General features: G+C 40.0%; 4 protein-coding genes, 2 long non-coding RNA genes and 1 pseudogene across 7 annotated transcripts; 2 read left to right on the top strand and 5 right to left on the bottom strand.

The window, feature by feature from the left end:
- Positions 1-21,916: 21,916 nt before the first annotated feature.
- LOC122643657 (F-box protein CPR1-like) lies at positions 21,917-24,819 on the top strand. The gene is made up of 4 exons (XM_043837260.1): positions 21,917-22,044; positions 22,369-23,113; positions 23,196-23,279; positions 24,709-24,819. The coding sequence occupies exons 1-4, from the start codon at positions 21,917-21,919 to the stop codon at positions 24,817-24,819; spliced, it is 1,068 nt and encodes a 355-aa protein (XP_043693195.1).
- A 3,212-nt stretch (positions 24,820-28,031) lies between these two features.
- Positions 28,032-29,722, bottom strand: LOC122643656 (annotated as a pseudogene).
- An 11,731-nt stretch (positions 29,723-41,453) lies between these two features.
- On the bottom strand, positions 41,454-44,948 carry LOC122641455. The gene is made up of 4 exons (XM_043834690.1): positions 44,737-44,948; positions 44,044-44,125; positions 41,867-42,025; positions 41,454-41,684 (listed from the first exon to the last, which is right to left on the bottom strand). The coding sequence occupies exons 1-4, from the start codon at positions 44,929-44,931 to the stop codon at positions 41,617-41,619; spliced, it is 504 nt and encodes a 167-aa protein (XP_043690625.1). The 5' UTR covers positions 44,932-44,948; the 3' UTR covers positions 41,454-41,616.
- A 3,883-nt stretch (positions 44,949-48,831) lies between these two features.
- Positions 48,832-91,245, top strand: LOC122641769 (E3 ubiquitin-protein ligase UPL5-like). Its single transcript, XM_043835062.1, has 3 exons — positions 48,832-50,712; positions 65,070-65,659; positions 90,838-91,245. The coding sequence occupies exons 1-3, from the start codon at positions 48,915-48,917 to the stop codon at positions 91,099-91,101; spliced, it is 2,652 nt and encodes an 883-aa protein (XP_043690997.1). The 5' UTR covers positions 48,832-48,914; the 3' UTR covers positions 91,102-91,245.
- On the bottom strand, positions 52,925-70,114 carry LOC122641771. The gene is made up of 3 exons (XR_006329959.1): positions 69,856-70,114; positions 59,649-59,655; positions 52,925-52,934 (listed from the first exon to the last, which is right to left on the bottom strand). It is a non-coding gene; the product is annotated as an uncharacterized LOC122641771 (long non-coding RNA).
- A 2,836-nt stretch (positions 91,246-94,081) lies between the features above and the next one.
- Positions 94,082-110,625, bottom strand: LOC122641770 (glycerophosphodiester phosphodiesterase GDPDL4-like). Of its 2 annotated transcripts, XM_043835065.1 has the most exons (10): positions 110,358-110,625; positions 108,135-108,351; positions 108,061-108,101; positions 106,072-106,187; positions 105,314-105,809; positions 100,698-100,736; positions 100,277-100,561; positions 97,359-97,498; positions 95,053-95,539; positions 94,082-94,456 (listed from the first exon to the last, which is right to left on the bottom strand). In XM_043835065.1, the coding sequence occupies exons 1-10, from the start codon at positions 110,461-110,463 to the stop codon at positions 94,149-94,151; spliced, it is 2,235 nt and encodes a 744-aa protein (XP_043691000.1). In that variant the 5' UTR covers positions 110,464-110,625; the 3' UTR covers positions 94,082-94,148. The 2 variants fall into 2 exon arrangements, with proteins under 2 accessions (XP_043691000.1, XP_043690999.1); XM_043835064.1 differs by having other exon boundaries at positions 108,061-108,351.
- Positions 110,626-128,910: 18,285 nt separating this feature from the next.
- On the bottom strand, positions 128,911-142,750 carry LOC122641722. The gene is made up of 4 exons (XR_006329950.1): positions 142,364-142,750; positions 137,394-137,398; positions 129,211-129,214; positions 128,911-128,921 (listed from the first exon to the last, which is right to left on the bottom strand). It is a non-coding gene; the product is annotated as an uncharacterized LOC122641722 (long non-coding RNA).
- Positions 142,751-144,179: the final 1,429 nt, after the last annotated feature.

Below are 144,179 nucleotides of genomic sequence, written 5' to 3'. Positions count from 1 at the left end.
ATTTTTGAAGTTTTTTAACTGAAAACAGCCTCTTTTAACGAAAGAAAATCAAAAGAAATACATAAAAACTAAATAAAGATATATAAAACCTACCCTTGAAGCGTGAAAGTGTCTGGGCTCAGTCTACATATCCTTGGATGGCCGGAATTATCGTCGGAAGGCACCGAAAGCCACTCCAAGTGTGTTTGCCCCGAATGGCAAGAGTGGTGAACAAGGGGTATTTGAGGAATTTTATATGTCTATGGAAGCATGATATGGAGATGTCTCTGGAATGGATGGACAGAGGGGAGAACGAACTTCACAATGATAATTTTTTCATGAATTTTCTTGGTCCCTAAACCCTCCAAATGGCCTGTTATTTATAGGGGAAAAACTGTTTAAGGAAAGGTCTCAAAGACCCCTAGGGCCTTAATGGCTAGGATAAGCAGTGATGGGCTGGCTTGCATGTGGCCAGGCTTGCTGTGCAGCCTGGGCATGGGTGTGCCTAGGCCTGCTGGGCAGGTGGGCATGGGTGATGGGCCTTGTGTGGCTCAGCCTAAATGGTGGGGCTTTGTCCCCTGCCGACAGTCCAGCTGGGCCGGGTCAGACTGGGTTGACTCGGTTCGGGTCAACTCAGTTTGACCCATCTTTTTTTTTTTTTTTTTTTTTTTAATAAACCATTTAAAGATTCCATTTTAAAGGTCCACGTTCAAATGCTAATATCTTTAAAACCGAAAGGCCGATTTTGATGCACCACATATCGCCGCAAAGGTCTCAACACGTACTTTCCATCCGTGTGGCAGATATGGCCCATTTTTCCTAAAAATAGCACGGATATCAAGGAAAGCACATAAGTGGTGTTTCACGCCGATCAAGGTCCAAATAATACCAGAATTACATGAAATTTTACATGTAAGCACAATATGACCAAATAAAGTTATCCAAATGGTTTCATGTCACATCGGGTGGCTCGGGTACCAAGAACCATGCCAGGGGCAAAACGGTCATTTTCATAAAAGTTATCCGATTTGGCCAAAACTTTTCGTGAAAGCTTAATATGACCAAATAAGGTCATCCAAAGTGTTTTGGGCCAAATCGGGCAGTCCAGATACCGAGAACCAGGCCAGGGGTAAGACACTCATTTTGACAAAAAGGCGTCAGATTGGAGTGAAATTTTACATGTGGGCTTAAAATGGTTAAACAAGGCTATCCTAGAGATTTGGGCTCTACTTGGGACAGTTTGGTTACAAAAAGTGGGGTAAGGGTAAATTGGTAATTTTCTACCATTTGGTCACCACGCAAGCCAGTCGAGCTTTAATCATCATCGCCGAATCACACTTCCAAGGTGCCAAAATTCAGCGTCTACACCATGGCTGGATAAGATCTTTTTCCCAAATTTTGAGCCAAAAAGGTTGAGTTGTGTGAATAAAGCCATTGACTGCAATATTGTAGGCTGATGCCACTGTGAAATTTCCACTTGCGGTTGCGGCCCAAATGAATTTATCATCACTTGGGAAAATGGGGATGGGGATGGAGAGGATTCTTGAAGCAATGTCCGGAGGCCACCAATGAAAAATCATATCACGTCTCCAAGAATTGGTAAGTGAGTCAATGAGATTAGCCACTCTAAGAGGAGCATCTCTAGGGAGGGGAAGGGGAGCTGCCAAGGGTGAGTGATTTGGGATCCAATAATCTTGCCAAGGATCAATAAAGAGCCCGTTACCCACTTGTATGAAGAGGCCTTTGCGGAGAAGATCTCTAGCCAAGCAAACAAATTTCCACCCCTAAGAAGCGGTCGAAGGACACTTTGCAAACAAGAAGGAAGTAGAGGGGAAATACTTCGCTTTCATCAGTCTACCCCATAACGATGTAGGAGATATGAGAAGTTCCCAGGCCTTCTTAGCAAGCAAAGCTTGATTCATCTAGGCTGAAAGCTTGATGTTAAGCCCTCCAAACCTTTTCGGCTTGCAAATAGTTCCCCAAGCGACCGTAGGAATCATTGCCTTGCTTCCATTGGACCAAAAAAAAACTCTACTCGTGTCGTCCAATGACTTGTGCACAGATGAAGGAATTTTGAAGCAGGACATTACATAGAGAGGCATAGCAGACAGAGTTGATTGCACAAGAACCAATTTACCAGCTGGACTTAGGTATTGAGATTTCCAATGTTGAAGTTTCTTTGTCACCGGAGAGATCAGACTTGAGCAATGGTTCTTTGATAATTTGCCACTGATGTAACTATACTCACCGTTTACTTTGTCACTTTTGTACCAATTTGCCTTTTATCTTATGTTTTGATTTTCTTCTCTAATTTTTTTTCCTTCTTTTTCCATCCAATTGAAGAATACCAAGAAAATGTTTTTTATTTTTTTTTTTTTTTTGGCTGTATTTTATTTTTCTTCCTTTTCTTACTCTTTATTAGAAATCTGAATAAAAAGGAGAGGACAAAAAGAAGGCCTAAGTCGAACGAAATCGTTCTGTCCTTAAGACAGTATTTGCACCCTCCTAATCCTGCAAAGGGTTGCAGCAAACCTGCCTCTCAAGATAAATCAGGCGGATTATCATGGTTGCGAGACAAGAATACTGTGAATCTATCGAGAGATTTTTTTTTGATATCTGGACTGAGAGAATTCGTGGCCCATTTATAGGCCCACAAGGCCTGTTCGGATGGGTCACACCCATTGGCTCATATGGCTTGACCTGACAGGTCATGACTATTGGGCTGGGCTCCCTTGGCTGTTCGTGTGGGCTGCAACTCTTGGGGTCAATATTAAACCAAGGGTTGCACTGATCCACCGATCCAACGGTCGGATCGATCCTAAGTACCCTTTGATCAGACACCGTCGATCCCGAAAAGATAAGTGCAAAGTGCACCATCAAAGCGCCACATTGCGCCTCACGCATGCGCACGCACACGCGTACGCGCTCGGACGGTTACCGTCCTCGCTCGCAAGTGCATCGTACAATCTCTTCTAGCATTACATGTGATAATAATAACTACTAACTACTAACACATATAAACCCAATGAGCTTTCCTTTCATAGCCGATGTGGGACTAAATGTTATACCCGTACCCCGGATCATAATTAATTATTATTTCTTCCCCGTGACGTGTGGTTATCACTGCCACGCGGCCGGTGAGCTGTTCTCACCGATGGTCAAACCCGCTACACATTATTGGCCATGATACGGCTTACCATTGACACACCATGGCAATGGAGAAGTAAGTTCTAGCCCTTGGCTTATGTATTTATCCTTTTCCTCGATGCCCTCGAAGTGCGAGTCAAGATTTAGACCGCCCGGGCTATTTTAGTTGAGTTGGGAATATTTTATTTGTGGGTCCCACTTATTTAAGGGAGCGTGTGATGGGCTTATAATCCCATGGTGGATGGACCCATCCCCAAGTGGGTTCTTTTCTATTTGAAACCTGTGGGCAGACCCATTTAGTTAAGAGGCCCATTCAACTTGAGGGCCCATTTGACTCTATTTGACCCAAAGATGGGTTAACCCATTCCTTTACCCTAAATAAGACCATGGGTCAACCCATTAAGCCCTCTTGACCCATTTAACTTAAACTATCCATTTGGCCTAATGACCCATTTATCTTGGATCCACCCATTTAACTCTTGACCCATTTAACTTAAAGTACCCATTTAGCTATTTGACCCATTTAACTTAGAGGACCCAAGGTCCATTTTCTTTAAATAAGACAAAGGAGGGGGAGAAGCTTTCTTTCTCTTTATTCTCCCAGCTAACCTAAATCGTGGAGGAGAGAAAGAGGAGAGAAAGGAGAAAGAAGAAAGAAGAAAGAAGGAAAGAAGAAAGAAGGAAGGAGAAAAGGAGAAGGAGGAATGGAAAAGCTTGGTTGAAGGCTTGGAACCTCACCTTGTGGAGCCCTCTACGTGGAGCTTTTCTACATTGGGGAAGGTAAGCCATTGAAACCCACATCTCTTCATCTATTTTGAGTTTTGAGGTTTGGGAAATGGGAGAGATTCGACCTAGGGTTCTCTTGGAACCCAAGGAATCGATGGAACCTCTAAACCTACACTATAGTGGAGTTATTTCACTCCATTACAAGCCCTAAGCCTAAGTAATCTCTTTCCATTTAAGAAATTTAAGGTTTCTACCCTATTATGTCCTAATTTAGGTTCTCTTTGTTTTCCCTCTTAAATCCATGGGATTACATGGACCTAATGAGGTCTTAGAACCCTAATGGACCTTGGAGGAAGCTTTCTTGAAGCCTCCCTACCTTTAAACCCCTTGAAAAATGAATCCCTAGCAAGAAACCACCCGAAATTACCTTCCCGAGAAGGCCCTGTGAAGCTCGGATTTACACTTGGTTTGATTTTAAAACCACATCCGCATCCGACCTTGACTAAAATTGTCCGAGCCCCTGTGAAGCTCGGATTTACACTCGGTTTCGATTTTAAACCACATCGCATCCGACCTTGACTAAAATTGTCCGAGCCCTGTGAAGCTCGGATTTACACTCGGTTTCGATTTTAAAACCACATCACATCCGACCTTGACTAAAATTGTCCTGAGCCCTGTGAAGCTCGGATTTACACTCGGTTTCGTTTTCTAAACCACATCCGCATCCGACCTTGACTAAAGCTGTCCCGAACCCCGGTTTCCTAGGATTTACATGCGGTTGCGAGATTTGGGCATGAAACCACTCCTGCAACCACTTTGTTTCTGAAACCTTATACTAAGTGATTATGGGAGACCTTTTGGGGATCCTTTCCCTTCGCTCGTTTAACCTTATTTCACTCTTTGTTTAGGTTAATATATTCATCTTGTGGCTTATTGCTTGATCGAGGCGACAACTTATAATCTTGGTGCTTGGCATATACATTGTGAGTGGGTTTGGTTGTTTGGGCTTGATATTATTATTGCATTGTATATTATGTCATCATTATAAATTATTAAGCATGCTTGCGCATATTGCATATTTTTATATATGAATGTTATGATGTTGATTGGTAATGTTGTACTTTGATGGGTCTCGGTGCCGGTGGGTGCCGGTGCCGGAACCCCGGATACTATATATATTTATGAAGAAATTATGTTGAATGTCATGTTGAACTGTATGCGCCGTGCCGTGCTGGTAACCGGGCACTAAACCAGATGAAAAGTTGATGCGCCCGGATTACCTCTCGGGACGATAGGACTTGCATGTAGTTGTGGCTAGGATTTTACACCCTTATGCTACGACCCTTACCAACAGGGGTTTAGGTGTTGGGTAATCGCATACCGGATTCGTGGAGGTGGGAGAGGCCGATCATGGTAGTATTGGTTATCGGGGTCCGCCACTGAGTGGTCTTGGAGGCTTCGATCGGCGTAGGTCCCAGGTGACAATTGAGGTTTCATTGTGGCGATAAGTTAAGTGACCCACAGTGTCTCCCGAGTTGTCACAGTAGCATATACCTCTGACTTAGTTGTGATGTTAGGTGGAAAATCTACTTAACATATGCATGCATCATTGGACTATGTGAATTGTGTGTTTGTGCATCCCCATCCCCTCACTCGGCTCAGTGGAGAGCTAACCCTCTCGTGTACACAATTTTTAGATTATGATGCAGTGCGGAGGAGCCAAGTCGTGTTAGAGGAACATGGCAACGGGTGTCCTTGTGACGATTGCGCCTACGGGCCTGAGAATTCTAGGGACTTGTTCCCCTTTTGTTTATTTTAGGCGTAGGCCCATGTAAAAACATTCTATGTTATATCCTTCTTAATCATTATTAGATGGTAATGAAAAATGGATTAACTACAATTTATCATCTAGGCTTTGATCATCTTGTAACTATTGATTTTATACGCTCCGCAAAACTACGATCATTTGGAATGTAATATTTCCCTTTCCATACTCGATATTATATTATTTTAATATTAGTTATGAGTATGCGTTGGGACACCGTGTCGATGATCCTGGCAGCTTAGTAGGATGACAAGCGTTGTCCTAGTCACCCCTTATAATGTATTTTATCCCTTGTTGGGATGGGGCGTGACAAAGTGGTATCGAGCATGATGCTCGCACCGACCACGCCTCGCGGACTCTTGATTTACTCTCCACAATTAGGTTCTAAACTAAAAATCTTCAAGAACATAAATGATTGGGTGCAAACATAGGAGAAGACGATTGTGGTGAAACAAGAACTTAGAAGATAATAGGCAACATGGCACTTAGGATTTGAACCATAGGTCATTAAGCTACAACTTTGAAATTGCTTGGTTGAGCCTTAAGTAGGTCATAAATGAGTAACTATATGTTAAAATTCATAAACAATAATGAACCAATTATAACCAAGCATAATTATCAATAATGATTTAAACAAGAAAGAAGTAAGCAAATACATAGAGATACATATAAGATTAATTACAAATATTCAATTATTCCAAATCTTCTTGGGAGGCAATCATATCCTTCCCATTTCAACATTCATGATTTCATCTATTCCAACAAAGACATATGATTCTATCCTGCTCAATCAAAAGATACTAATCTAAACACCATGATTGTTCCGATTCTCTCGCTTGGCATAATCGTGTCTTTTCCAACTCAAAATGCAAGATCTCATCTGTTCCAACTCAAAACATTTGATTCTGTTCATCTCAGATTAAATATACAAGTCTACCATTTCAAAAAGTTCCCAGTTGGTCATCCTAAGATAAGAACTAGAAGAACTGATCCAGAATAACTTCAATTTGTTGAGAGAAAGCTGGGCTAGTCATTTGCACCACCGCAACCACCGCGACCAAGAAAGGTGTCGATGTCACCTACCCCTCTCTCGATACCCTCTAGGCGCCAAGTCTGATTGGAGAGTTGCTTCGTGACTTCATCGAAGCCATCCACCACTCGCAGGTTCAGCCGCCTGATGGTCGTCAAAATGTCAATACCTCCCACTTGATTAAGGTATAAGGATTCCTTCTAAGTGAACAATAGGTCCTTGCTCCTCCAATGGACACGTTGATAACGCTGGCCAACTGTGCTGCAATGAAGGCTATAGGAACCCCCTTGACACATGAAACAACCCGATAATTCTGTATGCCTGGGTTCTCGGTGTCCAGATTTGTATAGAATGGCAAATGAGTTGTAGGTAGCATGGTTCAGGAAGGTTGAGAATGTTGGTCCACCCCAATGCCTCGAATCTCTGCCCCACCATGTAAGCTTTGAGATCATCCAACACTACATCCCGCCCATCCACTATATTTTTTAAAGCGGAAGTAGTCTGGGCAAAGCTCTTGGTCCTCTATCTTTTGAAACCATAGTGGATCTAGGACAGTTGGTGCAACTTGTTCAACGCATGTACGCCGTGCTCATGGGACCATTAATTGTTTTAACCTGCAGCCAAAAAAACTAAGATTGATAGCAAATTAGTACCTTGAATGCTAAGGCCTAAGTAGATGATCAATGTAAGGTTGTGAAGTTCAAAACCTAGCCCTTGATTTTCCTTTCAAAGCAAATTAAATTACAGCAGAATTCTTAGGCTAGAAAATTCTGATTTTTATCCAATTGTGATCTAAGAAGTTGGGAAAAAAAAAAAAAAAAAAAAAAGGAAAGGCATGGCCATTATGTGAAGGACATGATAAATAATGAAGATTCATGGTCATATTATGCCTAGGACATGATATTTTATACAAAGTAGTAAGTTCAAACAAGAAGTAGACTTGTTCGATCATGGAGCATGCCTTGGGCTTCAAAAAAAAAAAAAAATTTGGGTCATTTTGTGATTGGAAGTTTGAATCTTGAGAAACAAGTAAAGTTGGCTTGTGACAACTCAAAGGATGTAAACTAAGCCCTATCTAGTAAGACCGATTCATACATGGCAAAAGAGAAGAGGAAAATTCGAGTAGGTTTTGGTTTTTCCAAAATCCAACCTAAATCCTTGAGTTAGATGCCAAGATTGTATGCAAGCCTTTGTATAGGTTGCTTATGGTGAGAAAATGGTTAAGATTAGGTTGTGAGTAGCCTACCGAGCAAAAAGGAAACAAAAACCCCAAGTTTTATAAACCTAAAATCGAGTTTGGGGTTTCTCCTTGAGAGAAATCGATGGGAGAGAGAGAGATCTTACGTGAATGCGATTGGATGTTGTTGAGGAGTAATTGGGAGCACTAAAATCCACCGAGGGAAGAGAGAGCAAGAACGATCACGGCTTTTGGTTCTTCAAATGTATTAGGATTGTGCTTTGAAGGAGGAAAATAAACCTCTAAGTCACGGGTTTTAAAATTTTAATTTTTGGGCCATGCGGTTTCACCCGTGGATTCAATTTTGTGAAATCGACTGAGAATCCATGAATTTCTGAGAACAAAATTTGATTCTGTAAAAGCTCGGATTTACCTGTGGTTGCAACTTACTGAAACCACACCTAAAATCGCCCAAACCAGAAAGGATTTTCTTGACCTGTCTTGATGAACCAACCTATGTTAGGCTTTTATTACCTCTATTTGATGTTTCCTCGCCCCTCTTGTGGCATATCTTACCCGGTAACTTAAGCTTTATCTTGGCAAATAAAAGTATAGAAGTGAAATGTCTACAAGATGTGAAAATTATATTGTGACAAGAGCATATAAGGGAAAATGTGACACGATAACCATAGGAAGATGTTTGGAGTGAAGAGAAATGAATAAGATCAATGCACATGTAAAATCCATGTGAGATTCCTAATGCGTGGATGTGAATAATGAGCTCAATGTGAACAACATATACTTTTGGCGACTTTACATCCCAACCAATATCAAACAAGCAAGTTATTGGATGAAAATACCCCAACAAAAGACAAGAATTATTTATTTGAGGAAAAGAGGAAAGATTCTAAGGATTTTTATTAACGATCATGTATACAAGAGAATATGCTTGAAGATAAGACAATGTGATAATTTTCTATGAGATTTTATGGCATGTAAAAGAATTAGATTTGAACTTGGAGAGTTTTCCCAAAATATTGTGAATTGAGGATTTTACTATAACTAAAACCTGAACATAATCCAAGTAAAATTCAACTATATATGACAAACCTAGCAACAATCTCTAAAATGCTTGCAAAGACTTGAAATTTATAAAAGATGCAATAATCAAACAAGGATCCAACAACTTAGTGCCATCGATCAAATAGGACTTGATTACACCCAAAAACCCTAGTTTCGGCCAATCAATTTTGGTATGGATTTGGTGTACATGGCTATGGGATTACAAGCAAAATCAAGACATGATCACAACTTGAGATGATTCATCCCAAATCTAAGAAAAGAGACAGTAGAAATGGGAAGAAAGCCATATCTTGAACAAGTGAGAGTTAAACCTTGAGGCTTAAGATTACAAGAAAACCACCCGAGGGAAGCTTGAACGGAAGTCCCTGTAGAGTTTTTTCTCCCTGCGGTTATGTTCCTTTCTTTGGAGCCAAAAGTGAGTTTTAAAACTCACGGTTCTGTTATGTTAATTTTTTTTTGCAAATGAACGAACGAGCGAAGCCACTTATCGTGAATCCGCTCCGCATAAAACTTGAAATTATCATTATAAATCTGTGCGGATCAACGAACGGATCCACACTCATGCATCCGTCCGTAAATCCGTTTGACTTACACCCTCTCGGCCATTGAGACTTTTGAGATTGGACAAACGAATGGATTCGCATTCCACATCCGCCCGTTAGTCTGCTCTCCCTATTTTCGCAGAGGAGCCACGAACGGACCCGGAGTGCTGACGTCACTCGTGAGTCCACCCGATTTCTTTAAGGATTTTTAGCTTGTTTTGGAGACCTTTGACTACACTTATATGTGATGATTATGTGCCTATACCCTAGATCGGACACCCCGTTGTGTGACCCATTTGTGGGAACCACCTAAGTCTAGTCAATACCTTGAATTGAAAGAGGTTAGGACTTGTACCCGATTGGGCCAGCTAATAAAAAGTAGCGGGCATTGGTAACCGTGTGACTCCTCTCTTACATAAAGGAAGAAGAGTTACCTTTGAGGATAAAGACCTTCGATCCTATGAATTTAAAGACCCGAACCTTATGGATAGAGAAACCTAAACCTATACGGGTAGAGACCCTCAATGGGGTGCGTAGGAAAGGAAAGTAATAGACTGGTTTATTTGAGTAAGCCATGAAGGTCACGTGTATTTGGAAGTCATTCATAACACCTCAAGCTAGTGACGACTCTATTTGAACTTTACTTGGTCCATCCAAACCTTGTTTAGACTCATAGAGAAAGTCCTACACCGTGATTTGACTTTCCAAAAAAAAAAAAAAAGACTTAGTGAACCGTACCTGAGAACTTCTTGTTCTGGTGGATTGACCTAGATGACAGATATGTCCATAGGGATTTGAATGTAATTATTGAATCTATGCCTACATATTGGTGTGATAAATATATATAGATATCCCTTAGAACCCTGGACTTGTGTGACTAGAGTGATTCTCTGGTACTACAAGTATGACTTACCTCGACCTTGCTGTGAAACTAGTTGGAGCCCTGACCTTGGTTGACCAAACCTTAGGGAAATGAATAATGAATTTAATGATCGAGTAGGTTAAATTATTGAGACATGCTTGAAGAGTTGACTTGGACCAAAACTATTAAAAGGATATTGGTTCTCGAAGAGGACTGATGTGGATTCTTCCCTGTGGGATAACGTGTAGTAGGTTTAAAGGTTGTGAAAGCTAAACTCGAAGGATGTAACAAGACCTTCTCCAACGCAGGATCTGAATGGGGTAATGGATCACCAAATGCGTTCCCTCCGTCTGGGAGTGAACAATAGGAGATTCCATCAATATTCCAAATCATTCTAAAGTTGGGTTAGGTAATGAGACAACCGGATGTGAAAGCCTTGAGAATGTGAACCCTATGTTGGGACATGGACAAGTTAAATCCTCTAACCCAAGAATGACCAGAGTAGTGAAGGCTAGAATGGTATCACCCGATCCGGAAGATTTAGGGAACTCTGTTCCTTGAAACTTAACTTAGTAGTTGGAACCTTGCTTTCATAGGGTTATTGTGAACCACACCCCTGTGGTAATGTGACCCTGTAAGGAAAAGAGAATTGTGGAACCTGACTTGCTGTGCCATGTAGGCACTGCCTCATCTTGACTCGACCTTTGACTTAGTTCAAGATGTGGGTGACTTGGGATGTTGTTATCCAACAGTCCTTCTCACTTGAGACCCTAGCTGCCTCAAATTTCGGGGACGAAATTTCTTGTAAGGTGGGGAGGATGTTATACCCGTACCCCGGATCATAATTAATTATTATTTCTTCCCCGTGACGTGTGGTTATCACTGCCACGTGCTGGTGAGCTGTTCTCACTGATGGTCAAACCCAGTTACACATTATTGGCCATGATACGGGCTTACCATTGACACATCATGGCAATGGAGAAGTAAGTTCTAGCCCTTGGCTTATGTATTTATCCTTTTCCTCGATGCCCTCGAAGTGCGAGTCAAGATTTAGACCGCCCGGGCTATTTTAGTTGAGTTGGGAATATTTTATTTGTGGGTCCCACTTATTTAAGGGAGCGTGTGATGGGCTTATAATCCCATGGTGGATGGACCCATCCCCAAGTGGGTTCTTTTCTATTTGAAACCTGTGGGCAGACCCATTTAGTTAAGAGGCCCATTCAACTTGAGGGCCCATTTGACTCTATTTGACCCAAAGATGGGTTAACCCATTCCTTTACCCTAAATAAGACCATGGGTCAACCCATTAAGCCCTCTTGACCCATTTAACTTAAACTATCCATTTGGCCTAATGACCCATTTATCTTGGATCCACCCATTTAACTCTTGACCCATTTAACTTAAAGTACCCATTTAGCTATTTGACCCATTTAACTTAGAGGACCCAAGGTCCATTTTCTTTAAATAAGACAAAGGGGGGGGAGAAGCTTTCTTTCTCTTTATTCTCCCATCTAACCTAAATCGTGGAGGAGAGAAAGAGGAGAGAAAGGAGAAAGAAGAAAGAAGAAAGAAGGAAAGAAGAAAGAAGGAAGGAGAAAAGGAGAAGGAGGAATGGAAAAGCTTGGTTGAAGGCTTGGAACCTCACCTTGTGGAGCCCTCTACGTGGAGCTTTTCTACATTGGGGAAGGTAAGCCATTGAAACCCACATCTCTTCATCTATTTTGAGTTTTGAGGTTTGGGAAATGGGAGAGATTCGACCTAGGGTTCTCTTGGAACCCAAGGAATCGATGGAACCTCTAAACCTACACTATAGTGGAGTTATTTCACTCCATTACAAGCCCTAAGCCTAAGTAATCTCTTTCCATTTAAGAAATTTAAGGTTTCTACCCTATTATGTCCTAATTTAGGTTCTCTTTGTTTTTCCTCTTAAATCCATGGGATTACATGGACCTAATGAGGTCTTAGAACCCTAATGGACCTTGGAGGAAGCTTTCTTGAAGCCTCCCTACCTTTAAACCCCTTGGAAAATGAATCCCTAGCAAGAAACCACCACAAATTACCTTCCCGAGAAGGCCCCGTGAAGCTTCGGATTTACACTCGGTTTCAGTTTTACGAAACCACATCGCTCCGACCTTGACTAAAATTGTCCTGAGCCTGTGAAGCTCGGATTTACACTCGGTTTCAGTTACAAACCACATCTCGCATCCGACCTTGACTAAAATTGTCCCGAGCCCTGTGAAGCTCGGATTTACACTCGGTTTCGTTTTAAACCACATCCGCATCCGACCTTGACTAAAATTGTCCTGAGCCCTGTGAAGCTTCGGATTTACACTCGGTTTCAGTTTTCGAAACCACATCCGCATCCGACCTTGACTAAACTCGTCCCGAACCCCGGTTTCCTAGGATTTACATGCGGTTGCGGAATTTGGGCATGAAACCACTCCTGCAACCACTTTGTTTCGAAACCTTATACTAAGTGATTATGGGAGACCTTTTGGGGATCCTTTCCCTTCGCTCGTTTAACCTTATTTCACTCTTTGTTTAGGTTAATATATTCATCTTGTGGCTTATTGCTTGATCGAGGCGACAACTTATAATCTTGGTGCTTGGCATATACATTGTGAGTGGGTTTGGTTGTTTGGGCTTGATATTATTATTGCATTGTATATTATGTCATCATTATAAATTATTAAGCATGCTTACGCATATTGCATATTTTTATATATGAATGTTATGATGTTGATTGGTAATGTTGTACTTTGATGGGTCTCTGGTGCGGTGGGTGCGTGCGAACCCGGATACTATATATATTTATGAAGAAATTATGTTGAATGTCATGTTGAATCATGAGCGCGTGCGTCTTGGTAACCGGGCACTAAACCGGATGAAAAGTTGATGCGCCCGGATTACCTCTCGGGACGATAGGACTTGCATGTAGTGTGGCTAGGATTTTACACCCTTATGCTACGACCCTTACCAACAGGGGTTTAGGTGTTGGGTAATCGCACACCGGATTCGTGGAGGTGGGAGAGGCCATCATGGTAGTATTGGTTATCGTGGTCCGCCACCGAGTGGTCTTGGAGGCTTCGATCGGCGTAGGTCCCAGGTGACAATTGAGGTTTCATTGTGGCGATAAGTTAAGTGGCCCACAGTCTCCCGAGTTGTCACGAGCATATACCTCGACTTAGTTGTGATGTTAGGTGGAAAATCTACTTAACATATGCATGCATCATTGGACTATGTGAATTGTGTGTTTGTGCATCCCCATCCCCTCACTGGCTCAGTGGAGAGCTAACCCTCTCGTGTACACAATTTTTAGATTATGATGCGGTGCGGAGGAGCCGGAAGTCGTGTTAGAGGAACATGGCAACGGGTGTCCTTGTGACGATTGCGCCTACGGGTCGTGAGAATTCTAGGGACTTGTTCCCCTTTTGTTTATGTTAGGGCGTAGGCCCATGTAAAAACATTTACTGTTATATCCTTCTTAATCATTATTAGATGGTAATGAAAAATGGATTAACTACAGTATTTATCATCTAGGCTTTGATCATCTTGTAACTATTGATTTTATACGCTTTCGCAAAACTACTGATCATTTGGAATGTAATATTTCCCTTTCCGCACTCTGATATTATATTGTTTTAATATTAGTTATGACTGTGCGTTGGGACACTGTGTCAGTGATCCTGGCAGCTTAGTAGGATGACAAGCGTTGTCCTAGTCACCCCTTATAATGTATTTTATCCCTTGTTGGGATGGGGGCGTGACACTAAAAGTCCACATCGATATTTTGAAAAATTCCAACAAGTTCCCCCAATTTTTAAAATAATTGAGCCTCAGTCAATAAACTCTCTGTACTTCTAAATCATACTTACATAAAGGTGTCTTTCGACTTGAACATTTATGTTGTCAAAATACATTAGTACTTGTCAAAAACGAAGTAGCCGTAGCCTTGAACTTAGAATTTTATAGCGATAAATCTAATATACTAAACATATGACTTACTTGAACATAGTTTCAAATAACACCCGCACATTTATGGCCTTGTGCTTTCATCTTAGGTTTTCATAAGTGCCTTAGAAACAAGCTTTGAATCTCGCAGAAGCGGCCCCACTTCCTGCACTTATATAGGTGAATCTAATAAAATGCAATTGTATGACTTGCATTTCCTATAAGGCATAGACTCATTGAAGGATTGATCCTACCCTCTGTCGGTTTCTCCATACAAACATGCACTACCTTGAGATGTCAAGAGATCTTATCTCTACTAGTTGAGTGCATAACCGGTTATTACTATAAGTGTTTTTCCATTGAACTGGTTTACTAGATGTTGGTCTAGTGTCTAGTTGGTTTCCACTTGCAGGTTACCTCTCATTTAAAAGCTTTAAACCCATCTCCTTGGAAGTCTTCCATACCACATCCCTACCCAGGCCTTTTGTAAAGGGATCAGACAAATTTTCCTTTGACTTTACATAACTAATAGTCACAACTCCTTTGATCAGTTGTTCTCTTACATAGCTATGTCTTAAACTGATATGCCTTGACTTTCCATTGTAAACTTTATTATAAGCCCTTGATAATGTTGCTTCATTATCACAAGATATTGATATAGCAGGTATTGGCTTAGACCACAGAGGAATCTTTGTTAAGAGGTCCCTAAGCCATTCTGCTTCCTTTACTGCCATTGCTAAAGCGATAAATTCAGACTCCATAACGGAGTGTGAAACTACAGTCTGTTTCTTGGATCTCCAAGAAATTGATCCTCCATCCAAAGTAAATATCCAACCACTTGTGGACTTTGATTCATCGGATCCTGTGATCCAATTAGCGTCTGTGTATCTTTCTGGTCCTCACGGAAAAATCCTTATAACTTAATGCATAATTCATTGTGCCCTTTAAGTACTTAAGTACTCTAGAAACTGCATTCCAATGAATTTGTCCAGGGTTATGAGTAAACCTACTCAAAACACCAACTGCAAAAGCTATATCAGGACGAGTGCACTGCATGGCATACATTAAGCTGCCAATGATACTAGCGTATTCCAATTGAGATATACAATTCCCTTCATTAGAAATTAATCTAATAGAATGATCATATGGGGTAGCAACTGGTTTACAGTCCTCATGATTGAATTTCTTTAATATTTTCTTTATATAATGAGACTGTGTTAAAGAAATACAATCAGAGGATCTAACAATTTTGATTCCCAAAATTATATTTGCTTCACCCATATCTTTCATATCAAAACACGAAGATAGGAAAGCCTTTGTCTCCAAAATAGTGCTTGTATTAGTACCAAAGATTAACATATCATCAACATATAAACATATTATAACACCATGTCCATTCTTGAATTTAGAATAAACACATTTATCAGATTCATTCATTCTAAATCCATTTACTACAACCTTTTGGTCAAATTTATCATGCCATTGCTTAGGAGCTTGTTTTAGACCATATAAAGATTTGACTAGTTTACAAACCTTACTTTCCTGGCCTTTCAAAACAAACCCTTCAGATTGTTCCATGTAAACTTCTTCTTCTAAATCTCCATTTAGAAAAGCAGTTTTAACATCCATTTGGTGTATAACAAGTTTATTAATCGATGCTAAAGCAATTAACAATCTAACTGTACTAATTCTAGCAACAGGAGCATATGTATCGAAATAATCAATGCCTTCTTTTTGCTTAAAGCCCTTTGCTACAAGCCTAGCTTTAAACTTATCAATGGTTCCATCAGCTTTAAGCTTTCGCTTAAAAATCCACTTACAACTAATAAATTTAAATCCAGGAGGTAAATCTGTTAAAACCCATGTTTTATTATCCATGAGAGAATCCATTTCATCATTTATAGCTTCTTGCCAAAAAACAGAATCTTGAGAATTCATGGCTTCTCGAAAAGTCAATGGATCATGTTCAACATTATACACACAAGAATATGTAACTTCATTTCTGTTTCCTTCTACCAAGAATTGATAGAAATCTGGACCAAAGGATTTTTTCACTCTAACTCTTTTACTTCTTCTAAGTTCAACACTCTCATTATTCTCAGAATTTGATTGAACAATATCTTGATCCTCCTTGTTTGTATTTTCATTCTTCCGTTTCCTAGAGAATGAATCCTCAAAGAACTCAGCATTTCTAGATTTCAAAATTGTATTTTAGTTAACGGTCTCTGTAGATTCCGTCGTTAGAAATCTATAGGCCTTGCTATATTGGGCATAGCCAATGAAAATACATTCAATTGCTTTTTCACCTAATTTAGGTCTTTTAGGATCAGTTAATCTTACCAATGCTCTACATCCCCATATTTTGAAATATCCAAGAGAAGGTTTTCTCTTCATCCAATATTCATAGGGAGTGATATTAGTCTTTTTATGGGGTATACGGTTAAGTATATGACAAGCAGTCATTAATGCTTTCCCCCACAAATTCTTTGGTAAGTCAGAAGTAAGTAAAAGTGTATTCACCATTTCTGTTAGAGTCCTATTTTTCCTTTCTGCTACTCCATTCTGTTGAGGACTATAGGGTGCCGTTGTTTGATGGATAATTCCATAAACTTCACAAAAATCATCAGTGGAGAAGTATTCTCTTCCCCTATCAGTTCGTAAGATTTAAATCTTACGATCCAATTGGTTTTCCACTTCGGCTTTGTAGATTTTGAATTTCTCCAAAGCCTCATCTTTAGTCCTTAACAGATATACATGTGTATTTTGAACAGTCATCTATAAATGTGATGAAATATCTTTTACCACCTCTAGTTAGAATACCTTCTAACTCACACAAATCAAAATGTACTAATTCTAAGAGTTGTGTATTCCTTTCTACTTTCTTAAAAGATTTCCTAGCAATTTTAGACTTGATGCATACAGAACATTTGTCATGACTAGAAGATGTGCATTCTGGTAATAAATCTAATTTAACCATATTTCTCATGCACTTATAATTAACATGCCCAAGTCTAGAATGCCATGTATCAAAAGTAGAAACAATGTAAGCAGAAGATGAGTTTTCATTAATCATATTAAATTTATACATCCCGTTCGATGCATATCCTTTCCCAACATAAACTCCCCCTTTGGACACTATGATGTTCCCTGACTCAAATAGGATTTTAAACCCATGTTTGTCAAGCAAGCTTACAGACATTAAGTTCTTCCTAATATCAGGAACATGAAGTACAGCATTCAAAGTAAGCTTTCTCCCGGATGTGAGATTCAAAACCACTGTGCCTTTACCTATGACCTTAGTAGTTGAAGAATTTCCCATAAAGAGATCTTGTCCATCTGCTATTGGTTCATAAACTTTGAACAAATTTTGTTCTTGACAACATGTTTGGTTGCATCGGAATCGATCCACCATTTCTCATAATCACCCACTGCATATACCTCAGATATCATAGCAGTCCAGTCATCATTGTCAACCATGTTGGCTTGGTCATTTTGTTGCTTCTCCTTGATATAAACTCTGCACTGTTTCTTGAAATGATCGGCTTTTCCGCATTTTCAACAAGCCGCTTTGGGGTTAATAAATGTACCATTTTTTTTCTCAGAAACAGTGCCTTTCCCATCATACTTTCTCTTCTTGCCCTTAGAAGATGCATTTTCTATGACATGAGCCTTTGGAGATTTTTTCTCCAATTCAAGTTTATCCAGTTTGCGAGAATTCTCTTCAACTTGGATATACTTAATCAACTCTTGCATAGTCATTGCATCCTTCTTCTGTTTCAACTCTTTCCGATAATCTTTCCAAGCAAAAGGTAACTTTGAAATAATAGATGACACTTGGAAAGATTCGTCAAGAGAATGGCCCTCAAAGATGATTTGATTCATGAGACCTTGCAACTCATAGGTTTGTGAAATAATAGACTTATCTCCTACCATCCTGTAATCAAACAACTTACTTATAAGAAACTTCTTGTTGCCAGCATCCTCAATTTTGTACTTTTTGTCGAGATCCTCCCATAGTTCTCTCGACGTGCTGTCTGCAAATTTGGGCTCATACACATCATAAAGTGTGTTTGATAACCCATTGAGGATGTAGCCCTTGCACATGAAGTCGTCTTGCTCCCACTTCGCGCCGCTTCCGCACTGTCTCTCCACTTGAAGCTTCGTAGTGGTGTCTGCGTCGGTGTCTGCTAGCACGGCTTCTCTTCGTTCGGACATGAGCAAGTTTCAAAGCAGTGAGGAAGAAATACATCTTCCCTTTCCAACGTTTGAAAAATGATCCATCAAACTTCTCAAGTTTGCTTATCTCGTTCCCAGGTATCTTCATGATTGCAGTCTCCTCCATTGAGAAAATACTGTCTTAAGATTGTTAGAAATCTGAATAAAAAGGAGAGGACAGAAAGAAGGCCTGAGTCGAACGAAATCGTTCTGTCCTTAAGACAGTATTTGCACCCTCCTAATCCTGCAAAGGGTTGCCAAAAACCCGCCTCTCAAGATAAATCAGCGGATCACATCGCTTGCGGAGACAGAATAACACCGTGAAGCTATCGAGATTTTTTTTGATATCTGGATCGAGAGAATTCGTGGCCCATTTATAGGCCCACAAGGCCTGTTCGGATGGGTCACACCCATTGGCTCATATGGCTTGACCTGACAGGTCATGACTATTGGGCTGGGCTCCCTTGGCTGTTCGTGTGGGCTGCAACTCTTGGGGTCAATATTAAACCAAGGGTTGCACTCCCTCTTTGATCAGCCACCGATCCAACGGTCGGATCGATCCTAAGCACCCTTTGATCAGACACCGTCGATCCCGAAAAGATAAGTGCAAAGTGCGCCATCAAAGCGCCACATTGCGCCTCACGCACGCGCACACACACGCGTACGTGCTCGGACGGTTACCATCCTCGCTCGCAAGTGCACCATACAATCTCTTCTAGCATTACATGTGATAATAATAACTACTAACTACTAACACATATAAACCCAATGAGCTTTCCTTTCATAGCCGATGTGGGACTAAAAGTCCACATCAATATTTTGAAAAATTCCAACACTCTTCTACTACATTTTTATTTTCTTTTCATTCATATGCTTAATGTTCGTAAATGACAATAAAGAAAAGGAGTGTTTCTCACTATTTCGGTTTTCTTTTCCAATTTAAAAATATGGTCCACATTTCCTTCCAAGTAACGGAGGCTATGTAGGCATGCAAGAATCAATCAACACCCCTTTATCAGTTTATTTAATAGGAGACAGAGAGGTTATTTCATGGGGGTGGGGAAAGAAAGAGAGGGGGGCACTAGCAGAGACTACGCCCATGGACAAGAAACATTATCCCTGGAGAATATTACTGCCATGTTACACTAGTGGTGCTGGGTTTAGTTTCCTTTATAAAGGCTATTGACCAAATCTTGTAAAGTTGCAAATTTAATAGCTATCCCAAGCTAAAATATTAGTCACTTCTGTGTTTAATTTAAACATGGATTTAAAAATCGGATTGAAATTGACAGAATCAGTGGCTTCAGTTTGGAATCAACCACCTTGATTCCAATTAACCCTGCTCTCAATAACAATGTTATGTTGCTTACATGCTCGACAATTTGGCCAGTATATATCCTCTCTTTGGTTGTGTGAGTTATGTTCGCTCTCCAACCTTGAGTTGTAGCATGTTTTTCCTAAATAAAATTCATCTTCTTACCAAAAAATAAATAAATAAAAAACAATGTTTTGATCAAGTTAGATCAAGTTTGATTGAGACCAACTGATACTTGGATGATTCTGGCTAATTTGAACTCAAAACTAGTGAAGAATAATCCCATTCCTAATTCTAAAATTTTCCAGGGTGCTTCGTATTTTGACCTTTTTTGGTCCTTTCACTTCTTTGGTCCTTACTTTTTCTTCGTCCTTTGAGTATCTCTTTCTCTTTTTTTTGTCTTCACATCACTTTCTCTAATCGTGGTTTTTTTTTTTTTTTTAATGAAAGTGTAATCACACAAATCACACATCAATCACAAAAGGTTAACCGACTTTTAGAATCGTGGAATGGCCTAGTCGCATGCTTTTGTATCTCTTTTTTTCTTCTCTTGTCTTGTCATTTTTCTCTATTTGCGTATTTCTGCTTTTCTCGACAGTGTGTGCTGTTAGTCTTCTCTCCTTTTTATACTTTCCTTATGTTTTCTTTGTTGTCCCTGTCTTTTTTCCTATCGTGGCAGAGGATACTTTGGTTTTTTCTTCTCCATTAGTTCATGTCACAACCGATGTTCATAGTCCTCTTCGGCAACTCTTGACTGAGTTATTAAATTGATATACAGATGGTCCGTTGAGTCTGCTCTTCTCTTTTCGTCTTCTTTTGTACCTTCTTTAACCCAAGATGGGGTGATGTTAGTAGGGACCATGGGCGAAGTGGGATCGCCACACCATCCTCCCACCCATATCCAGAGGAGATAAATCAAATAAAGAGTCACCACCTACATTAGGGTCTAGGGTCGATGCATTATAAAGAATGACTCCACAACTTATCCAATAGAAAATTGGTCTAACCATTAGTCTGAGAACAAGTCTGAGTTATGATCTAGGGAAGGTGATAATGATCCCCTGCAACTCATCTTCCCCGATCGGTTTTGGGAAAGATGAGTTGCAGGTTTTTTTTTTTTTTTTTGGTTTCTTCTTATAAGGGTAATTCCGTCAGTTCAAATCTAAATTTTAACACAGTTAGTCATGAACTGACGGAATGGACTTATTTGTTACCATTTGCAAACCTCAGGGGGATACGTAGAATTTTTCAAAACTGGGGGATAAAATTATTCTTTCGTCAAACCTCAGGGGTGATATGTGTAAATTACGCTTTTTTTTTTTTAACTTGTTGTTGCGACAATCTTTTCCTCTTAATCTCATTTGAACATTTTTGAATCATTGAAAATACAAAGCAAATGTGCATGCAATATACAAAATGGATCATTGAATTATAGCTCCAAATTTGACTCTGACCAATACATAATTAGGATGTCATATGACAAAAAAAATAAGAGTAGTAGCTATACTTCCCATCTACTATCTCTTTTATATTCTTTATCTTGGGACTGAGTTTCCCTCCACCAATTGTGAAGAACTAAAGATAGAACATCTCAAGGCATGACATCTAGCCTTTGAATTGGATTGGATTGGAGGAACGATGCTTTCAACTTTGTACAATAGTGGAATAGACATTCTCGATTCACATCTGATCAACTCTGCCAAGGGTAAAAAGAAACAAGAGCGACTATGTGGTCCAAATTGTGTTGGACAGAAACTGCTTATTCCCCCTCCCTCCCATCCAATCCCATCCCATCCCATCCCATCCCAACCCAAAAATACAAAAAGAAAAAGAAAATAATAATAAAGAATCCTTATCTTACCGGGGTCTGTTAAGTTTCCTATTCCATACCAAAGTCTTCTGAAAATGGAATTTTTTTTGGTTGAATAAGGATTGAATGCCGATTAGAGAGGGAGAGAAAGACCTAAAAACCAAAAAAAAGAAAAAAAACTCGAAGGAGTAAAGGGACCCTCCGTCTTCCGTCTATCGTTTCAAAAACCTCACTGGTCTGGTCCCTAGATAGCCATGGCGGCGGAGGAGAAGAAGAAAATAAGCACAGAAGAAGAAGCAACACCAACCAAGGAGGATCTTCGTGAAGATCTCATCGCAGACATACTTTCAAGGCTTCCGGTCAAGTCTCTTCTAAGATTAAGGTGCGTATGCAAACCCTGGTGTGCTCTCATAACCGATCGTGGTTTCATCAAATTGCACCTCAGCCGATCCTTTGAAACCAATAGCAACTTCAGCCTCATTATCTCATACTTAAATCTATCCTTTATCTTTACCAAAAAAAAAAGAAAAAAAAATCTATACTCTATCGACCTAGATGATGCTCGCGAACAACAAACGGCGGTAGAACTCGATCATCCACTCAAGTCTCTAACTGGCGGAACTAGTGTATTGGGTTCTTGCAACGGCTTACTCTGTATAGCCAACAATCTTGAGAATTACATATTCCTCTGGAACCCTTCTACCAGAAGGCATCAGAAGCTACCCACCATTAAGTATTCTATTGCCGACATTGGTCACGGATTTGGGTACGACCCCACCACCAACGACTACAAACTGATAAAAATTGGTAAAGAGGTGAAGGTCTACTCACTTAGCACCAACTCATGGAGAAATATCGGGAGCATACCGTTCTACTTCTTCCTCCGACACGATTTTGGGGTTTTTGCAAATTCTGCTCTTCATTGGGTCTCAAAGTGCGAACATGATACCACCTCCAGTTTTATCCTTTCCTTTGACCTTAAAGATGAGAAGTTTCGAGAGGTGCCACTACCTGACTCGATAGACAACTTGGCATATGATAAGTTTCACATGCATTTGAGGGTTCTTGGAGGACAACTCTGCATATTCTACAACTTCTTCATGATCCGTGTTGAGATTTGGGTGATGAAGGATTACGGGGTGAGAGACTCTTGGGTGAAACAGTTCTCGATTGAACAACCATCGGTTATGGGTTCTTTTTTGAACTTCAGTATCGGTAATGGTGAAGTTTTATTCCGGAACAATAAGAGTGAGCTGGTACTGTATGATCCCCGTAGAGGAAGGGAGAGGAATCTTAGGATTTGTGGTGTTACTCTTATGAGGATAAGAGCAACCTGCGTTGGGAGTCTCGTTCCACTCAATGCCAAAGATGAAATTCAACATGAACAAGATCAGAGGAAGACAAAGAGACCAAAAAAAGGTAATAACAATATAATATCATTTATCTACATGGTAATTGGTAGAGCAGATTTACGCCTCAAGCTACTATTTCTGTATTTACAATTGTTTCCTCTTAATTCGTTTGTGTATTTAGATCATGGTTCGTGATCTCAGTATTGCCTGGATTGGATCGGATTGGGATCGCCCAAACTCCGACAAATATGACACTTTTGTTCCTGTTTTTTTTAGAAAAAAAATTAGTTTTTTTTATATTTTTACCCCTGTCTGTATAGTTGGATTTCTTGGCCGATACCAATTTGATCCGGTCAAAATCAGCCGATCCGATCCAATACCTCATACCATGATTTAGATCCTTGCTCTGATCACATCTCAAAATTCCCCTGGATGATTCTTTCATTCTTTCAACTGTTTGAAATCTTAATGCAATTAATCAAAGTTTCAAGTTGTTGTTTGCCTCTTGTTTTAATAAAAGACCATGGAAATGGTCATGGAAAAAGTGTCCAAAAAAATCCAAGAATCAGTTCACCTTTAATCATATCATATTATAATGTTTTTTGTTTTCATTAGTACATTGTTAATATTCTTGTTTATTTATTTTGAACTAGCAAAACAAATCTCAAACTTTATAAATGTACAGTTTAAACCTAAGAATAACATATGGACTAGTAGATTACGCTCCCTTGCCTCTTTCTCTATAACAAACAAGACTGTAATACCCCTTTTCCTGTATGATGTAAATATGTTTTTCTCTATCTAATGGTAATATAATTATGTTCCCATCAAAAAAAAAAAAAAACATTCTTGTTTATTTTACCTGAATAACTGAATTGTGACTGCCAGTACTTTTAGATATTGGTAGCTGAAATGACCATCCCACCCCTGTTTTTCTTGTCGTTTAGCGAGGCTGGACCATCTAGCTCCCACCACGGCTGGGCAGGAGCCAGGTCCATAAATGACAATGTGATGCATCTTTGTTAGTCATTAGATGTAATTAGTCTCTATGATGTATCACTTACCTGTACCTAGTTGGGAGATCCATAGAACCTAAGTCCCTATATCCCAATATTTGACAGGTAAATGATGCTTACTCCCAAACATGTACCTTCTAAACATGGTTAAAAGCATGTTTTTTAAGTTACATTCAATATTTCAATTCACAACATATAGTTAAAAGGACTCCAACCTCTATTTCATGAAACAGGTGAAGTAGGTGAAGAGATTAAAGTAGTGTTTGGTATGCATTTTTGGAATGCATTCTAAGATAATTTTGCATTCTCATATGATAAAAATAGTTGTTTTTATCGCTTGAGAATGCGAAATCAACCTACAATGCATACCAAACACTGCCTAAAGTCTCCAACCTCTAGTTCATAATAGGCACACAAATTTGTTGAAGTGAGCTTGGAACAACATTTGATCAAAATCGCAAAACCTTTATAAGAACGCTTGCCCAAGTCTTTACAACCCCAAAGTCTTGTTTCATTATCTTTTTTGTGTATAGGAAATATTTGTTTCTGCTGGGTTCATATTATTCTTGTTACTTTGTTCAAATGGTTTGTTATTTTAGTCTTAAAAAATTCTTTCATTTTCATTCTTTCAACAATGAATAACATAATCTGAAAAGAATCTCCAATTACCCTATACAGGCTGGATGGATGGGGGCTTGTGCTATGATAACAGATGATTATGATGATCAATCCCTTTTCACAAAAGGCGGTGAAGATAATGTATTTGGTGGGGATGACATTAAGGTTTGAATTTGATATCTTATTTTTGTCTTTTTATGAGATTTGTTAAACTAAAATAGCCATTTAGGGAATTTTTATAGCTCTATATAAGATTTGTAATGGTTAGTAATTTGAAGTTCCTAGATTTGTAATTAATGTAAAGTTTATAGTACAATGCAGATCTAAAAAAAAAAATCAGTATTGTAAATCGAAGTATATTTTTAAATGATTAATTATTAGCTATGAAAAAATATTGTATGAAATGTTGATATTTGGGATGGAAAATATTTGTACGTGGCTACCAGTCTCATAACTCTTGCATCTTTTACCATTGAAAAATTCCATGGCAACATAAGTTCTTTGCGATAGAAAGCAATTGGGACTCTTGGTCTAATGATTCCTATACCTTTTGCCACGGAAGCCCTCTAATGGTAAAACTGTATTTGAGATAAATATTAACCATTGCTAATGATCTCATAAATCTTGAGCCTATTTCATCGAAAGTTTATGCGGCAAATATGGTATTTTGAGACAGTTATAAACTATAGGTATAGATTTCGTAAGACTTATAAATTGTCCACGGTTAACAAATGTATTTGAGATGAAAATCGGCTGTGGATAATAAATCGTAGAGCAAATTACTCGGACTTCTCCTCACCTTTCTGACAATTCAAGGAACCTCCCCTGTGTTTCTGACAAATACTAAGACCTCCCCTAATTTTCAATCTTGATTTCACTTAGCTCATGTCTGTTAATGGTGTTAGTAAAATATCTATTGTGATCAAAATACCTTTACTTATAAATGATCCAAACTTTTTGGTCTTTCTTTCAATCCACACCATTTCAAACGAGGAGAGGAGAGGGGAGAGAGGGGTTGAAGAACAAGAGGCAACTGCAACTTCACCTCAGGAGCAGTCCAACCAGTCCCAAATCCACCTCGGATAAGGGGGTGTGATTACCCTTGCTAATAGCTTGTGGCCAAAACAGGATATGGTCTCTGGTTTTGTATGAAACAGAGTTAGAATGGAAGGGTTTATGGTGGTGACAAACAAGGTTGGATGACAGAAGTTAGGGTTCCAAATAGATAGAACAGAGAAGGATGGTGGGAGTTACGGAATGTTTTAGAGGACCAAAGTATTGGGTTCTTGCAACGGCTTACTCTGTCTATCCAACAATGAAGAGGACATATTCCTCTGCAATCCTTCAACAAGAAGGCAGAAGAAGCTGTCCATTACACCTGTAGAGGTTCGCTATATATGCACTACTTATGGATTCGGTTACGATTCCACGACCGATGATTACATGTTGGTACGGATAGGAATTATAGGTGACAAGTCTTCGCATTCCGAGGTGAAGGTTTACTCACTTAGCACCAACTCATGGGTAACGATGGGAGGCATACCCTTCCATCTCAGATACAGACGCGAATTTGGGGTTCTTGCAAATTCTGCTCTTCATTGGGTTGCACTACGCAAGACGGGACCTGACACTGCCTTGAGTTTTATCGTTTCCTTTGACCTTAAAACTGTGGAGTATTGAGAGTTGCCACAGCCGAACTTTGTGGACGATAAGTCTTACATGAATGTGGGGGTTCTTAGAGGACAACTCTGCGTACTTTGTAGGTCCTGGAGGTTTCATGTTGAGATTTGGATGATGAAGGATTACAGCATGAGGGACTCTTGGGTGAAACAATTCTTGATACAAAACTCAATATTGATGATGCCTTATTTGTTCGTCAAGCCTATATGTTATTCAAATAATGGTGAAATTATCCTTCGGAGTCATTCGGACGCGCTGGTCATGTATGATCCCTGTAGCAGAACGATTAGGTCTCTTAGGCTTCGTGATGTTCCAAATTCATTTGAAGCAAACATCTGCGTTGGGAGTCTTATTCCACTCAATGCATGAAACTGAACAAGAAAAAATGAAGAGAAGGAAATAGAGATAATAACAACTCCTTCTATCACATGGGAGAAATTATAACGCTAAAATTTGGAGGAGTGACTTGATTACATTCTCAAAATTGTTTTTTGTTAGAATTATGGCACTGTTCTTTTATTCCTGGTTGGTTTCAACTAAAACTTTCAAAATCTTCATCAGTGCAAATGGAGAGTGACAATGTGATTAATCAAATGGGAGAGGATGCCGAGTTCCACAGGTGTAATCATGTTTAAGGTAGTTATGCTATTGCATGGACTTTTCTTTCCCTTGATTACGTAATCCAACCCACCAACCAGAGAGTGCATGAACTACACATACTCAAGAATTTAGCTCGTCTCTAGGGAGCCCAGCACGCCCAAGGTGCTGCCAGCCATTGAGCTGTGCCGCACACATCCCTAGGCATACACTGAGATGTGTGCGACACAGCTCAGCCGCTGGATGCCCCCTGGGTGCTGGGCTCCTTGGAGACGATCCTGATCCCATACTCAAACATGATGAAGGTCCTAGGGTCTAACTTGACAAGACAATAGGTGTTAGCTAGGAAGACCCCGAATGCCTTTCACTTGTGAAACTGTGGCAAAAGCATTTCCCTTGCTATGTTTGGCTGTAAAGGGAAGGAAACATTGGGTGCATTTTCATACCTAAACAAGAAATTTTTGTAATTGTTACCCCATGTGTTTGTATAAACTACTTAATTTCGTACAATATTTTTAATGATACATTTTACATGTAATTTTTATTTTACTTTTTAAAACAAAGGGAAATGGATACAAAGTAAAGTGAAATTTAATAACCAAATATGAAATGATGTGTAGTTAGTGATATAGTCACATGGGGTAATGATTACAAAAATTTGATATAGTCACATGGGATAATGATTATAAAAATTTCTATTTTAAGTTTGAAAATCTCATTTCCCTTCCCTTTAATTCCCTTTGCAACCAAACGAAACCTAGTTGATTTTGAGGAATCAGATTTTCTCCCCCCACCCCCTTTATGTGGGTGGGGAGGGACAACCAGACAAGTGACCCTTCTTCCGTTACCATACATGCACACAGAAGCAAACTTGTGCGACCAAATGCACGTTTGCATGTGTGCAATTGCACATGAAAAATGCAAGTTAAAAAAAGAATCAATACTTGAAAAGTGAGAACAAGTATCTTGAACAATGACAACGAGTATATGGGCACAACAATGGATATGAAAAAAAATCACCCACATATATACAAGAGAATTTTCCAATGTCAAATTCGATTTCAAGAACTCAAGAGTTCAGGAAACTTTTCTTGCCTTTCAATATTTTATCTGATTGCATACTTGCATGCTAGCTGACAGATCTCACTGATATTTGCACCTCTAAAACCATGTGTGTATCATGCGAGAGCAGTAAGGTCGATCAACATCCCGAGAGATGGGTGATTTACGCAAGCATGCTTTGAAAATCTGAAGATGGGAAGCTTCATCTGGTAGGGTATGTAAATCAACCGGTCTAGATGACCAGGCCTGAGCAATGCAGGATCAATAATGTCAGGCCCGTTTTTTGGCCAACGATGAAAACCATATTCTTCACGGTCATCCCATCCATCTCTGTCAAAAGTTGGTTCAAAACCCTTTCCGCAGCAACCCCTAGCATCTCCTGCTGAACTCCCACGCTGCAGAAATATCAAAATAGAATAACAATAACATATCCATTTTCATTTTTCCAATGGAAAGTGATGCTTGTGAACACATGTGCTTTTGCCGGTAGAGTATTATCACATCCAGGACGACCGCAGAAGAGGACGCCTTTGGATGGAGACGTGCCAAACTTTTTTCAAACTTCTCAGGATGCTCCATTGGGTACTGTACAGTCTCTGCCAATGGTCACAAACTGCCATGTGAAGAAGACATCTATAGCATATAAAAGCATATGAAAAATAGCTCAAGTAAAATAAAGGCAAAACAAGGAAGAAATAAATTAGCACATAAATTCAAGATCAAAACACAATAAGCAATCCAATGGGGTAACTGAAATATATCCCAAGCAATTCTGTAACTTACACCTCTGGATATGCAATTTTGTAACTCACTCTCTGGATACCAAAAGAATACCAGTAAAAGATGTCTTTGGTACGCAGGAAGAGGGATGGGGGATGCTAAAGACAATTAAGAGATGCACCTCTTGAAGCTTCCTTTTCACATCATCCAACCCACCAATATCTCCTCATAAGACATTAGGCCCTCAACAACCTGCCTAAAATATTTGTTCTCTCATCATCAGACTATATACAACAATCAAATAGCTCCAAACAATGCAGACATCACTGACAGTAAGAAACAATTTCAATTGGCAACAAACCATTTCACACAAGGCTTATGGATTGGAAGATCCCAGAGCAGTTTGAAAATGCTCATTTGTTACAATCATTGAATTTAAAACTTATGCATCAATTGTCTCATCTTCTAAGTCAATAATATCCATTTTCTCCTTAATGCACTGAATAGCAGCCTCAGTGTGCTATTCAGTGCAAAGAGCTGCATGATCTGTACCCACAAATTCGTGTGTATCCTTTGCTACTTTTTCCAGATCAACCCCATGTGTATATTTCTTCAATATGGACAATATTTCACAAAATGAATATCATAGATTGGTATCAACATGTCACACCTTCTGTAAGTTTCATATTCTTTGTATGATGCGAAGAACTTCCAGCCTCCCCACCTCATCTAGCACACCAATATCTATCACTCGATCAAATCAACCAACAACAACAACTCAGCACTCGACAAATCTACCAAATCTCCTAAAATTGGGGTCAATGTATTGTGCCTATTGGTGGCTCCAATGACTACATGTGTTCGGCTCTTGAGACCACTCACTAAAGTAAGAAGTTGGTACTTCACCATGTGTCTTTTCTCTTTTTAAGGAAATGGAATCTATCTCATCAATGAAAATAATAGAAGGAGCATTCTTCCTAAAAAACAATGAGGACATATGAGAAAACATATCCATCTTTTCAGAAAATGTTTTGGATGGAAATTCCCACCTTTGATGGTCTAATATTAACGCAGCCTACCATCCAAAATTCCCAATTTGTGGAATAGATGGATTTCAAAATGCTGAATAGGCCCAAAATCTAGAGGACTAAACTGATATAATAAATTTATTAAAGATTCTAAACTGATATAAGAAACAGAGTGTAGATTGATATGTTCTAGAAAATATATATAAAAACCAGAATAAAAGAACTCTGGTAGACTTAGAACTCTCAATCGATTACCAATGGCTGAGTTCTCATATCAATTATTAATTACCTTTAAAAAAATGGAGTTTTTCCATAACATAAATCATATTGTTAAGAAACACATAGGGATAAGATAATGCACAGGAGAACTGAAAGAAGCTCCAAGGGAGTTGACATGCGATCAAGGCACACCTTACACATGGGAGCAACCAAGACCGTACCATCCCAAAATGTGGCTTGTTTCGGTGCCAGAGGAGAGCCACTGCACGCAGCCCATTGATTCTCCCTAGAGAAATCTCAATTTTCTTTTGTTCTCTTTCTTCTCTGAATGGAAAATCAAGTTAGAGGTGCTCCATACCATTGTTTAGTATATCGTAACTTAGAATGTGAGATCCTAAGAATCAAAACAAAAAAAAATGGAAAAGCTTTTGGAAAGATAAAAGAGGAAGGAGAGAAGAAATTTTATCTGACCACATGCTCCTAAAAATAGTTACACAATCGTCAAAGCAAAGGGATTAATCCCCCAGCCCAGCTGATTCCCCTGGCCCTCATAATCAATCCCACATACTGCAAAACCTTCCCCTTGAAATCTGAAATCCCATTCTTGCATCAGAGATACGGACCACCTGAACCAACTGCTTTGCTGGAATACAAACATATATCAATGCCAATAGAGAAAAATGGAACTCTACGTCTCTACCAATGTTTCACACTAACATAACCCAAATTTTTTTTTTTACTAGAAGATCATGTATGTTACCAGAAAAAAAGAAAAAAAGAGCCAGCTCAAACCAAAAAAAGCTCAAAAACGGAATTCCCCACCTTCGGCCTAGCCATCAGCAAGAACAAAACCAACAGCCAAAAGACAGAAACTGCAGAAAAAAAAAAAAAGGAGACCAAAGAAACAAATCAAGCATAAAACAACTGAAACCTCGGCCTACCCTTCGCATCCATAGATAGGTCATCCTGAACCAAATGAGGAAAAGAAACTATCACCAACGAAACTTGCAGAGAAACCGCTGACTTTGCTAAAAATTCTGCAACTGGGTGAGCTTCCCGGTAACAGTGGGAGATTTTCCACTAAATCGACTACAGAAAAGGTTGTAGCACGCTCCAATGTTGCCAAGAAAACCAGGGAATTTTATTCCGAGACACAAGCAAGAATACAGCTGCTGAATCACACTCAATCCAGATTTTAGACAGGCCTTGTACCCTAGCAAATTCCAGACCCAGCATTAAAGCCTGGATTTCTGCTTCTAAGTTTGTCGCCACTCCCAAAAATTCCCTGAAGGAAAAAAAAACACATGAGCTTCACTATTACGAATGACACCACCAGCTCCAGATCTCCCTAGATTCCCGAGGGAACACCCATCCACATTAAGCTTGACCCAGCCTGGGGGGGGCCGAGCCCAAAAAATCTCCGGAATCCACGAGGCACCACGACTTCTAATATTGATGTTCAAGCTCCTCCCAAGAACTAAATCCTGGATGGATGAACCCTGGCAAGAGAAAGCGGGAGATATTAAAAGTAATTCCCTTCTAACCAAACCCTAAGTTTGAGCCTGACTGATGCAGCGGTCATCAAACCTACTTTTGTTTCTTTCCAGCCAAATAAAATAAAGAATCAAGACTAAGCCTGAGATCCACACATCTCTAAGGGGAGCTGACGAAGACTTTCTCTTCCACCAAGAACTTAACTCAAGAAAAGAGGCACGTTGTTGCGCTTTTCGAGCGAACCACCTCCCACGCCGATTTAACCGAAAAAGCTCCTGAAGGGTTGTGAGGCCAAAAACAAACATCATCTGTTGCAGCGGGGATCTTGATCTGCTTTATCACATCAAAATTTTCCACCAGAAATGCTGATTCAACTTGGGGAAAAGTCCAGCGGTCCACCTCGATGAAATCAGAAACCTTGCATTCAAAGCCATTAAACATAATCGAATCTAAGGTTAGACAAATCAGCATTCGAAGAAGGACCCAACCAATTGTCCCTCCAAAATCGAATTTTATTACCGTTCCCCACAGCCCATCTCTCATTTATAGAGATCATCTCCCACAATCTTTTTACACCCGGCCAAATCGAAGAGGATTTGTACCCTTGCTTCAACGAACCATCTTGCTTCAAAAATCTCGCCCTCATAAAGCGACTCAAACCTGATTGGCCATGTTTGATATGCCAAACAAGTTTACATAGAAGCGAAATATTCACATCCCTCATACGACGAATACCCAGGCCTCCTTCTGATATTGGCTTGCAAATTGAGTCCCATTTAACTGTAATTTTTTTTGTAGAATCAGGATCCCCTGCCCAAATAAAATTCCGCATCCACCACTCCAAAGTCTTCACTAGAGAGTCAGGCCACCAGTAAATTGAAAAATTGTGAATAGGGATACCCGAAATTACCGCTTTGACCAGCTCCACACAACCCGCAAGGGACATTAATCTCTCTTTCCACCCTAACAAACGAGCCTTGATCTTATCCATCAACGGCAGCATATAATCACGCTTGACTCAGCCTTTGAAACTTTCCACACCCAGACACCGAGTTGGCAGCCAGCAAACAGGGATACCCAAAGCATTGGAAATCCTGTGACGCCTCTAAATCGAAACCTTGCCAAAGAACAATTTGCTTTTGTCCAAGTTCACCCTCTGGCCTGAGAACTCCTGGTACTTAGTCAAGAATGACTTCAAATTAAGAATGTACCTGCTGGAAGCATTCATGAAAATAAAAACATTATCAATAAAAAGTAAGTGGCTAGGGGTGGGCACCCCTCTCGGACCTGGGAGAGCTTTGATCCTGTTGGTGGATAACAAGGATTGTAACCCTATACATAACACCTCTTCCGCCAAGATAAAGAGCATAAGAGAGATCGGGTTGCCCTGAGGAAGACCTCTTTCTACACTAAAGAAACCAACCGGACCTCCATTTAATAAGACAGAGATTCTAGAAGAGAGGAGGAGTTGATGAATCCATCCCACCCAAACTTCTAAGAAACCCATTTTCGAAGAACACCAAACAGGAATTCCCAAGATAGAGTATCATACGCCTTCTGGATATCCACTTCGATTCCCATCCCTCAGCCTCTAGTAGATGAGAACATTAGATTTGCCAACTCTGAGGCCAAACTAATATTTTCAGAAATAATTTTCCCCTTCTCGAACGCACCCTGCTCTTCAAACACTAGCCTAGGGAGCTTCACGGCCAGCCTCATAGCCATCACTTTCGAAATAGTTTCGTAGAGAAAATTGCCCATACAAATAGGGTGGAATTTATGTATTCTTTGTGCATTCAGACAATGATACATTGTGCCAGACATAAGATAACAGATTTTGTTGAGAATGGTAGTTTAGTTTCAAGGGTATACTTGTACATATCCCCATGTTTTTATATTTCTCATGTTATTTGTATAAGGCCAGGGGCCTCTTTGTTATTATTTATTCTTTGGAATATAAACCTGTTTTGTCTCTAGTTTGAGACAACACACACAATACCAAAACCGTGGCTTCTCTCTTGAACTCTCTTCTCTTCTCCTCCTTCTACTCTAAAAGCTAACATGGTATCAGAGCATTGATCCTGCTGTTTGCAAGTGTTCGAAGGAAGTTTGGAGGGTGAAGAAGGGTTTCATTCACCTGTTGTTGCTGTCGTTTGAAGGACTGGTTAGGTCATCTTCTCCATTTTGTTTCTCTCTCGTTTGGAATCCAAATGGAGTGCTTCTTGGTGCTCTAGTTTCGTCTGGGGGTCCTCTTTGATCTCCTTTACTTCTCTCCAACCTTCTGCAAGCATCCATTCATCAGGATTGCATCTCGGCTTGGCTATTCTGCCCAGAATTTCCGCCAGCCAGAGTTTTGTTTGGCACCTGCTCTTCAATGGAGCCTTGTTTGGCCACTTTTTATGGTTCATTTGCATCGTGTTTGGGTAAGGAGCATTACTCATTTTTACTCCGCTGCTATTTGAGTATTTTCTGAAGATCTACAAGTGTTTCAAGCCTTTTTTGGCTATTGTTTGCCCTATTTTGTGCCTACTGTTTTGGGACAAACCTGTTTGCTTGAAGTGCTACTCTTCCCTCCTTGTAGTGGCTGATTTGTGATCAAATATGGGTGAAAAAAAATGTTGAAACACCCCTGCCCCTTGTGGAAACAGCTCCATCTCTCTCTACTTCCTTTGAGAGCCCCAATATCCAACTTCCTATTGCCAAGCTTGAGAACCACAACTATTTGGATTGGTCCCGATCCATGAAATTGATTCTTCAGTGTAGAGGGAAGATGGGGCACAAATATGGTAGCATCAAGGCCCCTCTCCCTACCGAGCAAGGGTACTCCAAATGGGACACTGAGTTTCTCTTATGATGGCTTGGCTTCTTTTCTCAATGAAGCCTGAGATTGGAAGAAGGTTTATGGGCAAGGAGACTGCCAAAGACATTTGGGACAGTGTGGCCCGTATCTTTTATCGGGTTGGGGACTCTACAGAGGTGTACCAACTTCTCCAACAGATTGTGAGCCTGCGCCAGGGTGATAGAAGCATCTCTGACTACTATAGTCTTGTTGTGGGCCTGTGGGAGGAGTATGATCACTATAGAGATCTTCAATTGAGTCCTGATGATGAGGTCAAGGTACACCGGTTGTTTGAGAAAGAGAGGGTCTTATTTCTCCTTGGCGGCCTTAATTCTGACTTTGAACCTCTTAGGGTACAAATCCTTGGCCGACCAAGTCTTCCTTCACTAGAGGAGGTGTATGGATATCTGCAGAGTGAGGAGACCCGTAGGGGTGCCATGGGGACTACTCCCACTGTTGAGCGCTCTGCTCTTGTTTCTTCTACCCCTCAGAACTCCACTCAGGGAGCTGATAAAAGGGCTGCTAAGGGAGCTCCGAAGGGTCGATTCTTATGTGACCATTGTACCAAATCTGGACATACGAAGGACTTTTGTTGGGATCTCCATGGGAAGCCCTCTTCTGGTTCCTCTGGGGGATAGAAGGGGTAGCGGAAGAAGGGGCCTAAGGCTCATGTTGGAGTCATTGAATCTGATCCATCCTCTCTTTCCAAAGAGGACATTGCTGCATTTCGCCGGATTGTGGCCCACCTGGATGGTTCCTCTGCTACTCCTGCTTCCACTGCACTACAGGCCTCTTCCTCCTCCGGCACCACACCTTGGGTCATTGACTCGGGTGCCACGGATCATATGACTGGTAGGTTTTAGCTGTATAATTCATACTCTGTTTGTTCTGGGAAAGATAAGGTAAAAATTGCTGATGGTTCCTTCTCTTCCATTTCTGGTAAGGGAGATATCCAGGTTACACCACTTTTACCCTTGAAGTCTGTCTTTCATGTTCCCAACTTTACCACTAACCTTCTTTCAGTTAGCCAATTGAATAAATCTTTGAACTGCTTTGTCACCTTCTTTCCTACCCATTGTCTTTTTCAGGATTTGGAGACGAGGAGGGTGATTGGCAGTGGTCGTGAAGCTAACGGCCTATATATTTTGGAGACTGGTACTTCCCCTATTGTGCAAGCTCAGTCTTATGTTTGTGGGCAAGAAGGTGGTTGTACTCAGGAGGATATTTTTCTTTGGCATCGTCGTTTGGGGCATCCATCTTTTTTTGTTATGCGAAAATTGTTGCCACATTTGTTTGCTCCTTTCCTGTCACTCATGTTTTTCATTGTAAACCTTGTGTATTTGCCAAAAGTTGTAAAACAGTTTATCCATGTATTGGTAATAGATCTACTTCACCTTTTCATCTTATTCATACTGATGTTTGGGGGCCTTCCCCTGTTGCCTCTTTGCGTGGCTTCCGCTACTTTATTTCTTTCATTGATGATTTTTCTCGGGTTACTTGGGTTTACCTTTTGAAACATAAAAGTGATGTCTATGTTGCATTTAAAAATTTTTATGAGTTAGTGTATACCCAATTTCACACTCGGATCCAAATTGTCCACTCTGACAAAGGTGGGGAGTATATGTATAGTGGTTTGGAAACCTTTTTTTCTGACCATGGCATTATTCATCAGGTGGCCTGTGTTGATACCCCACAACAAAATGGGGTGGCTGAAAGAAAAAATTACCATCTCCTTGAAGTGGCTAGATCTCTTTGGTTTACCATGCATGTTCCAAAAACCTTTTGGTTTGATGCCCTACTCACTGCTGGCTTTCTTATTAATCACATGCCATCTAGTGTCTTGAACTTCAAGGTTCCTCTTGATGTTCTACCTTCACGGTTTTCTTCTTTCTCTCTTCCTCCAAGGGTATTTGGCTGTATTTGCTATGTACATATTAGTAAATCTGCCAGTACTAAATTGGATCCTAAGGCCCTAAAGTGCATCTTCCTTGGGTATTCTTCCACCTCCAAAGGGTATAAATGCTATCATCCTCCCACTCGTCGGTGGCTTCTCTCCAAAGATGTCCATTCCTTTGAAACCATACCGTATTTTCAGTCACTTCTTCAGGGGGAGCAGTCATCTCTTGGTGGTGGTGTTGAGAGTGAAGAGGTTCCCGAGTTTGTTTCATTCCTTTCTCCTCTCTTGCCCCTATTTCCCCTTTTCAGGTTGACAAAGGAAAGAAAAACCTTGTGGATAACTGGATACTGTTGTTGAGGGGGAGCCTTCTATGGATACTGTTGTTGAGGGGGAGCTTCCTAGTGCACAGAAGAATAGGGAACAGGGGGAGCTACTGGTTTATCCTCCTTCTACTCTAAAAGCTAACAGATTTACGGTTCTCAAACCCTACAAGCCAAGACCTTTTGTCAGTTACAAGGTAATGATATATGACAACAATTTCTGAGTTCTTTAGAAACATTAGCAGAAGAACTTGTTATTATCTCTAATTCTTAGTTTAGGGTGATGGTGAAAATCTAAAACAAGTTTACCTTCATGTTCTGTAGATTCCAAGTCAATATCACTACTCTACCGTACAGATTCTCTAAAGTCTAAACTATCATCCAATAAAACATGAACAGCCAAAAATTTACTTCCAACATCCTTAAGTATATCCTAAATCACTTTGAACCCCATTTGAATGGACAATAAAAGATCTCTATTCAAATTTAAGTGGTTGGGGGGGGGTTTGGTTTCCAAATTACATGGATATTCTTAATCAAAGAAAGGTAATTTTCCAGTTATGAACACAACTTCTTCAATCCACAATTCCTTGATAACAATAGCAAGACAAGAAAATAAAAATATAAGATAAAAAAAGCAGAAATAGGATTTTGGGTATCAAAACCATTTGTCTAGGTGAGTAATATGATGGAAGAAATAACTTCATGAGTAGGAAGGAACTGAAATAACAAGAAACAGAAAATATGCCCCACGAATTTGAGAAGATCCCCCTTTGACCAGTCAACTAGGATTGGTGCACTTTAGTAGTTATTATATTTAGTAGTTTCTAATTTGTTCCTGTCATGTGGCTGAATTATAAAGCCTAGTAGTTCTAATTTAGTTACCTTCTATTTTAGCTAGGAGTTAGTAGTTCTATTTTGCTAAGTTTCTATTTTGGAAATTTTCCATTTTATTGTAAGCTTGTTAAGCTATTAATAGGCATTACATTGTAGTGAATGAAACGAATTTGAAAATAGAATTTTCTGGCCAATTAGCCATCGAATTATGGGAGATCCTCCATGTTTCAACATCTGAGATAGCTGTGGGTGAGAGACCCAGGCTGAGAGAGCCATCCCTACCCCCCCCCCTTCTATCTTCTCCTTCTCCTCTTTTATTACCCTGCTCAATCTCTGTTGAACTGCTGCTGCAAGTCTTCAACTGCTGCTGCTACTGGAGAACATCATCCAAAGGCTACTGTGATCCTTCTTTCACTTCTGAGTATTGTTGCTATTGCTGCTGTTGCTGATCAAACAAGGAGACTTCATCCCCTGCGGATTCCAGTTCTGCTCCAGTTTGGCTGCAAGCTTCAAGACCTCACAACTCCCTAATTCTTCATCAGGTCCTGCAAAGTTTTGGAGCATAGAGTACCCTCATCAGACCCTACACTCAAACCTGGTTTGGAGATCAGACTACCTCTGGTTTGCAAGATCCATCCAGACTTTCTATTTTGGTGTCACCCTTGCAATTCTCAACTCAGCCATCAGAATTGCACAAAATTTACAGCATAGGTGCTCCTCTATAGGACCTCCACTCGATCCAAGTATGGATCCAAATTGCTGCTTGGTTTGGTTTCTACACCTAACTCCCCTACTTTCTATTTTGGTGACCTTTCTCTTTGGGTGTCTCTAGCCATCCGAATTGACTCCAATTTTGGGAGTCACTTGTGCAGGCCCAGACTTGAATTCGACCTTAATATCAGCCCCTTCTACAGGCTGAAACCTGAGTTCCAGCACATACCTTAATTCTGAACTTGTGTTGGTCCATACCCTTCTACTAGGGTTTGTTAACTGATTATTGTGTGTTTACTTGGGAGTAAATCTGATCTAATTTAGTCTTACATTACAAAGTCCATGAAAAAATGGACTTCTGGAGTCTAAGATTTGGGTACCCATGTTCTTGAGACATCAGTTATTTAATGAATAATACTGAAAATTTATTATCACATGGCCGTGGAATACTGTGCAAGAAACCAAAATGTTCAAGCAACCCACATTGCAAATCCATAATCCGCCACATATGCCTAACATAAGGGCATAGTTCCCAAGTTCTTTTGACATCATTAATACACATATTCTCTATTCCTCATAAATAAAAAAAGGTGGGAAAGGAAGGTTGGGAAGACAAGTCTTGGGACTAATTGAAATCTATTGCAATTATAAAACCAACACTTCAACTAAATGCATCCATGCGCAAAAGGTTGATATGCAGAAAGAAGGAAATAGAATACATAGAAAATCCAAAATGCATCATTGGTTCACCAAACATAAAAGAAACTACGAATATCAAAATCATCAATATGCTACTAATACCATGGGTAACAAATACAAAAAGGTTAACATCATACAAACGATGAGGAAATACACAATTGATTTCCAAGTGATCTACTTATCTAGCAAACCTCTTCGTTTCATACACAATATCAATACTCAATATACTGCAATATGCCACTTCTCAAGGAAGGTAGATGATTAAATGAGGGCCTAAATGGCCAAAAATTGAGGTACATGTGGCATCCATATAGGAAAGATGCCACCTTTTATTTCTATGAATGATATATATTCATGAAGAGCAACAAATATACATCCAGAGGCCCTATTAGGGGGGGCAAAAGAATAGGGGAAAGGGGGAGAGGGAAAAAAAAAAGAAAATACAAAGCCAGAAGCCCGGGGGAACAAAAACCAAGGATCAAGAAGAGAATCCTGGCATTGGGTGGGGAGCGAACACTATAGACAAATCCCGAGTAGAAGCCACATGACGATTATGGACTGTGTAAGGGCACAAACCAATGATGATTTTGGAACGGACTTCAAAGTTGATGGTGTCCAAAATCTGAGCAAGAGATCTGGACTTACCAGCCCAAAGCCTATTGTTCCTTTCTTTCCAGATGTGATATATAGATGCACCAAAAGCAAGTTTCCCAAGAAGATCAACACAAGTCTTTCTGTTGAAATGATTGAGGATCCAATTCCATTCATTTTCAAGGGAACCAATGCCCTATTTGAAGGCCAGATTGAAACAGAAAGGGGGCATTCAAAAAAAAGGTGATGGATGAATTCAGAAGCATTAGAGCAAATACCACACAAGGGGGGAACATTGATGTGCCCTTGGATAAGGAGGGAACGGGTGGGAAGGGATTGGGTAAGGGTGCGCCAAACAATGAAACTATGTCTGAGGATATGATTCTTGAACCAAACAATGGAATACCAAGTAATCAGGGGGGCATGAATACGAATAAAGTTCCAAACCGAAGATGTCAAGAATTACCCTTTTGAGGATTCTTTCCAAATAACAATGTCCCCGGAACCCTGAGGCCTACGACGGACTTGAGGAAGGGCTTCCCAAATCTCAATAAGACTAGGGGAGATGGAAGGTCCAGGGTCCCAATCCCCATCATGAAGGATGGAGGAGACAGTGGCAAGTCTATTTTTCCCCACATCATACCTAATTCTGTCCCCATAAAAATTCACAAGGGTCCCATGAGGATGCCAGTTGTCAAGCCAAAGAGAAAATGGTGGTGAAAATCTATAGGGGCACAAGCACCAGGAACCAGGGCTTATCAGTCTTTTACCGTCCAAACCGTCACATTATTATGAACAACCATTAGGGAAAATGGTGAAAAATTCAAGAAGTTAATGGGCAGCTAGACTGGACCAGCCTTGGAATCCCCGAACCAAATGCCAGGTCCCATCTCCCTCATAGAACACCATACATGGACCTTCATAAAAGCATAGATAGACATTGGATGTTATATATGAAGATACTTGCAGAAACTCTCTCTCTCTCATACACTCCTTTTGCCTCATTATACCGCTTCTTCAGCCTCAGCTCAAACTCAGAATTTGTAGTCAGATATTCATATCAGATCGTGTAAATTCATAATCAAAGAAAATTAGTCATTGAATCTTCTCTGATGGCAATTACACCCCCCCCCAAAAAAAAAAAAGTACCTTCTTTGTTGGGTCACTTCTCTCTCTTGTTAGCCTAGGGTTTTCAGAAACACGAACAGACGAACCTAATCAAGCTACGAAGGGAGAGAGATCTACACCCAACAAGGGAAAATCGAAAATCCTAGGACAAGAAAACTTAAAACCCTAGGCAGAGAGAGAAAGAATTTAGAAGAAGATGACGATCACAGCCCACCAGAACCGGAGCTCTCTTCTTGGAGGGTGACCGAAGCAAGTAGTGTCATAACACCACCAACGTAGCCCAACAGCAATAGCACCAACAAAGCTGTCGGCGGCTCTGGGACCGGCAGAGATTTTGGGTCAACTGGAGAGATCATTCGGAAGCCTCAAAGCAGACCACCAGGTCAATTGCCAATGCTATGGATTCTTTCGATAGACATCAATGGAACGAGGACATTTAAGATTATTAAAGACTCTAAAAACTACATGTGTCAAAGAAAAATAAGAACATAGGAGAGGAAGGATAATGAGGGGAAAAGGGTAATTAAACGCCTAACTTGCTCCCTGAGAAGGCGGAGAATATAGCTGACATTGTCTCCTGTTAAGGCGTCCTCGCCTTGCGTCCCAACAATGGCCATCGCTTAACCCCCTGGGTTAAGGAATGTAAGGGGAGCCAAAACTAATCTCTTTCCTTTTTAGTGCTAAAATAGGAATGAGATTGATCAGAAACGCCGGGCAGACAATGCAATGATCCCCCCCCCCTCCAAGATGCAGTCGCCTTTGTATCTTTGACCAGGTCATACTTACAGCGTGCAATGGATGGAATTGCGTATTGGTTGGTTCTCAGGATATCAATCAGAAACTTACAGAAAGGAAAAAGTGGAAACTGAAGGAATACTAAGGGTTAGTGATACCAGTTGTAAACAATCAAATAATGATCATAAATATTTTCTTTTATTGTAACTAGGAAACATGAACTGCTAGAATAAGAAAACACTATCCTCTGACAAAGAACAAATTTTCTCATAATTGATAACTTTTGCATAAAAAATAATTACATTGAAGCATACTTTTGTATCATCAGGTTCATGGAACTATACACATTCTGGCAACAGATACAATATCTGTTCCTGGTGAGCACAGACAATAAACTGCATACACAGAATCTCAATCAGCCAGGATTCCTCTTAGATGCTTCAACACGTGTTCCTCACCGGTGAGGTACCCAACCAAACCTTCAAAACAATAGGGAAGTAAGATTGGAGAACCAAAATGACAACAAAAAAAAGAGGCAATGTCTGACCTGACAGATATTATTCAGCAACACAGGCAAACAAACTTATGCAGTTATGCACAACACAACCTCAGTTACAGAGCTAATTTAGCAATGTAGGATTTGGAAGGAAATTATAATTACCATTGGTGTAATCACGACAATCATGTTGACCAATGCTCAGCTCAGTCTGCCAGCTTTCATTGAATTTGTTAGCTTTTTGTACACTATCCCCATAGGAAAACCCAATGAACCAGCACTTATTTTTAGGCAGCTTTGTCAGCTTTCTCACAAGAACAGTTCCTAATAAAGTCATAATTCTGAGAAATGTATCAAGAAAACTAAGCATTCAATAGAATTTGTTTGATGATACCGACACATATATCTGACAGCATAATGAATAGGATTTGGGATCAAGTTAACTTATTTAATATTTTCAGAACATGTCAGCTCTTGAAAATGTTTAAGTTTCAATTTTCCAGTGAAAAAATTCTAATCTCCATAAGAAATCTACAAATTTCAAATGCAAATTATATCATAACAACTATGTAATTCACTGCGAAATAATGAAATGCAAATTTTGAGTGTCATGCCCAAAGCTCTTCAGACCATGGAAACTTGGTGATCCACAAAGTTCCAGCATTATAAAGAATACATAAAAAATAAAATAGCACCCATAATGGGAAGAAAGAAAACTTCATTTGTGGTTTAGATATAGTGCCACAGATCTTAGTTTTGATGGGAAAATGAAAACTTGTAGAAAATCAGAACCAAGAAACCTTGTAAAAATCAAAGTCCATATAAATTCAGTAATATCACAAGAGGGAGAACTGAAAAGAGAATTTAACATGAGGTACAAAATCCTTCCTGGCAAAAGACAAAGCAATGATCCCAATTAGCAATCAAAAAAAAGATTCATGTCTTAGTCCACATATGATACCATCAATGTGTGTTAGGCACTTAGTAGGCAGGGAAGTGGTATGGTCGTATATGGATTATTTACCATTTTACATGGGATTCCTTTTTTTTTTTTTTTTTTTTGGGGGGGGAAAGCAATGCTAGGAGGATCCAGGCGTCAGCTATTGAGGGGATCCCCTCGATTGCATCACACCAAATGGTAACTCTGATTCCATTGCGATTTTCTCAAGGAACTTTTTGTTCTATGGCCCCATGAAATTTGGGAAAAAGATCCTCTCCGCTGCCCACATCTGCCAGTGCGGTGCAGTGTAGGCGCCAGAGCTTGACACATGGAAGATGCTAAATCCAACGGTGCTGAGCTCAAGAAGAAATAAAGAAAAAAATTCTGAGTCAATTAAGCTCAGCACCATTGGATTTAGCATCAGCCACGTGTAGATCTCCAGATCCCGCAATGCACCGCACTGGCAGATGTGGCCATCAGAGAGGATTTTAATCCTGAAATTTGGGGGTCCTCTAGGTGTCCCCTAGATGTTTCCCCGTTTGCTTTTTTTATAGTGACTGGAATTCAGTGCATCCAGTACAATTATTGTAACAAGTTCTCTCCACCAACTTAAGATATTCAAATGGCATAAAGGAAGACTTCTTACACTACTAATTACGTTGGTTATCATAACCACAAAGACTGATTCTTTACGTTAGGATTTTAAATATCCCCATCACAGGAAATGCATCAAAGTTGGAAAATAGAACATTCAAAATCAAATTGAATCATGTTAGAGTGACAATTTGATTAATAAGGATTTGTATTTTGCTGTCTATTTCATGAAAATTAGCATAGGCATAAAAATTGAAACTACAAGACTGAGTAGGACAATGTAATGAAATAAATGAAGTGTGTAGTTCAATGGTTTGCAATAATTTTCATGACATTATGAGCATATCATCAGTAAGATCACACAGGATGCATTCTATATGTCTGGTTTAACAGAAACAGGTTGCAGGGTCTGGTATTTAATCTCACCTGAACTTAGGTAGGGTATGAAAGGTCAAAATGTTGATGACAGAGCCAAAACAACCTATTATATTCACAGATCTAAATTGAGTATATTCTTCAAATTCTCCTTGTATAATATGCTGGATATAGAAGAGTTTTCTAGTTGTCAGAAATGGTCTCCCAGGAAAATTTAGAGAGTAATAGTGGACCTTGTATTGATCAGTGTTCTCATGGTCATCACATGTTAACCAATACAAGCCAAAGTTGATTTATTGGTTTTAAATTTATTCGTGAAATCATGCCACTCAATATAGCAGAGGAAAGAAAAGGCTCATCCTTATGCACATCCAATCGATCAATTGTGGATTATGCAGAAGTATCACAGTTGGAAGAAACATAATAGGTTCACCTGGTACTCCTCTACCAGAGAGGGCTGCAAGTGCTACATATATATTCTGAGGATCTTGAGGCTGAAAATCAAAAACAAAGGCCTACAAAAAAAAACATTTCCCCTTCTACAATTAGTAGAAATAGAGGTCATTCAATGAAGATATACTGAATATTCAAAACCATCTTTCCCTATAGACAGCTGTGTGTAAAAAGTGCACACTTTCAAAAATGTAAGTGGCAATAATTAATATGAACCAGCTTGCTGTACCCCTCATTAGATGTTAAGTTTACAATAAAATATTTATGAATAGACACAGGAAAGACAATTGGCAAAAGGGTAATGGCATTCTACAGGCTTGCTACCCCTCATTACATGTTTATGCAGAGTATGTCAAATTTCAGAGAAATTTATAGACTTATCATATTCCAAAACCTACATCCGATCAGAAGGAAAATGGAAATTTAAATTAAGGAAGTAGCCATTTCATTTCCAGGGAAATATATAGTAAAACAATAGGTGAAGAGTCCGCACTCCACAGTACCCGTCGTTATTCGAAGTTGCAGAGCTAACATAATCCACCCATCAAATTTATCAGAACAAAAAGGGCAAAAGACCTTATAGATGAAAAGCAATAAAGAAACTTTAACTGAATACAAAGGAAAAGGGGAAAACAGATCCACGAAGGATGATGAAATGAGAGCAAGGAAGGACCTGAGGTTGAGAAGTTGAAATGGATCTGATGATGACTAAATAGTGCTGTAAATCCCAGATATTGAGAGAGTAAGCCGCAGACATGAGCAGCTGTGCAGGGCCCTTTGCGGCTCTGAGAGGCATCGCAGCTACATAGACTTCATGTTTGTCTGATGGAATAGGCGTTCTTGCGGCGGTAACGACCAGAGAAGCCATTTTCCACTGTAATAATCTCTATTTGGGGCCTGCGTTGATATGTTCAGTCGCTCAGCTCAAGTCTCCGACTCATGGAAATTGTTTTGCTCTTTCAGTTTTGACATTTGAATGGGCGAGGGGTTCTGGGGATTCTCTCAGTTATCCTTCATGATTAACTAACATCCACTGACGAACTGACCAGTGACAACTGAAATGACTGCCACACGCACGCTGGTGCATAGCCACGCAGCCAGGTAGTTAAATCCTCTAACCTTTATATGGTAAAAATGGTGACCTGCGGCTTGCGCCAGCGCAGGGTTAATGGAAGCTTGTGCATAAGCATCAATATTGGTGGGATTTTCATCTTTCATGGGGGTAGGATAGTCATTTCACACCCGTCTATGTCTAAGCACAAGAGGGGACACACTCTTTTCCCTTAGTTATGTTTAGGTAAAAGAAGGTTATGTGTGAAGCCTGTGCCCAAATACAATAGGGCTTTAATACAAAATCTAGATCATTCAAAATCGTTGGTTGTGTGCCAAGACCTCATTTAGCCAAACAAGTTCACAGAAGATAAACGTACAGGTTCTGTCACTTATTTATGCCAAATATCATTTAAGTAAATAAATTTTGTATTTATTTACTTAAGATATTATTCATAAATAATCAAATACCTCTATTTTTAATCCAATAAAAATAATTAAAGCTCAAATACGAAAATGATAAAAAGCCAACCCCCAATTCAAGAACAAAATTGAATTTTCGATAGTAGGTGAAATTTTCAACTTTCTAATGCTGCGTTTCTCTAAAATCTAAAAATCCCATAAATCTTAATATGGTAAAACATTACTAAAAATCCAAAGTGTGGTAAAATATTCATTTGTTTTGATATTTTAAAAAAAAAAAATCATCCAGAGCGATTTTAATAGCATTTACACACACCAAATAAGGTTTGACCGGAACATAACTTCTTTATATAAATCAAATTTAAGCAATCTTGGATTTGTTGGAAAGCTCGTTTTGTGCTTTAGCTAGTACAAAAAGTCTAATGTAAAAATAAAATCATTTGATTAGTCAAACTTCTTAGAGAACAATAATATTTCTCTTAATCAAAAGCAGTTTAATTACTTATTGATAATATCATATTTTCTAAAACCAAATGCATGTTTTGATTGTTTCAAACTTCCAATAGTTTGCTTCTTCAATTATGTTGTTTTTTAGTTCTATGTTGATTTTTTATGACTTTATGTGACTTAATATTTTTTTGATTACTTTTTTTTTTTTTATAGAAAATATACTTGATATGACTTATTGTTGATTTTCGATGACTTTATGTTGCTTAATATTGATTTTTTATGACTTGATATGGCTTAAAGTTGATTTTTTATGATATAAGGTATATATTGTAGCATACTAAATAATGTTAGAAAAGAAGAAAAATAAAAAAAATAATAGCTTGGTTGCCTAGGCGTTGCCTTGGTGGGCGCCTAGTTGCCTAAGTGCTTAGGCACCCCTCAACCGCCTTAGGTCGCCTTGCCACCTTGACAACTATGTATGTAATGGTGCATGAACCCCTTCCCTTCATTATTATTATTATTATTATCATATGTTTGATATAGAGGTTAGAAATAGGTTTACAAAAGGGGGGGGGGGGGAGATTAGACATAGAAGGTGTAAAATAATATGTTTGATATAAGAGATTCCAATCAAATGGTCCTTTATTAGTCAAAGAAAGTAAAATAGTCATCCTCTAACAAATAATTTTTTGACGTATTCTTATAGGGGAAGAAGAGGGGCTTTTTTTTTTTTTTTTTTATAAAAATCCTAGAGCGCGCGAGAAATCATCAACATAGTCGGATTCCTGTCTTTCATGGGAAGAGGGCGATCATTTTGCACCATCATATGTCTAGGCATATAAAACTATACCCCCATAAAGGGATTTGAATCCTATATTCCTCTCTAGTGCAGGGTGCTGAGGATCACCTAGTGAAGCCTCTCTCTTCAACTACCTGAGATATATTTCCATGTCGTCGATGGAAATATTTAAGGTCCCCTCCTCTCTCCGGTAGGTTCCTTCATTCATGCCAAGAACAACATCATCTATATCTTCACAGATATCCAATATAGGTGATCCTCATTCTACATTTTGTAGTAGTTTTTGGTTGTTCGAAAGCTCAAGACTAAATTGAGATAAATAACTTAGTCTCCTTGAAATTAACGTTTTGCAGTTATCCCATGGAATATGTGAGAGTAAGGTTCATAATCTTGGTATCGGATTGGATCGGGATTGCCCAAACTCAGGCAAATATGACACTTTTGCCTCTTTTTTTTGTAAATTCATTTTTTTTCTTACCTATTTAGCCTTGTTCGTACAGGTGGTTTGGATCGATACCTGAATCAGTCTCAATCGATACCGATCCGATCCAAGATTACAAACCTTGTGTGAGAGAAAAGATGATGGTGGGGATAATTCCAAACTCCCTTCATTGCAACAACAAACTCGGACTAAAAATTCTCAGATGCCTAGTGAAAAAGAGGGAGAGAGGAGGATGTCAACTTGGGAAAAGTGAGGAAGTAATCGAAGTGGTCTCACTGGGAGATTCCAGCCCAGCACCCCGAAGACTCGGAGAGGAACCAAATCTCCGCAAAGAGTCCCCTTTCCTAGAGGTGTTAATTCCAGGCCCAGCCCGGCAAATCCGATTGAGCCTGCCCGATTAAAGCCCGGCCCGTTTACTAAGCCCGGTCCGTTTACTAACCAAGCGGTCCCAGTGTAGGATCCTAGCCCATCGAGCACCCGATCAGATTGATCGATTCTAGGCCCGACCTAGCCAAATCCTTTAACTTGTAAACTTTGCTATGGGCTTGAGCCCTGTTTGATTTATTGGCCCAAATACATTTATGCCATTAACTTTCTATTGGGCCGGGCCTGATGTATTTGGGATGTTTTTATGACATTAGCTTTCTGTTGGGCTGGGTCTGATGTATTAGGTATATTTTTTTGAAATTTTTTTAGCTTAAATTTATATCATGGGACATGGGCGAGCACGAGTGGCACTATTTCAACCTATTTTTAATGAATCGGCCATATTCAAACAGTTGAAATATTTAATTTTAGGGAAGCAGTTTTTTGTACGGGAGTGTGGCCTACGCCAGCACTCCCATGTGTCTATCTCTCTCCTCCTTAAAATAAGGGGGCGGAGAGAGATAGACACATGGGAGTGCTGGTGTAGGCCATACTCCCGGACAGAGAATTTTTATCCTTAATTTTAATAGGAAAAGATAGGAAAGAGGTGGCAAGATGGTTCATCTCTTTATAAAATTAAAATATTCAGTTGTAATAGGTTGCACCGTTAAAAACCTGTTTATATTTAAGCAGGCCCATAGCTTGGTTTTGCACGGTTTAAGGGTCGATTATATTAACCGAGTATAGCCCGAAGCCCAATAGGCTCAGCCTGAATACTTAAACGGGCAGTCACGCTACAGGCTTTAAGCACCGTGAGGCCCAGCTAGGTCCAACCGAACCTGTCTGGTTGACACCCCAGGCTTTTCCCATTTCTTATATCAAGACAGAAAGTATGAAAATTTCATCCTCCGACTGGTCATGCTTATTGATTTTACTTTATAAGCCGAAATATTGGAAGCCGTTCTCGTAACTCCCACTTGATTCGAAGTAGCGTAGGATAAAAGCTCAGTTAGTCAGTTTATGTGCTAACGGAGAGCCCGCGGGTTTTACTATGAGTAGAGAGTCGTGTGACCTTCCCTGTCTCTCTCTCATTCTCTGTCATACTCGTTCCGAAACAAATGAAATCCCCCGTTTTCCGTTTCTTGTTACTCTCAAATCTCAATATCTTCACCTTCCATCCCTAATTACTTCGATTACTTCCTCGTTTTCCCCAACCTCACGTCCTCGTAGGTTTTGGGTTTTGGTTTTTGCATGAATGAGTGGTTTCTCTCTCGCTGTGGCTTAATAAAGCTGCTGTTCTTCTTGTTTTTGGGGTTGCTCGATGTCTCTGAGAGGAAATTCGATTGATTTCGTCTATCAGCGTCACGATCGGATATCTTCTAAGAGGAAATTGGACGATTATGGGGCCTCTGACGAGGATTTCTCCGATTTATTGAGAAGAATGAAGAAAGATGAAGCCGACGCTGTCAATTCGTCCGCTACCAGTGTCGGAGGAGGAAATGAATCTGATTTTTCTGATGCTTCATCAGTTTCTTCTAATCGCTATACCGATGCAGGGGTCGGAAGCTCTGTTTACAGGTTGCAGTTCTTTGTGCGCGCATTTTCTGGTGGTAATACCATTGTTATACATGCCAGTCCTGATGATTCTGTCGAGTCTGTTCATGAACAAATTCGCAAAATCACCGGGATTCCCATCATAGAACAGCGTTTGATATACCGTGGCAGGCAGTTGCAGTGGGAACAGTCGCTTGTACAGTGTGGCGTCCAGAACGATGCTAGCCTTCAGCTTGTTGGACGTATGAGGAGCACTGAGTATCCTCGAACTTGGCAGGTCGTCAATGATTTGGTCTCCTCTATATGCCGGCTCTGTAGAGAGGAGGCGCCCCAGCCACCTCGATCCTACAGATACGTCAGAGCTCGTGTGGAGGAGTTCTTAAGAATGACTCCCAATGACGATTACGAGTTGGCCTCGGGGCATATTCAGATCTTCAAGTCCGCTGGTGCGCCGACTGCTCTCGTCATGCTCTTCCTTTCGCCCATTAAAGGGAACAAACAGTGTGCGGAGGGTGCAATTCGGCCTTTTCTCACCCCGAACGTCGAGTCACTGCCAAAATCCGTGCAGGCTCAGTGTGCTTCCATTGTGCTGGAATTCTGTAAGTTGCTCACCAGAACTTCTCGTGAGGACCCGCTTTACATATCATGCCGAAACACTCTAGGTTCATTGTTAGAAACCTTCGCGTTGGCACATGAGTCCATATGCTTTGGTAACGAGAAGGCATCCGTTGTAATTCGAGAGTTTTACCCACTAGTACGTGAGTTGGCAAACCGGCTTTTGGTGGGTTTAGAGTTGAGTAAGAACTCGTCGTCGCAGTGTGTTATGTTATCAGTAAGCGACGTCCGTGATCTCTCTGCATTCTTGTTGCCCTTGCGGAGAGCAATTGAAGACCAATTAATCGGAAATGGTCCCGGGCGTATTACTTTACTTAACGGTGATAATAGTTCATCCTGCGGGGGTGAGATTGAATTACTCCACAATATTTTCCTTGAGTTGCTGGAAAAGATTGATCAATGCTTAATAACAGTGGAGGGGTTTCTGGCAGCGAAAGTAGGCTGTGAAAGTGAAGGCCGTCGATTTGTCTGGTCCCAATATCTAGCTATTTTGAAGGAACTAAATAGCATTGCTAAACTTTATCATGGCGCTGAAGACAAACTTCGTTCTGTTATGATGCCGAGGCGAAGTTCACTGAATACCATTATTAGATACACAAAGCGATATGATGAACACCGCTGGTTTCTTGAGCATAAAGATGTGACAGATTTTGAATCTAGGAGGCATTTGGCGATGATGATGTTTCCTGAGGTGAAGGATGAGTATGAAGAACTCCACGAGATGCTCATAGACAGGTCCCAATTACTGGCTGAGTCATTTGAGTATATCACAAATGCCGAGTCTGAAGCATTGCATGGTGGCCTTTTCATGGAATTCAAAAACGAAGAAGCTACAGGGCCCGGTGTTTTAAGAGAGTGGTTCTGCTTAGTGTGCCAAGCAATATTCAATCCTCAAAATGCCCTTTTTCTAGCTTGTCCAAATGATCGCAGAAGGTTCTTTCCTAATCCAGGTGAGTTTTTGTTATTCCATATTTGCACTTTTGTTAGTTTTCCTCCCTTCCCCACTTCTGATGACCCATATTGTTTTTGTTAGTTGTACTGTTTATCATAAAAAAAAACTTTATGTATGTATTTATGCATGAATATATTGTTTTACTCAGTATTTCAGTCTATTCCAATATTTTAGCTTTCCCCTTGCTGGCTCAAGAGTTGGATCTTGTATGCTCAGCTTTAGATTGTCTTTGAGTTTTCTTTCTTTTTTTTTTTTTTTGGGGGGGGGGGGTTGATGGTGGATTTATGCAGAACTAATAAATGATATGCTCTAAGGTAAATGAAGAACAAGGAATTATCACATTATTATCCTCCCACTCAATCCCTATCCATTTCTGTATACATAGCTTTTGGAATCGTGATGCCCTTCTAAATTTTATTATTATTTTTTTTAATTTGTTTTTTGGTGTGTGGATCATGGCCCTTGGAAGAACGAAAATTTTTGATAAATAGAATGAAGATGAACCCTTGGGTTATCACCGTACAACAACAAACTCAGGCTTATCCCAACTTAATGGGGTCGGCTACAAGGATCCAAATAAACAAAGTAAGAAAAACTGCGATCTAGCCAAAAAAGGGAAAGAAAAGATGAGAAAAGAGGGATGGGGAAAGAGGAGAGAAATGACAAATAAAACGAAAAGAAAAAATAAAATAAAAATGAAAGATGAAATATAGTAAGAGGAAAGAGGCACAACCCAACACGTCAGGAGAATCTCAGGTAAATGGGTTTTGCTACATGGATCCTTGCGTTCCAATAGGCTCTATCCGAGGTCATACTTGGTACAAGACCTCGACTATGCATGTCCTTCCTCGCCACTTCTCCTACAGTCATTTTAGGCCTGCCCCTAGCTCGTTTAGCCCCTTCAATCGGAATAATATCACTCTTCCTTACTGGAGCGTCTCGAGGCCTCCATTGAATATGACCATACCACCTTCAACAACTCTCTCGGAGCTTGTCATTGATCGAGGTGACTCCCACGTCCGCTTTAATTCGTTCATTCTGTACTTTATCCTTCTTTGTTTTGCCACACACCCATCTTAACATCCTCATCTTTGCTACACATTTTATCAATATGACACTTCTTAACTGCCCAACATTCTGCCCCCATACATCATAGCCGGCCGTACAACAGTCCTATAGAATTTTTCTTTAAGCTTTAAAGGAATATGTTGGTCACACAACACTCTGGATGCACCTCTCTACTTCATCGATCCCGCTTTAATTCTCTATGAAACATCATCCTCTGTCACCATCTTTACTTATGATTATGTAATGTAATTCTAGATGGGTATGAGGCCAACTAGAACCAATAACCAGGATCTGCTATGGATTAGGGAAATCGGCTAGGTCAAAATATGTGAAATTGTGAAATTAGGTTTAGGTTTTGAATTTTTGATGGTAAGGTTAGGGTAAGTTGATGTAGGGGAGTCTTCCAGTGAAGGTCCTGAGATGCTTTGATGAGGTCAGGTATGTAAACTTGAGTGAACAATAGATTAGGTTTAGGGTTTCTGGGTTTTGGGAAAGTGGAAGGAGGGGAAATCTAGGGTTTAGACTGGTGGCCTAGGGTTGGGACTAGAATTCAGTTTCCCTTATGGTGAGAGGGAAAGATCGAATCAATAAAGGTGGGATTTTGATGAGTGGATTGGTCTGAGTGGGATTTAGGTAATGGGGATGATGTTCAGAGATGGTGGGAATGATAGGGTTAGGTTTAGAGGATTATAAGAAGAAGGGTTTGGGGTTGGGGTGTTGTACTTAGTTGTTGATTGAGCTGTTCTTGAGTCTAGTAGAAGAATCCCAGTAGTTGGATTGAATCTAGTTATCGGCTAGGGCAGAACTGAAATAAATTGAACACTTGAATGCATATCGATGGAGAGAGGCAGTGAAGGCTATCTCAGCCTGGGTATCTCACCCTCACAGCCAATCTCAGGACAGTGATGTTTGCAGAAGCAAAATGATGCAGATCCAAGTATCCGCAAGAAGAAGAAGCAGCCCTAAGATTAGGGCCGAGTGTTGGAGCCTTAGTTTAATTTAGTCTTAGTTTATTTCTGCATTCCATTCTTAGTTTAGTTTTCATTTAATTGTAAACTTAAATTGAACTGGTTCAGACCATGGTTCAATTTAAGTGAATTAATCCTATTGGTTGTTAGGTGCTTATTTCCTATTGGTAGTTAGGGAATCTTTCTTTTAAGTGTTTTATTTCCACCCCTCCACGATCTTTAGAGGGAGTACTTTTTAGTTTGTAATTAGGATTCAGCCTAGGATTCAAATTCCTAGGGTGAATACGTTTTAGGCCTATGGCCATATTATAAATTAATGAAATCGTGGGGGGCTCCCCTTTGAAAAAAAACTGTCTTTTTTTGCTGCCATTGTTGCTGCTGCTTTGCTCCTTTGAGAGTGTGCCTTGTGAGTAATATCAAGGTGAAGGGACTGGTGACTCCTTGCGTCTTGTAGACCGGGTGGATCTTCTTCTCAACTCCTTGCATCTTGTAGATCAGGAGACCCTATATTCTTCAAGCTGCTGCCATTGAAGATATTCAATTACAAGTAAGTAATTTACTGTTTCAGCATTCACGTTCTTCTTCTAATCCTCTAACCTAAACCCATTAATCCCCAATCAATCCACTAAACCCTAGTTCAATCTACATCTTGTCCAGCTCAATTCCCCCATCCAATTTCATCCAAAATTCTACCACAACCATCTTACCTCATTCCCTCCACTTGACCTTAACCTCAAGCCCATCTTAGCTCTTAAACCCTAATCCCCCTCAACCTCCATTAAAACCCAAAACCCTAAAAATTCCACCCAGCCATATCCAACCATCAAAACCTCACCAAACCTTGGCCGAATGCTCCTCTCTACCATTAGAGAATTCGACCTAAAATCCTAGCCCAAATTCTCACTCTAAACCTTAAAATCCATCACTCTTATCTTCCCCAAACCCGAAACCCTAACCCTAATTTTCTGATTTTTAAATTTTCACTCAAACATCATTCAAACCTTCACTGTTAGCTTCCTCTAAACCTGCCTAGCATTACCGTATAAGAATTGCATCCATTACCTTAAAGCTAACCCTAGGTCTAACCTAAATCCTTAATTCTGCCCCAATCGGCCAGCAGTATTGAAAGGTCCTGGTTACTTGACTCCTAGTAAATCCTTTGTCTATCTAGGGCTACATTAAGTGGTATCAGAGCCATGGATGAACATGGCAGACCATTACCAGTAGCAATCGATCCTATGGCTACAATATTAGAGCTGTTTCAAAAGTTCACTGCTGAACAGAAGGTCATATCTGAAGAGATTAGAGCTGAACAGAGGACTATCACTGAGAGGTTGCAAGTTATAGAGCAAAGACATGTTGCACCTCTTGGGGACAGCAACAATCCCCTTGAAGAGGACAAATATCAACTTAGTACAAGGAACTTTGGGAAAAAATAGGAATCACATGGATCGATCCAGGAATTACAGAGATTGATCCAGAGATCACAGGGATCACAAAGAGTATAGAGATCACAGAGACAGGTGCAGGTATGACAGAGAAGGGCATAGAGAAGACAGGGACAAAAATAAGGAAGAGCCTAGGAGGCCTAATTTTGAAGAGTACTTGAGATCATACTTCACTACAGATGAAGTTCTTAATCAAAGTTATGACACCCAGAAGGTGAAGCTCGAGTTGAAGGAGTTCGATGGGAACCATGATCCTCAGGTATTTTATGATTGGCTTGCTGCCCTTGATGATTACTTTGATTGGTATGACTTGCCTGAAGACAGGAAGATGAGATTGGCACGTACCAAACTGGTTGGCCTTGCCTGAGAATGGTGGTGAACTGCAGAAAGGGACATGGAATTGCTGGTCATGCACCCACTACATGGGACGAAATGAGATATGACTTGAGGGAGAAATATTTGCCAGGCATTACAGAGCACAGCTACAAGATCAATTAACACCCTACGCCAAGGGATTATGACTGTATCTGAGTACATGCAGAAGTTTGATGCTCTTTCTTCTCTACCTAACCTACATCAATTTAATTTGGTGCCTTAAGACCAAAGAAACACCTTAGAGAGCGACCTGATCCAGTTATACCCCAGGATGTTACACAACAATTTTTTGGACAGGGACTATGACATCAAGGTTGAGGCTTCGGTTACATGGTGAAAAGGGCCTAGAGGAATTCTTTATTAGCTTACCAAGGTTGAAAGGATTTTCGCTTATAAATCCTTTCCGGACGAGAAAAAATGTGAACTCATCCTCATCAACTTTATTGGGTATGCATGTTCATGGTGGGGTGGCATGCTACATCAAGGCTTATCAGGTGACTTGGGCCCATCAATAATTGGAAAGCCATGAAGCAGATTCTGAATGACAAGTTCGTCCCTCCTAATTACAAGAAAGTACTCTTTCATAAGCTAGTCAACTTCCATTAGGGCAATAAAGATGTAGATACTTACACCATGGAGTTTCACAAGATATCCTCCATATGTAGACTTCAGGAGACAGACCAACAACCAGGTTTTGAGATATATCAGTGGTTGAATACTAAGTTTCGACTGGAGTTGGTTAATAGTGATTTCAGCCTTTCAGGTCTATTGATGTGGCAGCTGCTTATGCCAAGATAGCTGAAGACAAGAAGCCCGAGTCTTGCAAAGTAGAAGAAAAAAATTCAAAGGTTATTAGAGGAAATGATTGGTTGAAGAGCATTGTGTGCTGTAATTGTGGCGAGAAAGGTCACTTCAGTAAAAAAATGTCCCAATAAGTCTTGTCCCGTGAATGTAGTAGACACAACTAGCACAGAAGGATGACGATGATGTTATACCTGATTTATACCCTCATCCCGTAGATGGTGCTCTTGATGATGATGAAGTTGAAGCTCACTCCATAAGTTTTACATCATTCTCAAATAGACTAATTGATAAAGCTCCCCTCTTTACACAGAAGGGTATTTTTTTGCATGGTATTGGTTTTATAGATGCTCATACGGTCGTAGATATCGGGGCATAAACCAATTTTATCTCTGCTGATATTGTTAGAGCACACAACCTTCCATAGAAACAACTCTTCAAGAAGATTCATGTGTGAGTAGGGGTGTTAGTTTGACCCTATCGGCCCGAGCTTGGCCTAAGCCCGAACAGGGCCTAGGATGGATTTTTCGACCCTGAGGGCGGGTAGGGTTGAAATTTTCAGGCCCTGGGTCAGGGTCTGGCTGAGCCAGGGTTGAGGCTTCGGGCTAAGCCCAGCCCAACCCGGCTCTATGTTAGGTTATGCCTTACAATTTATTGTTTACATTTTGGAATTCTTGTTTAGTATCTAATTATCTATTGGTTTATCAAAAACAGGCTAATTATCTATTGAACGGAAATATTTACAATTTTAAGATTGGTCCAAGTTTTTTAACAACAGTCAATTGAGTATGAAACAAACCAATACCCAATCACATGTATCTCATTTTTTAATGCATAGGACGACTGAAATGGGAAAAAAGCAGGGCAAGTCAGGGCCAACCAAGCCCTAGCAAAAATTAGGGTCAACCCAGCCCTTGGCAAAAATCAGGGTCAATCAAGGCCAACCCGGCTCGATCAGGGTCAATCAGGGTCGGGCTGGGCTGAAATATCTCAGCCTGACCTAGGGTCGGGTTGGGCTTGGGTTGAGCTAAGAGGACTCAGGGTTGGGCTAAGGTTTTAAAAAACCCATGTTTTCACCCCTATGTGCAAGGTTTTGGACCTACAGTTTGGGAAGAGGCCACTGCAATAGCTCAAGTACATCTACAGTTTGGGCCTTTACAGTATAATGTGCGTTGCTTAGTCACCCCGTTGGCACATTGTGACATTCTTTTAGGATGACTTTGGCAACAACATGCTGGTATTCTCTACGATGATGCACAAAATACCGTCAAGGTAAAACATGGAGGACGTACATCTTTGATGTCATCACACATGTTATCAAACATCCCTCGTCGGCGACAATCTCCTGTAGTTATGAGTCATTCTCTACTCCCCACTCATGGAGTTGCAGTTCAACCATCTCAGTGTCGAGATAATTACAAGGGCATCTTGGGTTCACGACTAACTCAACAGATTGAGTTCTTTAAGACCGGGAGAGTTGATGTAGTTATGCGTAGGAATTAGGACTTGCAAGAGTTGTTCAACTTCCTCTATAGCAGGTTCCAGAGCTGGAAGAAGCAAAGGGAGATTTTAGATGGTTTGGTGATCTCTCCAAGAAAAGCATTTCTTCAACTTGATATCATCAATCAAGATAAGGAAACTCCTAAAGCAGCAAAGGAAATCAGGAGGCCCAGAATCAGTATAAAACCCACCTGGCCATTACAAACTAAAATACTAATCTCCTGCTTTAGGTATCTTTTTGAGTTAATTTTTTAAATTTCTTTTCATTATTTCATCTTTTGATAGAGTCATGGATAGAGTTAGAGTAAGAGTTTGTTTCAGTTTTGAGTCCAAAATAGGTTCAAACTCTGTTTCAGATTTTGATTAGGACTCTTCTTTTTGAGTGCATTTTGTAAATTTATTTGTATTAGTTTATCCTTTGATAGACTCATAGATAGAGTTAGAGTTTGTTTCAGTTTTGAGTCCAAAATATAGTTATTCTGTTTGAGACTTCGATTAGGATTATGGGTTGTTTGAGTCTTTAAATACATGCCATAACGAAGGAGTCATGGAGTTATTTTTGGAATGAAATTATATTGAGTTACCTGCTGTTGCGTAGTGTGATTGCAAACCGTGGCCCTGTCTTCCTCCTCTGCAATTCTGAATTCTTCTTCTGGTACTTTCTCCTTCGGTCCTTCCTTCGTTATTCCTCTTTCTATCACTTAGTTCCTTCTTTGGTTACCTCGGTTTTCTTTCTTTTCTGCTAACATAAACTGTTCATTGGGTTGGGAACATAGTTGTCAAGGCGGCAAGGCGACCCAAGGTGTTGGAGGGGTGCCTAAGCGCTTAGGTGACCAAGGCGCCATTGTTACTTTTTATTTTTCCTCTTTTCGAACATTATTTAGTATGTTACAGTATAAGCCTTATATCATAAAAAATCAACATTAAGCCACATAAAGTCATCAAAAATCAACATTAAGTTTCATCAAGTTATCAAAAATCAATATTAAGCCACATCAAGTCATAAAAAATCAACATAGAATTAGAAAACAATAGAACTGAACAAGTAAGCTATTGGAAATTTGAAACAATCAAAACATACAGTTGGTTTATACTGTTTTTGGAATTGGTCATTGTCACGGTATAACTAGTCTCACATTTGGTTTATATTGTTCTTAGAAAATATGAACTTATCTATTAGTAATTAAACTGTTCTCGATTTAGAGAAATGTTGTCGTTCTCTAAGAAGTTTGACTAGTCAAATGATTTTATTTTTACTTGAGACATTTTGTATTAGGTAGAGCACAAAATCAGCTTTCCAACAAATCCAAGATTGCTTAAATCTGATTTATATTAAAGTAGTTATGTTCCGGTTTCCAGTCAAACCTTATTTGGTTTGCTTAAATGCTGTCAAAATCGCTCTGAATGAAAATATTTTTTAGATATCAAAACAAATGAATATTTTACCGCACTTTTGGTTTTTAGCAATGTTATATCATATTAAGATTTATGGAATTTTTAGATTTGAGAAAAACCCTAACATTAGAAATCTGAGAATTTCACCTACCGTTGATTTTGTTCTTGAACTGGGGGGGTTGACTTTTTATCCTTTTGGAATTTTATTTTTTAACTATTTTCATTAGATTCAAATAGGGGGAATTTGCTTATTTATGAATAATATCTTAAGTAAATGAAAGTGATATTTGGCATAAATAAGGACCAAGGCATTCAATACCACTAAGAGGACAACCGCCTAGACCACCTAAAATCTGCTTGGATGTGTTAGCTTTTAGAGTGGAAGAAGAAGAAGAGAAGAAACTTCAAGAGAGCAGCCACGGTTTTGGTTTGGTGTATTATTTCTCAAAACAAGAAACTAACATGCTTATATTGAAAATAATATATAATTACACACAGGCCCTTGGCCTCGTACAAATGACACAAAGAATACATAAAAGAGGGGTTATGTACATATATACCCCTGATACAGCTATTCTTAACATTCCCCCTCAAGCTGGGTGGTATATGTCATACATACCCAGCTTGTCTAACATAAAACTAAAGTGATGAGAGCTAAGTCCTTTGGTGAAGATGTCTGCCACTTGTTCATTTGTCTTCACAAAAGAAGTACAAATAGTCTTAGAGTCTATCTTCTCCTTGATGAAGTGTCTGTCGACCTCAACATGCTTTGCCCTGTCATGTTGAACTGGGTTGTGAGCAATACTTATGGCTGCCTTGTTATCGCAATATAGACTCATAGGTTCAGTCGTCTCAAATCCCAATTCTTGAACAAGTTTTTTCAACCACAAGATTTCACACACACCATGAGCCATGGCTCTAAACTCTGCTTCAACACTTGACCTAGCTACCACAGGTTGCTTCTTACTTCTCCAGGTGACTAAATTTCCCCCAACAAAGGTACAGTATCCAGAGGTGGATCTTCTATCAGAAATAGACCCGGCCCTATTAGCATCTGTATATACTTCAATTCTCAAGTGACCATTCCTAGAGAAGAGAAGGCCTTTTCCAGGGCATGACTTCAAATACCTGAGGATCCTGTAAACTGCATCAAGATGTCCCATCCTGGGTGCATGCATAAACTAACTCACCACTCCAACAGCGTAGGTGATGTCAGGTCGGGTGAGGGAGAGAGAGATTAGCTTACCTATTAATCTCTGATACTTTTCAGCATCCATAAGAGGTTCACCACAATCTTCCCTTAGTTTGTGGTTATGCTCAATAGGGGAGGAGATTGGTTTGCATCCTAAGTAGCTTGCCTCTGTAAGTAGATCAAGAACAAACTTCCTTTGGCAAACATTGATCCCTTGCTTGGATCTTGAAACTTCAATCCCTAAAAAATACTTCAATGGACCGAGATCTTTGATCTCAAACTGCCGAGCCAAATAAAGTTTAAGCTTTGAGATTTCAGCTTCACTGTTTCCCTTGACCACAATGTCATCAACATAAACAATGAGAGCCGTAATAGTGCTGCCGTTCCTTTATATAAACAATGTGTGATCAGCTTGACTTTGAGTATATCCATTTTGCAGGAGGGCTTGTCTGAACCTCTCAAACCAAGCCTTAGGGGACTGTTTGAGTCCATAGAGAGCCTTCCTAAGACGACACACTTTTCCATTGCCACCAGGATGCTTGAACCCAGGAGGAGAGTGCATATATATCTCTTCTTCTAGATCACCGTGTAAGAATGCATTCTTTACATCAAGCTGGTACAATGGCCAATCAAGGTTTGCAGCCATTGAGAGAAGTACACGAATGGAATTATGCTTGGCCACCGGAGCAAAGGTTTCCTGATAGTCAATGCCATACACCTGTGTATAACCCTTGGCGACAAGTCTTGCCTTATACCTCTCCACAGTACCATCAGATTTGAACTTGACTGTGAATACCCATCTGCATCCAACAGGGATTCTCCCATTAGGGAGTTCAACAAGGTCCCAAGTGTGATTCTGCTCAAGAGCCAACATCTCTATGCTCATTACTTCTCTCCATTTTGGATCTGCCATAGCCTCTGCTACATTCTTGGGAATAGATATGGATGAGATAGCTACAGTGAAGGCTATACCTGTAAGGGAGATAGAATAGTGGGAAACAAACTTGGCAATGGGATTAGTACATGCCCGAGTTCCCTTGCGGTGAGCAATAGGAAGATCTAAGTCTAAGGATGTAGAAGTAGAGGGAGGTATACCTGTCTCGATGGATGGAGGCTCAGGATGAGGAGACGAAGAAGGATTTTGGCAGGTCTTCTTTATAGGAAGCCATGAAGAAGGATTTCTCCTGTCCTTCGTATGCACCAGTAGCTCCCTCTGTTCTCTGTTCACCTGTGCCCTAGGAGGCTCCCCCTCAACAACAGTATCCACAGAGTTTTTCTTTCCCTTGTCAATCTGAAAAGGGGAAATAGGGACAAGAGAGGAGAAAGGAAATGAAACAAACTTGGGAACCTCTTCACCCTCAACACCACCACCAAGAGATGAACACTCCTCCTGAAGAGGTGACTGAAAATACGGTATGGTTTCAAAGAAGTGGACATCTTTGGAGAGAAGCCACCGACGAGTAGGAGGATGATAGCATTTATACCCTTTGGAGGTGGAGGAATACCCAAGAAAGATGCACTTTAGAGCCTTAGGATCCAATTTAGTGCGGGCAGATTTGCTAATATGTACATAGCAAATACAATCAAACACCCTTGGAGGAAGAGAAAAAGAAGAAGACCGTGAGGGTAAGGCATCAAGAGGAACCTTAAAGTTCAAGATACTAGATGGCATGTGATTAATAAGAAAGACAGCAGTGAATAGAGCATCAGACCAAAAAGTTTTTGGAACATGCATGGTAAACCAAAGGGATCTAGCCACTTTAAGGGGATGGCGATTTTTTCTTTTAGCCACCCTATTTTGTTGTGGGGTATCAACACAGGCCACCTGATGAATAATGCCATGGTTAGAAAAAAAGGTTTCCAACCCACTATACATATACTCCCCACCTTTGTCAGAACGAACAATTTGGATCCGAGTTTGAAATTGGGTATACACTAACTCATAAAAATTTTTAAATGCAACATAGACATCACTCTTGTGTTTCAAAAGGTAAACCCAAGTAACCCGAGAATAGTCATCAATGAAAGAAACAAAGTAGCGGAAGCCACGCAAAGAGGTAACAAGGGAAGGCCCCCAAACATCAATATAGATAAGATGAAAAGGTGAAGTAGATCTATTACCATTCGATGCATAAACTGTTTTACAACTTTTGGCAAATAGACAAGGTTCACAATGAAAAACATGAGTGACAGGAAAAGAAATAAATAAATATGGCAACAGTTTCCTCATAACAGAAAAAGAAGGATGTCCCAAACCATGATGCCAAAGCAAAATATCCTCCTGAGTACGTCCACCTTCTTGCCCACAAACATAGGACTGAGCTTGCACAACAGGGGAAGCACCGGTCTCCAAAACATACAAGCCGTTAGTTTCACGACCACTGCCAATCACCCTCCTCGTCACCAAATCCTAAAAAAGACAATGGGTAGGAAAGAAGGTGACAAAGCAGTTCAAAGATTTAGTCAATTGGCTAACTGAAAGAAGGTTAGTGGCAAAGTTGGGAACATGAAAAACAGACTTCAAGGGTAAAAGTGATGTAACCTTGATGTCTCCCTTACCAGAAATGGAAGAGAAGGAACCATCAACAATTTTTACCTTATCTTTCCCAGAACAAACAAAATAGGAATTATACAGCTGAAACCTACTAGTCATATGATCCGTGGTACTTGAGTCAATGACCCAAGGTGTGGTGTCGGAGGAGGAAGAAGCCTGTAGTGCAGTGGAAGTAGGAGTAGCAAAGGAACCATCCAGGTGGGCCACAATATGGCAAAATGCTGCAATGTCTTCTTTGGAAAGAGAGGATGGATCAGATTCAATGACTCCCACATGAGCCTTAGGCCCCTTCTTCCACTGTCCCTTCAGTCCCCCAGAGGAACCAGAAGGGGGCTTCCCATGGAGATCCCAACAAAAGTCCTTCGTATGCCCAGATTTGCCACAATGGTCACATAAGAATCGGCCCTTCGCAGCTCCCTTATCAGCTCCCTCAGTGGAGTCCTGAGGGGTGGAAGAAACAAGAGCAGAGCGCTCAATAGTGGGAGTAGTCCCCATGGCACCCCTACGGGTCTCCTCACTCTGTAGATATCCACACACCTCCTCCAGTGAGGGAAGACTTGGTCGGCCAAGGATTTGTACCCTAAGAGGCTCAAAGTCAGAATTAAGGCCGCCAAGGAGAAATAAGACCCTCTCTTTCTCAAACAACCGATGCACCTTGACCTCATCATCAGGACATAACTGAAGATCTCTATAGTGATCATACTCCTCCCACAGGCCCACAACAAGACTATAGTAGTCAGAGATGCTTCTATCACCCTGGCGCAGGCTAACAATCTGTTGGAGAAGTTGGTACACCTTTGTACAGTCCTCAACCCGATCAAAGATACGGGACACACTGTCCCAAATGTCTTTGGCAGTCTCCTTGCCCATAAACCTTCTTCCAATCTCAGGCTTCATTGAGAAAAGAAGCCAAGCCATCACAAGAGAATTCTCAGTGTCCCATTTGGAGTACCCTTGCTTGGTAGGAAGGGGGGCCTTGATGCTACCATTTATGTATCCCATCTTCCCCCTACACCGAAGAATCAATTTCATGGATCGGGACCAATCCAAATAGTTATGGTTCTCAAGCTTGGCAATCGGAAGTTGGATATTGGGGCTCTCAAAGGAAGAAGGGAGAGATGGAGCTGTTTCCACAAGGGGCAAGGGTGTTTCGACGTTTTTCTCACCCATATATTTGATCTCAAATCAGCCACTTAAAAGGAGTAAACAGCAGCACTTCAAGCAAACAGGTTTGGCTCAAAACAGTAGGCACAAAAATAGGGCAAACAATAGCCAAAAAAGCTTGAAACACTTGTAGATCTTCAGAGAAAATACTCAAATAGCAGCGGAGTAAAGATGAGTAATGCTCCTTGCCCAAAAACGATGCAAATGGACCATAAAAAATGGCCAAACAAGGCTCTATTGAAGAGCAGGTGCCAAACAAGAACTCCAGCTGGCGGAAATTCTGGGCAGAACAGCCAAACTGAGATGCAATGGGAATGAATGGGTGCTTGCAGAGGGTTAGAGAGAGGCAAAGGAGATCAAAGAGCGCCCCCAAACGAAACTAGAGCACCAAGAAACACTCCATTTGGATTCCAAACGAGAGAGAAACAAGCTGGAGAAGATGACCTAACCAGTCCTTCGAATAGCAGCAGAAAACACGTGAATGAAACCCTTCTTCACACTCCAAACTTCCTTCAAACACTCGCAAACAGCAGGATCAATGCTCTGACACCATGTTAGCTTTTAGAGTGGAAGAAGAAGAAGAGAAGAAACTTCAAGAGAGCAGCCACGGTTTTGGTTTGGTGTATTATGTCTCAAAACAAGAGACTAACATGCTTATATTGAAAAGAATATATAATTACACACAGGCCCTTGGCCTCATACAAATGACACAAAGAATACATAAAAGAGGGGTTATGTACATATATACCCTTGATACAGCTATTCTTAACAGGATGCCTAGGCGAAGCCGTGACAACTATGGTCGGGAAGGGTTCTTAGAAATCAGTGGTTTCCAATCTATCTGACCTGGGATTCCGGATGTCAGTTTGTTCCTATAAAGTTATTCATCCCCTCGAATCTCACCCACCAAAAGCCTTCCATCAAGAGAACCATTTCAAATCTTGGTACGAATCTTATGATTTCTTTCCAATCTGGTTTTAGTGAGTTGAATGCAGATTGGTTTTAGTGGTTGGGGCTTCCAGAGGTTGTAGTCGATATAGCTTTGAGTTGCAACCCTGCGCCTGAAACTTTAGCCTCATTTGAAGCTTTCTAGGGCGAGATCTCGTTCCCACAAGAGGGTTGTATTCCACCTGGTTTTGGTTTCGTCCCCGTCCAAGGTATTTTTTTCCCCTATCACGATTGCTTGTTTTGTTCCTTAATTTGTTTTTTAGTTTCCAATAATACCCCCTTTTCCTCTCTTATCTTCTTGTCCTTTATTTATTTTGTTCCAAGTTGTTCCTTCATCTCTAATTTTTATTACCCATCTTGTCCTTTTTATAGTTGATCTTAGTAACCCATTAAGATTCATTTAATTACAATTCTGCCATTCCTTTGTTAGCTTGCAATAATTACAGAATTGACACTCAACCATTAAGTTGAAGTGTTTAACATTCTTGTGAGCCAATAGCGACCCATATCGAGTTTCCAACCCCAGGATCGCATTAGTACAATTACCCATGGTAGCGGAGTTAGTGGATAAAATTGTTGTTTTGTTTTTTATCTTTAGATGAGAGGGAGCTGGGAGATGAGAGAGAGAACGGGGTTATATACTCCAATTATTGAGTTTACTGTTGTGGGATTTGTATTTAAGTTTTAAATAATCCAAAAGCATATTTCTATTTGAATTGGGATTTAATCCAAAAGCATATTTTTTCAAATGAATGGGGGATTTAGTCTAATCATCAATGCTGTTTTTTTAACAATCTATTCTCTGTTATTATATATGGCAGCCTTTTTAAATTCCTTTATGTGTTTCTAGTTCATGTAAGAAATATCTCATGATGATTGTAAATATAATTTTCCTTTCAGGGATTGTGGATTTTTTTCCCCTAATTTTGTTTCTAATTGCAGCTTCTAATGTGGATCCTTTGCACCTTGACTATTTTGGGTTCTGTGGTCGTGTGATTGCGTTGGCCTTGATGCATAAAGTGCATGTAGGAATCGTATTTGATCGTGTTTTTTTCCTGCAATTAGCTGGAAAGTTTATTTCTTTAGAAGATGTTCGTGATGCAGATCCATGCTTTTATTCCAGCTGCAAAATGATTTTAGAGATGGATGCTGATTTTTTGGATTCAGATGCTTTAGGACTGACGTTTGTCAGAGAAATTGAAGAGTTGGGGTCCAGGAGAGTTGTGGATCTGTGTTCTGGTGGAAAGGGCATTGTTGTGAATAGTAGAAACAGACAGAAATATGTAAACTATCTCATTGAGCACCGCTTTGTCACATCTATCTCGGAACAAGTAGCTCATTTTGCCCAAGGATTTGCTGATATTCTTTGTGACTCTAAGCTCAGCAAATTCTTTTTCCAAAGTTTGGAGCTTGAAGATTTCGACCGAATGCTGCATGGAAGTGATAAAGCAATTTGTGTGAAGGACTGGGAAGCACACACTGAGTACAATGGCTACATGGAAACTGAACGGCAGATCTGTTGGTTTTGGAAGGTATGCAACTGTGAGGCCATGATTCTTCAGTTCTACATATTTTTCTTTTTTCTCTCCTTTCTACTTCCTAGTGCATGTTAATGATCTTCGTCCCTTCACCTCCCCCTCCAAAAATAAAAATATAAATAAAAAAAACCACCTTTTGTGGCTGCTGTTGATGTCATGTTGCTTTTCTGTAAGGGGATGGCACACTGTTAACTCACATCAGACCTACAACAAATGGCAACATGGTGCCAACTGATGTCTGGTCTAGAGGCTTTGGACTGACAAATACCAGCCTAACTTGGCATGTAATATTTTTCTTTGGCCAAGGTCTAGACTGACCCGCAACGCCAAAAAATGACCAAATTCATATTGATAAAATTCTGATTTTATATTAAATTTATACTTTGATTGTTTGTAATATGTCACCAGTAGATAATTACATAACTGTAATCATAAAAACTGGCATAATAATTCTACTATTTTTTTTTTAATGATTGGTGAGATGATGCCCTTATCTTGCTGGATGAATTATCATCATATTGGTGATGCAACCTAGGGTTCCAAAACCCTAATTTTGGGTTTGCTATAGGCCCACCCCAAACCCGAATGGTGCAGTTGTATGTGCATGGCTGAACCGATTATGACCCGATCTGGAAACTGAGACCGAGCTGAACTAGGTCCAAACTTCCAAACCAGGATTCTAGTCCAATAGGTGTTGGTAGGGGTTAAACTTGTTTTTGTTTTTAAAAAATTCTATTTTATTTGGAGTTAGATATTTAGGAGCTTTGTTTAGCAGTTTCCTTGTTTGAGATGATTTCTATTTTTGTTTTAGAATTGCATTAGGAGTCTTTCTATTCTTTTTATTTATATGTATGTAATCCAACAAATTGAGCAGAGTGAAATATAAATATTGAAGTTGGCCTTTTTGTTTGGGCTGTTGCTTGTGTGATCAATCTAGAGCTGGTCGAGAGCTTCTGAATTCCCCTTCATGTTTTTTATTCTCTTCATATTTTCTATACCTGTTTCTGGGTGACTTCACAGTCCTAGGATATTAGGAACAATCTCCCTCGTCCCTTCTTCTTTCTTCATAAATCTTTGAGTGTGAATCCTTCCATCATAAATGACTCCCTGTTGAGAGAAAAACCTCCCGAAACCAAAATTCCTTTTTTTAACCACCCCCTCCTGGATGCAACAAGTTATTGACAAGTTAGTCTCAGATTTAGAATCAGTGGGTTGAAATATAGGGGCCTCTTGATTGCGAACATTGTCAAATTTCATTCTATTCGGAGGCTTGAAGGTTGAATTCGATCGATTTCCCTTATTCTGCCGTCCATGTAATGCAAAAGTCGACCTCGAACCAGTGAAACCAGCGGGAGATCGATTGCAGCAGGATCAATAAAATAAAAGAACAAGCTAAACAACTGAAACTGAATTTTTTTATTGCTATTTTCTGTTACATATGAAGGAGAATATAAAATGATAAGAAAAAGAAGAAGAAAGGGATATAGAAGGGGGGAATAGCTATCTCAGTCAGGCTATCTCAGCCCATCATCTTCTCACCCACGGTATCTCACCGTTGCTGCATCTCACAGCTTCATCAATAGCTCTTTTTCTTCAATCTGTCTCTTTTCTGTTCAGCCACATACATGTATTTATAATAAAACATCCCAATCCTAACAAACTCAGCCTTATCCCAACTTAATGGGGTCAGCTACATGGATCCAAACAAAACAAACTAAGGAAAATTGAGTTCTGAAGAAACTAATTAATAAAACCTATAAAATAGAAACTAGACTCTAACTAGGATTTCTAACAGAAATAGGATTCCCAATTAGGATTACAACTCGAATAGGAAACTAAATAAGGGTCAAATAATAAAAATAACACTGAAATCAACTCCTCTAAGACAGCAGTCCATATCAGCCCCCAAATCAGTGTCGTGAGTTACTGTTCACGTGAACAGTAACATTTTTCTTTCTTTGGTCTTCTTCATGCTTCGATCTACATTACCATGTGTCAGATTGAGAGTCCTGAGGTACAAAAGATCACTTCTTGTTGCTATTAAAGATGGATCTTATACTTGCACAAAAACCCTTATCTTCTTGGTGGGGGTGTAAATAGGATGAACCCTATGTTCAGGTTACACACCCCTTTTAACAGGATCTCAAGAAAACCCTAAAACAGAACTTAGGTCAATAATAGGTTCAAAGTCAACCTCATCCCATGGAACTCAGATTCTGGTCAGTGATCACAAATGTTAGAACAATCCAACCCCAAAATACAGCAATGTTCTAACGTGTGGATTTGATTCAACAGTCAAAACAGTATAAATTTGAAACCAGTATAACCAAAATTTAGGAGATTTCTTGTATCACCAGATCTGATTTGATTCCAATCTTGGTTGAAGGTTACTTGCAAGAAGATCTTCAATGCCTCAAAATATGGGCAGCATCTAAGGGACAAATTCCCTTATATAGCCAATGTCAACTTCAGCACAATAGCACCCAAAACAGGGCTGCCGCCAGCTCTCTGTTGATGGTCCTTTGCTGTGTTCAAAACCCAAAATGAATAGGACATAAACAACAATAACAATTGACTATTAATCCTTCCAACCTCATGTTCCCGCAAGCTCGTGACAATTAATAAATTTGTACTTGCTCGAGAGAAGAAAACAGTGTATAGAGAAGGGGATGTGATGTTTGATTTCTAAATCTCTCCAATCCCAAGAGGTTCTCACTCTTTGCTAAGTCTCACAGCAGCAAAAAAGGTAGCAACCATTCTTCATTGATAAAAATTGCTGGTCGCCAAAACAGTCTACAAGCTGTTATTTAAAAGAAAACAGTCACTAGCTATGTAATAAACCTGGCTAATCACACTTACATAACCACTAGGTAACTTAAAAGAAAAGGACACTTGATAGGAAAACACTCTACTAGGTAAAGGTCTTTAACTTAAATAAAATAAATTTAAAGATACATAACTAACTAATCGCGTATGCCTAGCTTCTACCCACATTATGGGCCCATTAAAGTGGTCCATTACAATGAAAACACGTGGGATCAAAGGCTCAAGACATACATAACAACCCAAAGCTTATTTTCCAATAAAATAAGCCAAATTTTGTTTTCTATAATTCTGTTTTATTTCACACTTCGCTTGAAATTCCAGAAAAAGCTCATCGTTTCAAAATCCTTTTATGTTTTGGTCCTTTCACTTGTCTTTAAGGTGTTGGACTGTTTCCAAATTTATAAAATTGCCATTTACGTTCCTAGTTGAGTTTCTATCATTCAGATGGACCCGTAGTGGTCAAAGCAAGGAATTGGAACCTAGGATTGCAATTAATTGTCTCAGAGTAGAAGCTTTTTAAGAGCCTGCTTGATAACCTTACTTCTGTTTCTATGCTGTTTCTGTGTTGAGAAACAGAAAAACAGTTTTTTCCGTTTCTGTGCTGAGAAACCGCGTTTGACCTGCTTGGTGAACCTGTTCTGTAAACTTTTCCAGATGAGCAGGGTAAAGTGTGTTTGGAAAATTCATACACCGAGATCACAGAGTTAAAAGAAAAATCACAGAGATCAAACAATGGGGGAGTTTGCTCCATCAGGCTCAATTCCTTCAATGCAATTTTATGGACTATTATGAGAACTTACCTGACCTTCAATGCGCCAAACGAAATGGAAACTCTTCTCATATGGAACTTGACCGAAGCACAAAAAAATTGACTCTAATCAATCACAGAGAAGAGATAACATTGGAATTCAGATTCCACAACCAAACCCATATAAACAATGGACAAAATAGTAGGGATTGGAACAAAATAAACCCATGTTTAACTGCCACCTGGTTTTTAAGCAACTCTGGATAAGCTCTGCAATCTCCTCCTGCGTCAAGGGCTCACCCAGAATCTCCTCCCTGGACTTGACATACTTAGGTCCCGACCCGCCAGATGCTTGCACAGACTTCATGCCCTTCTTATGTGGTGGTGGCAATTGAAAGGAATCGAATTCTGGTAACTTCTTCTTTCTGTTTACTCTGAGAGCCACTGTTTGCACCTTTTGGTCCAACAACAATTCCTCGGAGCGCCAAGGGCTTGACCTTTGGAGTCTCTGTATAACTGTACTGAAACTCAAAGGGTGCGTTTGGAACTCGATAAGCGACTACATTCTCTCCGATAGAAACACCAACCTTCGTCTCTGTTGCGGTGACCTTCGAACTTCTGGAGAATCGACGGAACGCTGGATGAGCATCGGAAAAAGTATCATCAGGGTTAAATTTTTTGGAGTATTTTGAAGCCTTGCCAGGGATAGAAAAGCGAGAAGGAGAGAAGGGGTTCCAAAGGACTTGAAGGTTTCGTTATCAGACGAGCAGGTGGATGCGTCGTTGCCGGAATTGGTGGCGATTATGGAGGCAGATTTGAACTTCCGTTCGCGTCGGATTTCGTCTTCGATTTCTTTCTGTTCACGTTCGTGGTGGATGAATCATGAGTTCTCCTTGCTTGCTGAATCACGAGTTCTCCTTGCTGGTTTTTCTTCAGAGCTCGTGAGGAGGATGACAGTGGGTTGGGCCAAATGATGTGAAAAATCGGGCACAGTTTTGTCCAACTTGTGCCCAGAAACGACAGAACATGTTGGACATGTTCCGTCAAAAGTCTTCCATGCCACATAAATTTTGATTTATGCTCCTAAGAACATGTTCTACGAAACACCATTTACCAAGCGCTTTTTAGGGTGTTTTCCCATTCTCAGAACGGGAAAACACCAGAAACTGTTTCTCGTAAGGTTATCAAGCGGGTACTAATATTCTTTAAGTTCTAACCATGGTGGCAAATAGTGAGTTAATTTAGTTATTCAATTCCCATAAGGAGGAAACTAGGTCAGACATTGGCCATCTCAGAGATTGGGTGGATCACCATAACACAACTGTTACTTCTCTTCAGACCCTGATGGCATCCTTACAAGCTTCCATTTATAGGCTGACATACCTACTGGTAAAGAAAAGGATCCAATTGAATTTGGGGATTCTTCCAATTCCACAACCCTCTACATTTCCTCGCAACCAACTTCTGCCAACAACTTACATTCCTCCCAATCAGTGGGACTTCAATTATGTTGGAGGGAATGTGAATTTTGAACAAGGGAATCTGTGTCATCACCACCATATGGAGCTGGTTGATCCTCCTTATGGATTTGAAGGAGAGCTCAAGTTGGATGTCCTCGACTTTTACGAGGATGACAATCCAGAATAGTACCTTGACTCATAGCCTGGAGATATTCTTCCAAGTGTACAAACTGAGTGAGGTTAAGAAACTTTTATTTGTTGAAACCAAGCTGGAGGATACAACTCGAGTTTGGTGCCAACAGAATCAGACCCTAGCCTCGAGGTCTTGGGTTGGTAAACATCTGGACTGAGAGATGAAAGAGGTTATGAACTAGAAATTTTTGCTTTCAGGCTATAAGCAGTGTATGCACCTTAGTTCTCACAGTTAAGACAGGATTATATGACCATTGAGAAGTATGAGGTGAAGTTCTACTACTTAGCCACTAGATATGATGTTGAGTGGGATGATGAGGTATTAGTAGCGCTGTTTCGGAATGGGTTGGTGTCACAACCCCAAACACCCAGACCTAGTGGGGCCCATAATACCAGATCTGGCTGCGACCGCACAGGGATAATGTGATCATTCACGTGATTTACATTGGAGCAACTATGCTCGAATAACCTTATAAATTTGAACTTTTATCCTGACATAAAAGCCATCATCAGCTGAAGACTTCAATGATTAAGATGGGGAAATCAAAACATAACATCATAATTAACATAAGCAATTCCCCAAACAATACCTCGTAATAACATCAGTGATTCTATTGACATCTATCTGTAGTCCTATCCATGAACAGTACATAAAACATGATTACGTTAAAAACTTGACCTTATATACACAAAAGTAATAAAAGATGATATATAAACAATCGTGCTTAAATCATATATAACACATATGAGTACAAATAATAGAAGAATCAGGTTCTTGAGTTTGATCTTATCATTCATATATTTGTCACACATAACAGTCCAATCAACATTTATAACTTACGAGTCATCAGTCATTTGTCTTTATACATGAATAACCATGTTCCTTATCATCATATCATAAGTTACATGTTTATTATCTGTCATAGCCCCAATGCCTCTCAAAGTGTGTATGCCGAGTCATGTCTTGGCCGAAGCCTCAATGCCTCTCAAAGCAAATGTGTTGGGTCAAGTCTTGGCCGAAGCCTCAAGGCCTCTCAAAGCACGTGTGCCGGTTATGTGTTGGTCGAAGCCTCAATGCCTTTCAAGGCACGTTATACCTCATCGGGTCGTGTCTTGACATCAATCTTAACATGATAATTCTTTCATTCATTCATAAGCATTTGTTTTGCATTCGTTCGTTTCACATTTTCTTCTTGCATTCATGTCATTTTCTGTACATGTTTCATTTCATTTCATGCTAGAAGTCTGTAACATAATTCCATTGGCATGATACATATACTTGCAAATGGAGTAGCATAGAACATATATACATAAGACAAGTATAAAATGTAAACATTCATAGTCTAATATTCCATTCAATCCATTACATTATAAATTCAACCTTTAATCTTAACATATTTAGCATTAGTTGAGTAATCCTACTCACCTTCAAGTTTTCCTTGGATCAAAAGTCCTCATGATGTAAATAAGTCACTTAGAGGGCTTATTTTATTGAAAATAAGCTTTGGGTTGGGTTATGTGGGTGTTGGGCTTTTGATCCCATGGGTGTAGGAAAACGGGATTTATTTCATTAGTTTAGTTAGAGTCATGTTTTGAGTCTCTTTTTTTTATTATTTCACTTTCCTAGTCAATTTAGGTTATCTTATTAGTTAAGGATAGGGTTAGGCCTTCCCTTTTTAGTGTTTAAGTCTATTTTTTACTCTTCTATATAAGTTTGTAAGGTAGGCCAGCATTTAACACGAATTTGATTAATGAAATATTGTGAAAATCCTGAGATAGGTTGGGTGTGATGCCCAGGCTGAGATAGTCATTCCCTTCCCCAACCCCATTCCATCAATCTCCATTTAAGTTCCATTCAAGCTCCAGTTCTGCCCTAGCTGATCTCTTGAAGAAACATATTCAGTTGCTGGAAATTCTCTGCGAGGTTCAAGATATTTTCAAACAACAAGTAAGTCTGAAATTGAAATTCTGCAATTATTCTTCTTCCCTTCTAGAAGATCACATGCAAGGTGATTTTCGCGAAATTCTGCTCAGCCAAATCTAACCGTTAGAACCTGCTGAAATTTTGATCGAATCTTCCTCAAACCCTAAGAGAGGCTCAATCCAAATTTTATTACCATCCACCCAGCCGATTGTCTGAAATTACCCTTTTGCCCCTCAATCCTATTTCTACTAGGAGTCCTCAATAACTTCAGATTTAGTCATATGATTTAACCATAACTTTCAGCATCTCTTCTCTCCCATATAATCCACACTCTCCTAACTTAGCCCTAACATCAAACCCTAGATCCCATCAAACCCTAACCCTAAATTCACAATTTCTCATATTTTAACTTAGCCGATTTCCCTAATCCCTAGCAAACCCTGGTTATTGGTTCTAGTTGGTCTCCTACCAATCTAGAATTACATTACCTCAAGTTGCTTTGATCCAATTAAAAAGAATCTACACGGGTAAAACAATCTATTTAGGTGGGGTTCTTAAGAAGTAACATGACCCACATACAAGCCTCCAACATATAAAAACCTAATTTTTCAGTGTGCAGATTTGGTTAAAAATCTGTGCACCAAAAACATAAAAATTATAGAACAAATACTTCCCGAATTCAAACGATTCCAAACTTTTTCAGGGTTAAACTAGAGTTAACAACAGTGTTACCCACCGAAAATCAAAACCCAATTCAATGGTTTTATATGGGTTTCTCATACTTCAAATCCAGTACACTGATTCTGCCACAAATCTGCGCAACAAACTTAAGCAGTTCATAAACTCCCAAATTTTCCAGAGTTGAAATAGACATAATACTGGCCCTACCCACTAAAAATCAGTTCAAAATTCAAACCCTAAGTCAGGTTTCCGTCATCCTCTTTCCCAGATTCAGATTTTGTCCCTGACAGGACATCAGACCCGAAATTGGAATTATTAAACATACCAAACAAGCTTGGTTGCAACTCAAATTTGGCATGGTCATCAATAACAATGTAATGTCTCAAAATTTAGTTGGATGAGGATAATATGTATCTTGATAATAAAATGTGGGGCATTACAGTTGGAGCTTAGACATTTTATCTAAAGGTGATAGTATGAATAAGTGTCCTTCTCAACTGGAGAAGTCATTCTGCAGACAGATTAGTGGGTCTTCTATGACATCTTTACAGCTAGACCACGCTATTAGTTCATCTCGTGGGCGTGGTTCTGATAGACCTTCTTCAAAGACAAATGCTGAGATATAGTGCTGCACATGCAAAGGGGGTTTAAACGTTTTTCTGCTCAGTAATCTAATCATTTGATAGCCTTTGCTGATAAGGATGCTGTCATGGCTCTTGCTTTGGAAGAGCAATGGAAAAATGAAATTGATTATCTGGAGGAGTGCATGAACCTAGTGAAGGCAGCGGTTGCGATAGTGATGGAGAACAAAAGCCTTGCTATGCTCTTTCTCCTCTTTTGGCAACATATAAAATCTTTGAAGAGTATGGTGGGCATCGTATCAACTTTTTCCAGACCAGGGCGAAGTGCGACGATTGTTTGTATACTATGGTGATTTATGGAGGTAATTGTAAGAACATCTTTTCTAAAGCCGTTGATCATAAGCTTGGGTTGAAGACAGATCCGCATCCGAACCCCTAGCAAAGTTGCTTGGGAAATAACACCAATCTCTAAATCCATGATCGGTGTTTGCTCACATATTCCATTGGTAGGTTGACAAATGTGGTGCAGTGTGATGTTATGCCTTTGAAGGTTTGTCGCATTCTTCTTGGGAGACTCTGGTTATTTGAAAAAAAGGTGCAGCATTGTGGGGTATAAAACTACCTACTCTTTTAAGCATGGTGGCCTTGAAATGAAGCTTCTTCCTATAAAGGATCTCCCAGCCACTAAGCTCAAGCAGACAATGTGGTCATTTCTTCTTCAATGAGTTGAATCAGACGACATCCTTAGTCCTCATCCGAACTTAGTACTTTTATAGGAGAATCGATGCAGTTGTATATACGTGGCTGGAACGGAATAAGAGGATCTGGAAACCCAGACCAAAACCAAGAGTATCTAGATTTTTAACTAGAATTTCTCACAGTTGGTCACCATAGTTTAAGGTAGGGAAAAGGAGTTTAGGCTTTGATACCAATTGATGCAATCTAGGGTTCCAAAACCCTAATTTTGGATTGTTGTGGGCCCACCCTAATGTAGTCCTAGATAGGTAGGAAACCTACTAGGAGCCAGATAACAGGATCAATAGCAAAAGGGGTTGTTGGTTCGAATGGACAGTACTGGGTTTTAGGTTAATTCTAGGGTTTAGAATGGGAATTTGGGAATGGGTCTTATATGGCTTTAATATGCAGGTCTAGGGTGCTTTTATGGCATATAAATAATAGGATTTTAGAAGGTTTTAAAATTCTGCAATTCTGGACAAAATTGAGTTGCAGGTTTTGGGTTTTAATGGAGTGGAGGAATGGAAGGGATAGAGTGGGAGTTATGAGCTAGGTTTAGGATTGAGTGTAGGGAGAAGTGTAGGGGTTGTATGCTGGAAGTTTGGTTTGAAACTGATGGATAGATCTGAAGTTATGAGGGAGTCCTAGTTAAGGTAGGAGTTGCAGGTTTAATGGAGGTTCGGGTTTGATGGATGGGGGGGAAGGATATATGCAGGAAACTAAAATTACTTACTGGTTTGATCTCCTTCAAAGGCAGCAACAACAGCTTGAAGAAACTCGATTGAAGAAGAAGAAGAACCTCCTGGTACTAGACAGACGCAAGGAGTCGCAGGAGTCCACCCACCCTATCCACCTTGAGATCCACAAGGATATACACTCACAAAGAGCAGTAGCAATGGCAGCAAGCAAAAAGCTAATTTTTATTAATCAAATTCGTATTCGATGCTGGCCTCCCTTACAAATTTATATAGAAGACTCAAAAATAGACTTAGACACTAAAAAGGAATGGCTTAATCCTATCCCTAACCTATTGGGTAACTTAAACTGACTAGGAAACTAGAATTCTAAAGGAAATAGACTCAAAACATGGCTGGACTTATAGAGTCCTAATCCAGCCCAATTTAGATCACATGACCACTTAAGTTGTCACATGACCACTTAAACTAAGTCACATGATCACTTAAATTGAACCAATTGGATGCAACTAATTTGAACCGATTCAATTAAAAAACATAAAAATAAACTAAGTATTGGGCTAATCCCGTATGCAACCTATATACCCCTAGTTTAGGCTCATTAAAGTGGCCTATTACATAGAAAACCCTTAGGATCAAAGGCCCAACATATATATATATATATATATCCCAACCCTAGACTTATTCCTAAAGAAATAAGCTCATTTCGATGATGAATCTGCATCAACTCTCCCCAGCTTGAAACAATTCGTCCTCGAATTTTGCATTGATGAGGGGGAAACAACATATGAGTAGCAGCTTTGACTACTCCCAAACAGAACTCTGGTGAGGCAAGAATATTAAGAATAAAGTGTTCAAGGCGTGGACCTTTCTCTTCAGAGATCCATAGTGGCATAACAAACTCTATGTGCTCGACTTCTTCAAGAACAACATCTTAGATGTCGATGATTTCTTGTGGAGTGTTCTCAATCACCACTTCATCTTCCATGTCCTCAGCTTCGTCTACTTTGCTCTCTTCAATGTATACCTCTTCTGTAGAATCTTCTAAAATTGTGTTTTGGACCTCCACATCAATTTGATGGTCGAGCTTCTCAATTATGATCTCAACTACTAGTACAACTTGGTCTACTTGAATTTCATTAGCTATCGGTTCTTGAATCTCTTCAACACAAACTACCGTAGTAGAATCTTCTGTTGGTACATCCGCCATTGGTGAAACTTCAAACATAGTTGATGTCACTTGCGTTTGAGTTGAAATGTTCGGCAGTCCCTGTGGCTGTATAGTCGATATGGTCACCTTTGGTTGTAACCCTTTTAGAGTAAACAAATGGTATAGACGGTGTCAATCAGGTAGGACACACGAGTTGTTTTCAGGTTCAATCCAACCTTGTCGCTCTCCCAACCAATTACAACCTACTGCAATAACGCTCCTTGGAGATGGTACCGGCTTACACCAAGCACCGTCAGAGTATGAGGAACACTCAAATTCAACAAAAACTTGACCTGTAGGCATGATGCAAATATCTCCTGACTGGGACAACATATCCACTACGGATTGTGAAATAATGTTGTTACGTCGCCTCTCATCAACAATTAATATGACTGTGCTCCCATTGGGTAGACGAACTCGGGTCTTAAAAACGAATGGAGGTGGGTCTTTCGAGGCTTGGTTGGAGCTTTCCTCCGCCATAGCTCTGATACCAAATAATGTGGTCCTAGATAGGTAGGAAACCTACTAGGAGCCAGATAACAGGATCAATAGCAAAAGCGGTTGCTGGTTCGAATGGACAACACTAGGTTTTAGGTTAATTCTAGGGTTTAGGATGGGAATTTGGGAATGGGTCTTATATGGTTTTAATATGCAGGTCTAGGGTGCTTTTATGGCATATAAATAATAGGATTTGGGAAGGTTTTAAAATTCTGTAATTTTGGACAGAATTGAGTTGCAGGTTTTGGGTTTGAATGGAGTGGAGGAATGGAGGGGATAGAGTGGGAGTTATGAACTGGGTTTAGGGTCGAGTGTAGGGAGAAGTGTGGGGGTTGTATGCTGGAAGTTTGGTTTGAAACTGATGGACAGATCTGAAGTTATGAGGGAGTCCTAGTTAAGGTAGGAGTTGCAGGTTTAATGGAGGTTAGGGTTTGATGGATGGAGGGGAAGGATATATGCAGGAAACTAAAATTACTTACTGGTTTGATCTCCTTCAAAGGCAGCAGCCGCAGCTTGAAGAAGCTCGATTGAAGAAGAAGAAGAACCTCCCAGTACTAGACAGACGCAAGGAGTCGTAGGAGTCCACCCACCCTATCCACCTTGAGATCCACAAGAATATACACTCACAAAGAGCAGTAGCAATGGCAGCAAGCAGCAAGCATAAAGCTAATTTTTATTAATCAAATTCGTATTCAATGCTGGCCTCCCTTACAAACTTATATAGAAGACTCAAAAATAGACTTAAACAATAAAAAGGAATGGCCTAACCCTATCCCTAACCTATTAGATAACTTAAACTGACTAGGAAACTAGAATACTAAAGGAAATAGACTCAAAACATGGCTGGACTTATAGAGTCCTAATCCAGCCCAACCTACATCACATGACCACTTAAGTTGTCACATGACCACTTAAACTAAGTCACATGATCACTTAAATTGAACCAATTGGATGCAACCAATTTGAACCGGTTCAATTAAAAAACATAAAAATAAACTAAGTATTGGGCTAATCCCGTATGCAACCTATATACCCCTAGTTTAGGCTCATTAAAGTGGTCTATTACATAGAAAACCCTTGAGATCAAAGGCCCAACGTATATATATCCCAACCCTGGACTTATTCCTAAAGAAATAAGCCCATTTCGATGATGAATCTGCATCACACCCCAAATGATAGAAACTTAAATAATAAAGGGCGAGGATTCTCTAAGCATGCAGGGTACTCTATACCCTCTCACACTAATTTTTTAATTGTTATTTCTCTTTTTTAAAATATTAATTTATGTGAGGAGGCGCAGTGTACACCTTAGGCTCAAAGAGCCTTTTCCCATAAAGTAGATGGAAATTTTGTAAATTTTGGAAATAGTTGAGACTCTTAGGAGTAAAGTAAATAATTATTGGGAGCAAACTGTAAGAAAAGTTTGAAAAGAAGGGCTTTCTGGAATTTAGAAACTAGAATGAAATAAAATGGAATCAAACAATGGAAAGAAGGGGCTGAGAGTAAATAACAGGAGGTTGTCCTTACTTGCAAATAAAGGAAGTTGATGTCTTCTTCCTTTCGAATTAAAACAGAAACACAATAGAAGTAGGAGCAAAAAATCCAATGGGAATCTCTCCCCTTGAGTTCAAATTACATGAAACCTTAGGACAGGGTGCGTAATCCCCATCCCTTTTGATTCCAACTAATATCAGTCCTAAACGAGGGGGATTACGGAGGGGAAGTTTTGTAATCGGTCTGTTGTGATAAGGAACCAGATTTGAAATCCTTGTTAGATCTCCAAGCAGAGATCAAATCTAGACTCTAAAACTGTACAATATGAGTCGTTTCTAGTGCATGGATGACCTCTTAAAATTGCTTACTGATCTGAAGCGAATTAGTAGAGATCGATTTCAATGCTTGGAGCTGCAAGTAACGTCAGAACAGAACAGGGAAAGAAGAGGAAGAAACAAGGAAGAAGTCGAATATCTGAGGGATAATAGAAGAGAGAGTGGAAAACAAGAATAACTAGACTAGGATACCCCTAGTTGACTTCCCTTACAAGTTGGAGACCACTTAAAACTCTGAAGAGATAACTTAAGTTGAACCACTTAAATTAAAGCAAAGTGGACCCAGACCATGTTAAGCCTGTTTAAACTAGAACTGGGTCACGTGAGGCTGGGTTTTTTTTGGACTTCTTACCTGATAAGTCTTCAGTCCTGCATCAAGCACACTCATAAAACGCACAAGTTATTCATTCAACTCTGCTCAATAATCGATGGATTACATCATAAATAGATTTTCTTACTAAACAAGATCAAATCAATCTGGGAAACTGTAACAAATTGGACTCCTATTGACTCCTATCGACAGCCAACTCCCTAACAATAAAATAGGGGAAACATTTCCTCACAGCACTTGTACTATTGGCCTCTCACATGGGATTTTTTATTCTCTCCTACCCTGAACATGTATGCCCCATGTGGATTATGCCATTCCTGTGTCATTGGCGTCATTGGGAACCCTTCCCCAAAAAATAAATCAGATTGTAAAAACAACCGCAAATAAAGATAAATTCCTTAGCTACCCCTATGGAACTGAAACTCAGATTTAGGCCTGGGCTTCCAAATTGGTTTATGCCGGTCCAACCATGAAAGTGCTATTGCATAACAAAATAGAAAGACGCAAGAAAACAGGGAGAAACAATATGCTATTTAGGATTGCGCAACCTGATGAAAAGTGGGCAAATATTTTTCCTTTTGATTTTTTTTTTATTCTTTTGAGGCAATGTTTGTTTTGATGTTGTTAAATGTATACCGTGAGGGGGAGTTCCCCTTTCCTTGTTGTGTCAGTATTAGTCTTATTAGCTAGTAGTGTCTGGTTATGTTTGGTCTAGTAGAGTCTTATTAATATTATGTCTTTCTTTGTCTTTGGGTCTGTGTAATTAACTCCTAGTTGGACTCTTTGTTAGACGACAATATAAGTTATATTGTCCTAGGCCATGATGGATTCATTCTGAATCCCACCATGGCTTCAGAGGTTCTCCTTCGCTCCTTCGATCTTGTCTTCTCTCTTTTCTCTTCTTAAATTTGGTAAGTACTGGTTATAAGTTTCTCCGCTGTTACATGGTATCCGTGATGCAGTTAAGATTGTCCAATTGGGACAATTGGCCTCAGAAGACTGTATTTTGGCCCATGGTTGGGTTCTATAGACTTTGGGCTTCTTATTAGGGTTTATTGATGTAATGGGGCCTAATTTCTAAGCCTATAAAGTGGGGATAATGTTAGTACACGGGATTAATAGTTAAATTGAGTGGTTGAGTTAGGTTAGGATACTTAATAGCTAGATAGAATTCTGTTTTGAGTTTATTTACTTAATTGAGTGTATTAGAGTGATTAGGAGTCCTTAGTCAAATTAGGAATTTTAGAATATATATATATATTGGATAGGGCAAGAGATCTCTACTTGGTGGTGTTTCCTACGCCCTCTCACAGGGCACTGTGAGATGACGCCTCTGCCCCCTCGGTAGATACCCAGGTATGCTCACCCATTGGAGAGCGTAGGAAACACCACCAAGTAGAGATCTTTTTCCCATATATATATATATATATATATAATACATCCCCCATCAATTAGAGATGCTTTGAGTAAAGAATGAGTGTTTTTTCAAGAGTTTTGGTGCTCTGTTGAGCAGCAGTGCATACAGGATAGATATCCCAAACTTGATTTCTTCTCTTCTCTTCTTCTTTATTCTTCCTGCCAAGAAGATCGATCTCATCTCTCTTCCCTCCCCTTCCATCTATCTGATTTCTTCCCTTAACAATGCAGTTGCTTCTTTATCTCAGATCTGATGACAGATTTTGATTATTGGGCCTGTTTGCATCTGAGATCCTTAATCGGGATTTTCAGACTGCATCAATCTGTATCAGAGAGATTTTAATTAGTGCTTCATTTTTTATATTTGTTTTTATAATCTTAGAGAATTTTCCTTGTGGTTGCAGCAACCTATGCTGCCATACATATTTATGAGGCTCTGGTTGAAGATTGAAGATTAAATGAAGATAAAATAGGGTCTCTTTGCATATACTACCCAAGGTATTAAAACTCGGAACTCGACCCCACCTCGACCTTGGGAAAAACCGAGATCTCGGTCGAGTTGGGGCATATTTTTTTTTCAACTCAAAACCTCTTTTCGGTGGGTTTTAGACCTAGTTTTGGTCTGAAACTTGGTACTCAGCCTATTTTAGGCCATTTAAACATAATGACACTATCAGATTTTGCAAAAACAAAGTCCAAATAGGTGTTTCACTTAATGGGAGACCAAGACAAACACTTATGCCAAAAACCAGGACAGACACAGGACAAACATTTATTGTTGCACTTTTTCAACTCGTATGCCATCTTGTCTCGACCCCTTGGAAAACCGAGATCTCGCTAGTTCTGATTATGAATTACTACCTACTTCAGGGTTTCCATGGAGTTCTTCATCTCATAGTCCGAAATCTTGGGTCTCGGGGCCATCTTGGCCTTTGAAAAAACCGAGTTGGGCCGAGATCTTGCCGAGTTTGTGCACTTTTTTTTTTCCGACTCGGAAGCCCATCTCGGTGGGTTTTAGACCTCTACTGGGTCTGAAAATCAGTAGACAGCCTATTTTAGGCCATTTAAACACAATGGCATTATTAGATTTTGCAAAAACAGAGTCCAAATATGACTTTTACATCGGACCCTTAGTTGGTAGGCGGCGACGTATTAAAATAGCATAGTATATACATTAATGACATAATTTATGTACATAGAACTGAAACAAAAATTTTAATTAATAGGAAAACAAGTTAATAAGCATTACAAACCTTCACAAACTTGAGCAACCCTCCATAATTGAGCTGCAATCTTCACTTTGCCACCAAATTCAGCTTCCAAATGTTTCAATCCAACCAAAAAATGAAGAAGGGAAGAGAAGATTGAGAGAAGAAGAGAGTTAGAGAGAAGAGAGCCAAATAATAGAAAGCAAGGTTCAACAACTGTTTACAGCATGTATATGCCTAATATTTTAAGTTAAATGGGTAAAGTGAGTGAAGTGGCCCATATCCAGCAACTGAGACCCGAAACTCGACCTGAGATCTCGCCGAGATCTTGCAATTTGTCTTCTGTTTTTCAATAAAAATTCAAGATGATATCGAGACGAGATCTCGCCGAGATATGGTACTTTTCTGTTTCCCTTGCCATCTCGACTCGGCTTTTGAAAAAACCGAGAATCTCGGCGAGATCTCGCGAGATTTCGGACTATGCTTCATCTACAGGAATCTATTTTTATCAACATAAGGGCTGGAGGCACCCTGGTTTCTGGTGTTTATTTTGGCAGAATTAAGATTTGCCCTTATCTTGCATCGAGCCCGTAGATCCACCTTATATTTTAGGGCTTTGTTGGCCCTTATGATAAGCACCTTTGATCCCTGATTGAGGCTGATCCATGCCTCTGATATAGTTTAATTTAATCTCCAAGGGGCTGGTGATGCTCTGTTTTTCTGAATTTTCTGGACTGATTCGAATTTGAGATTATTAGAGATCAGATCATCAATCTTGTCTGATATTTTTGGGCAATATTAACCCATCTAAAAGACATCAGTTTGGAGTCAATCTGAAAGTTTTGATTTCAGAAATCATCCAAATTCTGGGTAGGTGATTTTGGAATCTCCTTATATTGATGTTGGCTCTTATTACTTCGACTTCCTTCATCAGATTTGTTTAATATTGTGGGCATAGTTGTCAATGCGCTAGGTGACTGAAGTTTGTTGAAGGGCCTTCCTAAGTGCATAGGCGACAAGGTAACCAAGACGTCCAAGGTGCCTGCCTAGGCAACCTAGGCGACCTAGGCAACTGGATGCCAAGGCAATATGATGAAATCTAACTCGGGAATTGAGAGAATGCCTTGTGTCAATATGACACACAGCCCACTTTATTTATAATATGAGGTAGAATATTCTAGAATAGGTACAAGACTAAAATACCTCTATAAGACAATTCTACCCTTGTACCCATATTACAACACTCCCCCTCAAGTTGGCGCATAGATGTTAATCATGCCCAACTTGCCAACAATAGAACTAAACAACTTAGTACTTAAACCCTTGGTAAGAATATCAGCAAGTTGATCTTCCAAAGGTACAAAAGAGATGTAGATTTGACTATTGTCGAGCTTCTCCTTGATGAAATGGCTGTCTATCTCCACATCATAGTTGTCATGGCGTCGCCATGGCGCTGGAGAGGGCTGCATGGCGACCTACGCCATGGCGACCCTCTTTGATTTCTTCTTCCTGACTCTCTTTCCCTCTTCGATTTCTTCTTCTGTCTTCGATTTCTTCTTCCCTCTTCGATTTCTTCTTTCCCTCTTCAATTTCTTTCGATTTCTTCTTCGATTTCTTCTTCCGTCTTCTTTCCCTCTTCGATTTCTTCTTCTGTCTTCTTTCCCTCTTCGATTTCTTTCGATTTCTTCTTTCCCTCTTCGATTTCTTCTTCGATTTCTGAATTTTCTTCTTAAAACTTGAGAAACAATAGAGAAAAAATAAAACATGGCTTGAGTATACATCTATTAACACATTAAAAATAGAGAAAATAAAAAATAAAACATGGTCGACATGCTCGCCATGGCAACACCATGGCGGGCGACATGTCGATATATCGACGTGACACCCCTCCACCGACTTGGATCGCCGTGACGCCGTGACGCCGTGACAACTATGCTCCACATGATGAACAGGATTATGAGCAATGCTGATTGCAGACTTATTATCAGAGTACAACCGCATTGGCATTTCAACACGAATTCCAAGATCTTGCAACAAACCTTGGAGCCAAAGAAACTCACAAATACCCTGGGCCATAACTCGAAACTCAACCTCTGCACTGGAACAAGCCGCAACTGCTTGTTTGTTAGTTCTTCAGGTAACAAGATTACCTCCCACATAGGTACAATAACCAGAAGTAGAACTCCAATCGTCAGGAGATCCAACCCAATTAGCATCTGTATAAGTTTCAACTTTCATGTGACCATGAGGAAAAACCGAAATCCCATTCCCAGATGCAACCTTTAAATATCTCAAAATTCTATAAACGGCATCCAAATGGGTAAAGTACGGATCATGCATGAACTGGCTTACTAGACTTATGGCAAATGCAATGTCTGGACGAGTGTGAGATAGGTAAATTAGTCTGCCCACCAATCTTTGGTACTGCTCTCTATTCATTGGTTCTCCATCTTTTGACCTGAGATGAAAATTCGGTTCAACAAGGGTTTCAGCTAGCTTACATCCCAGCATACTTGTCTCAGTTAATAGATCCATGGTGTACTTCCTTTGAGATAGAGGGATTCCTTTGTTAGAGTAGGGCCAGTAGGCCATCTCAATACCCAGAAAGTACCTAAGCTTTCCCAGATCTTTGATTTCAAACTCAGTGCCCAAATTTTTTTTCAACACCCATAGTTATCAAGGCGGGAAGGCGACCATGGCGTTTTAGAGGGTCAAAATTAAAGGCAACACTGCTATGGCGGCAAGGCGCCCGCCATGGCGCCCAAGGCGTCTAAGGCGACCAAGGAGCCTGGACGCCTGACACCTTGGCGACGCCTTGATAACTATGTCTACACCTCAATCTCCTCCTGGCTACTGCCTGTGATAACTATGACTTCCACGTACACAATTAACATAATCACATGTGTGGTAGTCCTCTTAATGAACAATGTGTGATCGGCATTGCTCTGCTTGAACCCAATGGAGACCATTGCTTTGTGGAACCTACCAAACCAAGCCCCCGAGGGGATTGTTTTAATTTATATAGAGCTCGATTGAGCTTACACACCTTTCCCCGAGTCTTCTAACAATCAAAACCTGGTGGAATGTACATGTAGACTTCTTCAACTAGTTCACCATGCAAGAATGCATTTTTTACATCAAGCTTAAATAAGTCCCTTCCCTGATTCACTGCATATGACAGGAGCACTCTCACAATATTCATGTTGGCTACTGGAGCAAACATCTCCTGATAATCAACCCCGTACATCTGGGTAAAGCCTCTAGCAACTAGCCTGGCTTTATATCTCTCAATGCTTCCATCAGCTTTATGTTTTATTGCAAAAATCCATATACATCCTACAACTCTCTTTCTAGGTGGTAGCTGAACCGAATTGCACTTGTTATTTTTACCTAGGGCTCTCATCTCTTCCTCCATAGCTTCTTTCCAGTCCAAGAGTGCCATAGCCTCTTGCCAAGAGTTAGGGATAGAAACAGAGGACAAGGAAGCAAGGAATGTCTGGAAACTAGGAGACAAAGAGTCATAAAAGAACCACATTAGAGATAGGATGATGAGTACAACTACGTTTACCTTTCCTAACAACAATAGTAAGGTCAAGAGTAGGATCACTTAGAGGAGTAGAGAGTTGCTTACCAAAAGGAACGGGTTCACTAGCACCTGGAATCGTGTCAGTCAATTGAGTAGGAGAGATGGTAGTAGGCTTGTGCTGCTCTTGTTTCCTCTTCCTGGCAAACACTTTAATTGGCTTATCTCCCTGAACCTTTTTCTCTTGTACTAGCTGAACTGTGGTTTCCACTCGCACAGGAGTCTCCCCTAGAATAGGAACCACAATAGTCTCCTCCTGAAGAGGGATCACACTTTGGCTTAGATCTTGTTCTTGACTAGTAACCCCATCCTCAAGAACTTCCTCTTCTTCCCATGGTAACCCTATAGGAGGAATACACTGAAGGACCTCTTCATTTTGAACAGACTCCCCCTGAAGAGGGATAGTGTAGAAGGGAACAAATTCTTGAAAAACAACATCCCTAGACACAAAAATTTTCTGGGAAAACGGATGATAACATTTATAACCCTTTTGGCTAGCTGAGTATACCAGAAAAATACACTGAAGACCCCGGAGATCTAACTTCCCATGGACTTGATGATTACGAATAAAAGCAACACAACCAAAAACCTTGGGAGGAACAGGAAAAGTAACAGTTCCAAGGAGAGTTTCTAAGGGGCTTTTGTTACTCAAGACATGTGAGACCATCCGATTAATAAGAAAAGCTGCAGTGGTAACAACATCCCCCTAGAAACAAACATGCACATTCATAGAAAACATTAAGGACCTAGCAACCTCAAGAAGGTGACAGTTTTTGCGCTCTGCTACTCCGTTTTGAGGAGTATTGACACATAAGGTTTGGTGTATAATGCCATGGGCAGAAAAATAAGGCTGAAAGGTCCCATCAGAGTACTCAGTTCCATTATCAGACAGAAAAATTCTGATTTTGGCATCAAACTGAGAACGAACCATATTGTGAAAATGCTGAAAAATTTGGAACACATCACTCTTTTGCTGCATTAAATAAACCCAAGTAGTTCAACTATAGCAATCTATAAATGTCACAAACCAACGAAAACCAGAAGATGAAATCATGGGCAGGGCCCCACACATCAGAATGTATTAAACTGAAAAGAACTAAGCTATGATTATCTGAAATGGGATAAGCATTTCTGGTTTGCTTGGCAAGAATGCAAGCATCACAGTGAAAATCGTTCAAATTACAGGACTTAGAAAAACCAGGAAATAAACTAGAACGAGTTCGTAAAGGGGGGTGTTTGGTGTCCCAACGATGCCAAGTATGCAAATCAGCAAGTGCTTTAGAAGAAGATCATGAGAGAGAAGCCACAGTGGATAACGGATTAGGAGGCTGCTCTAACAGGTATAGGCCACCTTCCATCTTGCCAAATGCAATCATAATGCACGTTTCCAAGTCCTGAAACACACAATGAGAAGGGAAAAAAATGATCTTGCAATTCAAGTCACGAATAATACAACTAATTGATAATAAATTAGTAGAAAAATTAGGAACATGAAGAATGGAAGATAAGGAAAGGGAAGGAGAATATTTAATAAGGCCTTTCCTAGAAATAGGAGAAAAAGAACCATTAGCAACCTAGACTTTATTATTACCAGCTAATGGAGAATAATATGAAAAATATGAAGGGGAACCGGTCATGTGATCTGTAGTTCCAAAATCAATAATCCAGGGAACAGGATTGACAGAGAAGCTATGACCATAAAACCAAATACCCGAAGTAGTAGATGTAGGACCATCAGAGGAAGAGGTAGTAGTGGCAAAGGCAACACTGGCTTGGGCCAAAGATGTTGAAGTCCGAGATTCTAGCCTAGACATCAAATGACGCTGGTTGGACAGCTCATCAGAAGAGAGAGGTGCAACAGAAGAATCGTCCTTAGTAACAGGCTGATGGGCAGCACTACCTCCAGACCGTGGCTTACCACTCCCACGGGACTCCGGTGGGCGACCATGTAGCTTCCAACACCAATCCTTGGTATGACGCTCCTTGCCACAGTAGTCACATTTTATCGGAGGTTTTCCGGATGAAGTAGGAACACGAACAGATCCAAAGACGGGCCGAAATCCCTTTTGCATTCCCAGAGACAGGGGTAGTATGAAGGGCAGCACGTTCAAGAGGCGGGGGATGGACCATGGCAGACCGCCGACCCTCTTCAGAAGCCACGATGGCATAAGCCTATTTCAAAGAAGGGAAGGGTTCCCTATTAAGCACATGAGAACGAATCTGGTCATACTCCATATTTAGCAAGGCCAAAAAATCATAAACCCCAGGGTTTTGTTCCCACTTGCGATAGGCAATAGCATTAGCCTGACAGGTAGTAGTAAACTTCCCATAAAAATCCAAGGTTTGCCAAATACCCCGCATGGTATTGTAATACTGGCTGAGTGTAAGATCCTTTTGCTTTATCGTATGAATTTTCCTGCGAAGTGCATAACACTGGGCAGCACTGGCAACCTTAGAATAGGTTTCTTTGGCAATACTCCATACAACAACAGCATTTTCCAGGAGAAGATAACTCTGGGAGATGGAGGGATCAATGGAGCTAAGAAGAAAGGACATTAGTCACATTACCAAAAACTCATCAATGTCCCATTTATCCTGAGCCTTACCAGCAGTAGGAGGATGAACAGAGGTGCCAGTCAAATGGCCAGTCAAACCACGGGGACCCACAGCAAGAGAAACAGATCTTGACCACATGAGATAATTATTCCCATCAAGTTTGACAGAGTTAGTCTAGAAAGGACAATACCGCTCACGAGGCACAGAGGATCCACCATGTCCAGAGGAAATAGTGGAGTTTTCTTCGTCCGACATGTCTGCTGGTTGATAGAAGCCAAAATTGCTCAACCAAAAAAGGGATACACCCCATAAAAATCTCCAAAAAAGAGAGGGAGATTAATAGCATAATGGTGAGAAAAAAGGACCCTTGGTGCTATAAACTCACCACCAAGAGAAAGAGGAGGCGACCCCCGAGAAAGCCGAGAAAAATGGCCGTGAGGTGGCGGAGGTGGTGGAAGGTGAAGGTGGCGACGGAGGGTAGCGGCGGTGGTGGCGCTAGGTTTCGCGAGAGCGGAAGTGGTGGTGTTATGGTGGTGGTGGTGGTGGTGCAATCTGGCGGAGGCAGTAATTCTAAGCATGCAAACTCGAATCCCTAGGTCGATTTCTCATGGCTCTGGATACCATGATGAAATCTAACTCAGGAATTGAGAGAATGACTTGTGTCAATATGACACACAACCCACTTTATTTATAATATGAAGTAGAATATTCTGGAATAGGTACAAGACTAAAATACTCCTCTAAGACAATTCTACCCTTGTACCCATATTACAACATAATGCCTAGGCGACACCTTGACCACTATGATTGTGGGGTATATCTCTCCTAGTTGATTACTATATCTGTCTAGATTTGGATACCTATTAGAATTGTTATGTTATTTGCTTGTTACCAGTTAGTTCTGGTTGAATCTATCTCCTATTGGTGCCACTGACTGCTATTTAATCTCCATTGTGATGGTCTATTGATAATTGCCTGGTGGTTTATTCGTTGGTTATATTGGTATTCTTCTTCTCTAATGGGTAATTCAAACCCCCCCCCCCCCCGGTGGACTCTATTCATGTCCAAATCACTTCTATTAAACTCAATGGAGCATCAAATCATTTACTCTGGGCACAGGCTGTTAATAATTTTTCAGGGAAATGCACCTTTAGTTGTTGCTAGGGGTGGTTTTTCAGGGATGTTTCCTGATTCCAGTTATGCGGCATACAGTTTGGCATTGATGACTAGTTTATCAGATGTGATCTTATGGTGCGATGTACAGTTGACGATGGATGGAGCTGGGATCTGCTTTCCAACCCTCAATCTAGCCAACTCTTCTGCTATTTCAAATGTTTACCAAAATTGCAGTGTCTATCCTGTGGATGGGATTCCTGTGCAAGGATGGTTTTCCTTGGATTATACTCTTAATTACTTATCCAATGTCTACTGTAAGTTAAGATTTTGTTTAGTAGTTTACTATTTTTAACTGCTTGAATGTTGTATATTCATTTATTAACCTATAGAGACATGTGAGATACTTCAGAGTCTTAATACGTGACGTATGCCATCTCTTCTTCGAACTTAAATTGATGATTTCTTGCCAGATGTATGAAATATTTTGAACTTTATTCTAATGTGTTAAGCTATTTTAAGCTCTTGAACTGCCATTATAGCTTCAGGTGTGTGGAGCTAGAACTGACTGGGAAACTACAACTTAAGTTTTGAAGGCATCAGTCTTAGAATTTAGAGGGTATTGAAGCCCAGATAGTCTTCTATGCCTTTTTTCCCATTAAAAGGAAAAAGAATCATTTATGATTCAGTAAGGACTAAGGAGAGTTTGTAGCTTCAGTGGATGAGTTTGTTTCTTGTTAATTTCTGTCCTTGAACAACTATTTGTTTCCCATTTTTGAGGTGGTGCAATGCCCTTTCTATGTCTAGGAAGTTGGTGTTCAGAAAATAATGCTTACTTTGACCCCTCCTTTCTTTTCTTTATGGAGGATCGGGAAGTCTGATAGTTCCCTGCCACTAAATGCTAATAAATTCAAACCAGTGTGGTGCTTTGAGAGCATGACTGTGAATGGCAGAAGATTTTTTCATTTTAGGAATTGCTGAGAAAAAGGAATTTTTCAGAGTTGTTGCTTGCTTTGTTGGAATTCCATTTTTATCAATTTAGAGATTGAGTTGCTCACTGAACCAATGAAGTGTTGAAAAGTGTATTGCACTTGATATTATTCTTTCACGCCCTTAAGGCCTTCTGAGGACAATTTTCTTTCAATAGGACCATTAAACCCCATTCGGTTGAATCAGTGAAGTCTGTGCTACATGTGCAACCCATTTGCCCCTAACTTGTTGCTTTAAAAAATTCACCTTGCAATTCTTGGAAATGTTGGAGCCGTTTTTTAAAAAAAAAAAAAAAAACTGGTGGATGGTGTGGGGGGGGGGGGGGGCATGCTGTTCTTCCAAGAGGAAAGAGTCTCCCAAATGCTCATCCAGGACTGCATCATTAGCATTATTTAGGAATACACTTAGCCGTACATCTAGCTACAATCTGTACATATTTGATGATGGGAGTACTGCTGAGCCTATGTTTGGTTGGACTTTATGGTTATATAGGTGCTGCAAAGTAAAGTATGGATGGATGATTTGATTGTTAAAATCAGGTTTGTTTGGGTGTTACAGCCATATTTTATTCATTTCTTTCTTAAAACAATGTGCAGGTTGTTGAAGAAATGTCTGCAGAGCAGCTGAGGGTACTTCTCTTCTTCTGGACGTCGTTAAAATACCTTCCGGTGGAGGGCTTTGGTGGCTTGACTTCTCGGTTGTACATATACAAGACGACAGAGTCCCATGATCACCTACCTTCATCACACACATGCTTCTACCGGTTGTGTCTTCCACCTTACCCATCACTGGCCATCATGCGGGATCGTCTAAATATCATTACCCAAGAACATGTGAGCTGTAGCTTTGGTATGTGGTGAGAAGATGGCCAGAATCAGTGAGCTATCTTAGTGATGATGGATTCTGCTGCATTTGAAATCGGCTAAACCTGTACAGTACTTAGGATCATAAGTTATCTGTTCTCTTGGGGAATGTAAGAAGTTGCTAGTTTGATTGTTTCCCTTTTTTTTGTTGTGGGGGGGAGAGGGGAGGGGATACCATTATACTCTTTTTGCTCTTTTGTTAATAGTTGAGTTGATATGGGTTAGAAGTTGCTTGTTTATTGTTTCCTTCCCTTTTTTTTTTTTTTGGGGGGGGGGTGTGGGCGGCGGGGTTGTGTTGGGAAGAGGGGAGATACCATTATAATCTTTTTTGCTCTTTTGTTAACTGGTCTAGATTAGATACCGTAGGAAGATGGCCTTGGGTGGGAGGTGGCTGAGAGAATAAAGTTATTTCCGGTAAAAATTATGTTTAAAGATGTAAGAGCAGAAAAAACTTTTTTTTTTATGTTCTTTTTTTCTTATTTTGTTGGTAAGAATTCCTTACTCTAATTCTTTTGGAAGCTAGGGATCTGCTGAACACTCATTTGAGTTTGCATTTTCCTACTTGGTCTGATAAATGGCAAGAATTAAGATCTACCCTTGTCACTTCATGTGGATTTTAGAAAAACAGAATATTTTTTTTTCATTGCCCTATCCCAATTCCAATTCCGGTTGATCTGGAGTGGTCAATCCAGGCTGGGTGTATAGTGTTCAGGCTTATTCCTGCTGATTACTGACCCGGCATCGGGTGGATATGATCTGGATCTCGATTCTGATTTTGATAATCTTGGTCCATAGGGATGCAGTTGATTTACACAAACATTGGTACAGTCACAGATTAGTTTTAAGTTGGAAGGGATAGTTAAAGTTCAGATTTCAGTTACAGGGACAGGGGAACCAGCATTTTCCAATGCTCATCCATGGCCATGGAATTTTTTCATCCATTTACACGACATTTCTAGTTATTTTCAATTATTCAGATCTGTAACTATCAGTAAGATAAGAGTGCTTATCCAGCCTGCTCATTATTTAGCAAATAGTGCAGGTACTCATCATATTAGGCATTGGTGTATGGACAATGTTGTTGATCTTTTATTTCCCAATTAATTAAAGCTTTCTTTTCATAAAAATAAATAAATAAATTCCAACGCTAATTGAGCTGCAGGGAACGCTGATCAAGCTACTTGTATTTGTAGGGCATGAGCAAGAATTTTGTTCACTGCTGCACGATACCAATACATATGGTAATCGTATTGGTATTGGTCATGGTCGATATCAGTATGGATTGGAGACAGGTTGTTTCACGAGCCTTAACTGAGCTACAGATAGAGTTCAAGATGATCAAATCTTTTATGATTCCTTCGTACATGATTGAATTGCAAAATCTTCTAGATAGATATTATCTATCTGAACTGGATTCTTTCTAATTGTTCCGGAAAAATTAAGAGATTCCCTATAAGATCTAAACAAAATATGAGGTTCTAGCGGCAACACGCTATTAAGTGGTCAAATCAATACATACTATTGCTTGTGATTATACCAACGTGCTTTGGCATCTCCCTAGACCGCCATACGCCAAGATTAACGTTGATGGTTCTTTTCTTGGATGGTCATGGGCTAGCTCATGAGGGAGCTGGATGAAAGGTTAATATCTTTGGAGTTTGTAGAATACTTTGCTAAACTACAGCAGTAGTTGCTGAAACTTTTGTGTTGAGACAAGCTCTGATCATAGGAAATGGAAGAGGCTATAGTCACATAAGCCCTAGAGGGGATACTTAACTGGTTATTAATCCTCTTGAGCACAAGGATAGAGAACCACCTTGAAGGAAAGCCACTCTTATTCATTGCTGAGGGAACATTGTTATCTTCTCTTCTATTGTCCCTCATATGTGCTTCTTTTGGTTCTAATGAGTCTTTGATATTGCTGAATGGCTCTTTAACTTTTTAAAGATTTTGAGTTTTCTCCACTGACTGGCCCTCCAAACTTCCTGGCTCAAGCTTGCATTGACAGTTACCAAAGTTACCCTCTCCCCTTCTCTTTCCCTCCCTTATCTCTGAGTTTCATTCCCGGGTGTACTTTCAATGAATTCACAAGGAGCACTTAATTGCAGCTTGGTTACTGAAAGATGTCTCTTCGACTGAGCGAGTGAGAAGGCCCAAGAGCTCGAATCCGGATCAGCTACCCACATGGGGACGGGTGAGGACAGATCTGACCCCTCCATGGGGTGTGGGTCCCATACCCTAGAGGCGAGTCCCACACACCCGTGGAGGGTTCAGATCTGTCCCCACCCATCCCCATGTGGGTAGCAGATCTGAACTCGAAGAGCTCCTCTGGTAGTACTTTTTATTTGTTTCACACTTTCACTACATATTTTGTCCTTATTCACAGAGAAGCCCTTCATTTCAGAGATGCTTCAACTCTGGGAAGATTACTTCTCCCTCTTTTCCCCTTGCATCAAACAAAACCCCCCTCTGGTCTCTTGAATATAAACACCAGGAAGATATAAACTACAAAGCACACACTATTTCATTGGTGGGGAGTAGTGACTCTTTCTTTCCACCTGAAATCCACTTTTCTGCACAGAAACTAGCCATTCTGTCCTTAATACCTGTAACACTTGCATAATAACAGTAGCAGCATAGAAAGTAAGCAACACATGAACATTAGTTACAAAAGAATATACAGTAATACAATCCTGAGTTTCAAAGAATTCCGTGAGTACAAAAAATACTCTCACAATGGCTTGCAGCTGTCTATGTTCTCAGAATATGGGTGGAGGGATCGAGCTACACTATCAATGGAAACCCCCAAAAAGAAAATGCAGAAAATTAAGGGAGAAAAAAGAGACATAAAATGGATTATGACAAACATTCAGCTAAAATTACTAACTATTTGCAACCTATAAGAATTGATAGCGCAACGCTCGGACAGTCATATAGTATGGCTTGTGCCCCAGGCCCAAAACAGCATAAGCAATGCATTGATTTTTGCCAGAGATAATAGAAGATGCAAAAGGCGAGCGAAGGTGAGGATCTTTGTTCCTACTTCAGAATAGAAGAAATGCAAGAAGAACAACAAAATATGATAAGAAGAAACTAGAGGCATTCCGTGGCTGCCCGTTTGGAGCTCGGATGGCTGCAGTTGGAGATGTTGCTGGCCCTCCTGCTTCAGAGGTTGGCTTTTTCTGGACAAGAGAAGGCAAAGGCGGCTCTATAACATCAGCATCAGTCAGGACCGGGTTTGGAGCCTCGGCTGGTGGCAAGTATGGTGTAGTAATGACTTGCAAGAGACCAGCAGGCTGAACAGGGGACATGTAACTTGGTCTGTTATTGCCCATGTTTAAACATTTGTTCTCTGCGGAAACACAAAACAAAAAAGCACATCAATGACTGAAGCATAATTTGCAACTTCTAAAATCGCGGCGTAACATATAATAAATATTAATTACTCCCTCTGTCCCAAAAAGACTATCTTATTTGAGAAAAGAAAAAACCCATATTTTAAGAAAATTTTTGTTGATGCATTAATCACCCACTGATTCATACCCTGTTTCCATTTTCCAATATAATCCCTATTAGTTTGGCGGCTTATGTGAATGATGGAAACAATTATGACAAGTGAATACAACAAATGTGTGGATGATTAAATAAGGCATTAAGGGGAATCCAACAAGACTTCATATCTTTGTGGGATGGAGGGAGTATATAGCCAATAGAGATATCGTGTGTACAATGAACAAAACATGCTTTCTTGTTTAAAGTCAAATATAAGCACAGTCCCATGAATGAGGCTTTAGAACGAGGTCAAGCTTCTTGTTTTTATTAATGAGAACTTGAAAACCTCTTAATGGTTTTTCTCTCCCAGAACCCTACTATGAAGATAGTGATTTCTAAAGTATCAGACATTCTGGCACACTTTAAATTGAAGGCATTTTTAAGATGCATACTTACTTCTGTATGATATGGCTGTCCCTGGGAATTCGGTGACGACTCCATCAATATTAGCTGAGCTAACAAATGTATTTATCTCCACCATTGGGTCTGAGAAGAAGTCCCATGCTTGAGATACAAACTCATTAGTAAACAAATTTACATAGACTGAAATTTTATACGACTGAAGCTTCTTTACAATTTCGGTAGCACCAGTGAGGAATAAAGCCTGATTTTCTGGAAAGATGGTCTCCTTGGTGAGTGACACAGAATGGGCAAATCCCTTGATGCCTTCGATGGATGAGTTAAGGGCATCACGGATAGTTTCATCAACCTGGTATACAAGCTCATAACTGGTTTTCTCCTTAAATACCTTCAGAACAGAGCTGTTTGTGGACTGGATCATTACTTTTTGGATTGTCTGGTTATTGTAACCAGACTTGTCTAATGAATCAAAAACTGCATCAATTACACTTAAACCCTGATACTCTGCAAGGTAGGCTGCATTCTGCACAATTAGAAAGCAAACAACAATTTTATCACACCTGAAGTAATTGTAAATGAGGGATGGGAAGTAACCCCCACACTGTTGCAGGGATGGTATACATACAAGATAGTAGAACCCATCTCTGAAGCTAAATACTAAAATGAAAATCATCATCTCAGAGATGATTCCCACAATTTTATCTAACTTTATTGTTGTTTTTCCCTTCTGAACATCCAAAACAAAATTGTTATGAGATCTTTAGTCAATGGGAAGTGTCAGGGGAGACCCACTGAATATTGGTTTCTAGACCCTTGTGAATGTGTACCATGCCTAAGGTAATGTTCGGACGATATTCCCAAACTTGTCCCACCATCCTTACAGTTAATGCAATTCATATTGTCTAATCACAACTAAGCACTACGGCAACAATTAGGGATCAGCTAAACAAACACAGCTCCATCTTTCTACTACACCTACCATGAGCAATATGCATAACTGAATTGGTTTGGAGAAGATCTTGGACCCAACTTGATAGAATACCTGCTTTAACTGGGTTTAACTCTACACACATGCATCCTAGTGAAGATGAGTAATACTGATTATGGAGGAATCAACTTTTGATGGTCCATTTTTACTACAAGGGCATGTTATTCAATAAAGCTTTGAGGAGAGATCTTAAGGTGAGTGGGCAAGACTAGGCAAGAAACCAGGCAGCATTCAGAACCCTGAAATGACTTCTTTTCCCTCATCTCCACCATCCTCTTTTTTTTTGGGCAGCTGAAACATTTGAGGTGGTTCTATCAAAAGAAATCATTTCTTTTGGATGATAAGTAAGAAGCTTACTTAGCCTAAATTAAGGAAATCAACCTCCTTGCACTTTTCATTTTACACTAAGAACATGCAAGCAGTCCAAAACTCATAGATTAGGGTAACTAGAGTCCTAAATACTTTCACATGACACATTTCTGATACTAGAACTGGACTGGAAAAAATATTTATAATATATTTTCCAAAGGCTGTGGTTGGCTGCCAAGACAGCACTAGAAGTGGAAGGTGAAGGTGTAGGGTAAGTGAAGTAGATTTGTGCTAAGAAAGTGCAAGAGAATGATACAAACTCTAGAAAGTGGAGGAGACCCCCCCCCCCCCTTTCCTGAGTTTCATCAATAAGCATCACAAAATCCTACGAATTCTGGGCAAATTCTGTAACAAACCTATTGGAAAATGCAGGACAACCACGAGACAGCTCTAGAAAAGTGCAAATTTCAAGGTATAAGTTCTCTAAATAACCCTAAGTCTTGGAAAGTCACGGTGGAAAGTAAAGAAGTGTACTTTTCGCAAAGTCTTAACTTCCCTACAATTTCTTGATGATCTAACATAGTGTAATATATAAAAGGGCATATGAGAAAGAATCATTCTCTAAATATAATATCTGAAATTTCATTAAATTTAGTCTCTATAAGGAATGTAAATACTTCCCTAATTAAAATAAAATCTGAAATGGGATATCCTAACCACACACCCCATGCTTGCAGTGCTTAATCCCCATCTGTATTCAGAATATGGTTTTGGGAAATTTTAAGTTACATTCCTGATGGTTATCCAACAACCACATTCCCCCCCCCCCCCCACCTCCTAACAAATTCTTCAGGGAACAAATTGAAATTTCAGGTTGTTGAAACCATTTAATCTGAAGATTTTTCTTGGACTGCTTAATGTTTGCCCCTAATCATAAAAAAGATTAGTTTTCTTCTGGCCTAAATGATATCCTGGATCTAGGAGTTGTTGATTCAATTATCATTTTTATAAGCAGGAAAGGCAGAAGAGATTGTAACATACTGACCTCGACACTGATCAAGACCCCAGAAAGAGGATTGGTTTTTGCGAAGGTTAAAAAATCATCCAATGAGAAAAGATTTCCTTGATTTCTATGAGCCGGATACCGGTATAGCCTGTAATCCAGGTATGGATTCGATATAGCAGCTACAAGAAAAGGAAATTTAGAAATCAACAAGGTGTAATGGAATATACTTGCCAGAAAAGAAAGTGTAATGTAATAATGTTCAAGATAAAGAAAATCTAGCCAAACATTAAGCTCACATGGACTAGCAATAAAAGAAAATATGCTCACAAACAAACTACTTGAAAGAAAACTAAAGGTAAAACCAAGGGAAATGAATACCATGGTAATGAAAGGGCTACTCAAAAGTAGGTTAAGACTTGGAATCCCCTCCCCCCCACTTAGGGCCTTCAGTAATTGCACTGATTGTAATATTTGGGTCCCTTAGCTGTTTCTCCTTGAGAACAATTAGCTTAACTATGATTCTATCCACCTGAAAAAACCCTATTTTAGCTAGAATGTAGAGCTATTCATCTGAAAAAAAATCCAGTATTACTCGTAATGTAATCAAAGTCAGAGCAACTAAAATAATGTGGATTGGATTGGTCCCAGATGATCCACATACATATTAGAATAGTGCTATAGGATGTAATAAGAGAGCTCCAGGGCACACTTCACACACGATGAGTGTTGATGTTCCTGTTTGCACGTGTTAACAATTGACAGATCGAGTGCTATCAAAATAGACATGCTGAAATTCATCTGATTTGATTAAACAATAATAAAATTTCTATTGATCACACTATTGGTGAAAAAGATCATGCAGCAGTGATTGAAAAAAAATGGGAGACATTCAAGCTTTTAGTGCAAGAAGAAGATTCTTTAGACTGGATTTGCCTTCTTGGAGGGCAGATCCTTCATTTCCTTGGTGAATATTGCTCCTGATGGGGAAAAAGATCAAGGAACTTTCTAGAGGAAGCCAAGGTTGGGCCCCTTGACAGACAATATGTATGTCCAGTGCTTCCCTATCATTAGGGAATATGATGTGAACTATTGAAATAATGTGTATGAGATACACGTAATTAATGGTTCACATCATACTTGGGGAATACAATGTGAACCATTGTGATAATAGGTACCTTTGACATTTTTTTGCACTAGGTGGCAACCCTCAAACTTGAATCCATGTCTTCACACATGTCAGAGCATTTTCGTACAAGTGACAACCCTTTTATCTGATTCATTACTAAGGGTGTATAGCGTGCATGAGGCTCCCACCACTGCAGGGTCCAGGGAGTTCGTAATGTACGCAGTCTCACCCCCACTTCGTGGAGAGGCTGTTCCCAACTTGAACCCATGACCACTAGGTCTCAATGGAGCAACCATGGAACTAAATTTTGCCATATTTCGGAAATTTCGTGAAGTCCGAGACGAGATGTGTAAACGAAATGAAAAAGTAACAAATTTTGGTTGAAATTTCGGACATTTTGGCATATTTCGGTCATAGGCCGATATATCAATGAAATGAGACAAAAGACCACTAAAAGTCACGTGACCTGGGCCAATAAACCTCTTATTTCTTCTTCTTCTTTCCTCATTTCTTCTACTTTCTTTGGTTTTCTTCCACTCTCCAAGCATTGTTCTTCATAGTTTTCGACGCATTATCGTCGGAAACATGTCGGAGCCTCATCCAAGCACATCCTCCAAGCATTAGGGTCGGCGACCGTATACTGTAAATCAAGGGTGCAAACCCAAAACACCACTTTGAGTTCATTTTTTGCAATATGAAGGTTTAAATGTGTTTATTTAACTTAAATAAGGGTGTCTATGAAGTATCAGGCCTAGATATGGCCAAATACCCACCGAGATGGACTCCCAAAATATTGCAGAAAAAATGCAATATTTCGGCGAAATTTCGCCATATTTTGGATATCTCGGTAGGTCCGAGATACCGATATATCGCGAGATATTGAACTATGGGAGCAACCTTACTTTTGAGCCGAGGTATGCCCTCTTTTATCTGATTCCTTACTATCATCAATAAATCAATACATCGCCCCAACCCACACAACACCCCCGCACCCCCCCCCCCCCCAAAAAAAAAAAATCCACATTTTTTGCTTAACTCATGTGAATATAAAACCCAGAATGACCATAAAATGGGGATGGATTAGTTATGTGGATGTCTAGTTAAGAGACTTGGATTGACTAATTTACATCTGGCAGCTTAGGTGGCAGACCAACTAGGCCTTGCATGTTTACCACATCACTCTCTCCTTGTGTGACACGTTTACATGATCTCACAATGTTTCAGGAGAAACAAATGAGCATTTGTTTTTGAAACGTCACCACTAGCATCACCACAGTTAATAGTCCAATAAATGGTCACATATAAAAGCTGAAATGGACTCTGCAACTGAACATATCATAGATCTAGAGTAGTATATCAATGTATAGACCATATTGGCCACATCACCATTCATGTGGCCAAACGAGAGGGTCCATTGTAGATGAGGAATTTAAATTAGTGTAGAAAGACTTTCATTGTAAGAAAGTAGTATCTTACACATTAGTCCAAAGACGAAACAAAATACTGATTGTCAACATCAACAGAAGAATTTAAGAATTAAATCTATCTTTCATGAAATATGCCTACTAGGAGATGGTTTAAAATTTGAAACTGTCCTGGGATTCTCAAATTTTTATTTTCTCACCCCTTGAAATTTTTCACTAAAACCATGAGATGTGTGCACTCTTCATGCAAGGAAAATTTACTTCCTAATTTTTCCCCCTTCAAACCTGACACCTATAAGAAATTTTCAATTTCTCTTTTCTATTCCTTTTCTTTTCTTTCCTCCCCCATTTAACCATAGTCTCAGTTCGTAAGGTAACTTGAGAAGAAGAAAATCATATCAACTTACGCGACAAGGCCTGAATCTCTTTCCATGTGAGGCTGAATGTAAAAATTCCAGGGGTTTTCTGTAGCTCTGGAATACGAGCAGAACGATTGCTGTACGGTGATTGGGCTACTGCCGTGCCCTCTATAAGATTTATAGAGCCTAAGCATATGGGGATCCCATCACTTGTCATTTGAACAGAACAGTCAATAACATCAGCACCATCTTTAACAGCTTGCTGATAAGCAACATTCGTACAGCCAGGGTAAACTCCGCTAGCTCCATTGTGTGTGATAACCACTGGAGGTGCTGGAGGATAAATAAGGCAAAGAAATAAGTTGGCATTGTGACAGATATAAGGTCATTGAACTTGGGACACTGATGGTAAATTGAAAGAAACGATCAAAAGTAGTTTCAAGGGATCAAAAGTGAAATAGTGGCAAACCTTGTCCAGTACCATTCTTGCTTATATGAGAAAAGCAATCTGCAAGAAGAGTATGAAGAGATCAATATGCAGGAGGGGAGAAAAATAAATATACATGTTGAAGGTCTAACATACAGCCTACACAATTCATCCCTCCCCTTTGCCCTTATTTATACTTTCTCTAAATCAATAAATAATTAAGGAATTTAAAAAGTGGTAGGGATCTACATAAAACCATAAGCATTGAACTTATTTATATCTATGTCATTCATTCTGTTCTAAAAACTCACATGCAACTAAGATTAATTTCATTTTATTATTCCCACAGAGCAATTTTAGTGTATGGTCCAGGAGATTTGTCACCTTTCCATTTTTGCAGATTGATCTTATAACTCTTAAAAATCTAGTAGAAAGAAAATTTCTGTGATATAGTTCTTGTTTTAGTCAAGATTGAACTGGAGTGGAAAATTAGAACAGGAAAGTGGAAAGCTATAAGCATTCCTTGACCCCTCCCCCCCCCCCCCCCCAAAAAAACATAATTTTCTGCAAGAATCTTTCTACAAACAGATGGAGTTTAAGATATTTTTAACAACATTGAGCAATTAGTTCTAATAGTGGATGATACCCAAGTTAATGCGACTCCGATTAAAGAATTGCTGTCCTCGGTCATTTGATTCTGGTGAGCTTCTGCTGAAATTTAATGATTGGGGCAATCACAAAACATGTAATTTGCTTCAAAAAAATTTAGAGTGCCATCATTTGCTACAAAATGTTTGATGAGAGTGCAGATTCAATACTTTCTATCCATCATACTGTGTAACTTCTCTACTCCAGCACAAGAGCATCTGTTTCTGACATCCTTCCTTCTCCTTAACCGAAGGACTTGAGCCTTTGACGCAAGCAACTAGAGTTCGCCAAGATTTAATTACCCGTAAAACTAGATATTCTGAATACACTCGAGCAGGAGCATAATTGCAATAAGTACCGCATAACGTATTTTTTTGGGTGGGGGGGGGGGCTTCTGGTTAGGTAAATTAGAATGTTCCTACTACACTATTGATGCCCCACACTTGTTTGAATCAGGTTTAATATTTCATTTCTACAACAACTCAGCCTTATCCCAACTAAATGGGGTCGGCTACGTGGAACCTTGTAACAACAAAAGATTAACAAAACAAAAGATTAACAAAAGTAGAAAGAAAAGAACGTAGTAGCAATATCGACACAACTCAGCATTATTCTAACTAAATGGGATCAGCTACATGGATCTTAGCCCTCCAATCAGCTCTATTCAAGGTCATACTTGAAACAAGACCTAAGCTATGCATGTCTTTCCTCATCACTTCTCCCAGGGTCATTTTAGGCCTGCACCTAACTCTTTTAGTACCTTCAATCTCAAGTCACTTCTGCAGCTGTAGCATCCGAAGGCCTCCGTTGAACATGACCATGCGACCTCAACCATGCCACTCTCTCGAAGCTTATCCTGAATCGGGACAACTCCCAAATCAGCTCTAATATTATAATTCCTTATTTTCTCTTTCCTAGTGCCACACATCCATGCCAACATCCTCATCTCCTTAATACTTAACTTATCTATATGGCGCTTCTTAACTGCCCAACATTCAGCACCCTACATCATAGCTGATCGTATGACAGTCTAATAAACTTTTCCCTTAAGCTTTAAAGGAATATGCCGATCTCACAGCACCCCAGATGCATCTCTCCACTTCATCCATCCTATTTTAACCCTTCGGGCAACATCATCCTCTATATCACCTTCTTTATGTACAATTGAGCCCAAATATCTAAAATAATCACTTTGTGGGATCTACTTCTCAGCAATATTCACCACCTAATTAACCGCTCTAGTGTGGCTAAAGTTACACACCATATATTCTGTTTTTGTTCTACTTATCGTAAGACCTTTTGATTTCAAGGTAGATGTTCATAACTCCAACTCGGTGTTAATCCCTACATGTCTCATCCACCAAAACAATATCATCAGCAAAAAGCATACACCAAGGAACTTCATCTTGTATGTCTCTGGTTTAATAAATAATAAGCGCAACCCACCTGTAATTGGGAATTCACTACCTTGACCCCCCTCACAGTTATTACGCTAGTCGCCATCATACATATCTTTAATAATGTCCACAAATCTACATCACACCCTTCTCTTCTCCAGCATTTGCTAGATTAACTCACTAGGAACTCTGTTGCAGGCTTTTTCTAAGTCAATAAAGACCATATGGGGATCCTTCTTGCCCTCTCTATATCTTTCCATAGATTTCCTAAGTAGGAAAATAGCTTCCATCATGGATCTACCTGGCATAAAACCAAATTTGTCCTCTGAGATAATAGTTTTCTTTCTCAGGTGGGTTTCAATAATCCTCTCCTATAACTCAATCGTATGACTCATTAGCTTCATACTTCTATAGTTATTGCAGCTCTAATTATCACCTTTATTTTTTGTAAATCGGGACCACATTGCTTCTTCTCCATTCATTTGGCATTTTCTTTGAGCTCATAATCTCGTTAAATAGCCTGGTTAGCCAAGATAAACCACAAATCCCTAGACTCTTCCATGCCTCTATTGGGACCTCGTTTAGGCCTTAAGCCTTGCCTACTTTCATCTTGTTCATTTCTACTCTTGTTAATATGTAACATCACAAAATCTTTCGTGTCTTCTTAGTTCATTACTGATTCTTACAACTACTTATAAGCTTACTCATAATCAGTGAGTAGAACCAGATTCATAGTTTAATATCAACAAATGAAGTTAAGTCAGCTTAAGCAAAGGCTTTCAGAAGTGACAATCTACAGATTACCAACTACCATGGAACAAGAACTCGTCGAGATCTGGTTTTTCAGAAAAACTAAGACAAGATGCTAGGCGAAATCAAAAGATTGCATTGTCTCGCCGAGATCTCAGTGGGAAACCTTGGTATACAGAAACTCAAATATGCCGAAAACCAGGACAGACAGTTATTTATGCCAGAAACCAGGATAAGCACTTATTTATGCCTAATATCATTTAACTAAATGTTTTAAATTTGTTATAAAACATTTACTTAAGATATTATTCATAAATAAGCAAATATCCCCTATTTGAATCTAACAAAAATAATTAAAGAACCAAATTCCAAAAGGATAAAAAGTCAACCCCCAGTTCAAGAACAAAAACTGTATTTTCAGCGGTAGAGGCAATTTTCAACTTTTAAATGTTGGGCGGTTTCCCAAATCTAAAAATTCATAAATCTTAATATGGTAAAACATTGTTAAAAACAAAAATATTCATTTGTTTTAATATCTAAAAAATATTTTCATTCAGAGCGATTTTGACAGCATTCGCGTACACCAAATAAGGTTTGACCGAAACATAACTCCTTCAATATAATTTATTTAGCTTTCCAACAAATCTAAAATTACTTAAATCTGATTTATAGCGAATGCTGTCAAAATCGATCTGAATGAAAACATTTTTTTAGACATCAAAACAAATGAATATTTTTTGTTTTTAGCAATGTTTTACCATATTAAGATTTATGAATTTTTAGATTTGAGAAAACCCCAGCATTTAAAAGTCGTAAATTGCATCTACCACAGAAAATCAAGTTTTTGTTCTTGAGCTACGCCCGGGGGGGGGGTTGACTTTTTATCCTTTTGGAATTTGATTTTTTAACTATTTTAATTGGATTCAAATAGGGGATATTTGCTTAGCTATGAATAATATCTTAAGTAAATGAAATAACAAATAAAAACATTTACTTCAATGATGTTAGTCATAAACAAGTGTCTATCCTGGTTTCTGGCATAAATAACCGTCTGTCCTAATTCCCCACTAAGTCAAACTCCTATATGGTCTTTGATTTTGGAAAATCTAATAGTGCCATTGTGTTTAAATAGCCCAAAATAGGCTGTATACCAAGTTTCATGACCAAACTAGGTCAAAAACCCACTGAAACCATTAAATGAGTTAAAAAAAAAATAAAAAGTGCACCAATTCGCTGAGATCTCGGCCCAACTTGGTTTTTTTGCTGGGCAAAACCAGTAACAAAACCGAGTTCTCAAACCATGCCAACTACAGGCTTTCTGATCACAAAAAAACACAAATCTTCATTTTGCATAAGAATAAATGAAGATAGTTAGCATATAGCACGCTCACAATAAATAACTATTTCTCATCAACAAATAGCATACAACATTTTGAACAGACTGTTATCAACAATGAGAAGACTGTAATTGTTAAAAAAAATGAAATGCAAGCACAAAGAAGTTACAAGAAGATAAAATTCGTTTATAAACTCAATGGAAGTTCAAAGACATGAAATGTAAAACTACGCTTGAGTAAACCACTGACTATATCATGCTTGTTTCGTTTTTCACATAAGTCGGTAATAGAGATAATAAGTAGAAGCGAGATATTACTTCGATGTACCAAATTTTGAGAACATTCAAGGAAAATATTAGATGGAAATATTACAGAGATAACATCTACTTGACTAGCAATGCTATATGATAGCAGTCCCATTCTTTTGGTGGCAATGGGGGTTCCCCAAACTAAAAAATTATATGTTGACAAAACATTTTTCTTGGTATTTTTTTTCATACAGAACAAACTTAAAGAGAAGGCTTACCTATGGCCTCTGATGGAGTTATAGGGAAGTCCGACAGCACACCATCAACAGAGAAATTACCATTGTCAATGAATGAAAGATATTCAGCTACAGGGTCATAGCTGTAGTTGTAGCTCAAAACTGCATCATTTGCAAAGTCCGAGGCAAAAACTTCCAGTCCTTCATTATGAGCATCCGACACAACAGATGTAGGCGATTGTAAATATAAATTATTTACAGGCCATATGTAAGCCTTGGGAACAAGAATTCCAGATGCAAATGTCTTGACAAATGTAAGATTGCTCAAAAGTGAGCCATAAGTCTGATTAGTTGATGGTTCAGTATCATCTTTTTCGAGAAAACGGAAGACCAGTTTTGTCTTGGTTCCTATACGTGAAGCAATACTGCTCAGGAAACCCACCTCCGGTGATGAGACATAATTAACTATAACACGTTTTGATACAGAAAGCACAAAGCTTCGCATGCTCAAATTATGCTGCCTGAAGAATCCATCGTTCTGAAAAAGGATAACGAAATCAGATTGACAATCATCATATGCTAGTTTCGATATTGCACACTATAAACAAAGAATTTCTGGCATTGGAATTCTCTTAATATCTTTCAAATACAGAGATTAAGGGAAGTATACTTTTAGGAATATCATAGAATGGGAAAAAAGAAATAAAAATAGGCAAATTATGGAGCAGCTGGAACATCCACCCTGAATTATTAAAAAGCACCTCTTCAATTTAAGATGCAATCGTATTTCATTCACTAACCTGAATGTTCAACCACAATCCAGGTGGTTTGAATTGGGATACTACATCTTCAACAGTAAGAATACTATACATATTCCCATCAAACTTATTAGTTCGAGAATAAATTCCTTGAGTCACTGTCCAGGTTAAAAAGGAGCCGTTAGTACTTAATCAAATATGGCAAAATATGGAAGCAATAAATCCATTAATATCTGGCAGTGAGCAAGAACCCTCTTCATAGGTACTAGGCAAAAAAACAAAACCTTCATTAACTAGGTTATCAAGCATCCAAATTTATGCTTCTAAGCCAATATATTTCTAAGCAAGATTTATCTCATTGAGAAAAGGTACACCCAGACATGAATATAAAATTATAAATATAGTTATTTACAGCATTTCCCCCCAAAAACTATTAATTCTTTCATCTGAATCATTGACATAGATCTCTTTCAAACATTGGGATAATCCCAACTACAAAAAACAGATGGATAAAGAAGTGTTTGCATTCTTCTAAATAATGTAGGGAACTTCGAAAAACACCGTTATCTCACTTAATAGTAGTATAAGATGGAGGAGGTTCTACATGATTACACTTCAACCTAAAGCAAACATATGTGTTTTTACATTTTGTCTGATGTAGGCAATTTTCTTCCCCAAGATCAGTATTTGCCACCAGCCCCTCACCCCACCAATTTTTTTCTTTTAACCAAATAGTATCATAATAGTAAGGACAATTATTAGACGTGGGTTAGCTAATTCTTCTTCTTTCTTTTTTTTCTTTTTTTTTTTTTTGGGGGGGGGGGGGGTTAGTATTCTTGGGTGTCAACCTAACCATGGTCTTTGAAGGCTGGAAAATGCTCTCTTACTGTTCTAGGTATCAATAGACTTCACTGATTTAACCCAATGGGGTTTAATGGTCATAACGAAAGAAAATTGTCCTCAGAAGGCCCATATTTAGGTGTAGTATATTCATCTAGAGAATGGACCCTCTTTCTTCTCCTATGAAGTTGATAAAGGCGTAAACAGATAATATGCAAGGTGCAATTTCTTGTATCAGCAGCATGTGGGTGATCATAGTAATTGAGACAAACACTAAATGAAAAATAATTTAGGCCTATTATTGTGCATTAATCATATAGTTATTATTCCTGGCTGCTTGCAATTTAGTATCGCTTTTCTTTTTTTTTTATATTTTTCCTTTATCAATTATGGTTGATGCCCTTAAGGGAGTGAAAGAATACTATCAAGTGCAATACACTTTTCAACACTACATTGGATCAGTGAGCAACTCAATCTCTAAACTGATAAAAATTGAATTCCAACAAAGAAAGGAACCAACAACTCTGAAAAATTCCTTTTTCTCGGCAATTCCTAAAATGAAAAGATCTTCAGCAATTCATAGTCATGTTCTCAAAGCACCACACTAGTTTGAATTTTATCAGCATTTAGTGGCAGGGAACTATCAGACTTCCAAATCTCCCATAAAGAAAACAAAGGGAGGGTCACAGTAAGATTATTTTCTGAACACCAGCTTCCTAGACATACAGAGGGCATTGCAGCACCTCAAAAATGGGAAACAATTAGTAGTTCAAGGACATGGAAATCAACAAGAAACAAACACATCCACTGAAACTACAAACTCTCCTTACTGAATCATAAATGATCTTTTTTCTTTTTAAAGGGAAAAAAGGCATAGAAGATTAGCTGGGCTTCAATACCCTCTAAATTCTAAGACAGATTGCCTTCAAACTTTTGCAGTCTTCCAATCAGTTCTAGCTCCACAAGCCTGAGGCAATAATGACAGTTCAAGAGCTTATAATAGCTTACACATTAGATTAAAGTTAAAAATAACTAATAAACCTGGCAAGCAACCATCAATCTAAGTTCAAAGAAGAGATGGCATACGTCACATATTAAGACTCTGAAGTACCATATCTCTAGGTTAATAGACGAATCTACAACATTCAAGCAGTAAAGACTAGTAAACTACTAAATACAATCTTAACTTACAGGAGACATTGAATAAGTCATTAAGAGTATAATCCACAGAAAACCATCCTTGCACAGGAACCCCATTCACAGGATAGACGCTGCTATTTCGGAAAAAATTTAATATGGAAGAAGAGTTGGCTAGATTGAGGCTTGGGAAGCAGATCCCAGCTCCATCCTTCGTCAACTGTACATCGCACCATAAGATCACATCTGATAAACTAGTCATCAGTGCCAAACTGTATGCACCATAACTGGAATCAGGAAACATCCCTGAAAAACCACCCCTAGCAACAACTAAAGGTGCATTTCCTGCAAAAAGAAACCAAAAGATAAGCATGCCATCCATGACACAATAGTTCTCCAAGAATAAGTAAAAATGATAAGCCTGTTTAGAGAGCTGTATCATAAACATTTGGATATTGGCCAATCATAAGTTTCATCTTTCTGACTGTGTACATAAAAAAATTCGCACTTCAATGTGGCACAGGGTAACAAAATTTCACTGTGTACATAAAAAAAAAATATTAGAAATAAAATTCCACCATGGAAGACCTTGGTGTTCCAGGCTTCTTACACTGTCAAGCCAGGTCATGATCCTGATTGTCATATATTATCTTCTACAAACGTATCCCAATTGAATCGAGTATAAACTAATCACCTATTCCTGATAGGCATCAGCATGGACTTCTCTCTATCCATCTTGTTTTCACCAAAGGACCCTAAAACTTTAAATTTCTAATATCTGCCACAAACTTTGACATTCTAAGTGATTAAAATCTTCTTGAGAATTGTAAGATTGATTGTCTTCTCTTACAAGAATTAACATCTAGAGTTTAAATTCTCTACCATTAACAGGGACAGTTTAGGTACTGATAGCAATTTTCTTCCCAAATTGCACATGATTCATAAACAAACCACCCCCACCTTAGCTTGTTAATAATCCTATTCACCTTAACCCTAGCTTCCATGAACCTTAGAGCTTACTTCCCTTAGGTTCTGCATCAAATACTCTGTTTAAAGGTATATTCAGCATGTAAACGGGGGCAATTCAGACACTGTGGACCTGAGAGCTCCTGTGTTGGGCCTCTAAAGCATCACTGATCATGGTTTTTATCACTTGGATATTGAAGGGATTTGGTGATTGTGATAGGATGAATAGTAATGGACAGCGGCTAACTTTGGAGGCCCAGTCATGTGACTAGGTGGGCTCATTTGCCTGTGGTGAACTAGCTAATGGCAGGGATTCATAAGGACCTCAAGCATTGGGAGTCAAATCTTATTTTATCTAGTTAGCATCCAAGGATTTATTCGTCCCTCTCTTCTTGAACCTCTTCCTATCTCATTCAACTAAAATTTCCAGTCATTAAAAAATATATTTCAATGAATGAAACTCCTGCATGTTATTGATAAAAGAGAACATAAATAAGGTTTAAATAGAAGAAATCATGTTGGTATGGATATAAACTAAATCTCAATCATTATTTAAAATAACTTGTTCAATTATTCACGAAGGTGTTCTGGAATCTGAATAAACAGAGAAAATAAGAGTTTCTCACCTAAAAGTAAATTACTTTTAAACCAACAACAATCATGTTATAAACTGAAAGCAGAAGACAGCTGAAAGTTTTGAGGATTTTTACCACCATATCAAAATCATCAGAGAGAAGCTCTTAACTGATAGATATTCATGTAAACAAGCTTCAAGCTTCACACCAATTAAAATAAATAAAATAACTCAATAACAAAAAAAACCACAGCCATGTGAAGATAAAAGAGGGATCTAGCTAGTTACAAACCAAAAGTATAAAATAAAGAAAGCAACAAGACGTCCAGCATCCCACTTAAATTTACATTACTCATCTGTCGGGTTATTAAGTTGCTTACATGCAAAAGCCACAAACAGCGTAATTATATTAAAGTTCATCATCTTATAATCGAAGACCAAAATCCATTTACACACAACGTTGCCGTTATTTCTGATATTCTGGTGGAGCTGAAAGCGAAGAGGATGATCAGTTAAAACTCAAAACAGTTCATATGAAGAACATCAGTTCTTTAAATTTCGAGAAGGATATACTACTCTGAAAGATTTTACGACATATCAAGCATTAATTCTTTTCTCAGCTTTTCTCTGTTCACATACCACACACTCACAAGAAGTTGGAGAGAAAGAGACAGTAAAACCTACTCATCCAACTGATCAGAAAACTCTAAAATAAGAGCCACAGCATTCCGCAGGTTAAACAGGCATAAGAAACAAACATTCTCAGGCAGTAAACAGAAGCAAATGAGAACGAATGTAGTAAAAGACAAACCACTCAACGTCTGCCACAAACTGGTGGTGGCTTTGGATCTCTTAGCGGAAACCAGAAGAGCTGAATGCAGAACCAAGAGCAGTAACAAAGATCGAAGGATCGGCATTGCTGCCGAGCTCGCCGGAAAGATATGTCGGTGCTCTGAACTTCCGACTAGTTCCGGTCGGATTTCCTAGTTCCTATCGGAAAACGAGAGAGAGAGAGAGAGAGACTGAGTTCCTTTTTCGAGGTTTTCAGTACCGAACTACACAGTGAGAGAAAGAGTGAGAGTACTACACCATTTCTTATTTTCAGGTTGGTTAATATTATTTATATAATAATAATATAAAATAATAATTTCTGTGAGTGGTGGGTGCTCTGAGCTGGGCATTGAAAATATTTATATAATAAGAATAATTCTTGGTGTAGCCGGTTCCATGGATTGAATCATCATCAGCTTTGGCTAGAGCGAGCCGATCGCTTTCGCTCCGGCGCAGCTGTAAGACTAACGTACAGTACCGTCGTTTGACATGATTAACTGTATTAACTGTGAACAGATGTGGATTAAGTGATTAATTGGATTTTATATGTCTCTTCTTCTCTTATAAAATCTCTTCTTTCTCACAAGTCATAATCACCTGTAATTAGACACGATAAGTCGATAACCTGCTTACAATTACTAATTCGACACGTTTTTTTTAAATGATAGGCGCGCACCCTCATTAGTAATTATTTCTTAATGTGTGAAATTAATCCTCTCTCTAAGCAAGGTTTTCATTTGGATTTGGCAACCCAAAATTCTCAGTTGCAGTTTCTGTAATGAATCTAATCATGCTGTTTAGCTTCTTGAAGAACTCATTAAGTATAAAAGGAAAAAATATATATATTTTTTCGTAATATGTTCACCATTGAAAACCAAAGACATCACGAATTTTTATTCTCTCAATTTGCCTGCCCGTACTTCTAATAGAGGGAGTTGGATTCCACATGGATCCCACCTCGGACAGTGTGTTTGCGCAGGGGGTGGGATAGTCATTTTTGCCCCCTCTGTTAAATGTACTTAACATGGCCAAGCAAATTGAGAGGATAAAGATCCAAGAGATCATAGTGTTTCACTAAAAAAAAGATCAGAATGAAGTCTCAAAAAAAGGACTACTTGCTGCAACTGGAACCTCTTTAGAATTGTTATAGATACATCAAATATATCAAAATTACACCATATTTTGATCATTTTATCCTCTACTCGTACTAGATCACCTGATTTATATTTATGGGTAAATTACATGTCATCCCTTGGTTTTTAAACGAAACTCAAATCACCCCCTGTATTAGACCCCAATATGACAAATTAGTCCTTACCGTTAGTTTTATGTTGTTAAGTGATGATGTCAGCCAGTTAAATAAATTTAAATCCCTAAACTACCCTTGACATCCAAACATAGATTTTGAAGGGTAGTATTATAATTTTAATTCTAATGTTTTAATACAAGGGTAAAATAGTCCTTTCACACCAATAACTAACAACAAACTAACTTTACTGTAGAGGGGGATAGATGAGTATTTTCAAAAATCAGGGGTGATTTGAGTTTCGTTTGAAAACCAGGGGTGACGTGTAATTTACCCTATATTTATATATAAGATTAGCTCATCAATGAGTGGGTGTCACCTGGTACGAATTCAAACCTAAAGCCATGTAAGCAAGTCCAGCACGTGAATAATTCAAGAACATAAGGAAGCCACTAAGACTGGCTTCCCCATGTGAAACTCATGATCAAGACCCCCCCCGTTGGTTAACAAACCATGGACTCTCCATGATAAAAGTTGCACATAAAGACAAACTATTCAGTTCACCAATTCCCGCACAAACTCAAGTAAGCATGGTACGCATAACTTCAAGACTACGTGAACTCTAGACATTCCTCCATGATCATATAAATAGATCAACAGTACTCAAAGTACATAGATGAAATCATACAATCTCAAGCCTATTGCTCTTTTCAACTTTTGGTTGTGTGAACTCAGAATGAATGAACAAACATCATTTGTTTCTTTGCGTCAGTAAATTTGGAATTGTGAATTCATTGGGATTGTATTTCTTTACTTTCACCTTTGATTCCTTTTTAGAATCCCACCCTCTTTAGAAGATAATTTGGGTAAAGATGGAGGAATAGAGAGAGAGCTAGCTAGCTAGCTGAGGATGGATGTAATTCAAGCTCCTTATGGCCTGAAACTTGAGATCAAGAGATGCCATTGACGAAGCTCACAGGGTAATCTATCATTTGGAACTGAGTGTGCCCCCCTCATCAAAAGTGGGGGTGCACCCAAATCACCCCTTATTGTAATACTAATTTGACACATTGTTAAGTGTTAATCGCAGTTTTAGGAATGGGTATCTATTTACACCCTATTTTGGTCAATAGACCAAATTTAAACAATCCCATTCAAACTCGTGTGACCTCATTTAAACGGGATTGTGATTGCCATTGTTTACACCCTATTTTGGTTATATATCAATCAATAGAGAAATATACTAAAATCCATTTCAGTCAAGATTGACATGTTAGTCAGTGTTTGAAAAATGGTCAATAACCAATGAACGGTCAAAGACTAATGGATTGATAGTGATCGATAAATGGTCAGTGATCGAGCACGATCAGTAGAGTAGTTATTATCAATTTTCAAAGAAGTGGGTAGCTGTGAAACTACCTGATAACTACAAAAACACCAGAACTGCCAAGAATGCTTATAAAAGAAATTTTCAAAAACAAAGGAAAGCACCCAAAAATCAACACAACAAATTTATCTTTTATTTTTATTCTTTTTTTTTTTTTTTTTTTTTTTTTTTTTAAATCTTAGGAGTAGGGTTAATGTAGACTTTTAAATCTTACATGGAGAATAGCTCCAGTAACATGTCATTTCAAAAGAGATTCATTATCATCACTTTGTAAACTTCAACAGTTTGTGGCTAGCAGAGTTGTGAAGACTTCAACAAGTTCATTTATGGGAAGTAAGCAATTTGATAGTAGAGTAATTGTAGTGTAAATACCAAGTTGTAAACGTCATCAGTTCGAATTTGATGAGTTGTAAAGACTTCAACAAATACAATCTGCAAGTAAACAATTCGATTTCCTCCTTTTCTTCTTAGCATTGCAATCTTTATATTTAAAAGTTTTTTGAGCAACCGAGACACTGGAAAAAACTCATTCTTTCTTGATTAGAAGTCTGATTCAATTCATTTTATAGCACGCCTATGCATTTTTAACTCACATCGACAATGCCGAAAAATAGTGAAAACAATATCAAATTGGTTATATTGATCGATTTGAATCGGGATCGATCGTGATTGATAAATCAAATGTGATCGATATCGATACCTAACTGGTATGGATCAACCAATATGTATAGATACCAATATGGTACCATTGTGGATTGATATTGATACCTGACTGATATGGATCAACCAATATATACCAGCTGATACCATGTACTAAATCCATGGTGTCAACTCCCAATGTGTTGGTCAGTCAATTGAGAACAATAGCAAAAAGCATCAAAACAGGGGTAGGTTTGGACTGTCATCAATGTAACTGTGTATTTATTGACATAACTATAAATGCACAAAATAAGAAATTACCTGATGTTGACCATTAAAATCAACAACTATTTCATGAAGATACATATGGAATCCGTAGTGATGTGCTAAATGTTCCGGCTATAATCCCTCTTAGTGAAAACCGTTTACTTTGAATCCCACCATCATACTTCAATAACTTATTTGTTCTTTTTCATTTGCAAGGGAAATGATGAGAAGTAGGGTTCATTTGAAGAAAGATCTCCTCAATTGTAAACCTTGAGTTCAATCAGAGTTCGCCAAATGTCACATGAAGTTATTTAAATCCAATGAAAAAATAAAAGCTAAGTTATTGACTAGAAACAAACAATTTAAGGTTATCATTATTGAAAATAAGTGTATCCGTAATTCATACTATACGCCTCTACTTTCAAAATGTTTGAGCAAAAAGATGCATGCCTTGATGTTCGTAAATATTAGGATTCAGTTTCTCTATACCTATGGTGAAAAAAGAATCTTTTCATCCATCTTTTCTGACACTTTAATTGAACCAAAGAAGTGTATTTCAGGTCATGAACAACAAACAAAGGGTGCCAATGAATGATAAATTAAAGTTCAATTATAACGTCATATCACCATTGGTGAAGAGTTTGGCGATCATATGATCAAGCACCACCAGACCGTTCTGAATTTTGAGTTCAATTAAAAAGCCGACCATGTTTGAGGGCTTGACTTGGCCCGGCCCAAGAATCCTAATTCTAGCCGAGTTCGAATCGTCATGACACATGAGAGAGAAGGCTTGCAGGTGGCAAACCGGTCACCCGGTCAGTTCTTGGGGAGTAAGCGCATAAGGAGACAGCTAGGCTCCGACAGAGAAAGGGTAGCTTAAAGGGCAAAGCAATCGTGAAATTGATCTTTTAGAGTTTGACACGTGTCGTCATGGATTTGGTTGGAGGATACTTTTTCGTCAACGAACACTTTAAACGGTCACCTATCGTGGGTAGTGGGCCTTGATTTGTTCAGACCCAGTTTCGCCAAAAACTTGAGAAGAAAATGCCCAAAAAAAAGATTCCCTTACTTTTCTTCCTCTAAACAAATAAACCCTTCTGGTTTATGGGAAAGAGTTGAACAACAAATTAGCGACTAATGAGTAATGAGCAAGGACTGACCCATGGTTCGTAATCTTGGATCGGATCGGCTGATATCGACAGGATCGGATCGACCAATATCGGTTGGATCATATCGGTATCGGTTGAGACCAATCCCATGATTAGACCAATACGACAAGGTTTGCTTGGATCCATGGTTCTAAATCTCGGATCGGATCGGCCGATATTGGCCGGACCGGATTGGTATCGGTCGAAGCCAATCCCGAGATTTGACTGATACAACAAGATTTGACTACATCGTTCCTTGGATCTTCCAACTCGGTTGGATCGGCCGATCCGATTGAATATTTTTTTCTTTCAAAGTTTTTAGGGTTTTTTTCCATAATATCTTTGACTGATATTGACTGAGAGATCAAAACATCCACCAACTTTGGCCGATACATAACCCGATCCGTAAAAAACAATTTTGGGGGTGTTCTGACCGATCCTGACTGATTTGTACAGATCTGATCCCGATCCGAAAAGGTTTTTGCAATGACCGATATCGAGTCCGATACCTGGATTATGAACCTTGCTTGGATCGGCCGATCCGATCTGATCTTTGACCGATACCTTGAACTATATCCTTGGGCAGTGTACCGCACTTGAGAAGATGAAAATCAAAAGTAGGATTAATTTGAAGAAAATGTGGAAACTATTGTAACTATGATCATGTAACTAACTTAAAATCTTACAAATTATGGTAATTAAAATTTTCTTTTGTATTTTTTTTTTATTTAAATCAAAGAAAATTGGTTGAAAATGAAGTAAATATTAGTTACTACATTTAGTGAGTTTTTTGGGGTTCCTGATTTAGCGAGCCTAGGAAAATTTTATGTATTAGCATAAGTTTTTTCCACTTGGCAAGTTTGATATGGTGGGAATTTTATGAATATATCCCAAGATCTCTTATCAATGAAAAATAGATTCTAAGTGATAAGGCATAGAATCACCCCACTAATCAGATGTTGCCATCTAGCCGAGCCGAGGTCAATCCAAGGACCGACCTGAACCAAGAGAAGTGGGGCAGACCCGGTCCCCGAGAGATCACATGGTCGAGCTGCGCACCACGACTCAGCCCGCAAAGCACCCCCAAATCAGCCATCGACCCCGAGCTGACCTCATGCCAGTCAGCCGAGGCCGAGGCCGAGGCCGAACTCTGAGGCCGACCACTGTGGTCGAGCTTCGAGGCTAAGCCCTCCACAAAAGCCTTTGTAATGGCTCGCCGAGAATCACGGAGCCACGTCAGCACAATCCGAGAATCGCGGGATAAGGATCGAGCCACAATCCTACCGCGATACGGAATCACACTTAGATATGGACTCTTACCTTAACAAGAGTCCGACCCCGAAAATAACTCTCCACTCTGTGCAATGGGATAGAGCCTTCCAATAGAAGAACTCCTACCATACTAGGACTCCTCCAACCGCCTCATCTCCCTCTATAAATACTCAGGTATGGAGCTCAAACGAGCATCTCACTTTTTACTAGCTGTTACGCTGTTTCACTGGAGACCTGACTTGAGCATCAAAGATTCCTAGGCCGGAGCCACATTGGCTCTCTTGTGCTCACTCGTCTTTTTACAAGCTCATCCGTGGGTGAACAGGATGACGGAGGTTTTCACACGCAACAGATTTGGCGCCGTCTGTGGGAACGATGTCAACACGCCATCGTCGTTTCTACCAACTTCAAGAGTAGGAACAATGGTACATACGAGATCAGGGCAGCATGGCTTGACTTCCCACGGAGACGAGCTATAGCCGGTTAGACAGGCGAGGTGATCACCGCCCCCTGAAGCATCATGGTAAGGCGCGATCGAAAGACCCCCTCGGGCAGGGGGTGTGCAGCCCAGCATGAGCGCCGCGGCCAATCCAACTCCCCCGCCAAGGGTGGGAATGGTGGAAGTGTGCTGGACACAGCAGCGGCTGACCAGACATAGGTTGAGCCAAACTTGAACGGGCTGAGCCTACCACCGTCGCCACCCTTACCGGAGAATTTGGACCCGAAAGCCTCAATGAATAACCGGTAAGTTATGGATTTGCAGCTGCAGATGCTCCACACCAACGAGATGCTGCGTACTTTCATGACCCAGATGGCCCGGGGTGGGCTGATGGGTCAACCACTGATTGCGCCCCATCCAGCCCCGGTCCGCGTAGAGGGAAACTTACAACAGAATGGTGGCCGACATCTGGCCGAGAAGAGCCACATTGTCACATCCGCCTCGTTAGAAAACTCCTCCTCCACGTCCCAACAGGAGGGCTCGGCAGGATGAGCAGGAGCATCGTCGGAGCCCAAGGACCGGGCAAGAGATCGAACCAACGGAATCGATAGCGAGGAGATCGGTATTTTTGGGCCAGCTAGGAGAGGACGGACAGCCGAGGGCACATCGAGAACAACAGGAGGTAGCCCCCGACGCAGAAGCCCGCAGCCTCTTCGAGAAGAGCAGCCGAGAAGCCCCCCGTGGGTCCAATTTTCAGGTGAAAAGAAGAATAAGGAGGGGTGATGCTGATCGAGCCGACCAGAATGGTCAACCTCAAAGGGACGACCAAGTGAACCGATCCTGAGCTGAAGGACAAAATGGTCGACCTTGGCCGAATGAACGGGACAATTTGCACCAGGTGGACAAGCCGAACGGCCGAGCACCTGAAATCGAGCTAGAAAGCCAGCAATGAGACTTGGCCAAGCAGGTGGAGGGATTAAAGAAATAGGCGACCTCGGATGCCTATTCCCTGGTCGGACGACACCCTTATCCTCCCGCATGACCGCGCCACTACCGGCCAGGTTCAGGCTACCTCCCTTCGATTTGTATGACGGGACGACCGACCCGACGGATCATATCAACTACTTCAACACGATGATGACCATGTACGGGGGAACTGAGATTGTCTCTTGTCAGGTTTTCCCCTCATCTCTCAAGGGCGCGACAACCTCATGGTTCTCCTGGTTGCCACCGAACTCCATAACAACCTTTACTCAACTCTGCCAAGCCTTCATCACGCTCTTCCAGAGTAGCATGAGACACAAGAAAATGACAGTCAACCTCCTTAGCGTGAAGCAACGATCTGATGAGTCGATCCGAGTGTTCATCTCACGTTTCAACAAAGAAAATCCTTAGACATCAAGGATTTGGATGAGGCCACGGCCCATACTACGATGAGCAACGGGCTCGCTGACATGGACCTCATCAAGGACTTGGCCCGAAAGCCTACCAGAAACCTGGTCGAGCTCTTAGAGAGGTGCAATGAGTTTATAAATATGGTCGAGGTGCTCCAAGCCTGGAAGGGAAACGAAGGCCGAGCCGTAAAGAAAAAGTCGATGACTGATGATCGTAAGGAGGAAAAGTGGCCCAAGATTGATTATCGAGCCGAGAGATCAGACCGAGCTCAAAGTCCCGACTACACCCCCTTGAACACGTCGCGGAAAGAAATATTGATACCAATACAAGACGGCGGATACATTCGCCGATCCCGATCGATGCAAGTCAGGTCATCTCGAAATCCTAACAAGTATTGTCAATTCCACAAGGACACCGGTCACGACACCGAGGATTGTTATTAGTTGAAAACAGAAATCGAAGAGCTGATCAAGGCAGGGCACTTGAAGCGGTACATCAAGGGAGGCCGAGAAGACCACGGAGGTTCGAAGGCCGTGACCAGAAAAGGGTCGAGCCGAGGTCTGGGAATGGACGAGCCTAGTGTGATGAGGATAAAATCTGAGTTGAGAAGAAAGACGACGGATTCGGGCCGAGCAATGATAAAGGAGCTCCCATATACACTATCCTTGGAGGGTCCGGACAAGAGTCCACTCGGAAGGCCAAGGCAAATGCGCGGTTCGTCGGGGTCACCGAGATACCAAGCAAAAGGCTGAAGTCGGAGGCGAAGATCTCCTTCACTAAGGCTGACCTGGAAGGTATAAGTTTACCTCACGATGATGCTTTGGTAGTGCAGGTGGAAATTATGAAGAGACCCGTCCATCGGGTATTGGTCGACACCGGCGCATTTGTGGACCTTATGTCGGTAGATGCGTATCGATAATTTGGCTTCGGCAATGAAGCGCTCAAGCCGGAAGGTACCGCACTTCACGGGTTCTCGGGAGCTGCCGCCACCATCAAGGGCTCAATCGACCTGCTGGTCACAATCAAACAAAATCCATGTCAAGCGACGGTCCAGGTCAAATTCATGGTAGTACGGTCGGTGGTGGCTTTCAACACTATACTCGGTCGCCCATCATTGACTGCTCTCCAAGTCATCATCTCATCGACGCATTTGAAGACGAAGTTCCCTACCGAGAACGGCATCAGCGAAGTCTGAGGTAACCAGAAGAAAGCACGGGAGTGCTATGCTACTTTTGTCAAACAAAATAAAGGCAACGTCCGAGGGATGGTGATCTGTGTTGAGCACTTACCGGAAGACCAGCGGGATGAACTTACAGAAAGAAGAGGACAACCTATGGAAGACCTGACCCCGTTTCCCCTCAACGACGAAGACCCAACAAAGATGGTACAGCTTGGATCACTGCTGAGCGAGGAACAAAGGAATCAGTTCGGAAACTTCTTGAAGGTAAATGCAGACGTCTTGGCCTGGTAGGCAGTCGACATGCCCGGTATACCTCGACATATAGCCGAGCATCGACTACGCATAGATCCGAGCCGAAAGTTGGTTCAATAGAAGAGAAGGAACTATGCCCTTGATTGCCAAGCCACCATCAAGGAAGAAGTAGAGAAGCTATGCTGATCAGGGTTCATCCGAGAAGAAAAATTCCCGACTTGGCTGGCGAACGTCGTTATGGTTCCCAAGCCGAACGGGAAATGGAGGATGTGCGTCGACAACATCGACCTTAACAAGGCTTGCCCAAAGGACGAGTACCCGCTACCTCGGATTGATTTCTTGATTGACGCCACGGCGGGGCACAAAATGTTGAGCTTCATGGACGCGTACTCCGGCTACAACCAAATCATGATGCATGAGGAGGATGAGTCATACACAGCATTCTGAACTGACCAAGAAAATATTTGTTACAAGGTCATGCCGTTCGGATTGAAGAACGCCGGAGCAACATATAAACGGCTGGTAAACTATATATTCCGTGAGCCGATCAAAAGAAACATGGAAGTCTACGTGGACGACATGTTAGTGAAGAGCTTGAAGGCTGAGCACCACTTGGCCGACCTGGAAGAAGCCTTCGACGTGCTAAGGAAGAACCAAATGAAACTGAACCCCACCAAGTGTGCATTCGGCGTGACCTCCGAAAAGTTCCTCGGCTTCATAGTCTCTGTCAGAGGCATCGAGGCCAATCCAATGAAAATCAAGGCCATCCAAGAGATGAGCCCTCCTAGGATGGTCCGAAAAGTACAAAGGCTAAACGGGCGAGTGGCAGCGTTGGCACGATTCATGTCGAGGTCAGGCGACAAGTGTCTACTGTTCTTCAAGGCCCTCAAGAACATCCGAAACCCGAAGGACTTCATTTGGTCGAATGAATGTTAACAAGCTTTTGAAGAGCTGAAGAAATACTTGGAGAACCCGCCTCTTCTCAGCAGACCCGAGCCAAAAGAAGAGCTTCAAGTTTACTTAGCCGTTACCCCGATGGCGGTCAGCGAGGTGTTGGTTAGGAAAGAAGGCCAAGCTCAAAAGCCCATATACTACATCAACCATGTTCTTGTCAACGCCGAGACGAGATACTCCAAGTTTGAGAAGGTAGCATTCGCTCTTATCACGGCCACGAGAAAGCTAAGGACATACTTTCAAGCTCATCCGGTCGCAGTGCTGACTGACCAGCCTCTCAAGAAAATATTGCACAAGCCCGACGTGTCAGGTCGGCTGATCACCTGGGCGGTCAAGCTGAGTGAGTACGATATAAGCTATTGCCCGAGGATCAAGATAAAAGGGCAAGTACTGAGTGCACAATGCCCGACCTCAAGGTCAAGGAAGAGAAGATAGCGGAAGAAGTCAATGTGAGAGCTAAGACCGGCCCGACCTGGACCATGAACGTTGATGGCTTGAGCAACCCTGGAGGGAGCGGGGCCGGGCTGATCTTAGTCAGCCCCGAGGGCTTTCGCATACAATACGCCCTAAGATTCAAGTTCCCAGCCTTGAACAATGAGGCCAAGTATGAAGCCCTCCTAGCCGGGCTCCGAGTGAGCAAGGCTGTAGGCATCAAGCAATTGAGGGTATGAGGAGACTCACAACTTGTGGTCAACCAAGTCAACGGAGACTATGAGTCGAAAGATGAAAGAATGATAGCCTACTTGAGCCGAGCACGGGAGATGATTTTTGAGCTTGAGCACTTTGAAATGACCCGAGTACCAAGGAAAGAGAACGTCGTGGCCGACGCCCTGTCTAGGTTGGCCGAGGCCGACCTCCCAAATCTAAGCCGATCAGTATACATTGAGATTTTGGAGAAGCCTTCCTTGCAAGAAGAAAGTGTCAAACACATCAAGGAGGACGGGCCGACCTGGATGGACCCCATTGTGAACTACTTAGAGAATGACCAGCTCCCGGAGAGTCGGGAAGAAGCAAGAAAAGTCAAAATCCGAGCTGCCAAGTACACCATGATCGACGGAGTGCTCTATAAGAAAGCCGTGTCAGCTCCCCTTCTCCAATGCCTTGGACCGAAGGGAGCCGAGTACGCCCTGGCCAAGGTGCACGAAGGAATATGCGGCAGCCACATAGGCGGCCGAGCCCTAGCATATAAGATACTTCGACAAGGGTTCTATTGGCCGAGAATGCAAGAAGAGGTCATGAAGTATGTGAAGAAGTGCGAGAAGTGTCAGCTCTTCGTACCAGTGCTGAACCAACCTGCAACAAAGTTGACCTCTATTCTGAGCCCGATACCTTTTGCTATGTGGGGGATGGACATTCTCGGAGATTTCACCCCGGCATCGAGGAACCTAAAGTATGTGGTCGTGGCGATCGACTACTTCACCAAGTGGGTCGAGGCTGAGCCCCTGGCAACCATCATCGAGAAGAGCATGGAGAAGTTCTTCCTGGATAAGGTCATCTACCGGTTTGGACTACCTAAAGTGCTCATCATGGACAATGGCGCGTAATTCAACAACCCGGCCTTTCGGGAGTTCTGCAAGCACTTCTATATTGACTTTCGACCGGTCTCATTAGCTCATCCACAAGCCAATGGACAAGTAGAGGTGTCAAACCGAACACTACTTGCGGGGATCAAAAGAAGATTGGATGAAGCCAAAGGTAAATGGGTGGAAGAGCTGCCGAACGTCCTATGGGCATATCGGACAACTATGAGAACACCGATCGGGGAGAGTCCTCTTCGGCTAGCATATGGAATCGAAGCCCTCACTCCCGTTGAGGTCAAAGCGTCATCATTCCGAGTGCTCAACTTCGATGAGAAGACCTACGAGGATGGGCTTAGAGCCAACCTCGACTTTCTCGACGAAGTTCAAGAGAACGCCTTGCTTCGGAACACAACTTACAAATAGAAGACGGTAAAGTACCACGACTCGAGGGTGAAGGAGCGACATTTTTTCCAAGGAGACCTCATCCTCAGAAAGCTTAGCGCATCCCAGCCAAGGCAGCAAGGAAAGTTGGCACCAAATTGGGAAGGCCCGTACATAGTCTCCAAGTAAATTCTCCCAGGAACGTATCGTTTGCAGACTCCAGGGGACAAGAAGGTACCGAGGTTGTGGAACTCGGAAAATTTGAAGAAAATTTTCCAGTAGTATTCTTAGATATCTTGCTTGGCACGGTCTATGATGAGCATATTTTGTACTCGGCTTCGGCCTCGACGTTCACCATTCAATAAAACAAAGTCTTTCTCCACTACTTAGCGTACTTTCAAACTCCAAGCATGCCGAGTCGTAAGACCGGTCCTCATAGACCTGGCCAACGTCAAGGACCGACCCTCATAGGTCGGCAACCAAGTCGTAAGACCGGTCCTCATAGACCTGGCCGACGTCAAGGACCGACCCTCATAGGTCGACAACCAAGTAGTAAAATCGATCCTCATAGACCTGGCCAACCTTAAAGATCGACCCTCATAGGTCGGCAACCAAGTCGTAAGACCGGTCCTCATAGACGTAGCCGACGTCAAGGACCGACCCTCATAGGTTGACAACCAAGTCGTAAAACTGATCCTCATAGACCTGGCCGACCTCAAAGATCGACCCTCAGAGGTCGGCAACCAAGTCGTAAGACCGGTCCTCATAGACCTGGCCGACCTCAAAGACCGACCCTCATAGGTCGGCTAAGTCAGAAGACCGACCCTCATAGTTCGGCGACTAGACCAGCAAGCATAAATTCTCACCACAGTCGAGCCGAACAAAAGCCAAAAAGCAAGCAAAAATATCCAAGGCATTGTGCTCGACCATAGAGTCAGCTCGGCCGCACAACCAATCAAGTGGTAGCTGGCCCAAGCTGACCGGTGAAAATGACAAGTTAATAAAGACGGATGACAACATGACCTCGGTCCATCGCAAACATTTCATGACCAAGCGGTTAGACCCACCTGACCGACCCAGCACAGCGTAGCTAAAAAAATAAAAATAAAAACCCAAGTCCTAGAACTCGCTAAGAGCACCAATCAAGAACAACACATGCAGGAAAGAAAGGCAAATGAGTGTCGAGCTCAAACACTTGGACAATTTGTAAAAATAAAGTTTTCTATTCATTCAAGGCCGACAGCCCGGCATGGTTACAAAAGTGGGCAGCTTGGCCCAGTACATACAAAAAAAAAAAAAAAAACATTTATCCAAAACCCCACGCAGGGGGATGTGTACATCAAAAGAAGAAAAGGGAGCCTAGAGCTCGGTGGTGTGGAGGGGGTCCTCGGTGGTGACCTCCTTGATGGCGGCGTCCTCGGTGACCTCGTCCTGGGGAACGATCATGGCCAGGCCGGCCTGGTCGACCTCCACCCCAATATCATCTCCCAACTCCTCGACCACGGTGGTCGCGTCATCATCAAATTGGAAAAGATTGAGGGTGGGGTAGGCGGCCTTTATCTCCTTCAAGAGGTCAGCCTGACATGAGGTACTTGGTAATAGCCTCGTACGGCGGCTTCCTCATTTCATGGCACACCTCGGCGTATTCCTCCGACATGAGGTACTTGGTAATAGCCTCGGCTCGAGCCCGTGCCAGGCTGTCCTTGGCCTTCTTCTTGGCTTGGTCGAGCTGAGCCTTCAAGGCCTCGACCTCTTCCCCCCCGCTTCGCCGTCGCCTCCTCCAAGCTCTTGACCTCGACCTCAGCTTCATCCAGCTTTGTTGCGGTCTCCCGATGCCTCAGGACGGCCTCGCGAGCGTCCTTGTTGGCCAACTCGACCCGAGCCTCAAGAGAGGAGTTCGTGGTCAGAAGCCGTTCAAATCGGAGGAGGGTCTCTACGGCCTTGGAAAACCCCTGAAAAAGATAACCGAACATTAGCAAGACAGAGCACAACAGATCGGACCACTCAATAAAAGCCGAACAGAAAGCTTACCATATTAAAGTCTTGGAACAGGGAGGAGAGGAGCTCGGGGTCGGTCAACTTCTCCAGCATTTCCCTGTCCGGAGGAAGCCGACTTACGTCGAGCCATTCCTTTGCATGGGCCGACGTCAGGGCCGAGTCCCCTGGGAAGAGGCGCCAGTTCGGCCTTAGCGGGACATCATTGGCTGAGGCCCTCCCCAGGACGTACCGGGAGACGTCGATCGATGAGGCCACGGGCGGAGGACCACCACCCATCAGATTGACAGAGAGCTTCTGGCGTTTGATGTCCCTCGGTGGGCTCAGCTCATCCTTTCGACCCTTCCCTCTTCGGGAGGGGCTCGGCGGGGCTCTGCTCTTCTCAACCTCGAGGCTGACCACCATGTCAGTTGGGCTCGGTAGCACAACCTTGTCCTTCAATGTCTTGGAAGACTCACCTCAAGACTTCTTCTCGACATTTTTCTCCTCCTCTCCGCGATGGTCTTGGCCCTGAGCCGAGCCGTGTCCATTGGGGGAATGTGACCAGCCACTGCAAGAGAAACGGAATGTTAGAAATATGCCAAAGAAAGAAAAGACCAAGTAAACAGGTCAGCTCGGATGCCCCAGCTGACCACAGTAGACTGAAGACAGATCAGCTCGGACTCCTACCAGGGGTCATATGCCACCTTTGAAGGAACCCCTTATCCAAGAGCTGGAGGGCATCGAAAGGCTTATGCTGGAGGATCAGGTTGAGCGAGGTCAGCTTGTTCTCGGTCAGGGGCAAGGTCTTGTTGACGTAACCTAAGCGGATCACCTTCCACTCGGCCCGGAAGGGACAGTTCGGGATGGAAGCAAAGAAGAATCAAGGCTTCCAGTTTTTATTTGAGGACGGCGTTCCGACTAGAAACTTGTGGCGGCTCAGGGCCGCGTTCTTCTCAGTACGGCGGGTGAAGTAGTACCACCCCTTCTCCAACGACTTCTTCAGGAAAAAGAGTCGAGAAAAAAGAGCCACACTCGCAGCTCGGCCCATCTCACCAAAAAGGACGTGGAAGCCGCACACGGATAGCCATAAATTCGGCACCAGCTGACCTGGAGACAGGTGGACATGGTCCAAGATCTGATCCACCAGGTTAAGCACGGGAAGCCTAAAGGCATACCTGAAGGGCATCTCGTACAAGGTCACCTCGCCAGGCCGAATGAAGCAGGCCATCTCCCCAGGGTTAGGAGCTCGGAGCTCGACGTCCTCGGGGATGGCGTAAGTCACCCTGAGGTCTTGAAGGTCGGCATCAGTAACTGTGCTCTGGACGGTGCCGACACTTCCTTCTTAAAGTTTGGGAACGTGAGCGGACGAGCTGACCTAGCCGACCCCATCTTGGGAAGAACCTTCCTCACCCGACTCTTCGTCATCTGTCGAAGATGATCCCGAGCCCTCGGCTCTGTCTTCAAGAATGGGCTGGGCCTCAAGGTTGGACTCCATGGGTAGGGGAAGCTCGGCTATGGCAGGCTCGTTCGAGGTTGAGCCCAACAGGTCTATTGTGGGGGAATGAGCAGGGAGCTCTCAGCTCGAACTCGCACCCTCAGTCGCCCCAGCAAACACCTCGCCCGCGTGACTACTACCAACTGACATAATGGGCAGAGGGGACTTACTGGTTGAAGAAGCTTTGGAGACGAGCTGAGCACGAACTAGAAATCCAAGAACGCCGAGCACCGAATGAGCTGAAGAATCCGAGCTAGCCAAGCAGTCAAAAACTTGAAACAGTGAAGAATGAATGAAGAAGGGTGGCTTACTTATAGCCTCTGAACAGAGAAGATCCAACTGTCGAGAAGAACTCAACAAGATCTAACAGTCCAGATCAAAAGAAGACTTGAGTTCTTGAGCCTGCCATAATGACTTCGGCCGATGTGGCACTGACACCCCAACTGTCAGACCGTACAACGTCAAATCACCGACAAAACGAGCTCGACTCGGTCAACATGTGGGACAGTCGAGCGAAAAAAGCTTTTGCTCACCAGGGCCGAGTTGACCCCTGAAGAGTGGGGGGGCCTGTGATAAGGCATAGAATTACCCCACCAATCAGATGCTGCCATCTGGCCGAGCCGCGGTCAATCCAAGGACCGACCTGAACCAAGGGAAGTCGGACCGACCCTGTCCTCGAGAGATCACATGGCCGAGCTGAGCACCACGACTCAGCCCGCAAAGCTCCCCCAAATTAGCCATCGACCCCGAGCCGACCTCACGCTAGTCAGCTGAGGTCGAGGCCGAACTCTGAGGCCGAGCTCTGAGGCTGACCACTGTGGCCGAGCTCCGAGGCCGAGCCCTCCACAAAAGCCTTTGTAACGGCTAGCCGAGAATCGCGGAGCCACGTCAGCACAATCTGAGAATCGCGGGATAAGGATCGAGCTACAATCCTACCGCAATACGGAATCACACTTAGATATGGACTCTTACCTTAACAAGAGTCCGACCCCGAAAATAACTCTCCACTCTGCGCAATAGGATAGAGCCTTCAAAGAGAAGAACTCCTACCATACTAGGACTCCTCCAACCTCCTCATCTCCCTCTAAAAATACTCAGGTATGGAGCTCAAATGAGCATCTCACTTTTTATTAGCTGTACACTGTTGCACTGGAGACCTGACTTGAGCGTCGGCGATTCCTAGGCCAGAGCCACATTGGCTCTCTTGCGCTCACTCTTCTTTTTGCAAGCTCATCCGTGGGCGAACCGGGCAACGGAGGTTTTCACACGCAACACTAAGATCTCCTTAATTGTAAACCTTGAGTTCAATCAGAGTTCGCCAAGTGTCGAATGAGGTTATTTAAATCCAATGAATAAACTTAAGGTTTACAATTAAGGAGATCTTAGGGTAAGTTATTGACGAGAAACAAACAATCTGAGGTTACAAATGCGTGAGAAAATGTATGATTAAATTTGACTATGAAATTTTACACATGGTCAACCCAAACCATATTCTATAACCCTAAACCCTAAACCCTAAACCCTAAACCCTAAACCCTATACCCTATACCCTAAACCCTATACCCTAAACCCTAAACCCTAAACCCTAAACCCTAAACCCTAAACCCTAAACCCTAAACCCTAAACCCTAAACCCTAAACCCTAAACCCTAAACCCTAAACCCTAAACCCTAAACCCTAAACCCTAAACCCTAAACCCTAATGGCCAAAAGAATAGATGCTTAGACCGGAAAATTTTGTTAGACGTATCAGTGTAGGACTTAGAGAGAAAAAATAAATAAATTTAATTGTACACTTATTCTCGATAATGATAAAATAAAATTCACATTTTCTAATTGATTTTTTTGTTTTTATTTTAGTTGTACTTTAACTTACCTAATTTGATGATTAAATAAATTTTTAAGATTGTATCCATAATTCATACTCTACCTCAAATTGTTTGAGCAAAAAGAAGCATGCCTTGATATTCTTAAATATTAGGATTAAGTGTCTTTCTATCTATGGTGAAGAAAGAATCTTTTCATTCACCTTATCCGACCTTTTAGTTGGATCAAAGAAATATATTTCAGGCGATGAACAACAACGGTTGCCAATGAATGATGAAACTAAATTCCAATCATAACGACATATCACCATTGGTGAAGAGTGGGTGTGATTTTGGAGATCATATGATCAAACACCACTAGCAAGGTTCAAATTCTAGGGATCAGTCATGGGCCAGATTGGTATCAGATTGGTACAAATTGGTCTGGATCGGTCAAAAAAATCCCAAAAGTCATTTTTTTATGGATCGAGTCATGTATTGACAAGGGTCAGTAGGCATTGTGATATCGGATCAGATCGGATAGTTGGTATCGGTCAAAATAATCTAAAAATTTTAAAAACTCAAAAACTTTGAAAAAAAATCCAAAAAAACTTCAATCACTGAAGTGATCTTATCAAATCGTATTGCCCTATCCGACCATATTTTATGATCCTGCTGCTCCATATGACTTGGAAATGATTGGTCTAATCTTGGGATCGGTCTCGATCGATACTGATTCGATCTTATCGATATTGGCCGATCCGATATGAGATTACGAACCATGACCACCAGACCCTTCGGAATTTTGAGTTCATTTCAAAAAGCCGACCATGATTGAGGGCTTAGCTTGGCCCAAGAATCCAAATTCAAGCCAAGTTCGAGTCATCAGACTCATGAGTGAGAAGGCTTGCAGGTGGCAAACCGGTCACCCGGTCAGTTGAGAAGTAAGCGCATAAAGGCCATCGTGAAATTAATTTTTGGATACTGACACGTGTCGCCATGGATTTGGTTGGAGGATCGTTTTACGTCAACGAACGCGTTAAACGGGTCACCTATCATGGGTAGTGGGCCTTGAATTGTTCAGATCCAATTTCGCAAAAAGCCATAGAAAAATAGCCCAGAAAAGATTCCCTTTCTTTTATAAGTTTATGGGAAAGAAAGAGCTTGCCAACAAAACAGCGACTAATGACTGACCATTGTCGTCAATAAAGCGCGTCAATGCATAGCGAAAGCGAAGACGCTTGCGGCTTCACGAGCTAACGGTCATCTACTTGCTTACGTATACATTTAAAACCGGTTCGTTATAGAGGTCAAGTCAATCTTCTTACTGTTTGATTTGCATTTCTCTACCTAAGAAACTGGGCCCGGTCCATGGGAGTGAGACACAAAGTAGTTTTCTCCTTCTTTGTATCCCAACCGTTTGATTTGTTGGTGAGAGTGTTTAATACATTAATTTAACACTCCTACGTTGATCCTACTGCTCTGTATGTTTTCATGGAAACTAAAATAAGATTTTTCAATATTGATTTTCACATAAAAGTACAATAAAGGAAGAAAGTTTTTTGGTCCGTTGATCAATTAAATGACACCATAGTTTGAAACACTTGACCACTCGAATGGAATAAAACCCACCCCCTATTAAATGAATCTTGATAATACCCTCTTTTTGGGTTTTCTCTCCCTATTTAACCTTGAATCTCTATGGTTCATCGACCAACAAACTCTTTCCCTAAGTTAAAATAACATTGCAATCAAAATATAATGTCAAAGGGAGGCATACCACCAAAATCCAGCCCTAGTAGACCATATCATATGGAAAATTATGTTTTCCAACCCATTAGAAGCAAGAACCAATTAGTTGCCATATATGACTATGATAGACTATTTATACTCTTTTATCTTTTGTGCTCTTTCTTCGCTTTTGAGTAGTAGGGTGTTTTGACATCAAAAGAACTCGGATTTGAGCTATCGAAAACAACTAGTGTGAATCAGGGCAAGTAAGGCTGCCACACCAACCCTATGGATTATTTGCTTAGAGATTAAGAACTTCTAAGAGGCTCTCGCAAGCCAAAAATCCTGTTTTTTAAAGGGTTAGAGACATTGGAATTTTTGTTTGAGGAGTTTCCATTGAGTGGACAAAGTAGCTGGTAATAGTGATTGCCACTAAATTTGATACTTTGATGGATGAGGTGACATTGGTGAATCCTGATCTCAGTGAAATCTAGGAAATAGTATTCACTTTTCCTCAACTCTAGAGGTCCTGCTCAAAGATTGGGGTGGGGGGGGGGGGAGGGAGTCCCCGAGTTTTAGAGGCATTTTTATTGAGGGCAGTTTTGTACTTTTAAAATTAGGGTTTCTCATTTATGTAATGCATTAAAATGTTTCAGGCAGACTGTGAGGGTTTTTAATTTCTTCATTAGAATAGTCGAAGTTCTGGTTTATCATTTGACCGCAGATGTATCCCATCTTGAGTGAACCACATAAATCATTGTGTTTTGTGTATGATTTCTTCTCGTTTTTCTACTGTTTTGTTAAATCCTAACATGCGATATTACTTAGATAGACCTCACTTATCTCAATAATAGGGCCCATGTATGGGATTAATTTTCCCTCTTATTTTTTCACACCCTTGTTCTTCATATTGTCAAACAAATTGATTTTTCTATTAAAGAAGATCGAGAGAATAGTTTAATTGATACAAAAATTAAGCTAAATTAATTCTATAAATACATGATAATCTGTGTCGGGACAGGGTATGCTAGCACTTCAATGTTTATCTATCTATCTCCTTCTCACATGAAATGATTTTATTGCCCTCTCCTGTATGATACCGTTTGTTGCATCAAATTGATATACTTACTTGTGCTACTTTCTCAACAACCCTCTCCCTAATCTAAGAACATATTTATTGCATTTAAGCCTTAAACACAACAGCCACGGCACATGGCTTTTCTTGGGCTTCATCCAATTAACTACCTTATTTTTTATGATTAGTGAAGACAACTTCCATCAGTTACTAAGAACAAGAGAGGTGTGCGGCTGATAGAACATTAGAACAAATTCGTGGCAGTTATTAAAGCTAGAAGGGGTAGACCATGAAGAAGTCAATGTGATTGGATGATTTCAACTTCCCTATGTTTTCTTTTAGTGGCATGTGGGGTCCTGTGAAAAAAAATTGATAGTCGTGAGATGATAATGTCACTTTATTAAAAATAGTCATTTTCATATATTAGATGAATCTAAATCTCCTAGCTTAGCTTCTGCTAAGTATTCTAATTTCATATTTAAACTCTGATTTACAGTATAAGGATATGAGTTTTACATAATTGCAATCCTTCTCTCTTGGGGAAACTGTTATTTTGATAGAAATACTTATATTTTCTCTTTTCAAGTCCATTCCTCTCAAAGTTTATGAATGTTTGTTATTACACTATTACCTCACATAGGAAGAAAATTCCTTTATGGGATTTCTCTTTTTTTAGACCCCTTGCTTGATAAGCAATTCCACTAAGGCCACATATTGATCACCAGCCCAAGAAGAAAAAGATAAAAGAGAAAAGAAGACATAAATTGATCCGCGCCTTAGTTAATAGGATTTTGTCTTCGACACTCATAAAGGAATCAAATAATTTGTAAATTTATTTTTTTGCCATTTTAATATAATACATAAATTTTTTCCAATGAGGGTAATAATGTTATTTCACATGTATACTTAAAAATATGCATGACAACGATATTTTTTGATAATCATATAATGATGTCATTTTAAAATTATTTTTTAAAACCCTTTTGTACCCTTATCTTAAAGAACTTCTGTGAAAAAGGTAAGGGGCAATTAAAAAAACGTGCCTAATTCTAAATACACCTATAGAGGTGTCATTCAAATACTTCCTTAGTTAATAATAGTGACATAGACATCATTGAAATAGTGGAGGGAATGGGAACCCTAAGCGGCACTAGGGGATTGATTTATTTTCAACTTTCAATTTGTGTTTATCTGTGTTCATCTAATGAAGAAATGTTGAACATTTAAATAATGAATTTTCTTATTGATATTCCTTAAGGTCTCAAATAATTTGTAACTTTATTTTTACACTCTCTTAGTATAACACGTTCCTTTCACTTTTAGGGTAAAATATATCATTCACATGTATACTAAAAAAACAAACATGCGAGAAAATAACAATGCTTAATAATGACATAGAAATAACTATACTTTTGAATTATTTTGAAAATCTTTTTTTTACCTTTGAGCTTTTGAGAATAAGACAAAGGGCAATCAAATTAAGATTACTTGTTCAAAATACACATATAGAGTTGTCATTTAGACAACCACTTTAAAGAAGAATAAGATTTCCTTTTATCTAATTGTTGTTGGTAATCTGCATATTAAGTCAGCAACCATTGAGTCCTCTAGATCCAACAGTTTTAAAGAATAGACGAAAGCTTTCTTTTTTTGCCTAATGAAACAGAGAGACAATTAAGAGGGGACATTGTTTCCTTAATTATACACGTAAACTAGCTAAAATACATTGTTATGTTAAATAATGGAGCTTAAATTTCTAATCTAGATAGCTATAGTTATAACATGGGAGAAAGAACTCTACATGGTCTTGTAGGGGGTGCATTTTCCACGCAAGCATCATTCTAACCGTTGGATTAGGACTATTCATTTAAGACCCTTGATTTAGTTAAGAGAATAAAAAAAGACCAATTCAATTAAATCATTAATCAATTTGTAAATGAAAAAAACTTTTATAGATAACCGGTTGTCATGGAATTAAGGTTTTACGAATAAAAACTGATTTAATTATGGGAAGAAGAGAGAGATGATTCGTTTAGAAACAGGAGAGGAGAGAGAGGGAGAGAGAGAGAAAGGTAGTAGACACACACTCCAAGGCTCTTGTTTTGATTTCAAAATCTTTCAAACAATTTCCACGATCTTTGCTGTTTAAATAAGGTAGATAATTATTTTCTCTGTAAGGGTCAGGGGTAAGGCGGGCATATCCCCCCCTCTTGTATTCGTGCTTATTTTGTTCTAATTAATAAAATTCATCGGGACCGGCCGGGGTCCCAGAGAAGTTCGGGTTAAAAATAAATAAGGTAGATAATTATATCTCGCTCTCTCTCTCTCTCTTGATTTTATTTTTCATTCAAATAACTTCCACGATTGCTGTTTAAATAAGGAAGATAATTATTTTCTTCAAAAATTATTTATCCATTTTTTTATAGGTAAATTCCTTATCCTTATTCTCAAACTATATCCTTAACTTCTCCACATTTCTTGCAAAAAATTCCTTCTTTATCCTCAACGATGTCTCCACCCCCGTCTCTCTCTCTCTCTCCTCTCTGGTTTCTAATTTTAACAAAAAGAAAACATGTCCTATATTCACGAATATCTTGCAAATATTTTCCTTGATTTACTTTCTCATATTCCAACCATTTATACTAATGGTGAAAACCGTGCAAATATTATCTCATAAGCAAGATGGAGAAGGAATCAGGGATGAAGAGGAAACTGAAGGAGATAATTGATGAAGGTAGATAATTATCTACCTTATTTAAATAGCAAGGATCGTGGAAGTTGTTTGAAAGATTTTGAAGAAAAAATAGAACCGTGGAGTGTGTGTCTACTACCTTTCTCCCTCTCTTTCCTCCCTGTTTCTAAATGAATCCTCTCTCTCTCTTCTTCCCATAATTAAATCAGTTTTCATTTGTAAACTTTAATTCCATGACAACTAGTTACCTGCAAAAGTTTTTCTCATTTATAAATTGATTAATGATTTAATTGAATTGGTCTTTTTTATTCCCTTAATTAAATCAAGGGTCTTAAATGAGTAGTCTTAATCCAACAGTTAGAAGAATACTTGCATGGAAAATATACCCCCTACAAGACCAAGTAGAGCTATTTCTCCCTTGTAGGGATAACATATATAAGAACATATCCCTTCATATGTTAAATAATGGATTTTTATTTAATCTAGATAGCTATAATAATAACATGGGAAAAGGTTGTCTTAGCCGATCGGGTAGGGTACGTTAGCACCTCTGTGTCTATCTCTTTTCCTCATGTGAAATGACATTGCTGTCATCTAATATAGGAAATTATTTTACAACACTTCAGTGCTGCGTTCCTCTATGCCGTTTGCTAGAAAAACCCTATTATAATAAAAAAAAGGGAAAAACACGTTGCCTTGTCACATGCCTCCCGCACCCACATATAGGAGCGCACAAAATTATCATCCTACCCTCGTAAAATAAAAAATACCATACATCCATAATGATGTCCCTATGCACACTATCATTGGCTCTCGTCCTGGTGCGGGGGCCACTTGACTAGGCAACATTATCTTGCTCTAACAAATGTAAGAAAGAATCCCTTAGCTCATATTGCCATGAATATATAAATTGAGGAAGAGTTCTCTATGTGGGAGAGTGGCCCCTACGCACATGCAACGGTCAATGGGAACACACCTGGAAGCATCAATAGGGTGAGCATTTTCACCTCCAGTCATGCCCCGTCTAGGGGTTACGCTCTCCAACAGAAACCATATCCCAATATAAATTATAAAGCTAATGTACAATTTTAAAATAATATTATACCAAGTACATAATAAGAAGATCTACCAAAAAAATTAGTACATATAAGAAGATTGGTTGATGTTGGGATTTGTTGAGTTCAGGGTTGGAAGCATTTGAGAAGGGCATTTACAAAATGCAAAGCAGCTGAAGCAACAAAATATAAGCAGAGAGATACATGAGTGGATAAGATTCATGATCGTAGAGGACAGCCACACCTGGAGTCTGAGCCACTCATATCTGATATCAGGAGGTTTTCGATGTCGTTTGTTTCAGTTGTTTTTTCTTATATTCCACGAACCATCAATTCTGTTGCTGATGTCCTGACTAGGAAAACCCTATCGCTTGTGTGCGTGATGGATTGACCGTTATCCACTTAGTGGATTCATGAACCTTCCCCTCATGATTCTACTGCTTGGACACCCCCCTTTATTAGTAAACTTCCTTTTTACCAAAAAAAAAAAAAATATACATGGGTGGGGATCGAAGGACTACTAGGATAACAGAAGTGGAGAAGCGGCACATGGTGATGGTTTTGGTGGGACTTGGGGGCAGGGGACCCACGTAGCCACATACGTCCACATAACCACATTGGATGGACTTCACAGATTTAATTTAGGGGTTTTTATCAAATGTCCTCTTATAATTTTTTTAATTATAAATTCTCCCTTATTTTCAAAACATTGTAATAGTTTAATCTCTAACGTTAGTCTTGATCGTTATATGCAAACGGATTGATTTTTTTGATCAATCTTAGACCATTCTACCCTTAAGAGAGTAGAATGATCACAATGACCCTCTGATAAAATCTATCTAAATTAAAGAAGTTACCCTATTACCCTTAATGTGTTTTTTAATTTTTAATATAAAGACATGGGGTCCACCATTTCTTCTTCTTCTTCGTTTCTTTCTACTCTCGCTACAACCTCTGACCACCATCTGTTGGGACCCACCATTTCTTCTTCTTCTTCTTCAACCACCGCTCTACTGTGCACACTGCACACCACCGCCCCACCTACGCTGCAAACTCTGACCACCTCCACCACTCCACTTTTCCGAGACCAAAAACATAAAAAAATGGAGTGAACAGAGCATCCTATGCTCTATTCTATCAATAACCAAATTCGAAACCTTAACCCTCTCCCATGCTGCTCTATTTTCAGATCAAAGGAAGCGGGCAGGTAAAACCTAATTTTAGTTTGTATACTAACAAGATTCGTTTGGTCAGCGACATGGCAGGGGTTCGATTCTAGCAATCCGAAACGGATCCGGACTGGGATGCAACGGCCAGAATTGATCGATTACTTCAAAACCATCTTCTTAGCCCTCTCCCATGCATCTCCCCCTTCTCCACCCTTGGCAGCCGGAAATCCTCAACCGAACAGTCCACTCAACCTAAAAATCTGACCTGCAAATCAAGTCCCCTCTACCTAAAGGGATTGATGGGTGATTATAGGGTTCGATTTTAGGGTTCATCTTCCCCAAATGGTTTAGGGTTTGATTTCCGTTTCAAACCTTAAACAATATGGGGAAGATTATAACATTTTAGTTATTTTATTCTTTAATTTAGATGAATTTTTATCAGTGGGGTATTTTGATCATTTTATTCTTTAGTTTAGATGGGTTTTATTAAAAGATCATTTGATCACTCTACCCTTCTGAGGGTAGAATGGTCTAAAACTGATCAAAAAAATCAATCCGTTTACACATAACGTTCAAGACTAACGACAGAGACTAATTTGTTACATTGTTTTAAAAGTAAGGGAGAGTTTATAATTAGAAAAATTGTAAAAGGGCATTTGGATAAAAGAACATTTTTAAAAGGGCATTTGACAAAACCCCTTAATTTAAAGTACATTTATTGTTTGCGTTTGTCTAGACAAGAGTCAAGAGTCTCAAGACTCAAGACTCAAGACTCAATTCTACAAAAAATAAAAAGTCTCAAGACTCAAGACAAACATTAATTGTAGTTGGCACAGCACTCAATCAGAAGCGGCGTAAAAATCGGCTGTCATTATATTAATGGAAGGAGAACAATTTATATATTTTTTTGGGTAATAGGAGCACAATTTACCAGAACGTTGGGATGGATGTCTGTACCCTCACCCTTTGACTTAATATTCAACAATTCAAAATTTTTTTTCTTCTTTTCTTTTGTTTTCTTGTCTTCCAAACATAGCCTAACGAAAGAGACCATCAATATTGCTTATTGTCATGTAAAATATTATAGATACAGGGTTATCTGAGCAAGGGTCATAGAGAGCGCAACAATGAGCAACAACGGAATGTTTTTCCATATAGAGGTGCTAATGTACCCTTAACCGTTTCCATTCAGTTTAGAGAATCTTTTTCCAATCTTATATCATATAATTCAAGCAAGGATTTTAGTTCACGGTATCGACATGTGTATTGGTCATGGTTGATATCGATATCGATACCGATGCTGATACAGATCGGCTATTGGTTAGATTGAATCGTATTGCCCCCTCAAAAGACCAATACTTAAGTATTTTTGAATGTTTACTTCCTTGTTCCGTGGTATCAGCTAGGTATCATAATCAATCCTCCCTAATGTTGGAATCAGTGACCCGACTATGCAACAGATTCGGATCGAATATAGAACCTTTACATTCAAATTTGAGATCAAATTGACGACGATCAATTCTTGAAACGGAAAAAATAGGTTACCTTAGAACCGCATCCACCTCACTCAAGCAACGATGAGAATTGACGATGATCAACAAAACTATCATTAACGATTTAGGGTTTCCAAACCCTAAACACAATCACACACCACACCTCAGAGAGAGAGAGAGAGAAAAGTTTGGGCAGTATTGGTTCCCCCCTGTGTCCTTTTCTGCATGAGAGATTTGTTGGTGAAGTTATTGACTTGCAATCCATCTTGCTTCCAATGTGGGAAAACGTGAATCTAAAAGGGAATTTAATATCTCTTTAACTATAGTTGATAATTTCATGAAAAAAAATCACTATAATTAAAAAGGTAATCAACCTATTTTATTTGTCCAATAAATGTCATGCATAATTAAAAATTTTAATTTACATATAAGATCTTATACTAAACAATATCTCATGATGAATTATATGACATATAACTAAATATTGTCAAACCCCAATTCATCGTATATATCCTTATCAGTGATTCTGTGATCACAATTGGAGGCTAAAAACACGATCAAACATCGTTGAAATAATATAATAATATATTTGATAATAATAAAATAAATTTTATAAATAATTTACAAAAATTCTATTAGATCCAAATTCCAATATGATTGATCACATACTTTCTCTCTTCTTGATATTTCTCAATCAAGGGTAATAGTGGATTCCATTTTGATTATCTCTTGCGTTCACGATCCACAATTATAAATCTAATACACCGATTCAACCATTGGTGTACCAAAACTCGTAACGTAACAACGTAACACCGTAACGATAAGGATCTCTCAGGTCAAATGGTCAACTGGTGACGGGTACACATCTCGTCCTAATATCATAGATAGTAATACATGTGAGAATTGTACCAGGTTCTTTTCTATACACATACATGATGTACGTGTAATTATATTTATGTCCTGAAATCATCATTTCTAGTGAAATACAATGTAACAACCATATGAACAGGATGTCCGGTCCTATCCCTACTCCCAAGTCGAGAACTGTTTTTAAAGTGAAAACCCATGGAACAATCTTATAAGCCCGAAAATGAAATTCCTACATAATATAAAATTAAATTATTTATTCAAATAAATTCGGGTTTGATGGACCTACTCCAACAACTGATACCAATACGAATCGATCAATACAACCGATCCAATATCGATCCCTAAAATCATGAATCCAAGAGAGACCAAAGACCTTGAAATTTGCATCATCTTCAACATTCTCTCATATTTTCCCAAAGAGGCATGTTTTAAAAATTCAGCTAAACTTTGTGATGCTCCTTCAGCTAATAAAGGTGTGGTTCCTACTAATTCCTTTTTCACACCTTTTCATTCTATGACACTTTCTTATCACAACAAAACATGAATTGAAATACACACCTAGTTATATTCCACTCCAACTCCACTCATTACTCTTTGACCTTTTTGCAGTTTGCACTTTCTAAATCTCTATTTACAGCCCATCAAAACTTAAAGCACAGAAATCTCTCCATGTGCAATCTATATAAAAGCTCGGCCATGAAGAACCTAATCTGGCTCTGAATATGTGGTCCTTTTGTCCATGTTATTCATGGACAAAGTTTCAATTTAAATGTATATCACCATTTGGGAAAAAAAAAAAAAAAAAGAAAGTTCAAAAATATGTTTAAGAGGTATACAATTTTGAAAATAAGTAGATCATTATGAATACAAGGTAGAAGTTAAATGAATCGTTATCGTCTCCTGTTCGCTGCCCGAACAGGATTGTCCTGTCCCCTCATATGAGATGCGAAATGATGATCAAACCCCTTGCCTGAACACACTGCCCAAGGGGATTAAGTCGTCATTTCACACCCCATATGAGGGGACAGGACGGTCCTGTTCGGACAGCGAACAGGAGAGGAAAAAAATTAAAGTTAAATAGATGGTGAACAACATGTTTCAGATGGGCCACAAAAAATTGATATGTGGGACATTCTTAATCTTACTTTTTTACCCTTTTAATATAACATATTTTTTTAATGATGGTAGATATTGTCCTCTCACATATAAATAAATGCCGCATTAAAATGAGTTTCAATTTTTTGAAAACCTTATTTTTTTTTAAGGGAAAGTTTTCATACACGGCCGTGTAAGCATGCACGGTTGTGTCCCCTCTCACAAAGAGATGGAAAAGTCATAAACCCCTACCCATTAATTAATGCCTTGAAACTCCCACCCTCACATACACGGCTTTCACAGCCGTGTATGAAAACTTTCCCCTTGTTTTTAATAATAACTTTTGAGAATAAAACAAGAGGTGATTGAAAAGAGGTGTCAAGTTCTAAATACACCTCTATTTAGACAATCCCACAAATAAATAACTAAAGATCTTGATTTATGGTCTTAATCAATGGAGCCCATTCTTTTTCCTTTTTTTTTTTATTGAATCAATGGAGCCCATTCTGGGCTTATAACAAAGCAAATCCATCCAAACAAAGGAAGCTTCCTGGTCACATGCATAGTTAATGTCACCTGAACCTGCCCAATCCATAAATGGGCTCCTAAGTGGGCCACTGAACTTTCCTTATTTTAATGGTCTGGGCTTAAGTAAGCAAGCAAACCCATCCCAATCCATTTAATGAGAAATTCTGCATTAAGTGTATCCGTTAAGTGCTGTTTAATACTTTAATTGCGAGAGTTTTCTTAAGTAATACGTAAAACCTGCATTTTAAATAAGAATTCTAAAACCATTATTCAAGAAGAGAAATATTTCAAAACCATGAGATGTAGTTAAATCTTGATTTTGGTGAAGAATTTTTTTTTTTCTTTAGAAAAAGGAAAAGAGTGAACATTTTTCTAAGGACCAAGCTTCCTTCCACCCACGGTGAATGGGATCCCATTCCCCGAGCGTGTAAGGGCAAGAAAGGGTATCAGGAAGGTATTTTGGAACATACTAAACCCTAGGAGGAGTTTGTGAACCCTAGGATGGTAGGTGAACCATCTTCTATGGGTGGAGGGAAACTTAGTCCTTTTTCTGGGCAAGACTAAAGAGTTTCTCTAGTCCAATATCAAGTTTTGCCATGTGGAAGGGTGACATGGCAATTTTGACCATATGGATATCGAGGAAATATTCTTTATCGACAACATATCAAATTTCATACTTGAATTCACTCATACACCCTCCTATGCATTGGTATATTCCCTTGTCTTTTCGATTGTCTTTTTTTTTTTTTATATATAAATTATTATGGGAGAATGTTCTCTGTGCCGCAGCGCAGGCTGCGCCCAGGCACATGGGTCTGCCACTCAGGGGGGCAAGGTGGTCATTACGACCACCCCATGTGCCTGGACGTAGCGAGCGTTGCGGCACAGAGAACAGCGCCCCAATTATTATTTTCATGGGATTCTCAAAACTTTATTTCTTCTCTTGACCAACTCCATTTTTACTATAAACATGACATGTGAGCAGGAGGAGCCTTGGAATCTATTTTTCCAATAAATTTCAGTTTTATCCAATTTCCCACATGGCAAATAGTGGTGTGACAAAAAAAAAGTTTTCCCGAAAAAAATCGTGGTGTAAGAAACTAAACATAAAAAAGGAAAGGATTTTCCTTCACCCCACGTAAAGAAAGAATCTCTTCATCATAGGTGATGTGATTCTACAGTTAAACTCCGATTCATCATTAATTCTCAATCCCTATTATATGCGATCAAAATAACATTCCCTAATCTAATAAAAGTGTCAAAACCCATGGTTGAAGACAAATTAATTCGTTACCATAACTCCCTTCTGTTGAGAAAATAGATTGTGCACTGTCTGCTATCACACAAGCCGTTCAATTCTTATTCATAGGCATTTTTAGTTTGACAAAATTTTTCCTTTACCTCATCGTGGATGAAGGAAATACCCACGGATCTATCACTATCATCATTTTCTCCCTATATATTGATGGTCTGAAATACTTTTTACTGTTTCAAACAACCCATCCAAGTGTAATTATGAACAATAATGAAATACCTTTTTCATCCACGGTGAAGAGAAACTCGGTCCCTCTGTTTTTAACTCAAAAACCAAGATAAAAACACTTGCTAAAGGCAATGTGATCCCCAATATAGATGTAAAAGCACATGATGAGCAGCAAGCAATACCATGGGCCTTTGATAAGAGATGGTTCATAAACACCATCTAACGGTCCTGATTCATTTATTAAGTATTTGTTTATACCCCAATTTCGGTCAAAGTAATAGGGCCGACATAGTTTGAGCCCAAGACGGCACAAAGACAAGTAAGCCGGTTTCGTTCAGAACTGGCCAAGACTAACGACATAGTTATCTGATACGGTTACGACCAATCCATCAGGTTTTTAGTTTTAATCAGTCAAGAGGAAAGTTATAATTGTTGTTAGCAGGGCGTGGAGATGATCGGTTTCAGAACCGTCAAGCATGAATAGAACAATTGAAGGAATGAAAAGGATCTTTTGTCAAATCAACAAACTTGAAATTTCATTTTTTCTTAAGAATAAGAGTAATTTAGATTAATTTAGTTTCTACAATAGAAATTTTTTTCTCTCAGGTTTGCTGCCCGGTACGGTTGTCCGATTTCTCTCATAGGGGCCAGAAATGACGACTTAACCTCATTCGAGCAGTGTGTTCGGGCAGGGGGTTAGGTCATCATTTCCGCCCCCCTATGAGTGGAGCCAGACAAGGAACCTGAGAGGATAATGATTCGTGTGAACACGCATTCCCTCTGTGGGATCGTGTTAATGTATTTCCATTGTACCAAAAAACCATTAAAATCAAATTTGGTCATCTTCAATCATCTATATTGAAATCCTTGGAGTGATCGAGGTAGGAGTGCAACTCATTATCGCCAGAAAGAAATCAGATTAGCATCTACAACACTTGAGTCTCAGCGATTTTGGCACGCTTGCGCATCTCAACTTATGGTTATCGAGATCGAAATTGTGGTAATTAAATAGTGGGAAGCAGTTTTCTGTACGGGAGTGTGGCCTACGCCAGCACTCCCATGTGTTTATCTCTCTCCTCCTTAAAACAAGGGGGCAGAGATGTCTTTTCACATGGGTAGGAGAGAGATAGACTCATGGGAGTGCTAGGGTAGGCCACACTCCCGGACAGAGATCTTTTTCCCTTAAACAATATTACATTATAGGGAGAATGTTCTCTGTGCCGCAGCACAAGTTGCTCCTAGAAACATGGATTTGCCACTCAAGGAGATAGAGTGGTCATTGCGCCCACCTCTATGTACCTGGACATAGCTTGCGCTGCGGCACAGAGAACAACGCCCATACATTATATTTAACAGAAAGTTAAACTAATGCATAAACCTGCATAATGATGAAACATTCCCATAAAATTCACAGAATAATAGTAATATTTTATTAATAACAATATTATTATTATTATACTATATTAACTTACATGCATAACACCAGATCCATCGACTTTACTTGGATCCAACAAAGTAACACTACCCACCACATGGCAGAAAAAAGATACAAACTCTTCCTTCCAATAAAAGTTTGCCACGTGGACACTGATATGTAATTTGTGGGCCCAAGAGATTTATTCCTATTCCTAGCTTCCAATAAGTTCCCTCACTCGCCACTCTACATTCTTATCTTAATTAAATAGATCCAAATATCACAATCAAACCACCACTTGAGAAATCTAAACTAAAAGACACTTGAAACCCAACACTGTCACACTCAGATATGTAATCCATCCATCCATCCATGGTATCCTACTCCTCTGTCTTCTCCACTGGAGTTTCAGTACTAACCTTCTCTTCTTCTGCTTCACCTACTTTCTCTTCTTTGGCTGGTGTCTCCTCCACTACCTCGCCGGAATCTTTAGCTTCTTCCTTAGTCTCCTCCACCACAGCCTCTGCTTCCACCACCTCTTCTTCTTTTTTCTCTACTACTGCCGGCTCTTCCTTAGCTTCTTCTTTTGTTTCCTCCTTTGCTTCTTCCCCCTCTACAGGGGTTTCAACTTCAGGAACAGCTGTTTCCTCTTTGACTACATCAATTGTTACTTCTTTTGGTACTTCCTCTGTCACTGTCTCTGGTGTTGCTGGCTCTGCTGCCACTGTCTCCGGTGATGCTACAACTTCTTCTTCTGTGGTTGGTTCTTGAGTCTTAACCAACTCCTCAGTCATAATCTCCTTCTCTGGTAATGCAGTTGTTGCCTGTGCTACCTGCCATATATTACAAACAACTTTGAGGAACTAATAGATGAGTAGAACAAATAAAATTATCAGTTTTAAGACTAACCCAATTCAATTCATACAAAATTGTAAAATGGGTTTCTTTAGAAACATGATTTTATTAGCCAACTATGAAATTAAGATGGGTGTAGATCATTACCTCAACTGTGGCCATTGGAACTCTAAAGGGAAGAAAGTGTAAAAAACACAATAACTGATGAACTAATGGAAGATTGAAAGAATGGAATTACAGCCAAGGAAGATGAACTGTAATGGTGAATTGTGTGAAGAGATGATCCATGGGAGAGGTATTTATAGAGATTTGAGAGACTTCAAATTGATTAAGAGAGAGAGAGAGAGAGAGAGAGAGAGAGAGAGAAAAGGAGAATTGTCTAGACAGTAAGAATTGAAGGGGGAATAAAATAGTATTGGTCACACACACACAGAATCTTGGCAAATTGAGAAAGTATTAATGGTGGATCGATAGATTGGTTTTCAATTGGTAAATTATTGTAACTTTTGCATAATTTAAGCTGGAAACGCCAAATGGTGGTGGGTGTTTTCAGCTTAGCCATCATACATTTTCTTTGAGTGTGTGTCTCTGTGTTTTGTGCGGTAGGGTTTGGAGGTAACTAAACCATCATGCCATGCACTTAACACTGATCTCTATAGTGAATCTATACAGATTATAAAATTACTGTTTTTTTGAAAAAGCCACTTCCTAATTAACCCTAATTTTAAGTAAAATTAGAAAATACCCTTAATAAGTTCATTAGCTTTCTTGGTCATCTTAATCTATTATAGTTACTAGATGGTGAGACTTGTAATCACAATTGAATGACTGAAATGCCACTATGTTGAGACTTGTAATCACAGGCCAAGGTGATTTGAAGTTATAATTGGACTCTTAGAATAGTGAATGTTTGAAATACTTTTTCTCAATCTAATTGAAGGTTCAGATCCCATGGATTAAGAAGTTCGATCTATTTTTACAATTGGT

The sequence above is a fragment of the Telopea speciosissima genome, chromosome 10, assembly GCF_018873765.1.
Source record: "Telopea speciosissima isolate NSW1024214 ecotype Mountain lineage chromosome 10, Tspe_v1, whole genome shotgun sequence".
NCBI lineage: Eukaryota > Viridiplantae > Streptophyta > Magnoliopsida > Proteales > Proteaceae > Telopea > Telopea speciosissima.
Note: the sequence above shows the minus strand (reverse complement) of the source record. Positions and strands in the feature narration are given on the sequence as shown.

Coding starts and splice junctions, on each gene's coding strand:
- LOC122643657 (XM_043837260.1), top strand. CDS start 21,917: ATGGCGGCGGAGGAGAAGAAGAAAATAAGCACAGAAGAAGAAGCAACA. Junction 22,045..22,368: donor AAGTCTCTTCTAAGATTAAG/GTGCGTATGCAA, acceptor CCCTTCTACCAG/AAGGCATCAGAAGCTACCCA. Junction 23,114..23,195: donor TAATATCATTTATCTACATG/GTAATTGGTAGA, acceptor TTGTGTATTTAG/ATCATGGTTCGTGATCTCAG.
- LOC122641455 (XM_043834690.1), bottom strand. CDS start 44,931: ATGGCTTCTCTGGTCGTTACCGCCGCAAGAACGCCTATTCCATCAGAC. Junction 44,126..44,736: donor TTTCAACTTCTCAACCTCAG/GTCCTTCCTTGC, acceptor TTTTTTTTGTAG/GCCTTTGTTTTTGATTTTCA. Junction 42,026..44,043: donor CTCTGGTAGAGGAGTACCAG/GTGAACCTATTA, acceptor TGACTTTATTAG/GAACTGTTCTTGTGAGAAAG.
- LOC122641769 (XM_043835062.1), top strand. CDS start 48,915: ATGTCTCTGAGAGGAAATTCGATTGATTTCGTCTATCAGCGTCACGAT. Junction 50,713..65,069: donor AAGGTTCTTTCCTAATCCAG/GTGAGTTTTTGT, acceptor TTCTAATTGCAG/CTTCTAATGTGGATCCTTTG. Junction 65,660..90,837: donor AGATCTGTTGGTTTTGGAAG/GTATGCAACTGT, acceptor AACAATGTGCAG/GTTGTTGAAGAAATGTCTGC.
- LOC122641770 (XM_043835064.1), bottom strand. CDS start 110,463: ATGCCGATCCTTCGATCTTTGTTACTGCTCTTGGTTCTGCATTCAGCT. Junction 106,188..108,060: donor TGACTTATTCAATGTCTCCT/GTAAGTTAAGAT, acceptor TAACCTGGACAG/TGACTCAAGGAATTTATTCT. Junction 105,810..106,071: donor GATTGTGGTTGAACATTCAG/GTTAGTGAATGA, acceptor ATCCTTTTTCAG/AACGATGGATTCTTCAGGCA.